The sequence below is a fragment of the Alnus glutinosa genome, chromosome 4 (genome assembly GCF_958979055.1).
Source record: "Alnus glutinosa chromosome 4, dhAlnGlut1.1, whole genome shotgun sequence".
Classification (NCBI taxonomy): domain Eukaryota; kingdom Viridiplantae; phylum Streptophyta; class Magnoliopsida; order Fagales; family Betulaceae; genus Alnus; species Alnus glutinosa.
The window spans coordinates 31,649,920-31,773,179 of record NC_084889.1 but is presented as its reverse complement, the minus strand read 5'-3'; the positions used below and the strand labels follow the sequence as shown (position 1 = coordinate 31,773,179).

Sequence of the window (123,260 nt, the reverse complement as noted above, 5' to 3'; positions counted from 1 at the left end):
AACATACATCTATCTATGCAGCGGAAAACATAAATCTGAATAGCGGAAATTACAACTTATACATCTATCACAAATTAATTACAACAAAGAGCCATTTAACATCTATCTGTTTGAGTCTTATTAACACTATAACAATAATGGCTTAACAAAGAATAAGTGACACAAACGTCACAAGCCATACCAAACCTATAAAATAGTGGACAACCCGTGGTCCGACAATTACAACTGTCACAGCAAGCTTCAATCATAATATCCCAAGCACACTGCTACCGACCCATCGACTATACCGAAGTACCTGCAGCCAAAGAACCATCATCTACACGGTTGTGGTGGTATCCACATCCGCATAGGTGAAATAATGAGTTCACCGCCTTAGTATACATCATACTAAGACCTCAGTGGTATAAGACTAACTGAGTTTTCACAAAGAACCAACCTTTATTTTATTTTTAGTCGTGCGAGCACTATATTAGCCACAATTTACCAATAGCTAATGTAGCAAACACCGACTATTCAGAAATCATTTAAAACATACTATATAGCTGTGAAAACATGTAGAAGTTCCAGACATCCCTCCTTAGAAGTTTCTACATATAGACCCCTCTATAATAATACTTTTCACCGGTCGCTTGGACATATGTGCACACGATCACACCATCACAGATATCACGTATACACATAGGTCTTAAGCAAAGAACATGGCATCTTACTTTTCCGTACTAGGATAACATCCTTCAACAAAACACTCGCAACACCATCTCTAATCGTATTCCAGCTTCGTGCCTTGACGTCAGTAGATGATGAGAGCACTAGAGTTAAACTCAATCATGCTAACACGTCTTTCCTGAAGAACAAGAACAGTCAACTTTCTTACTCATAGACATGCCATTACTCGCACCTGGATAGTCATGTATCCATGTACTTTCAAGTTCAATGTATGACCTTAACACATGACTATCCGATAGAAATATACATAAGATCTTTTTCATGAAGACTCTTATGCATACTAATACGTCTAGCAAAACTACTCATAACATAAAAACATCTCTCACAAAACAATGCTATAATGCTATGCATGAACTGGGGCTAATAATGCTGCTGATACTGTTATGCTGCTGATACTGATACTGTTATGCTGCTGATACTGATACTGTTGATACTGTTATGCTGCTGATATACTAATACTGCTGGTATGTATGCTCTATACTACATGCTCAATGTTCCGTGCTTGACCAGTATATATTTCACTACTATGTCACGCTGAAATCATGCAGTTGTTAAATCACGCCCTTTTAAAACTAAACAAATCCAGCATTTTATCCAACACTTTGAAATCATTCAAAACTTAGTTTCTTTATCAAATCTACGCAGTTTCAACATGACATGTTCTCAAACAATTTGCATAATTTAAATCTCAACCGCAGAACATACTCAAACACTTTAAATCAATTAACACCTTTCACTCTTGCACTATCTCTTAAACATCATTGATATAGTTTAAACATAATCGAAACTAATAAATCATCTCAAAGCATATACATTTCATCATATGGTTGGTTCAGTTTCATAAACAATATATATATTTTTATCAATCCAATACATATAAAAATATATATTTTCTCAGTGAGTGGAATACCCACCTTGGCTGCATTGGACTTCAACTCGAACTCTACATTGGAGAACAGGTCTACGTCTCCAATCACGACACAAGCCTGCAAACATCGGTAACATTAGACTATGCTATTGAACTCTATACTCTATGACACAAGAGCCACTCGCGTACTCACACGTCGCATTACTCGATCTCTAGAACCAATCAAGTTCCTTTAACTCCTATTAGGTCAATCCTCGCTTGTAGGTTCATATTTTATCACTCTTATTTATCTTTGTTGTTTAACATTATTATTCATAACCCTTTTTATGGCCGCTTGTTTTTTTTAACAAGTTAGCAATACATTTTGGACTCATATATATGCATATGTACATATACATATATACATGTACACATGTACACATACAACACTTAAACCTAACCAATGATACTCTAAAATACTTAGTATACATGGGTATGTGGATTAGGTACTTAGTTGTCTTATTATCATATTAATTTAGTAATTCTCATTAGATTAGATTACAATTACATATGGTAGTATATTTATTAACTAAAGCCAAGTATTGTTCTTAGGCTCTAGGTTTGTAATTTATTCCATTTCTTTAACCATTAAATACAATTACTATTATATTTACTACTTTGTCCTTTTAACTAAATGTAGGCATCCTCTAGACTATGTAACCATAATGATTTAATCAAACTAAACTATCAACTCGTATTGCAATATTATACCTTGTGTCCAATCTTGATGCTTATTCATTGTATTACCCCTATATTTATTTCCTATTTAAGATTACCATTCTTAACACTCACTTGTTCAAAAACAATTTCCAATAGCCACAACCATGTCAAAGGATCAACCCACACTAAAACCTTCATCCACATAAAGTCTCCTAGCCAAAAGGAGCCTTAATTATTAAAACAACTCCAACCTTTTGGTCCTCTAATACAACACTACCTCAATTCCACTTCGAATTCTTCTTCAATCAACCATCAACAATCTATTCTTAAAAATCACAACCACCTTCACCTCAAACTCATTGGAATTAAGAGTTGCCAAATCAACCCAAAACACCAATCACTCCAATCCAACATTAAACTCAATCTCTAACAAGTAAACATAAACCATTGACATCATCAAATCATCCATCACACCACCACCATCTACAATTTATCAAATAACTAGCAATCTATATCCTCCAACAACCACATACCCAAGTTAAGGTAAAGTCCTCACAACCAATCCATTATAAGTTCAAATCTAACTTCTTACTAAATAAAAGCCTCAAGACATAATCAAAACACTCAATTAAACAACCCCCATCAATACAAATCCAAAACCAGCCACCACAACACATCACAAATCAGCCATAGCACAACAACTATTGGCAATCTATCACAAATATCATACGGCTAAACACAAACACAAACCACCGAGATCAAGACCCTAAAAGGAACAATAAATCCAACACAAAGAATCACCAAAATTCCAAAGATTTTCAACACCACCTAGGACCCATTCAATTCACCCATTCCGAAAGCCTACCAAAAATCATCAAAACCAAACCCACACAAAGCCCATCCGGTTTCTACAAAGATCAAGGAAATCCAAGCAAAGCCCTAAAAATATCAAACCCCTAACTCCAAAATAATCAAATAAATTCCCAAAATAAACTATCATAGGTTATAAGAAATTACCCAATGATTTTCATAGCCAAACCACCGAAAAACACCATTAATTCCGCCGAAAAAGTCGCCGGAAAACACTTTGAAGAGCCGGGTCTTCTACACGGTTCAACGGGTCATGGGTCGGGTTGCTCGGGTTCTCTCTTTCGGGTCTCACGGATCGGCGGTTGCACTGGGTCTACGGGTCGCTGGCTCATCGGAGATCGCATCGCCGGCGTCCTCTGGTCTCGTCGGTGCCACCCACCGAAGGATCGGGCTCCATCTCCCTCAACTCTCCCGATCACATCTCTCTCTCAGCATCTCTCGATCTCTCCCATCTCTCGATTCTCTCTCGGTCTCATCTCTCTATTTCTCTCCTCCCTCAGTCTCTCCGACTCTCTCTGTCTCACTGTGTTTGTGCGAGAAAAGGAAGAAAGAAGAAGAAAAGAAGAACGAAAAGAAGAGAAGAAGCAGTCGTGGACTGCTGTCCACCGTGAAGAGAAAAGGGAGAAAGGAAAAGAAAAGGGATAAGGGAGAAAAGAGGAAAAATTACTGAAATGCCCCTCAACTTTAATTCTTTTACTTTTCAATTATATAAACATAATTTATAACTGGTAAATCTCCTATTTATTTTCTTGGTCTTCACATAGACCCAACACCAATTCATCGTGGAGTAAGAGTATTGATCAATTCACAGATGGAGGATGGTGACTTCCCTCAACAGGTAATTCATGTCTATTTAGAACTCAACACGTTTAGATAATTAATAATTTCACAAAGTTTTCCTTCGATATAATTTATTCAACTGACATCTACCTTAGAGCACATGATTCTCACATGCATTTTAAAAAATAGATTTGAGAATCCAATGCTCTGTGACTATATCTGAGAACAAATATCAATTTAATAGACTAGATTAGATGAATTTCTTCTAATCCAATTTGGATGAAAGGCATCTCAGCAAGATATTTCATAGAGAAAGTGATAGCGGCAGTCCCAGTTTCATGATATAATCCTAACCTATTTATTATATATCTATCTATTTTATCTAAGTAGATCTATCTATAAGTGGTAGAGTTGAATAAGAGTCTTATCTATTATAATGGGATAAGATGATCTATAAGTAGTATAGTTTGAATAAGGGTCATATCTCTTATAGTGGGAGAAGTTGAGTAGTAGTCTTTAGTTATTGTTATCTCGTATTGCTGTAAGTTTCTATCTTTGAATAGCAATAGGTTATCTAGCTTAATTCATGGGATAACTCTATCTAAAATAGAGTTACACTCTTATGGAGAATCCGCTATCTGTTTTGTTATTTAAAGGAAGGATTATGGAATAAAGAGTATGTTGAATTTTGTTAAGAAAATACAGTTTACTGTGTTTGGGAGTTCCAGGTTCACTCGAAACAGCCAACCTATCTATTTTCTATGTTCTTTGTCAATTGGTTCACATCATGTCATGGCCCCCAAATAGAAATGCCAAAATCTTATCTGCAATCTCCAATTCTGTCATGAACCCGCCGTCTCCGCATGGCGAAACAATCATTTGTGATAGCACGTCCTGTGTTGGAGACGCCAAATTATTTGCTAAAGCATCCCTCCTCTCCTTAACAATCATATAAATCTCTTTCCTGAGAGCTTCTGCTGCTTTTATTGCATGATAAAATGGTGTTCCCGGGATGTTTAAATGTAGAGATAGCATGCCGTTAGTGAGATTATTGAAGTGGCACAAAAACTTGGAAAAAATCTCCGTGTCATCGATGCTCATAAATAAATGGCAAGCTAAGGTGAATGTGTGCACTTTTACTAGAGGATGTACCTTAACTTGATCTTTGCCTTGCCAGTAATTATTTAAGTGGGTTCTTGAAATGGAGTCAAGATGCCACAAATTTGTGAGCCTCATTGAACTTGAAAAGCAAGGATATGAACTTCCTGGCCTTGGCAGCATCATGTTCAATGCGCACAAGTGCCGTGGGGGGGGAAGAGCTTTTGAACCGAGGGAGGCCACCAACGTATGAACAACTTGCCATCATTTGAAAAGATGAATCGATTTGCGGCAGCGCCAGAAAATATGATGAAATTCTGACCAAGAATAGAAGTTTTGAATACTTTTGAGGAGTATTTACTTGTTCTCTTTGAGACAAACTTTTCCACTGCTCCCTCTTGGTGTGCAGCCAAAAATTGAAGGGTTTCACCAATGATTGGCCAACCGAAACTTCCCGGAGGGACGGCTGGGCTGGTGCGAGTGACATTTTCTTTGGTTTTATAAGCTAAGGAACAAATACCAAAATAAATGGAAGAAGCCAAGAATAGGGAAATCAAGGAGAAGAAGATCGAGATGAGCTCCATCTCCATGCACGTTGGCCGGCTACGTTGCCAAGTGTGAGATAATTAGTTTAATTTGCTACTTTCTTATAGGATTAAAATGATGTCCAAAGATGTAAATAGTTGTAAATATTAATTGCTTTCTCGACTTTAAATGTTCATAGACACAACAATGTAACGTATGTACGTCTCACTTACCGATTGGAACGTACTTTTCTTCCATTATCGTTTATCTTATTTGGATATGATGTTGATGCCTCACTTGTTTTTGGACTTATTCTCCCATAGGCCATAGGTGCTTCAGTGATAAAAAGAAATTGGTGGTTCTTAGTCTGTCTTGATGTGTTTTATATTGTCTTTCAAATTGAAGAGATGTTTCCCTCTTCCTAAGGAATGCCTCCACAGTTTTACTTGCTTGCTCTCAATTAGTAATGCCTCTGATTCATTAATTTGATGCTCAAAAGATGACTCCTATAAACTTTATTGCCATCCATCATTTTCGATGGCCCAGATCCATCCCCTAGCTAGAGTCGATGACCATCACCTAAACCTCCTCCTTCTCTCTCTCTCTCTCTCTCTCTCTCTCTCTCTCTCTCTCTCTCTCTCTCTCTCTCTCTCTCTCTCTCTCTCTATTTGTGATTTGAATTGTTGTCACAAAAAAGTAATGGCCCCACCAAGCATGGAGTGGTAATGTGTGTCCATGTGTCAGGTTAGGTTGTATCGAGTTTGTGGAACATATCAAAACTTGACGACAGCCTTAAATGTCTTGTGCCGGGTTCGAGTCGTAGCGAAACATATGTATAAGAAGATTATAGGTGAATTCTAACCCGATCATTTAATTAAACAGATCAAACTCTTAAACTCTAACCTCCTAATTTCATATTTAAGTTCACGAATGATTAAAAACAATTATGGGCACTACGCCAAGCTGAGATGGTTGAAGGAGCGAAAACTCAACTCAAAGGTCCACCTTATCAGATAATGTGTTAATTAACTCAACCACGCTAGTCAATAATGCCAAGTAACTGTTGCACGAGTTCCACATGTTTGTTGACAGTTATTGCAATGTCTGGAATTATTTAGAAGAAACCAATGTAGCATTTCAGCAAAAAGCCAATGATTTTTCTTAGGCAGATTTTCTTTGGGATTCATACCACTAAATCATAGCAGCATATTTTCATGTTCATTAATACATATTTGCAGTTCTCATCATATAAATTTTATGTATGGTCTACTATACTTCAAAAATTAATTAAATCATTCAACAAATCCGTTCTTTGCACAAATCACAAAAGATATCAAGTTTAAACCAAATCATCAAATGTATCCGTAGAACGAAACACAATGAATTAATATCCAATGTTTTGATAAATAAAAACCCAAGCAATCAATTAAATGAAACAATCTCAAATCATCACATTTATCCGTAAATCACAATAGATATCAAAGAATCATCTCAATAATTGAATTGAAGTAAAACAATTAGAAATCAAAAACTCATAAAATCAGATAGTATAAACTTACATGAAAATATTGTTACTCTTCAACGGTGAGGCTCCATCTTCAACCTTTGTTGATAACTTAACTACACATAGTTTGGAGGGACATTGACAATTGAGTGGTAGTTTGAGGGGATATATGTACTTTTCCCAATTTTTTTTTTTTTTCTAAGGTTTCTTCTGGTTTTTCGGTTAGTAATTCTGGGACAGCAACTTTCTAATACCAGTATGTACTTTAATTAACAAAGATTGACTTTCCAAGCAATAAGCTAGAGATACATGTCATAGCGTATTAATGAAGAAAAAAAAAAGTACATAAATTCAAATATATTTAGTGGTAGTACCAACAACACCATTTAAGCTTATGCCCGACTGGCACTTGGGCCTTGGGGCAGGTGATTGAGTTGGGTTTGGAATTAGTTTCCTATATTCATGTTTTCATTATAATAAATGTTACGTGAACTGTTACGTCAGTTTTTAAAGAACTTGTAATAAAATTGTAGTACTCTTGACAATACTCATATTTTTATATATGTAGACATTTAGATATTGATCACGGTATGACATTTATCACATTAATCACTAACTAATTAAATTGCCAGGCTAAATTTGATATGTAAATTTAATTATTAGTGAATAACATAATAAGTATCACGTAAACTGGTAGGCTCGTTTTTAAGGAACTTATAATAAAATTGTAGTACCCTTAGAAGTACTCATGTTTTTACGTCGACATTTAGATATTGACAACAGTATCAATTATTAGAATAATTTTATTATCGTCTCGAGCTCAGACCATGTTATTAACCAACAAAATGCTTCAATACTATGATCATATGGTTGTGATTTGTGTTAGAATCTAGAAAATTTAAATTGTGAGGACTTGAATTATTTTTCACTTGGACATATTTCTAGCTTTGATATGGAAAACTCACAGCTTAGGAAAGAGAACCCATGCCCACCAATTCCACCACCAGTGAAAGTGAAAGAAACAGATGGGATAACAGAGGAGACAATGATTTACTACACTAAGAAAAGCACTAAGCTTTTACTCTTCCATTCAAGCTCATGATGGCCGCTGGCCTGCTGAATCTGCTGGCCTATTGTTTTTCCTTCAACCCTTTGTATGTATTTTTCTCACCATTGTATACAAATGCATGTTTATTCTTTATTTTATTTTTCTTTTACTGAGATATAAAAATGCTTGCATTAACTGTTACACTTCTTGATTCTCACATGCCTTTGAAGGAAGAAGATAATATATTAATAGTTCTTGCGAAAAAAAAAAATAAAGGAAAAAATAGCCAAATATTTTTCTTTCCAAAATAACCTCAAAGACATGCACACGCAATGACAAAGCCAAAAATTAAGATAATAAAACGTAATAATAAGATTTTTTTTTCTCTTTATATACTATGTTTTTATTTTATATAAAAGATGTGATAAATGCAAATCAAAATAGAAATGACATATTTTTAATCAAATTATTAGCATATTCTAATGATTATTAATATAAAAAATCAAAATAAATGTCTCAATAAAAGGAACAAACAATAATAAATAATGTATTTGAGAGTAACAAAACTCTTCTGAAACTTGTTGACACTGGGTGAAATTCTAAACTCTGAAGAAAACATTATCAAAAATTGTAAATGTTGTCCTTATCGGAATAAGGGAAAAAAATTATAATAAAGAAAGAAAAGTCAATGCATTTCTCATTCCTTTATATAGGCAAGCTCCACCAACCCATCTTAAATGCCTAACTACCCATGTGCAATTAAGAAGCCCAACTCTTAATTATGAGCCTCTCAACTACTCATATGCAATTAAGATGCTCAATTCTCAACCATGAGCCTCTTAACTATCCAAGTGCATTGATGGTTGGCAAGTCAAAACCCAACAATCTCCACCTTGACTTGAAAACCATCAAGAATGTATCTCCACCTTTTCGGGAAAACTATCCATCTGCCATGTTTGACGCACTACCATAAGGCAGCACCAATGCAGACTCTCCTGCACACAAGGCAGCAATAGCTTCACCAATGCCTAGGCAGCACACTGCCACATGTCTACCTCTTGCAGGCATGTCACAGCAACACTTTGTCCATTGCAACACGTAAGCTTCCTACAGATAACTTTGGTAGCACCACAGGCTCACTGTTGAACACCACAGCCAATTGGCACGCCCAACACATGTATAGCAACCTGGCATCACTAGCATTCTCCACAACATCACTCACCCTTTATGCAGATCACTTGGACAAAGCCCATGGCAGGATCATTGCCTCACTCAAGGCCCTTCTGCACACCCATCATCATGCAGAAGCCATATGGTGCACTCATTACACCCTAGCACAACAGGTTCACTTGGGTAGGACATCATAGACGCCATGTGGTCCCTCTTAGCAGCATCCATCAACAAGGGTCAAGTCAACAAGCAATCTGGGCCTTGCCCAACCCACTCACAAGCCACACGAACAAGTCATGCGCCCCACAACAGCACTTGGGCCCCATCGGCATAGACCATGCACCTTACATTAGCCACACCAACTGATTCTTTACAGCACCCTTAACCCTTCTCCAAGCACCTTCCCTGAGCTATCAACACACAAGGTTAGGCCCTAACCCAACCATCCAGTAAATGGCTGGGCCATGTGCCCTCCACGGACGCAGCATCATCCCTTTTGTACCCATGGCATTCCTTCCACATGCCATGGCTCGGCGGTTAGCAAGGGTACAAGGCACACACCCATGCCGCCGCGCCATAGTCATGTCAAGTTTGTGACAAACCACCCACACTTCTTGAATTCAACGTCCTCGTCGAACTGGTGGATGAACTATCTAGGGCCTTCACCCAGTCCTTTCTCAAAGCATTTTGAGGTAACTCCAACATGGCCTCGTCTTGTCTAGAAGTTTCGAAAGTCTGCCCCATCATCTTCTCCAACTTCTGCCTCTATTGCTCCCTAGTCATGTTTCACCAGCAAGATGATACAAATTTCCCACCTTGATGCCTTTCATCATGACCAGAGCACCACGAATAACTATCAAAACTCCATTTTGCTACACGATCTTGCAACCGATGGTGTCTAGAGCACCCGTGGAGATTAGATTTTTCTTCAATTTTGAAACATGTCTCACCTCCGTAAGTGTCCTCACAATTCCGTCGTGCATCTTGATTTTGATTGTTCCAATCCCCACTATTTTACAGGCCATGTCATTGCCCATCAAAACAGTGCCTTTAGTACTCTTGTAAGAAGCAAACCAGTCCCGGTTGGGATATAAATGAAACGAACATGCGGAATCAAGAACCCAGCCTTCGAAAATACTAGAAGATGATACGGCCAAAACATTTCCATCTTCATCAGAATCGCATTCTGCTACAGCTGCATTACCATCATTAGAGACTTTCTCTTTCCCTTTATTTTTGAGCTCAGGACAATTTTTTCGAAAATGCCCTTCCTTGTGACCCTCGAAACATTTTAGTTTCTTTTTTCTAGACTGTGATTTGGATCGTCCTCTTACAACCAGTCCTTCACCCGAGCTTTCTGCAACAGCTTCAGACACCATTTTCTTCAATATATTCTTTGGAGTTTAGGGCTGCTTTCACATCTTCTACAGATAGAGTTTCTCTACTATACATCATGGTATCGACAAAGTGCGCATATGAAGGTGGTAAAGAACACAAAAGAGCAATAGCTTGATCCTCATCCTCAATTTTAACATCAATGTTTCACAAATCAATAATCACTCGATTGAATTTATCAAGATGATCCTTAACTGACATACCTTCATGCATATGAAGTGTGGCCAACCGCTTCTTCAAATACAAGTGATTTATGAGTGATTTGGTCATGTACAAACTCTCCAGCTTCAACCACAAATTGGCAGCTGTGTCTTCTTCTACTACTTCGCGTAGTACTTCATTGCTCAAGCACAACTGAATTGCATTGTGTGCCTTTTCCAAGATCTCTTCCTTCTCATCTTTAGTTAATGATTCTGGCAGTGCATCCTTTCCCTTTAGCGCCTTGGACAGCCCTTGTTGCATTAACAAGGCCTTCATCCTGACCCACCAGAGGTTGAAGTCGTTTCTTCCATCAAACTTCTCAATATCAAATTTTGCCGCCATCTTTTGTTGAATCTGTCAATATTGTCACAAGTTACAACTGTCAAACAGGTAAGTCAAAAATACAACAAGGAAAGTTTCCAGGAAAGGCTGGAGGGGTCACACCGGTCCCACTTAAAACCCAGTTTCCTTAGACAACAAAGTTGCTGGTTGACGGAACTTCCCTAGATGTAGAATTGAACAAAACCCGTACACAGTACCTGTGAACAATATCCAGACAGATAAAACCCAACTTGTCTTACGTCTACAGGAAAAGACAGATCAAGATCTTTTACTATGAAAACAAGGGAGATACAAATAGTGGCTCACACTCAAAGACCCAAGTATACGTAAAACAACACTTGATAGTGTTTCTACAAAGAGAGTTCTCTCACTCTCTCAAATGGCTCACTTGAGCTTTGGATATTCTTTCTCTCACTATTCTCTAGCTCTTTTGTAATGGGATACACAATTGAGCTCTCATTCCTTTATATAGGCAAGCTCCACCAACTCATCTTAAATGCCCAATTACCCATGTACAATTAAGAAGCCCAACTCATAAGCCTCTCAACTACCCATATGCAATTAAGATGCCCAACTCTCAACCATGAGCCTCTTAACTACCCAAGTGCATTGATGGTTGACAAGTCAAAACCAAACAGAAAAATGAAATTGAACCACACTTTGACACGTCACTAGTCAAACACCACACTACACTACTTTTGTGAAGTGGCAGCAAAACTGATTCTTAAAAGAAAAAGAACTTCTGCAGAAGAAGGGAGAAACTTTGGTAGAAGAAGAAGAGACTTTTGTAGAAGAAAAAGAACTTTTGCCGGGGGGGAGCTCCGCCGTCCCCCTTCCCTCCGCCCTTGAAAACGAACTTTGACAAAACAAAATTGTCAAAAAATTTCAGGGGCGAAACCACCCCTCTCCCCTTCGCCACTGTGCGCATGCATATATTTTGCGATTTATGTCTGGCTATATTGGAATGGATAAATAAATCAACCCAATGACTTGTTTGTATATTATGATGATATGCAGGTAATGGCATTATACATCACTAGAGATCTCAATGCTATTTTTTCACCAGCACACCAGAAAGAAATTATTCTATACTTGTATAATCATCAGGTATTATTTTTCTGAATATTAGTTTGTGTATAAAGGCCTAAAAAAATTAAAAGTTGTCTAATTTATAAACTCATGTATTTGTTGGACATGCAGAATGAAGACGGAGGTTGGGGGTTCCATATAGAGGGTCACAGCACAATGTTTGCGTCAGCTTTGAGCTACATTGCCTTGAGAATACTTGGAGAGGGACCTGAAGATGGTGAAGATGGGGCTATGGCTAGAGGCCGAAGATGGATCCTTGACCATGGTGGTCTAGTGGCTATTCCTTCATGGGGAAAGTTTTTGGTCTCGGTGTGACCATTTTTCTTGATAATATACATCTATCTGCAAGAAAAAAAAAAATTATTAAAGTAACATGTCCCTAATGTCCGAAAAAAGTCACATATCAAAATCTCCTACAATTCCTTGCAATTCAAAAAATTCTGGTCATGAACAGCTTGGATCGAGACATGTAAGCCTTAAAAACTAATAAAAGTAATAAAAAAACAGAGGTATGGACGAACCATCCCTTGAGGTGGCCAACGACCAACGTTTTACCCTTTGAGCAAGTGGTCATTGAGGGGGTGGCCGACCACCTCAAGGGGTGGTCTGGCCACCATTTTAGTTATTTTTCTTTATATTTTTTAAAGGCTTATGTAGCTTAATTAATCCAAGCCATTCATTTTGAATGAATAACATGAATCTTTTGAATTGTAGGCCCTGCAATTCCTTGATCTCAATCCAAGTATCTGAAAAATATGTAAAGAATAATGCCACATATTGCACTTTAAATCTTTACAAATATTCCATCGTACTTTCTTATCAACTCTAGACTAGTAGCAACAACAATGGTTGAGCTTCTCCATTTAGATTCATGCATATAAAGTTCAAGTTTATACAAGAGTCCATGATGCAGGACAAACCAAGATTTACAAGAAAGTAATTAGAGAGAGGAGCAACAGAGAAAAATAAGCAAAGGGGAAGAGAGAAGAAATAAGGTGACGAAGAGAAGAAAAATAAGCTGACGAAGTGACGAAATACAAGGGGGACAAGAGAAAACTACTTTCTCAATAATTTTATTCCATATCATAGTCTATCTCCATATATTAGAGTACAGAGCATGCTTAAATAGACCCCGATTAAAAACCCTAGGGCAACGCTGAGGAGCCCAAGTTAGGTTGAAAAAGAATGGTGTATCCAATACAATGCAACTTTCATGTAAGTACATAAGAAACGTTGAGAATACTCTTACTAAATAAATGTAGAAAATTGTCCACTAGAAAGATGTAAATTATGTCATAATTATTTTGATTTAAGACAAACAACAACTCAGTCATGTGTATGTAATATAATATAAATATATAAATATATATATATATATATATATGCTAGGAAATATATATTTAGGTTTTAACCCCATTTGTTAGCATTTGACCTACATATACCTAGCTAGATATGTTAACTTGGTACGTTAATTCGTGTGACCGACATATACCTAATTTTGATATTTCCTAATCACCATTATACCCCACATCAGATGTATGAAAATACAGTTGTACTCGTTAGATAAAAATAAAATAAAAACTAAAATAATATATAGTTAAACTATGCCATAGTTTTCACTCGGTAGTCGGTATGCTATTCCTCCTTCGACTCTAGTTTTTTTTAATTCCCTCGACTTGCTAGTTTTTCTTACAAAATATAAAATAAAAATTATTTCTTAATCTTTACTCATAAGCCAAACAAAAGATAAAAACATATAAATAAAAAAATAAATGTGAGTGCATGGGAGGGTTCTACCTAATCGGACAGGTGTCCAAGCACGTTGGGTCCAAGCTACCTGAATATCTATCCGAACAGGTAGTACCCTCCCTTATACTTACATAACCCTACAATACGATAAAAATATTGTATTGGATTTTAATCGGTATTACCCGCTTGTTTACGTATGCCCGAGTAGAAGTAGTGGACCGTGGTACATGGTTTCACACCAACACATACTCTCTAGTTACATGGCCGACTCATTGGTTAGGCCAATTAAGCGGTCGCCTAAGTCTTGGATAAGCAATAGTATAATTAATTAAGTTTTTTTAATAAAAAAAAAATCTTATAAGGCCCCAATTATGGTAAAATCAAATTACAAAAAAAAAAAAAATGAATCCCAAAATATTCGGACTTTCAAGGAAAAAAAAGAAAAGAATTGAAAGTTACATTAATGGCAACCTAAAGCAGTAATTAATTTTGACCGAATGTGAAACTAACATTTTGACTAAGTTTGTTTGTTAAAATAAAATAAATTTTGTTTTACACAAATTAAATTCTACATCAAATGAATTATATATAGATCAATACAAAATACGTCATTCATTAAAACTTAAATGTCTTGCTTGGAGAGATGAATTCAACATGTTGTTCGGAAAAACTAAGAGCAATAATCAATAAAAAAAAAAAAAAAAGATTTTTGAATAGAAATTTAAAATATAAACTAAAAATTAATATTAATATTTAAATATAAAAAAAGATCTTACTTAAATTTGTCGCCTTAGAGCATTCACATTTGGCTCAACAAATGTTTAGTTAAAAAACACATTTTTCTAGTTTAGCTATATATCCAATTCTACTCAATATTTTTTTTTTTTATCACAAGGTCTTAGTATTTTATTGATCAAAGATCACGAGCATAAAGCTCTTACGTTACAAAGCATAAGCCTCTGCACAATCATAGCTACATGCTATGAGGTTACATAGTCATAGATACAAACAAAATTCTTACAATAAAGTGTTATCTATGACTTTCATCTTCTGCTAATCCATGTACAAAAATAGTTAAACAGCAGATATGCTCCGAGCAGATTAGATCTAAAACAAGGCTAGCCAAATATCGTAAAAAAATTTATTTAAATGGACCGTAAGAGATAACCCCTCATTTTTATAATATTTAATTCTTGAACCTATGCCATCATCTTTTATCACATAAATGTGGACATAAGAAATGTCTTATTATTATTATTATTATTATTATTATTATTATTATTATTATTTTATTATTTTATTATTATTATTTGAAGACATGTCACTTAAGTTAGAATTCATTGCCCCTTACTATTGATCCCCTCAAATAAAGAACCTTTGTTTACTTCTTAAACAAGTATTATCTAGAGTAAGATCTTAGACTTAACTTCTTACAGACTGAAACCCAGAAACAAATATATGATCAACAACAACAACGACAAGGCCGCTAGGGTTGCTTGCATTATTCTAGTTATATTCAATTTATTATTGCTTCTTCAAATCAGCAATCAATTGTGAAACCCACGATTCTTGTAAGTTGCAAATAAAGAATTATTGATGTAGCCTGGCATATAACTTAAGCATAGCTACAAGATCTTTCAACTTCCAAAAATAAATAAAATTACCAAGCTAAGTCGATCTGATTATGACACATATTATCAATTTAATCAAAATGTGTGCTAAAGGGCGACCTGGTACAACCATGTACAGCAGATTTGGTCAGTTTGATTAAATTTGTAAAATTGTAATTCAACATCCTTGAATCAAGTTTCAAACTATGTGTGATATATATTATTTGTTTATGTCTGTCTTCTAGACTGCCATTCATGATTGCTCAATATATATAAGCAGTAGTACACAAGTAGGTGAATGATTCATCAAAGATGTGAACACAAGTACTTAGGATGGATCTAGTCCTCTGAATCCTTGCTTCAAATTACTACACCATCCAATGCAAGTAGGAAGACAAAAAATAACCATTAATTGGACCCTTTTTTAAATGAACAATTGACTGTGTGCTGATGCAAGGACCGAAAGTGCGCTTGCAAATTAAAGAGAGAAGAATTTAGCAAAAGAGCTTGCTGGAATTGGCTGGTAGGAGATAGCTCAAATGCTATGAATAAAAGAGAATAATGTTAGAGCATTCACAGGATGCCTGCCACTCTTTATAATGGATTATTCTATAACCATTTGCCATGTGTTACGCATTCATCGAACATTTCCCTACTGTGAATATTCACTACACCCCACGAGCCCCTTCATGGGTATCGTTTCACGCCGAGATTAATCATGGGACGGTTACTGATGTAGTTTAAGAGGGGATTCAGTGTGGAGTTGTTTAGCAATTCTCAGGTCAGTTGGTTGATGGACCGGGTATCGGGTCCATTGGCCCAACAACCATAAAAAACTAAAAAAACTCAAAATTCCTCCTTTTATTTTTCCTCTCTAAAACAGATGATGAAACTAGAATTGTAGATCGAGTTATTGTGGGATGAGCCTTTGGTGCAATGAGTCTCATTGATTTGTATAAGCAAAATTTAGTTGATAGTATAAATTAAAACTTCAAATCTTTCATTCACTTTGTCCGCCAAAGCATTATTAAATATTTTTTAATTTCCAGTAATCGAATTAGTTATTACATGATGACTCGTCATTAAAGCTAACTTTAATTACAAAATTAATAATAATTGATTAATTAAATTAAATTAAGTTGGTTAAGATTCGTTTGGATTCTCGATTTTAAAATAACAATTTTAAATATATGATTTAAAAACATGAATTTTTTTTTTAAAAAAAAAAAAGATAAGTGGGTGGCAAAATCGTGATTTTTAAAAAAACAAGTTAACAAGTTAAAAGAACGTGACTTTTAATTCAAGTAGTAGGTGTAGACAACGACATATTTAGTTTCTTTGTTTATAATAAATATAGGATTAGATTCTACACACATAAATCTATTGCAGTTAATCATATAGGATTTGACTTAGGTTGACAATTGATTAGGCAGCATGTGTGGTGGGTGTGAAACATGTAGGGATTAATATCTACTACAATATTCTTATCCTATTGCATAAGTATGTGAATGTAGGGAAGTGCGTTCTACGTGTTCGCGCAGGTATTCAAACAACTTAACCTTTATTTATTCATCTATAAAAATAAAATTAAAAATTAAAAATTAAAAAAAAAAAATTAAAAAAAAAAAATTAAAAAAAAAAAAAATTAAAAAAAAAAAACAACAAAAAAAACCCTTATATCTCCCTGCATTCACATGCCCCTATTTTATTGCAATTCTATACGACAAAAGTCGGAAAAATATTACACCGGATCTCAATCCGTATAATACCCAGAGCCCGTCGCACAATGACATTTATCCTAGCCTGTATGTTATAGGTGGAGGCAAGTAGTCTGCATTAGCTACAAGGCTCTCAGGATGCTGACCTTTTCAAGCACAAATAGTCTACATTAGTTAGATGACACTATAAGAAGATGGAACATCTTGTACCACGAGTAACATCTTGCTTAAACATTTTATAAATATGTAAAGATGCATGATAGGAAAATGGGTTTAAGTTTTACCAGCAAATAGATCTTTTATATATATACTCAAACCATCTAAATAGATCTAATATATTCAAACCAGCCATCTAAATATTATCCAAATATTTAGTAAGAAAGATATATATATCTGTAAGTTTACTCAGATCTATGCATCCAAATATTATCTTATTACTCTATTTTTATTTTTTATTTTATTTTTGCTTTATTATCTTTCGTGCAAAAGATCTTTAATCAATTGACTATATGTTATATAACAAACGCGAACATACAAGCCACTATATTGTGTGTGAAAATTGTTAGTATCCGTCGAAGTTGATATGTGGATCGATCAGTACTATCTTATCATAGTTTATCAATTATTCTTCTTTTATCTTTTGTTTGGTTTATAAGTAAAGATTAATTAAAAGCTAATTTTTATTTTATATTTTGTAAGAAAAACTAGCAAGTTGAAGGAATTAAAAAACTTGGAGTTAAAGGAGGAATGCCGATTGAAATTTTGAATTGTTGGCGTAGTAAATCTAGCGTTCGTAGTTATCATGGAATCCAAGCTGAAGTCGTGGCTAATTGCATTCAATGTAATAAAATGTGCGCGGCTACCCTCGGCCGTCACCATCCCGTATATATCTTCTTGGGAATACGCAAGAAATATCTTCTGTAACTTCAAACTTGAAGTTTTCGCCTCCCTCCTCTAGAGAGAGAAGCTCTCAACTTTCTAGAGAGAGAGAGAGTTTGCTTTCAGAAAGTTGTTTGCTGGGGGAGGGAGGTTTTTCGCCTCCCTCCTCCCGGCCTTCTATCCTCCAAGCTCCTCAAGCTTTGGAGTTTTTGTCCCTCCCTGGCTTTACCAGTGGAGGTTGGTTTTTCTTCGTCCTACCATTAGGGTAGGGTGTTTAGTTCCCTCGAACCAATTTTCGGTGGTGTTTTGGTCTTCCGACTCTTCGGGGTTGTGAAGTTTTATTGTGTTTTCTTTGGTTTTCTTTTCTGTTTTCCGGCAGGAAACTTCCAGTGTATTGTTGGCTTGGATCCGGTTGTTTTCCTTGAGTCCTCGATCGTTTTCGTCTCTCTGGCAGTGTGTTTATAGTCTTATTTTGAGAGTCAGATCTGTGTGTTTTTACCGGAGATATCCTGTCACACGCTCCGTAGCCGCTTTCGTCGTCGTCCCCCGGTCCGACTGTCACAAGCTGAGGTCACGTCGTTATTCCCTGACCGGCGCGTGGCCTGCACGCACCGGGATCTTGTCGGCGCGTGAGGGCTATGCTTCGTTTCTCAAGCCTAGTTTGTGGCTGTTGGTGGTGGTCCGTGGTGGTTGGGTGCTGCTGGAGTCTCAGGATATGGCACGTGTCTCTCACGCGCCGATTCAGGCAATGACTGGCTCTTTTCGGTGAGGGCAGTGGATGTTTTTCTGTTTGGATTGTATATTCTTGTCTTTCACAGTGTATCTTTGCAATGGGCTGATATTGTATGGGCTTTTAGGTGGCTTTAAGCTAGACCAGGGCTCTTTATCTTTAGTTGGGTTGTGCTTTATTGTATTGAGAGGCTCAAATGTATGTTCATGTAATGTTAGTCTGTTGTATTTGATAGCTGCTTTAAGTCGGGTTTTTCTGACTTAGTGGATAATTAATTGATAACTTTGTTTATAATTAAAGATGTAGTGGGCACATTCGTTCAATTTTTGTCTAAAAATTGATGGAAGTCTACGTCAATATATCTAATAAGCTGTGACGTGTCCTATGCCCAATTAAAAATAAAATTAAACAATTTAAAATATTAAAACAAATTTAAAAAAAAAAAAAAAAAAACTAGAGCGGTGGCTAAGCCATCCCCATGGCTAGTTTGAGAGTGGCTGAAGCTCCCTGCATCGGCCACAGGGGTGGTTTGGCCACCTCAAGGGGCCAAACCTTAAGAGAAATTTTTATTTATTTATTTTGTCTTTTGGCCTTATGGGGGTGGCCGAACAACCTCCAAGGGCCATAGGGTTGATTTGGCCACCCCCATACCAGCCGGTCTGGAGTGGCCAAACTTACCACTAGGCCAAACAGAGGTGGTTTCGACCACCCCCATTTTAAGTTTTTTTTTTTAAAATAAAAATAAAAAATAAAAAAGAGTATGTGTTATCAGAAAAGTGGCATTTTTGCCGCACCTTGGTAGTTGATAGGTCATTTTAGCATATTGGGAAATTCATGTGACTATTTTAAAATTGGCTATTAGTTTAAAGGGTTTTTTTTTTTTTTTTTTTTAACAATTTTCTAAATTAATATTTTTCTTTTCCAAATTTACAAGGATATTTTTGTGTTATTGAAAAAGGTGTTGTGTCATTTTTGTCTTTTTGTTGGCCTTTGAGAGACATTGATAATTTTTTTTTAATAGTTTGGAAGGGATCCGGCTTCAGTGCTGTTAAAAAAAGAACAGCATATCTGCTGTAAAAAAAATAGACGGCATAGATTATATGGTAGAAATTTTAAAATAGACGACGTTGTCCTTTTAAAAAACTAACTGATTCTTTTAAACGGTGCTAACGTCTGATTATAAAGACTATCATTCTATTCATCTGCGGACCCAATCCTGCAAACCACTTCGCCTGCCTTTCGAAACGCTACGTTGGGTTTCTTCAAAGTCGCACATGGCAACAAGGTCCTTTGAAATCTCATCCTTGTGGATGTTCTTAATCCCATCACATGTCTTTCCAGCTATTTTGTGGTTCGTGCATTCAAGGAAGCATCCCGGCAGACATTTGTCAAAAAAGCTCCACCATACCCCATTGTTCGGCAAGCCACTTCGTCAATATCTACATCAAAGATCACTCTTTACCTCAGATCGTAGCTAAAGCATCCACTATCTTCTTCCTTATCGTTTCTTCCCCTCATTATTTTTTTTTTTCCTAGGCCTCCATTGTTAGGCAGATAAAAGACTAGAGATGGCAATGCAGTGGACCATGATCTACCAGCTAACAAGCTTCTTGCGAGTGCTCCTACAATCTACTCCATCCAATCGCCTCCTCTTTGAATATTATGCTTCAATTATCACATATGACCATGCCAATCACTACTTGGTAACTTGAGTTCCATATGCAAGTTCTCGCTAATGAGTGACTTCTTATTTATCTCCCCATTTTCCCATAACTCTAGACGTGTACTCATATTAACCACCCACTACGTCAACGCAACTACCCATGATATATTGAAAGTTACCCATATTCTTGCCACTTCGCCCATCATCAATTCTACCCACATTGCTCAACTTCCCTGTCCATTAACATTCCTCTGTTCACCCCTGTTTTTCCTAACAAAAACAGAGGCCACTTGCTACACGTTTCCTTCGTGTTCTGATGCTACGGTTATATCACTCCTTGGTTAATTGTGTAAAATATGACACTGAATATAGTTTTTCCAGGATAAATTTGACTATGGCTAATATATGGAAGTTCAGAGATCAAAACAAAAACAATAAAATATATACATGAGACTAAGCTAACAATGTATGACTACAAGATAATTACAAGTGATAAGTCATACAGAAGATAAATCTAATCTATCGTAATTAGATGAAACACTATCAATAGTAAGAAGTCCACTAGCAGCAGAGTCTCTGATAGAAGCAGTTGGCAACGTATTTGAATGATGTTTGACGGGAACAGTGGAGTTATCTTGATAACACTCTGGACGTCGTTCTTTATCCATATCTGATGTGTTGACATTCTGATCACACTTGCATTGGTAGACTGATTTGATACACTAACAAATTGTTCACAGTATTTCTGATTGGGTTTCTTGGCCCTTCGACTTTGAATTATATCACGTTCATTGTAGTTGGGGTGAGAATACCTCATCAACATTTTGTGTCAAACCAGGCTTTGAATATAGAAGCAAAAAATAGAATCTAAAGCTTATTTCCAAGCGTTTCTTCCTTGCTTTTGATAAATTAGAATAATTTCATTAGGTTGCATCACCTGCAAGTTGCAATTGACGTTTGCTGTCTTGGTCCTTGAGAGAGATGTCACCCACTTACACTGCTTTTTCCCCTGGTAAGAGCCGTTAGCTTCAATTGTTTGCATATTATTACTACTATCACCTACTATGCGTCCAACAATTGATTTTAAGCTTTGGAATGATAACGATGTATGCAAGAAAGCTAATGATTTTGCATGTTTGTTACTTTTGCAATGTGGGGAAATAAGCAGTGGCAGAGACATTGGTCCATGTGCGACTTTGAAGAAGCTCCAACGTCGTCGTGTTTCCGTTAAATGAATATGTTAGTTTCTTTAAAGGGACACCGTCGTCTATTTCAAAAAATTTACCATTCAATCTACACCGTCTGTTTTTTTACAGCAGATATGCTGTTCTTTTTTTAACAGCACCGAAGCCAGATCCGTTTGGAAGGAGATATTGTCTTTATTGAAAGTTTAGAAAGTTATTGTCAATCGAATAATAGCTTAAAAAAAAATATTTAAAACTTCTTAAAATATTAATTTTAGAGACCTATATGGTAGAGTTGACAACGACCAAATTGACATCTCAGCCCAAGGCCGACATAACAAGGCTGACATGTCAGCCCGTTCTTAGCCAAGTCTTAGACTTTCTCTTAATTTCATAAGGAGATAATGATCATTATATGGTAGCTTGAGCTAGTGGGAAGAGACATTTATTATATGGGGACTAGGGACAACAAAACACTCACTTTCCCATCACATTATAATAAAAATTAAAAATTCCATCTAAACCGCATTTCATGCAGAGCAACTTTATCACTTAAAGTAGTCTTGTGTGTGTTTTGGGATAAGCGACTTTATCACTGATAGCGAATTAGTTTAAAAAATGTTATCTTTTTCTTATCCATTTGGCCTGTCCTTTTCAATGCTGTCGGAGTTTCGGTGGCCTAAGGGATAAGATCTTCGATCTCCATTTCATTTAGTAAAATCGATATTATTAATTTTAAATAAAATGTCAGTATTTAAAGTTGATGTATTTAATAGTGTCTATAAAATTAATATTGACACGTCTTTTAAAAAATTAAATAATGTAAAATTATATTCACCATTAAATGCATCAATTTTATATTTTGACTATAAAATTAATAGTTTCCAATTTAATTTAAAATAGAGAGGATCGGATCCTATTATATGCGTGCTACACAGGTGTTATAAAGGGACAGACACGTGCATGGGGATTGAAATAGTCAAAATACGTCCTATCAGACGATCTCTCTCTCTCTCCAGAGAAGGAGGAAGGGGGGGCCGGTAGGGGCCATGGCCCTCCCTCAATTTCTTGAAAAAAAAAAATATTTAAAATGAAAATAAAGAACTAAAATGAAATGAAAGCAGGTTAAGCGTCAACAATTGAAACTTGAAAGTGTGTGGAATTAGAGCTTGCTTGAAAGCTTAAAGAACTGAAACTTGTGAGGGAATTTAGCGAAAGGGTTTGAGTTTGATTTCGCATACCTAGCGGAGTGGAAGAAGAGAGAAGGAATCGGGAGGAGAAGACAAATCCATGGGAAATCCAAATTCGGGGCAAGTGGTTGGGTGTTCAATTTGGGAAGGAGGAAAATGTGTGTGTTTGTATTTGGGAAAGTGTGACTGTGAGTATAGGTTGGAGAAGGAAAAGGACAGCAAAGAAGAACACTCTTCCGTTTTGGAGTGGAAATCTCGTACTTTTTTGTTTGGATGGTCGCCCGACTAGCCCGGGTCAGAAATTTTTTCCTCATTTTGTTTATTAAACTAACTTGTCTTTTTAGAGTACATAAATTTTTAGTGTATTTTTTTTTTTTTTTTAAGAGTAGGTGGCATTTGTTTTTAGAGCATGGGATTTTTTTTGTGTATTTTTAATAGCATTAATAGAAAAAAAAAAAAAAAAAAAAAAAAAAAAAAAAAAAGAAAAGAAAAGAAAAGAAAAAAGAATGTGTTTTTCATATGATTAAAGGACTCATATATGATACTTTTAGACACAATTTGTGAAATTCATACAATTCAATTCGTAAGAAGTTTATTTCATTTTCAAAATACATGTGAAAACCAAGTATTTCAAAGCAGGGACAAAACCATTTTTCTTTTTTTTTTAGTAGTCATTCGATTTGCTATTATCTTCTCGTGATTTCTTTTTTTCAAAATTGAATTAATGCTAATTTTATTTTTATATATTTATTTCATCTTCAATCTTAATATATTTCTTATTCACGCTTTGACCCCTACCCATATTTTAATATATTTGTATTTTATGTCTTGACGACTCGATCACACCTGCTCAAAATACTTTATGATTCCGTCCCTGTCTCTCTCCCTTCCTCTCTCCCCTTAAATATAGGTGGGAGTCTTCTGCCTATTTTGCATCCCAGTTAAGTGTTCTTTCTCTAGACGTGCCACCTTCTTGCTACTCGATCTTGAGCGAACAAACTCAGAAGTTATATCCCTCTAAAAATCTTTCAAGGTATTCAAGAAATTATCAATCATCAGCCTCTCTTTATTTTCATTTAGTAGATATCTCCTGCCATTTCTGCGGAGAACTTCTTTTTGCATGTTATACTGTTTGCTGCATAATTTCTACATAGTCGTTAATTTCATATATATACACATAGTTGTTTTTGGCAATATACATTACTTGAAAATCATAGTGTCTCATTGTGTATATAGTGGATGTGGAAGTTGAAGATAGCGGAAGGAGGGCCGGGGCTGGTGAGTGGAAACAATTTCATTGGGCGGCAACACTGGGAATTCGACCCTAATGCCGGCACTCCCGAAGAACGTGCTCAAGTTGAAAAGGCCCGTCAAGAGTTCAAGAATAATCGATTTCGGACTAAACAAAGCGCTGATCTTTTCATGAGGATGCAGGTATATTTACATGCCTATATATATAGTTTCTTTGAGAAGCGATATTGGACGTAAATTTATGGCTTCTATTGATCAGTCAAATCATCAATTTGTACAAGAAGAGATAGGCTTATAAGGGAAAGTTGATAAGACTAAAAATGGTTTTTTTTTTTTTTGGTTGTTCTGAGCAAGTGAGTAAATGGATTACGGATCACAACTGACATCAAACAAAGATCGTTAAATGTCCTGGAGAAAGAAAGAAAACGAAAGAACAAAGACCATTAAATGAATTTTCAAAAAAAAAAAACTCGAATGCTTGCAGATTTCTTGGAGAATTTAAGTGGATCGATTTTCTAGCTTTAGTTACGTACAATTCTAGGTCTTTGGGTTTCTTCTGTATACATGAGTAAGAATAGTTCAGAATATGCATATCAGGGGCAAGCTCAAAGAATTCTATATTTGTGCATGTGTAAAATAATAACAGGCAAGTCTTAAACTTAACTACATATTGTTAAAATAGTTTTCGTTAAGTGACAAGAGCTTCAACCAATTTGGATAGTCTCCTTCTGCCAAACAAAAAAGTTGGTGAGGACGCTTGTTGGGGGTACCAGCTTATCCCACTTCTATTCTTAATTCAGTTCTCCGTATAACAAGAAGTTTGCTCTTTTTAGAAAAATTTTCCTAGTCGAATACCTAATTGCATGCATATATTTATAGAGAGGGGAGATTCGGTTATCCCCGGAATAAGTGGGAGTTGGCTCTTGGATCATGGGTTTCTATTTTCGGAACGTGGGCAAGTGCAACCATGCAATCCGGAACGTGGACCTTACAATCTTCTGGGACATGGGTCTACACGTGTTGAATAGGCACACCTTCTTGTACTTAGATCGTGTATACACGTGCTCCGGGGCATGAATGGCCAGATCATGGGTCGGAACATGCTGGTGACCTCTCTTCGATATCTCGGAGTTTTGGTGAAATCCCAGGCTATCATGGGTCATTTTCGGATGGGCTCGATTAGTGGGTTTTCATACGGCCCGACTTGTGGCCTTGTACAAAGGGGCTCGGTTAGTGAGCCCAGATATGAGGCTTGGTTGATGGGCCCGACAGAGAGGACAATAAATGGGCTTTTGGGCCCATTCATTAACTATTGAGAATATTTCCCAATGCATACTAAGTTATAAGTCATAAGTACTGTAGTAAAATTCATCCATTATCATTTCTATAGTGAAATCCGTAGATATTTCTTTCTTATTATAAACTAGCTACCAAATGATATGCTAGAAACTCATATTCCATTTTACTACGCAATCTAGTTTTTACTAGTAGAATAATTTTTTTTGAGGGGGTTGAATTTCATATTTGGCAGGGCTATCATATAATTAACCCTTAAAAAATAATATGTTTTCAAGGGTTTTGAAATTTTTTGGAGGGCCATGGATCTCCCACCCTCTAAGTGCCTCCGCCCCTACTTTAGATAATAGTGTTGTGCTCGGCTCAGAGTGAGTGATTGAAGTGTTGGGAAATAATTTTGATGGTGTAAAAATTATTATTTATAACAAAATAATATTAATCTTAAAATTAATAATAAGATAAATAAAATATATGAGATGAAAGTAGAATATAAAAAAATCTCACAATACTATAGAATCACAGTAAAACGTTATCTTTAAAAGTTTATTCATGTCTCTTGGAGTATTTAAATTGGTGCGATCGAATCCCTTGACACGCAACTTCCGAAGATTAAACTGTAGCATCTGTCTTTGTTAAGGACGTACTTCCAAAAACAAACCGTTTAATAAAACAACTTATTTTCTTGTGAGATATTTCAGAATACCCAAAGAATATATTATTCTTAGCTGGAAAAGTGTTAGGTTACAAAATAAGCTAGCAACCAACTATCACAAGAAGGTCCAATCACCAACGGCTATGACATGTAGGAGTGTAAAAAACTGTAGTTGAAAAGGTCAAAAGACAAGTTCGTTTGGGTGTTCGATTTTTGAAATCAGAATTTAATTCTTATTTTGATGCGCGAATTTTGAGGTTGGACTTTGTGAAATAAAATTAAAAAAAGTTGAATAAAATATGATTTGTTTTTTGAAAAAGCAAATATTGTAACAAAAGGTTAAAAGAATAAGAATTCCACTCTTGCATCCAAACAGACCTCCCAGTAGCTATTGCTAACTAATAAAGGTAATTTCTAAGGGAAAAAAATTTATAATATTGTGATTAGTTACATGACAACAAATAGTTGACTAAAATAAAGAACAAATTATTAAGTGTTTGGAACACACTCCAACATGAGGAAGGGCAAGTTGGGCAACCAAGAAAATTCTACGAAGCTAAAGAAAGTTTTGGACAAGTCAGAGCGAACAAGAGCCACCCTCTCGACTCTATTGGCTCTGCCCCTAGTACTACGTGCCAATCTACATTTTAACAATTGAAGTGATAAGTACTAAATGAATTGCCTAGTTAATTTGTAATTATGATAAGTCTCATTTAGACTATTACACGACATTCTACATTTTAATTGCTGACATAATAAGTGTCACACTAGTTTGTAATGAACTTGTGGTAAAAACTGTAGCATTCCTACCAATACTCATAATATATATATTTTTTAAATAACAAACATATGTTATTCTTATAAATAATGTGAGAAATTATATTTTTATTTCACAAAATTGACGTGACAAAATCTAGTAATCAATGGATTTTTTTTTTTTTGGAAAAAAAAATAAAAAATCAAGGCTAATCCATTGGCGGCTAGATCTTATAAGGTTAACTTTTTTGAGTATTTGTGGATGGCTTGTGTGGAATTTAACATTTTCTATAATTATATCAAAAAGTTCAACCTTCTTTAAATTTAGTTTGTAACACTTGATTTTTTTCATGGCCATGTTTTAGGTATAAAAGTCAACATATCAGCTACTATCCTAACCAATTAGAAAAGACAAAAATTTCCTACAAATGAGTTTGTAAGAAATTTTCTACAACATACTATAATGTTAAGTACTTCTTTAATTGACATATAATGACTTTCCAAGAAATAAGCTAGAGATATTTGAACATATTGACTAAGTAATGCAACATATTACACTTTCATTTTATTGGGTTGATATGGTAATGTCTGTTAGCCTTAGACTAGTCTATGTTTTTTTTTTAAAAAAAATTGAAGGCAGCCAAGTAAACTATTAGTGGGATGTGAATATAGTATATAACATTTCTTTACCGACAATAAGGAGAAAAAGAAGGAAAAGTAGACATCATTCCTCAAACTATACCATTATATTGTCAATTTCTCTCATAACTATTGATTTAGTCAATATCCTCTACAAATTACTAAAAATTGTTAATATCCCCTAAGGTTAGCAAAAAGACCAAACTAGCCTCAAATTTTTTCAATATGAAAAAAATACCCTTATAAATTCAAGAAAAATGAGGGAAAAATAAAAAGAAAAAGAAAAGAAAGAAAAACTAAAAACTAAATCAAAGACAAGGTTCCAGCCTCTATGGGGTGACCAAGCCGGCCACCAAGGCGTTGGGAGCGGTTACCATGGTTCTGCGACCTCCCGACCCCTTCAGGGCAAAACTACTTAGAAAGTACAAATTTGTTGAGCTCATATGATCAAGATCCTCATATCCGTAAGAAATCTACTTCGTTCTTGAGCAAAATTTTGCAACAAATAGCCACCCCCTACTTTGTTCTTGAGCAAAATTTTGCAACAAATAACCCCAAGGGGGTGGCTTAGTAGTTAAGGCTTGTAGCTTCTAGGGATATCATCCCTTGAGGTCTCAAGTTCGAGACTCAGCTAGGTGCTACCTCTTTCTTGGGGTCAGCCACTCAGGCATAGCCCATATTTCAAGGCTCCATTCCTATAGTGGCGCTGGGGATGGGGCTCAGGAATTAGTCTGCAGATCCTGGCTAGGCTTCTATGCTCGGTAAGCTAACATTGTGTGTGGGCCAGTTAGCCTGAGGTACTGTTCGGCTAAAGGTGAACTAGGATACTCTGTATATATAAATAAATAAATAAAATAAAAAATTGCAACAAATCAAAGTAGTAGTTGAAACCTGAGGCTGATATGTTTGTGGATGAAGAGCGGTTTGGGAGGGACGAGGTTCCGAGGTGCAGGAGAGCTATGGAAAAAGCTTGCTGGGTTTTGAATTTAATTCTATTTAGGGTACCAACGACACCCGTTAAGCTGATGCCAAACTAGCATGTGGGGCAAAGGATTGAATTGGGCTTGAAATTAGTTTCCCATTTTCGTTTCCATCAAAGAGGCCCTGATCAAATGTTTTGACCCATGAGAATTAGGCCCAAATTTGAGGCTTCTGAAATCTCTCTCTCATTATATTGTTATGTATTTTTTAGGAAAATGTTTAGGGTATTATAGTTTTTATCATAAATCCATTACAAATTTACAAGGCACTCCACATAGCATTTATCATGTCAACCACCAATTAATTAAATTTACAAGCCAGATTTGACACGTAAACTTAAATGTTTAGTTATAACATAATTAGTGTCGTATAGACTACCATGTTAGTTTGTAAGGAACTTGTACTAAAATGTAGTACCTTTAGCAGAACTCATGTTTTTAGGTAGGCATTTAGATATTGACTTATGTATCAATGATTAGAATAATTTTATTACTAGGGTAGGCTCAAACCATGTTATTAACCAACCAAATGCTTCAATATTAAGATTATATGGTTGTGATTTGTATTAGAATCTAGAAAATTTTAACTGTGAGGAGCTGACTTATTTTTCACTTGGACATATTTCTTTGTCTGATATGAAAAACTCACAGCTTAGGAAGGAGAACCCATGTCCACCAATTCCTCCACCAGTGAAAGTGAAAGAAACAGAGGTGATAACAGAGGAAGCAATGATTACGACACTGAGAAGAGCACTAAGCTTTTACTCCTCCATTCAAGCTCATGATGGCCATTGGCCTGCTGAATCTTCTGGCCCGTTGTTTTTCCTTCAACCCTTTGTATGTATTTTTCTCACCCTTGTATACATATGCCTGTTTATTCTTTATTTTACTTTTCTTGTCACTAAGATACATATTATAAAATACATCCACTAACTGTTAAGCTTCTTGATTGCCACATGCATTTTAATTTTAATACAAGCACGAATTATTACATGTCACTTTGGAGGAAATTTTATCCAGAATATATTAACATTCCATACCACATAAAAAGAAAAGAGAAAAAATGAACAAATATATTTTTTTATTTTTCCAAAATAACGTCAAACACATGCACATGCATATATTTCAAGGGATTTATGTTTGGCCATTTTGGAATGGATAAATAAATTAACCGATTGGTTAAATCTAATTAACTTAATTAATTTCATATTATTATGATATGCAGGTAATGGCATTATACATAACTGGAGATCTCAATGCTATTTTTTCACCAGAACACCAAAAGGAACTTCTTCGATACTTGTATAATCATCAGGTGTATTATTATTACTATTGTTGTTGTTGTTATTATTATTATTATTTTCTAAATATAAGTTTGTGTACACGTATAAAAGCCAAGAAAACTAAAAAGTTGGCTATTTTTTATAAGCTTATGTACTTGTTGGATATGTAGAACGAAGACGGAGGTTGGGGGTTCCATATAGAGGGTCACAGCACAATGTTTGGGTCAGCTTTGAGTTACATTGCCTTGAGAATACTTGGAGAGGGACCTGAAGATGGTGAAGATGGGGCTATGGCTAGAGGCCGAAGATGGATCCTTGACCATGGTGGTCTAGTGGCTATTCCTTCATGGGGAAAGTTTTGGGTCACGGTACGACCAAATGAAACCATTACCTTAATTATGTTGGTTTTATCTAGCTGACACTTCAAATTATAAGCACAGATTCACATACCAAAAATAAAAATAAAAATTAGTATGTCATTTTGGTGGCTAGATTTCTAGATAATGTACATATGCAAGCAAAAAGTCATTGAAGTCGCGTATCTTTAATGTCCGAATAAAATCCCATATCAGGATACCCTGCAATTCCTCTAAATTGCGACCTCAAATTACAAGGGTTGCAATTCGGAAAATTCAAGTCATTTTTTCAAAATAAACAGTTTGAATTAAGTCACGTAAGCCTTAAAAGCTAAAAAAAATACTAAAAAAGAAAAGAGACATGGATGAACCATCCCTTAAGGAGTGGTCGACCACCATTTTAACCTTTCAGAGGATGGTTTGGCCAGCATTTTAGTTATTTTGTTTAATAATTTTTTTAAGGCTTATGTAAAGATAAAAAATCGTACCACACATTGTACTTTAAATATTTAAAATTCCATCAAACTTTCTTATCAACTCCAGACTAGTGGCAGCAACAATGGTTGAGCTTCTCCATTTAGATTCATGGATATAAAGATCAAGCATTTACAAGAGCCTCTCTTACAAAACGATGGAAGTATATATTTTCTTTAAACTGTATATAATCTTTAGCATATTGTGAACTTGTTTTATCTGTCGAGTGAAAACTCAAATTTCTCATGTGTAGGTACTGGGAGTGTATGAGTGGGCAGGCTGCAATCCATTGCCCCCAGAGTTTTGGCTTCTTCCTAAAGTCTTCCCCATGCATCCAGGTTTTTTTCCACTCAATTCTGTTTTCTAGAAAGCACATTTCGTAAGATGCACATACTACTAAAACATTTCTCAAAGATTTCAAGGTGTTCATTACATTAAATGCAGGCAAAATGTTAAGCTATTGTCGCTTGGTTTACATGCCAATGTCTTATTTATATGGGAAGAGGTTCGTTGGTCGAATCACTGAATTGATTCTATCACTAAGACAAGAGTTATATAACGAGCCTTACCATCAAATTAACTGGAATAAAGCCCGGAACACAATTGCAAAGGTTAGTTGAATCTTAATCCTCTATGCCACATCCTCATCAGCAATCTTCACAAAATATATGCAACTAAGACAATATTATTAGAACATAATTCTTCGAAGATAAGAGGAATACATGAGTTACATTAATAATAAATCAAGAGTTTGTAACTTCAGGAGGTATAGCATGTAGTTCATTACAAATCCAAGACATAGCACGCGCAACACCTCTTACATGATTGTGTTATTTTTAATTATGTTATTTTCTGCTTTATTAGGGATTCCTAAAATTAGTTTTGTCAATAAATAAGAGTTTGTAATGTGAGGAGTTATAGTATGTAGTTCATTATAAATAGAAGACAAATCCTCCTAGTGCATTCACGAGAGTCAATTACATTTTATTCTTTTGTGTTCCTAAAAAAAGCATTATCACACAAACAATTATAAAGATTCTTGGTGACATTAATGCATACATATATAAAACTCACCCAAGTTGTTAATTTAGGAGGATCTCTACTATCCGCATCCCCTCATACAAGATATGCTATGGGGATTTCTTCACCATGTAGCCGAGCCTGTCCTGAAGCATTGGCCCTTTTCAATGTTGAGAGAGAAGGCACTAAAAGCTGCAATTGGTCATGTACATTATGAGGATGAGAACAGCAAATACCTTTGCATTGGATGCGTTGAAAAGGTCAATAACTAGTGTACTAGTGTTGCATATACAAATCAAAATGAGAGAAATATAAATCAAAGTAATTGATTTGTCATCAATGAACTGAATTGCCAATGTTATTTAGTACAGGTATTATGTTTGATTGCCTGTTGGGTTGAAGATCCAAATGGGGAGGCATACAAGCTTCATCTAGGCAGGATTCCAGACAACTATTGGATTGCAGAAGATGGCTTAAAAATTCAGGTTATATATATGATCAAGAAACATGTGTGCATGTTAATCAATAATCACATATACTTGAAGCATTTACTCAAAATTTTGATCCTAAAAAATTTTGGTCCATTTAAAGTCAAATATTTTATTTTGAAATGTACTAAATGATGCCTGATTTATTTGATGCAGAGTTTCGGCAGTCAGATGTGGGATGCAGGTTTTGCTATTCAAGCAATTCTCTCTTGTAATCTAAACGAAGAGTATTGGCCAACACTTCGTAAAGCACATGAATTTGTAAAGGCTTCACAGGTTAGAATATATGCATGTATGATATATTCCTTACATTTTTTTATTCAAAGATATTGCTTTAACTTAATCATGGTATTTTTTAGGTCCCGGAAAACCCTTATGGGGACTTCAAAGCCATGTACCGCCACATAAGTAAAGGAGCATGGACATTCTCGATTCAAGACCATGGCTGGCAAGTCTCTGATTGCACCGCTGAAGGGCTGAAGGTAATGTCTCAAATCTATCAAAATACATGATCAAAACTACACATGGTCGATGTTTGTTTCGAAGGAGAATTTGACATTTGGCAAAACCTTCTCTTTTGCAGGTTGCAATCTTGTTCTCACAAATGCCTCCAGACCTTGTTGGGGAAAAATTGGAGACAGAGCGGTTTTATGATGCTGTGAATGTCATTCTTTCTCTACAAGTAAGAATTCAACCTTTAAAATTCTATTTTTTACTCAGTTAGCATTTAAGCACAAGTAGTTTTCTAGCTGAATTAGCAGTTAAGCACAAGTTGTTTCCCTAATACTTCATATGAATCGTTGACTTTCGTTTAATTGCCACTACAGAGTAGCAATGGTGGTTTCCCAGCATGGGAGCCTCAAAGAGCACATGAATGGTTGGAGGTAACTTCTCAAAGCTTGATAAGACTGTTCATACTTATGACAAAAATTGTCATATTTACCCAGCACTCATTAACATAATTCTTGTATCTATTTTCCCAGAAGCTCAACCCCACGGAGTTCTTTAAAAATGTCCTTATTGACCGAGAGTAAGAAACCTTTAGCACAACAACATTTACCAAGGTATTGCTCATATTAATTTGGGTTGTGTTACCTTATAGGTACGTAGAGTGCACTTCATCTGCACTTCAAGGTCTGGTACTCTTTAGGAAATTCTATCCCAAGCACCAGAGGACAGAGATAGACAGTAGCATTCTCAGAGGAGTTCAATTCATTGAAAATGTGCAAGAACTAGATGGATCATGGTAATATGTTTTTTTTTTTCACACATAATTCTTGAAGAATACTGCTCTATATATAGCTTAGCAATCAAACTACTGCAGCAAGAAAACCAAAACGCATGACGAAGACCACCTAGGTGCACCCGCCGGCACTACCGAAGGACACAACCACAGAACATCTTTAGGCCACACAAACACACCGGCCCGATCTACACTCACATCTCGCCTTCCCCGCAAATGACACACCTAATTAAGCCCCTAATTCAAAATATAGTGTGAGCAGGAAACTCAGAAATTGTGAAACCAGGATAGAGCTTCCATTTCTAGATACTATATTTTTTGTTTGAGATGAGCTCCCGGCTTTAAGCAGAGCCGGTAGGAGATAGGGGATCAGAGATAGACCTTGCTGACTTTGCTTAGACAATGGCAGCCTAGTATAACAATAGGAGACTGCATCAAATTTTTACTTTTTTTCTTATCTTTTGTTTCTAGTGATGTTGTTAAATCGCACAAATACAAAGTTCGAACTTAAGACCTCTACTTTGATACAATGTTGAATAACCAGTTTTCCTAAAAAATTAAACTTTAGAGGAAATAGTGAATTTAATTATTCAATTAATATTTTAGTATATGTTATTATTATTATTATTATTGAAGTAGAAAAGATCATTTTTATAGGTATGGTAATTGGGGGATTTGCTACACCTATGCTACGTGGTTTGCTGTAGGGGCGCTGGCTGCTTGTGGAAGAAACTACAAAAATTCTCTTGCATTGCGTAAAGCTTGTGAATTTTTGCTATCAAAGCAGCTACCTAATGGTGGATGGGGGGAAAGTTACCTATCTAGCCAAAACAAAGTATGGAGCAATTTGTTTAAATTTGAATTTGGATTAGGATCTCCAGAAATTTGCTTCGAATGGCAAATGTAAGAGAACTTCTATAGGACTTACTTGTCCGAACATGGGATGGGTTGTCCAAAACCTACTCGGACATGTGAGTCTCATAAGGACTTTCTTACATTTACTGTTTGAATTGTTAATAATCCGAACAACAAAATTGTTGCAGATCTCTCTTCAATGAATGTATACTACTAAATTAAATGAAAAAAGAAACAAGGTAAATGAAAAGAAAGAACTGAAGTTTGTTTCATTTTGAAACAGGTGTGGACGAATATAGAAGGCAACCGTGCAAATTTGGTCCAAACTGCATGGGCCTTGTTAGGCCTCATGGATGCTGGGCAGGTCGGTCCATCATTTTCTCTTCAAATGTTTAACTATTTGCAGTGTATAACATAAGCATTTTTTTGGGATATATGAATAATTATAACATAGCATTTCTGCATAAGAACACCAAAGAAATATCACTGAAGAACTCAATATGCATATGAATAGAAAAATTAAGATTTACACAAATAAAGTCAAGAAAATCTAAAGCTTAAGTATTCAACTGTGTCAAATTTTAGGAAGTACAAACGTACACCATATGTTGATTCTGAATGCTTTTAAAACTTTAGGGCGAGATAGACCCAACACCAATTCATCGCGGAGTAAGGCTACTGATCAATTCACAGATGGAAGATGGTGACTTCCCTCAACAGGTAATTCATGTCTATTTAGAACCCAACACATTTAGATAAGTTGACAAAGTTTTCTTCCAATTCAGTTTATTAAATTGAGATATATCTTTAAAGCACATGATTCTCACGTGCTTTAAAATATATATCAATTTAATGAGTAATATTATTATTCACATCCATTTTACACCGGTTGATCATGTGATATATTTTACATAGTTTTCGTTTTCTCTAAATGGCTGACATGGGAAGCTACTTAAAACATGCTACGTAACAAGTGTAAAATCAGTGTGATAAATTAGTGTGAAGAGTAGCATTTCTTCTTATTCAATTTGAAGGAAAACTTTGTTCATTTAAGTGTGTTTGTGATTTTCCTTTTCTATTTTTATCAAAATATGTTTAAGTATTAATTTAATTTTTCAAGCATGGTATAATAGATGGCTATTGGCAACAGGAAATCACAGGAGTATTTTTTGGAAATTGTACACTAAACTACTCAGCAAATCGAAACATTTTTCCAATATGGGCTCTTGGAGAATATCGGAGGCGAGTCCTGTTAGCACGATAACCTCAATGAGCAAGGAAAGGATTGCGTATTGAGCTTCAGAAGCCCAAGTTAGCTTGAAAGAGAATGGTCTCTCCAATACATAACCAACTTTCATGTAACTGCGTAACCAATGTTGAGAAAGGTTTCCAAATAAATGTAGAAAATTGTCTACTACTAGAAAGATGTAAATTATGTCATAATTAGTTTGATGTGAGACAAACAGCAACTCGATCATGTGATGTAATATTATAATATATGTGGATGTTAAATAATTGTGCAATATATACCACGTAAAATAAACATTATAGTTTTTTCATTTTTCTAAATTTTGAATGAGCAACTGTGTTGCTTTTCTCTTTGCACGTGATTCTCTACTGTGTTACCACTCATTTATACACGTACGTTTTCATGAACTACCGCATATCATACTCAATTGTCTTAAACTACTATTTTTTGATTAAAAAATCATTTCCGAAGTTAAGCCGTTAAATCAACACAGAATGATCACAGTAGATGCTTTAGAATTTCTTTATCTTAATATATTTCTCATTCATACTTTGACCCGTTCCGATAAAAATTTCTGACTATATCTGTGCTTACAAATTATGTTTATGTGATTTAAACGATAATTAATGTTTTTATAAAATTATTTATTGATTTTGTTTGTTATACTTTCTGAATATTTTTAAACACTTTTGATTCAATTCCATCTTTTTAATCATGCTCCTTATGAATCCAAATCCTATCTCTATCCATCGATCGTCACCGGCCAATTTTATTTGGCTTTGATCGACTCTCATAGTCCTAGATATTGGTTGATTGTTGACAAGGATCAATATTGCATGCTCCAAATGTCTACTAAGTTCTAGTCTCATTGGAATTATCAATTTGATTGTTTTTCAGCCACGTACGTCTCTGTTTGGCTCATTGTCAACTCCCATAATGTCTCGATTTAAACTACTCAATTGAAACATGTACGATGGGGAAAGTTATGCTGACTTTCCCAAACGAGAAGAAATTCATCCTTTAATTTTTGTTTTGATTTCTTTTTCAGTTTGTTTTTTTTTTTTTTTTTTTTAACAGAAATCAAGCTAAGCTTTTACTAAAATTTTTTTTTTTGAAATACAACGCTCAATAGAAATAATATTAAAAATATAATGAAGAACTTTTTTAATTAGAACAAGTTCCTCCCTCATAAATATGACATAATTGACATTTCAGTTATCTTATATTATCCTCAAATTGATTCAAAAGCAATAAAGAGGGGTCAAACATTTTCCGAAAGAGAAATGTTTGCTGCACTTCAAGTGCACTTGTTGTGCACCTACAGTGTAACAATCACCCCCTTTCCGAAATCAAGGTTCTGTTCACGAAGAGTATGCACTAGACATCCCATCAATCACATATTGCATATACAAAGTCAAAAATTGAGACTAGTAATCTGATGGACCAAGTACTAGATCTTTATAGCCTTTACTAGATTGAGAAGAAATTCATCCTTTAATTTTTGTTTTGTTTTTTTTACAGGAATCAAGCTAAGCTTTTATTAAAAAATATCTTAAGTACAATGCTCAACAAAAAAAATATTAAAAATTTAATGAAGAATTTTTTCAATTAGAACAAGTTCCTCCCTCATAAATGACATGTTTGACATTTCATTCTCAGTTATCCAATAGTATCCTCAAATTGATTCAAAAGCAATAAAGAGGGCTCAAACATTTTTCGAAATTAAGGTTCTGTTCATGAAAAGTATGCACTAGACATCCCATCAATCACATATTGCATATTCAAAGTCAAAAATTGAGACTAGTAATCTGATGAGACCAAGTAATAGATCTTTATAGCCTTTACTAAACATGTGGGTTCACCATATTATTTATCAAATGTGTTTTTAACGAAATAATAACATCAACACATCTAATTACATGGTTTCAAACAAGCTTTTCATCCCCCCATCGTACCAATAAGTCGATTGACATATATAGCTTAGTAGGAAAGAAAAATATATATTAATTAACAGATAAAAATATTTTTATGCAGGTTTCAGGTGGGGGGAAAATTTTGGGGAGAGGTTTATGCGAGAGAGAGAGAGAGAGAGAGAGAGAGATGGAGTTAATTTCTGAGCTTTTCTGAGAGAAGGAAAATTGGGATCGAGGGACACGATTTTGTAATAGGTAAATTTACAGACGGTTTGGGACTAAACTGTCTAGAAATTTACCATTCCAGATAGTTTGGTCCTAATCGTCTGGAATTTACTTTCCAAACAATTCTTGTTAAACCATCGAAAAAAAATAAAATTAGACGGTTTGGTACAAACAGTTTGAAAATTTACATTTTCAGACCGTTTTGACCAAACCGTCCATAAATTTGACGAAGGTTTTTCTTGAAACCGTTTATATTCCTTTTTTTACTGACAGTTTTCAAAAAACCGTCTGTAATATTTTTCATTCTTGAAAAAAGCGTCTACAAAAATTTAAATCTAGACGGTTTTTAAAACCGTCCGTAATTTCTCCTTTTTTTATAGTGGGATGTCCGAATCTAAATACAACATTTCACAACTCAAGAGATACAAATCCAAATCCAATATTGCAACTCAAAATCCCGCAGGAATCCAAATCTAAAATTATAAAATCCCATTAATATTTACTTATATATATATATTGTTGAAAGAGTTTTCGGTTAAGTGACACAAGCTTTAGAAAGTAATGACAGTCTTTTTCTACAAAATAAGAAAGCCGGTGAGGGTACTTGCTCGGGGTGCAAGCGGATCCCACTCCGATACTTAAGTCAGTTCTTTGGATAATCTATATAAATGTCTCAATAACAATAATTTCAGCTAGAGAATACCTGGAGTTTGCTCTATATTTATACTATAGGATTGAGACGGTTAATCCCTTGAAATGAGGGGGAACGTCTCTCTGATCATGGTTCGTGGGTTACTGCATGTTACGAACGTGTGCCTTCCGATAATCCGAAATGTGAATACCCATGTTTGGATTGGGGACAGCTTCGTGGAACATGAGCTGAATGCTTGAGATACACCTGGGTATCTCAGATTCTTATAGCTTCGAATATACGATCATAAATAGGCTAGGCCTTAGTTGAATTAGGCTCTATTGACTGCGGGTGAGCTCTAGTAGGACTTTCAGGCCCACCTGTGATTTGTTATGGATTCTGGATTCCGGACACTGTAGAATCAGATTTATTCGGGTCGAGTAAACCACCAAAGCCTGAACTTTGTGATGGGCCCATTTGAGCTTCGGAAATGATAATTCCCCAACGTGTGTGTATATATATATAGGTAAGTGGTTATTAACAGTAGCCTTCGCCTATTCTTAAAGCCGTTAATCGCCACACTCTATGCGAGTAGCGGTTAACGATTAACAATTAACGATTAGCAGTTAATAACCATCCACTTGTATAGTCGTAGTTGGTACCAGCAGCTAATGGGTCCCTCACTCTGTTTCGTATACGTCCAACTCCAAGTGGTTTTTCTTCATTTGGTTGCAGCACTGCTCGTGTGGGCTATATGCTCACACGGGAAATGGGATTATCCCTGTTTTAGAGGAAAACACAAAACCCTAACTTCTTTTCTTTTTCCTTCAGCGTCGCGTCGCGCCGCCCCTTCTTCTTCCTCCCACTGGACTCGCTCGACGCTCTCTCTCTCTGCTCTCTGCTCGCTGCTGACATCGCAGCCGCTCTCCCCGTCTCTCTGCCGCTCTCTCTCTCTCTCTTCTGCCGATGTCGCATCCGGTACCGCAGATATGTTAATAGTTGATTTCCAGTTTTATAGCATTTTGATTTGTTTCGGGACATGGCTTGTCATAATTATCATACAAACAAGCACACATATGCAGCTTGAACTAAATATTATGGTGAGATTATCTCTGTTTTAGCTCTGTGTTTAAAGAAAATCATGTTGTTGAATCGATTCTGCTCAAGCTTATGGAAAATCTTGTTTTAAGGCATACACTCTCTCTTGCTAACATTTGTAGTTTTGGCCATGTAATCACTTGTTAATTTGATTTAGATAACATTTTTGGTTTGATTTGGAGAAAACACGATGTGGGTTTTTGAACTGATGTCATGGTTTTTTTAGGGATGTCTTAGAATTGGTAGTTCTGAAAACATCAGTTGTCTGTCTGTGTTACCAATGCTTAGACTCTCAATTAATTTTGTTTATTCTTGAGGACAGTTGGTTTGGGGGCTATAAGTCTTAATATAATCTTTGGATTTTGAATTGATCATCATAAAAGTTTTAACTTTTAACCATGAAGGAGGAGCTAAAGCTGTTTGGACGAGTATTAATTTGTCTTCCACACTCAACAAATGGCTGGTTGGTTCTTAAGGTCTATCTGAAAATGTGATGAGAAGCAGTTGATGTAATTGTTGTAGTTGGTGTGACTTTTGTTGTTGGTTGGATTGCTTATGCAACCGTGGTGTTGGTGTTTGATATATGTATATATATAAATTTTCAAACCTCCAAATTGAAGAAGCCCCTCTCTTTTCTTTCTTTTTTCTTTTTTGCCATGTTTATTCTTCTTTCTAATGGGCAAGTTTCTAGGAAATGGAAGTGACATTATGAAATCTTGAATGAACTTACGTAGGTTGATTGTTGATAATTATCTCTATAAATTAGATTGATTGTTGATAATCTTAATTTCGTTTACTTCTTCATTCTAACTTACTAACGATTATGTGTGTGTAGGTGATTAACGAAGATTTGGTTGTATTTCATGACGATGTGGTTGAAATAGATACAATGGAAGATCCTTCTATTCATATAAATCCGATGACAACAAAAAAAGGTCAAGAAGAAGCATAAGAAGACCTCAACCGTTGGGACCCATTTTGATGAACTTACTTTTATAGATCCAAATGACACAAGGATATGGGCAAAATGCAAGTTTTGTGATCATAAATATATAGCTAACAATTCACATGGAACTGAAAATCTACAGAAGCATATGAATGTTTGTGAGGAAAAAACTGATCATGATATTCAGCAAATGCTCCTATCTAGAGATCAAGAAACTCTGCCAGTAAGTGCCTCAAAATTTTGTCCTAAAAGATATAGAGAATTGTTAGTTGGTACGATTATTAAGCATTACTTGCCTTTTTCATATGTTGAATATGATGGTGTAAAAGAATTGCATAGATACTTGCATAGTGATGTACCATTAATTAGTAGAAATACTGCTAAGGCTGATTTGATTAAGATGCATATATTGGAGAAACAAAAGGTTAAGTCTTTGTTTAATGTTTGTCCTGGGAGGATTAGTTTGACATCTAATTTGTGGACTTCTTTGACAACCGATGGGTATATTAGCCTCACTGCACATCTTATTGACAAGAATTGGGTATTATCTAAAAGGGTGTTAAGCTTTTCATTCATGCGCTCACCACATAATGGTGCATTTTTTGCTGAAAAGATATATAGTTTGCTAGAAGAGTAGAGGATTGATAAAAAGGATTTCTCTATAACATTAGAAAATGCTTCTGCGAATGATTTGTGTATTGTGAATCTCAAATCAAAATTAAACATGAAAAATGCCCTTCCTTGTGAAGGTGAGTTGTTTCATATGCATTGTTGTGCTCATAATCTTAATTTGATAGTGCAAAATGGATTAAAAGAGATCAATGGTGCTATTGACGCCGGAACAGAATAGCGATTATTCTGCAGGCTAATCAACAAGTAATTTGCAAAGAAGAAAACAGGAATATTCACCTCAAAAATAGAGAGAAAACTCTGAATTCGATAAAATTATCAATAAACAACAACTGTCGGAAAAACGCCCACAAGCCGGGCTTAAATAGCTAAAAATTAGGTCTTTAGCAGAATTTTGCCAAAAATAGCAAAATCCCGAAAACCCTAATAAAACGAAATACGGAATAAAATAAGTATTCTGCCAAAAATCTGGCCTAACTCGGGTTCAGAATCACCTCCTAAACGATAAACGAAAAATTACCATAAATGGTAAAAAATATCTAAACTTAGGGTTTTGAAAAGGAAAACAGCAGATTTTGGGGCTCAAAAAGAGGCACACCGAGCATAGCTCGGTGAACACGACGTGCGCGCCGAAGAGAGCTTTCCGAATTTGGGTCATATGCGCGAATCGGATACTCGTAGCCAAAGTTATGGCAAAATTACTGCAGCGCATCCGAAAATTGCTCCAATTAGGCCAAATTACTATTTCTTGCCAATTTTGCGCTGATCTATCTGCTCCAGGTAACTCAGCGCCATTAATGTACAATCTAACAGCTCAGCATCGTCTGACTCGAATCCTCTTGCATCAGCTATCCAAAAGATTCGAGATAGTGTTAAGTATTTTAGAGGATCACAAATGAGAAAACAAAGTTTTCTTCATACTATCAGTCAAATGTCATTGGACAATAACAAGGGATTAAAACAAGATATGCCAATTAGATGGAATTCGACATATCTTATGCTTGAGAGTGCAATTCATTATAGGCGTCATTTTGCTTATTTGGAGATGACTAATAAAAACTATACGTTTTGTCCTAATACACTTGAGTGGGAAAAGGTGAATGATATCAGTAATTTCTTGGGTTGCTTTTATCGTGCTACATGTGCTTTTTTTTTGTACCAAATATCTCACAACCAATCTATAATTTCCCGTAATTGCATTGATTTATGTGAACTTGAAGCAAGAACTTGTCAGCGAAGATGGGTATACGAGATTAATGGCAAGTCAAATGATCTCTAAATTTGAAAAATATTGGTCAAAACTCAGTTTAGTGTTGGCCATTGCAGTTATCTTAGATCCTCGTTACAAGCTGCACCTTCTAAAGTACTTTTATACTAAAATTTATGGAACTGAATCTCAAGAGTATGAGAATATGACGAAAACGTTAACCAAACTTTTTATGGAGTATAGTGTTCCTATGACTTCAAGCTCTACAGTTGTTCAGCCCCAAGAAGACTTAGATTGGGAAAAGGTATATAATATCACAAGTTTCTTAGCTTGTTAGTAACTTAGTATATATACTCATAACCACTTACTAATTTTATGTTTATATATATTATCTCTTTTCATGTAGGATTTTCTAGCATCTGATGGAGTCGATGCTGATGCAAAAAAGACTCACTTAGAACTTTATTTGGATGAACCCAAGTATTTGGAGAAGAATACGACATTTGACATCCTTTCATTTTGGAAAGGAAATGAATTTCGTTATCCTGAAGTAGCTGCCATGGCCCATGATATTTTGAGTATTCATATTTCTATTGTTAATTCAGAATTCACATTTAGTATTAGTGGACGTGTGATTGATCAGTATAGGAGTTCACTCGAGCCTAATATTGTTGAGGCATTGGTTTGCACTAGAGATTGGTTATATGGAGAGCAAGGAGTTATTTGCATATTTAATTTTTTTCATTTACTTGTATTTTTTTTTATCTTACTTTAATGACATTAATTTCTTTTATCTTTTGATATAGAACAAACTTTAATGAAGGTGGATAACGAAGAATATGATGTTTTGACATTGGATAGTATCAGGTCATGTGAGATCCCTTGTTCTTTCTTTTGTTCTTATGTTATTGTTCGTGTTTTAGCATGGTCTTCACAAAATAGCTAAAGGATTGTACTTCAGGATCACATATTTTGGCATGAACCATAATGAAAAAACAAACACTTGATAGAAATTCTCCATATCTGATTATCATCCTCTATTTTTGAGCCATAGAGAAAATCTTCAAAACCTTTTCACCTTCCAATGTAATTACTTTGTTTTTTTTCCTTTAGGTATTGGAGTTGAATGACAAAGATGTGCATGTCAAACTAACCTACGTTGGACTCAATCTGATGGACAATGAGGATATTTGTGAGTCATTCAAGGAATCAAGAGTGGACAATTATGATGAAATGATATAATTTTTGTATTTGTATTTGTAAATTTGTAATGATGATGTAGTTTTTTTTTTTTTTTTTTTTTTTTTTTATTTATTTGATTAGACAATTAAGCATATTAAGTGATTTAGTGCTAGCCTACTAGGAATTTAATTTCTAAATATGAATTGCTAAAACTATTATTATTTCATTTAAATATCCAAATATATATATATATAGCTAAAATGGTTCAATCAGGTCCTGTCGGATCGTCCTGATGCGACCCATTATGTTAAACGAGTTTCACGGGTCGTGTCGAGTGACCCGTGAAATTGCCGTGTCGTATCTGGAGCCACAACCCGTTAACATAAACGGATTGTGTTTGGGTCTAACTTAAACAGGTTGCAGGTCGTAAACGGGTCGACCCACAGACAGGGGTCGTAAATGGGCCAAGTCCCATCAACAGCCATGAGTCTTTTAAGTTGAAGCTGTTAACTGCTTAAAAGCCATTGAACAATTCGTGACCTATGCCGATTGATAAAGGAAAAAGAAGCTCAACTTGGTTTTTCTAATGGAAATTAAAACACAAAAACACCGATTAGATTTTCTGAATAAAAAGCTTAGTTTTGAAGGTATGTTTGTCATGAATAGCTACCATAAGACGTTGTGGAAGTGTTGCACTCTTATGGAAGGAAGTTGTAGACGTACGTAGAAATTCAAAATTTTAGTAACAAACATATTAATGCAGTGGTTAGAATAGTACGAAAATAAGTTTCTTTTCATTTCAAATAAAATAGATAGCATTTATTTCAATATCAAGATTTAAAGGTGGTATATCTAACAGGATACTGTAGATAATTTCATATTATTTAAATTAATATAATTGTGCAACAACCGGCCAGCACGTTACAAAGGAGAGAAAAATATCGGTAAAACAGAAGAAATTAACAAAATGAAATCATATCAGAACTATTATAAAATCAGAAAACCTTTACTTATAATTGTGGAGAGGGGAAAGCCTAACTGGGAAGCCTTTTGCTAGAACGGGGGCCGACTCGATTTTTGTTTTCTCATTCGGAAGAATTGGTTCCCATTTAAACATTTTCACTACGTAGTGGAGGAAGACAAGAACAGTCACTCTAGCATACTGCTTTCCTGGGCACATTAGAGGACCTGCCCCGAAAGGAACATATGTGTAAGGAGAAGGTCCATTTTCTTCATATCTTTTTGGATTAAACCTTTCTGGCTCTGAGAAGTATTCAGAGTTCTTCTGGGTCAAACCCACACTCCAATATATCTGAAAATCAAAATTAATTTGTTATATGGCAAATTAATGAAGAAAATGAAGTACTAGCTAGAATATTGTATAGAATTAAGAAGGTCACGTACGTACCTTCCAACCCTTGGGAATGACATAACCTTCGTAGGGGATATCTGTCTTGGCTTCTCTAAAAGCACCTTGAACAATTGTTCTATGCCTCATCACTTCGCTCACAAAGTTCCAAGTATACTTCATTTTCTGTTTGTCATCCCAACATAGCACTTCTCTTGGCTTCATTAGCCCTATGATCTCTCTTTGCTCTATCATGCAAAACAAGTAGTTCTACGTCTAAGATATTTCCTAAATATATTAAAGGCTGCATGTATGCCACATGCATGTATATATTTATTGTGATGGTTTAAATAAAACACAAATTTCAGGTGTTCAGTAATTTATTTGAAATAAGTAATTATTTGTGGAATCAAATCAAAATTGATTTTTATCCTGATTCCTATTTCTTATGAATAAATAAGGTAAAATTCTTGTAACGACCCAAGGAAAAGCGCTAGCCACATTTGCGTTATTACTCCAAAAGGACTAGTCAATTTGGAGCTTTCCTAGAATCCATTATAAACCACAATTTCACCTAATTAATAACTAGACAATGTGGGACTTAGCACTCATTACTATCTTTATAAACCACACACTCTATGTAGGCTACTCATCTTCCCAATATGGGACTAGGGTGTTATAAACTCCACCTCTTAAACTGCTGATGTCCTCGTCAGGGCCACGTCATGCAGCGCTTGTAACGACCCAGGGAAAAGCGCTAGCCACATCTGCGCTATTACTCCAAAAGGACTAGACAATTTGAAACTTTCCTAGAATCCATTATAAAGCCTAGTTTCACCTAATAACTAGGCAATGTGGGACTTAGCACTCATTATTAGATATAAACCACACACTCTATGTAGACTACTCATCTTCCCAATATGGGACTAGGGTGTTATAATTATGATTAAGGGTTCTTAGCCTAGTTCTATAAATACAAGAGTAATTTTGAATACTCATTTATGATCATCCCATTCTCATGCCACTGGGTTTATGTACCAGTGCCTATCAGCTTTTAAATTTTGTACTTTTTAATAAAGACGGATCCAAGAGCTACTAAGTACTATTATCAGCCCAATAAAATAAGAAATAAGTATGTAGCATTGCTCTAAATACAGAGCTTGTGTATTTCATAAAAAAGGCATTCTCTGATTAATTAGCTTGAGCAAATATATATATAAAACTAGAAGTAATTTTGAATTCTTTTCGCAGGCGTATTTTGAGCATTATATTTGTTTTGTATGCTAGCACGCACTACGATGGAGCTAGTTTTGAATTGATGTATGAATCAATTTTATTTTATTTTTGTTAAAAAAAAAAAAATAAAAAAAAAAAAATTAATACCTCTTACAACTTCATTATAGAGATGAGGCATCTCAGCAAGATATTTCATAGAGAAAGTGATGGTGGCAGTCGCAGTGTCATGGCCCCCAAACAGAAATGCCAAAATCTTATCTGCAATCTCCAATTCTGTCATGAACCCGCCGTCGCCGCATGGCGAAACAATCATTTGTGATAGCACGTCCTGTGTTGGAGACGCCAAATTATTTGTTAAAGCTTCCCTCCTCTCCTTAATAATCATATAAATCTCTTTCCTGAGAGCTTCTGCTGCTTTTATTGCATGATAAAATGGTGTTCCCGGGATGTTTAAATGTAGAGATAGCATGCCGTTAGTGAGATTATTGAAGTGGCACAAAAACTTGGAAAAAATCTCCGTGTCATCGATGCTCATAAATAAATGGCAAGCTAAGGTGAACGTGTGCAATTGCACTAGAGGATGTACCTTAACTTGATCTTTGCCTTGCCAGTAATTCTTTAAGTGGGTTCTTGAAATGGAGTCAATTGATGCCACAAATTTGTGAACCTCACTGAACTTGAAAAACGAGGATATGAACTTCCTGGCCTTGGCATCATCATGTTCAATGGGCACGAGTGCCGTGGAGGGGAAGAGCTTTTGAACCGAGGGAGGCCGCCAACGTATGAACAGCTTGCCATCATTTGAAAAGATGAATCGATTTGCGGCAGCGCCAGAAAATATGATGAAATTCTGACCAAGAATCTCAGTTTTGAATACTTTTCAGGAGTATTTGCTTGTTCTCTTTGAGACAAACTTTTCCACTGCTCCCTCTTGGAGTGCAGCCAAAAATTGAAGGGTTTCACCAATGATTGGCCAACCGAAACTTCCCGGAGGAAGGGCTGGGCTGGTGCGAGTGACATCTTCTTTTGTTTTATAAGCTAAGGAACAAATACCAAAATAAATGGAAGAAGCCAAGAATAGGGAAATCAAGGAGAAGAAGATGAGCTCCATGTTGGGTACGTTGGCAAGTGTGACATAATTAGTTTGCTACTTCTTTATAGGATTAATAAAATGATGTCCAAAGATGTAAATAGTTGTAAATATTAATTACTTTCTTGACTAAAAATTATGTCGTGATTTTTTTTTCAGCGCCTAATCCAACTCAAGTCTTATCCTATATTTGTAGTCCAATACACAATTGTCTGCTGAAGAGATTGGTCATCGCTCTATCTATGAGCATTAAGAAAAGTACACCCAATGATCCATTCACCCAACCGTACCCAAAATAAGACAAGAAAAACTTTTACCTCTCAACTAAAGCTATTAAAAGATTTCAGAAAGTTTTTCAACAATGGGCATCTGAGTCGTTAGCTTATAAAAAAATTGGCACAAAAGACGGCATTTGGATCCTCTCCCGTTGAAATGAACCGGAGTGGAGCCGGTTAGTTTAAGTGGAAGGGCAAAATTGTTAAAAAAAAAAAATGAAATGACAATCTTACCCTTATTTTTATACTAACCGACTCCACTCTAGTTCATTTGCACTGGAGCCGATCCTTGTCCCAAAAGACGAGGGTTGCATCAAACAGCGGATGCCAATTTGCCACAGTAAAAGGTCAAAGGTTCATTCCACCGAAGACATGTTTTCTTACCTTTACGGTTAAAATTTTATTTTCTTGCATTTAACAGTATACATAGTAATACATCATTTAAAATGGTAAATGACGTAACTACATATATACCATTAAATCTGTGAAATCTAATCTGAACCATAAAATAAATCATTAACATTTCACATAGCCAAGTGTCGGAAACGGCAAAGCAAAAAGGCAATAATGTATGGATAATAGGCCTACCATTTGAGGTTTCAGGTTTCAATAAAGACTTATGGGAAGAATGTAAAGCGCACAGCAGAAATTCTAAGAAATGGATGATTTACATTACAGTCATGGACATTATCTGACGAGCAAGACCCGGATCTTGCTCCAAGAGCTCCTTAAGGTTGTTCTCCACCTCTACCACCTGCTTTTCTAAATATTCCTTTGATGTCTGTCAGCCCAACAACAGAAAGTATTTGCACCAAAATTTCAGAAGAATGAGAGAAAATCAGTATATTGTCTTTCAAAAGAATGATGATTAGCTACAGAACTTAAGCGAGGTTGGCCAGGCACAGCTAAGACCAAACAAGTAGGGGAAAAGATTGGTTCATTTTGACTCGTTCAAAACCTTTAACAGTAGCTAATTGCCATGGCAGTAAATAATCTACACAATGCTAAGATCGAAAACCAACATGTAACATTTTCCTGCAAGTCTTCTCACTATAAACTCTTCTATTTGTTACTCCTCATTATACCAAATAATCTTGTAACTCATCCATAAACTTGGTGACTTTTTTATGGAGATCACTCCTAGAGCAACAATTCATGCAGTAACTTTTTCATTAGCCCGTCTCGCTGATTATTCAACAACTTTGTCATTGAATAATTTAAGATTGCTTGAGCACACTAGGTAATCATGGTATTACAATTTCTGAATCTTTTAGATAAATTCAACTGAATAAAAATTAGATCTTTCATTATGGAAAATAAAATCAGAGGTTTCAATTTTATAAAAATAAAGGGCAAAACATCTATTAAACAATAAACTTTAAGCCAAACTCAGGTCAAAATTGAAAAAAAATAGAATATTCACTACAAAAATACTGACAATTGGACGCGTGTCTACAGTACCGGTTACTGTAGACACGCGTCCAATTTGACACGTGTCTTATGAGACACGTGTCAAATTGTACAGCCGCCACAATTGGACGCGTGTATGTAATACACATGTCCAATTGGACACGCGTATTAAATACACGCGTCCAATTTGACACGTGTATTTAATACGCGTGTCCAATTGGACACGTGTATTAAATACACGCGTCCAATTTGACACGTGTATTTAATACGCGTGTCCAATTGGACACGTGTATTAAATACACGTGTCAAACTGTTATTTTTTTCAAATATAATTTTTTTTTTATTAAATAGAATTTCAACAATTGGACACGCGTATTTAATACGCGTGTCCAATTAGACACGTGTATTTAATACACGTGTCAAACTGTTATTTTTTTTCAAATATAATTTTTTTTTAATTAAATAAAATTTTAACAATTGGACACGCGTATTTAATACGCGTGTCCAATTGGACACGTGTATTAAATACACGTGTCAAAATATTATTTTTTTTTAATATAATTTTTTTAAATTAAATAAAATTTTAACAATTGGGGACGTGTATTTAAATACACGTCCCGGAATGGTGTAGGTAGGCGCGCGGGAGTTATCCCGCGCCCACCTGATGAGCATTCTTAATTTAAGTTTCAAAAAGCATTTTTTTTTTTTTTATACACTCGTTCGCTCTCTCTCTCTCTGTGCGCTCTCACCTCTCTCTCTCGCCTCTCTGTCTCTGTCTCTCGCTCTCTCTCACTCTCTCGCTCTCTGTCTCTCGCCTCTCTGTCTCTGTCTCTCGCTCTCTCTCACTCTCTCGCTCTCTGTCTCTCGTTCTCTCTCACTCTCTCGCTCTCCATCAACACTTAGGGTGCTACTGTTTACCAGCTTTGGTGGCAGCAGAATGACTTGATGCATCACAATATATACTCTTCGGACTGAGGAGTCCATTGTAGCGCAGATTAAATGGGAAGTTCGTGGGAGCTAGATTTATGGCAAAGGGCAGTTCTAAGTGCTCTAGAAAGAACTTGGAACTTGCTTTCCGGTGGAATGTACATAGCTAATTGTTTTTTGACTTGATTTGTTTGTTTGTTCTTTGGTGTTGCACGCTAGCTTCTTCTGTTAGTTGTTGTAGGGTGGTTTTTTGTTTTCTGAGTTCTGGTGCTGTTAGCCTGTAAGGCTTGGGTGTGTCATGCCTGCAGCTCGATCTGTAGTAGCATGGCTTGTTGTTAGCTTGTTCTTTGTGGGCTGAGGTGTTGTTGTAATCGGGGTTGTTCGGATTGGGTTCCAGTTTTTCGCTGGAGTGTTGTAAGTACGTGTTTGCGGTTCTATGAAAGATTTTATTCATAAGAAAAGAAAAAGAAAAAAAAGCAAGTCGTCAAGATGTACTTACATCTCAGTGTCTCAGACAAGAAGTTGCTATTGACGAGCAAACCAGAAGGCATAAAAAATAGCATATAACTGAAAAAATTCCCAATCCCAATCCAAAAACAAAAACTGTCAAAACAAGGAGCTTAAATAAAAGAAAGAAATTTCTGGACAAAGAGAAAGAAGACATTTTCATTAACGGAAAAAAAGAGTAGAGACAAAAACATTGTTGTTAGAGAGTCTCTGGTCAGATTGTCGAGAGAGGTTTTATTGCTCGTTGCTATTTTTTGCTTCCCACCATCATGATGATGTTGATGCGTTGAACTTGGTTTTAGTTCAAGTTGGTCTGAAGCAACAGGTAGGCTTCTCTTTCATTATATTTGTGTGCATGTATCTATCATATATATATATATACACATTTAGCCACGTGTATGTATACACGTGGCTAACAATTTGGAATTGTTTTTTAAAAAAATCGGTTTGACACGTGTATTCTAATACACGTGTCAAATTGTGCAGTTCGTGACATGCACATTTGACACGCGTATCACGCGTGTCAAAATGCACGTGTCTAACTGTTTGACACGTGTACGACACTGTACACGTGTCAAACTGCACGTGGCTATTTGCATGCATTTTTGTAGTGATTGAAAAATTAACGTTGTAGACCAAATGAAACGGGGTATATGATGATTCATTATTATGATCCTCCAATCCAAATTTGTGCACTGAAAAACAAGAAACAAATTGCTACTACAAAACTAAACCTTCCAGATGGACATTATTTTTAAAAAAAAAAAAAAAAAAACATTAGCAGGGATAGATCTAGAACTCATTCTTTCTTTCTTTCTTCTTCTCGGGAGGATTTTAATTTAGATGGGGATCCACAAATAATTTAAGAAGACAAAAACCAAAAAAAAAAAAAAAAAAATTGTGAATCGCTATATAGTTTCACTAGTAATTTCTCTGTAGAAGGTCTTCGGAAAAACACATATAGGCCAAAAGAATATCAAAGATGAAAACACAAACAAACAAAAGATCGCAATGTTTTTTGGTCCAATCTATTTGGTTTGGGTTCTTTTTTTGAGAAATCCTGGGCGGGGGGCGTTTTACCGTCCCCCAACCGGCTCTTTGAATAAAAAAACAATTTTTTGGTCAAAAAGTGACTCCTGATGTGACATCAGGAGTCACTTTTTGATTAAAAAAAAAAAAAGGGTTGTTTTTTACTTAAAAGAGGAGGGCAGGAGACGGTAAAGCCAATCAGTGCTCTCTTCTTTTGGAGGTCCTTGGCTCCTATTGGGTGACTTCAATGGGATTTTGTCCTCTGTTAACAAATCTGGCAGGCGTCCTTTTGGTCGCCTTCTCACTTTGTTTTTTTAGATTTTGTTCATTCTAATGCTTTAGTTGATTTGAGTTTTGTTGGAAATAAATTCACTTGGAGTAATCACCGTTCTGGTTGTGATAACATTAGAGAACGACTGGATTGGGGTCTGGCTAGCCAAGATTCGGTTCATCTTTTTCCCAATTCTTTGATTAATCATCTTTGGGCTTCCAATTCAGATTACTGCCCTATTTTGCTATCTACTAATGGTACTTATCGTAATATCCCTAAGCCTTTACGTTTTGAGGAATTTTGGACTAGGGATCTTTCTAGTCATTCGGTGGTGGCTGGTGCTTGGTCATTTGATGCTGTAGGTTCTCCTTCTTTCTCTTTAAGCAAAAAGTGGAAAAAAAAAAAAAAAAAAACAAAAAAAACAAAAAAAAAAAACCAAGGATGCTCTAAAACATTGGAATACTCATCACTTTGGGCATATTCAATCTCGTATTAAGTCTTTGATGGCTGATATCGGTGATATCCAAGCTCTCCCTCATTCTTCCATTAATTCAGCTCGAGAGGTTCTTCTTCAAACTGATTTACAAGAACAACTTTTGCGTGAGGAGGTCTTGTGGAAACAAAAATCCATGGAGCTTTGGCTCACTTGTACGAATCTTAATACTAAATTCTTTCATGCTTCCACTACTTGTAGAAGACGGTATAACTCAATCTCTTGCTTATCTTCGGTTGATGAATCTAATATTTTGGGTCGGGATAATATTGGCTCTCACTTGGTTAATCACTTTAGCTCTCTTTTTTCCACTAAGAATGTTTCGTTGGATTCTAGTCTTACTGATTTGATGGGCAAAGTTATTACTGATGCTGAGAATGCTTCTTTGTGCACTATTCCTGATGATATTGAAATCTTCTCGACAATTTTAGATTTAGGTCTTAATAAAGCTCCTGGTCCTAATGGTATGACAGAGCTTTTTTATAAAACCTATTGGCCTATTGTGAAGAACAGTGTTGTAGCTTCAGTGCAGTCCTTCTTTAAAGGAGGATTTATGCTTAAAGAATTTAATCATACTAACATTGCTCTTATTCCTAAGGTGGATAACCCTTCATCGGTTCATTAGTTTCGGTCAATCAATCTTATCAATTTCAATTATAAGATTATCTTTAAAATCTTGTCCAACAGATTTAAGCCTCTTCTTCACAAGATTGTCTCTCCAACACAATTTGCATTTTTGAAAGGAAGATCTATTCATGACAATACTATTTTAGCTCATGAGGTTTTTCATACCATGAAGCAGAAAAAAGGTAATGGTGGCTTGATTGCTTTGAAGCTTAATATGGAGAAAGTTTTTGATTCCATGGAATGGAATTTTCTTTTGAAAATTCTCTCATTGCCTACATGGATTAATTGGATTAGTCAATGTCTTACTACATCCTCTTTCTCCATTCTTTTGAATGGTGCTCCCTTTGAAAATTTTCTTCCTTCTCGTGGTCTTAGGCAAGGAGACCCCCTTTCCCCTTTCCTTTCTATCCTTGGTTCTGAAATCTTATCTAGGCTTTTGTTGAAGGAAGAAACTTTAGGCAACCTTCATGATATTAAAATTGCTAGATCAAGTCCTCCTATTTCTCATTTATTGTTTGCAAATGATGTTATGATCTTCTCCAGAGCGAATAAGGAGGAAGCTTCGGTCATTCTCAAGTGTCTTTCTACCTATTCTCAGTGGTTTGGACAATGCATTAATGTCTCCAAATCTGCAGTCTTTTATAGTCGTAATTGCAAGTCTTCTATTAAGGATTCTATCAACATTATCCTCAGGTTGCCTCCTATCCCTGCAAGAGCTAAATATTTAGGTATTCCTCTTTTTATTGATCGGAAAAAGGCTATATCATTCATTGAGATCAAAGAGAGGATATTGGCCAAAGTTACTAGATGGAAATTGCGATTACTCTCTCAAGCAGCCAGAACCACATGGATTAAGTATGTGGCTAATGCTATTCCTTCTTACATCATGTCTCTTTTTCTTCTTCCGAAGCACTTTTGTTCGGAGATCAATAAAATTCTTAGGAAATTCTGGTGGGGCTTTCCTCAAGATAAGAAACACAATCTCTCTTTCTTATCGTGGGATAGCATATGTCAACCTAAAGCTTTGGGTGGTCTAGGCATTTGCTCTATGGAGTTCATTAACAATTCTCTTCTTGCGAGGATGGGATGGAAATTACTTTCCAAGGAATCTATGTTATGGGTTGAAGTTCTCAAAGGTAAATATCTTCCTAATGATATCTCTTTTTTGGATGCTCTAGTTAATACTCAATCTTCTTGGATTTGGAAAGGATTGTTGAAGAATAGGAATGTGCTAGAGAAAGGTGCTTGTTGGTCTGTTTCAGTTAGGAATAAAATTCATGTCTGGAATTCTCCTTAGATTCCTTTAATGCACCTTTTCAAGCCTAGGCTGAATGTGAACTTGGTGGATCTTCCAGATTATTCAGTTGCTGATCTTTTTCTTACTGGTCAGAGATCCTGGAACGTCGATCTTCTTACTGACCTTTTTGATCTAGTTTCAGTTCAGAATATTCTCCAAATTCATATTCCGCATGCCAGTTCTGAGGATAAATGGTCCTGGATTCCTTCTCCTTCAGGTATTTTTTCTGTTAAGTCTGCTAGGGAAGTCTCTTTGATTCCGGCTTCCAGATTGTCTCCCTTTCTTCCGGTGGTCTAGCAAGCTCTTTGGGGTCTTAAACTTCAAGCCAGACTGAAACATTTTCTCTGGAAAATTGGATGGGATATTCTTCCTTCAAGAGCTAATATTGGCAGATTCATGGTTTCTGAAGATGTAAATGCTTGGTTTTGTCCTTTTTGTCGTGGTCATCTTGAGACTCTGAGCCATATTTTCTTAAACTGTGATTTGGCTAAGTATCTTTGGAGTTTCTCTCCTTGGTCTCTCCATATATCCTCTTTTTCTTTCGAGTATATCTCTGAGTGGATTCTGGCTATTATTTATCCCACTAGTAGGCTTGGTATTCCTATTACTGATTGTAGGAAGTTTCAACTTTTTGCAACAACTGTGTTGGATCTCATTTGGTTGTCGCGTAATAAGCTTATTCATGAAGCTATATAGCCTAATCGAGCTACTGTTCTACAACTTCTTAAGTTCACCTTGGACTCTCACTACTTGGCGTGGAAGGCTTTTGAACTTCATTCTCTTTGGACTCCTCCTAGTTCTGGGTTTCTCAAAGGCAATTTTGATGTGGCAATCCAAGACAATTTCGCAGTAGTTGCCGCTATTATTATTAACTCTGATGGTGAAATCATCTTAGCTGCTACCTAAAAGCTATCTATAACTGATTCTTTCATAGAGGAAGCTTATGCTGCTCTCTCACTACTCGGCTGGTAACTTCTGTAGGTTTTGAGAATTTTCTTCTTGAAGAAGATGCTTTTCTGGTGATTCTTGCTATGAATCAGCCTCATATTGTTTCTTCTTGGCATTTTGCTCCCTATATTTCGGATATTAGATTAGAAATTTTTATCTTTCAAAGCTGGAATGATTCGAAAGTTTCTAGATGTGCCAATCTTCTTGCACATGTGTTAGATAAATAGGCCGCTACTCACCTTATGTTTGGTAGCATTCTCACAGGTTATCCCATTCTCTCTTCCATCAGGATCAAGAATGGGAAAGATCTTCCCTTGTAACTTTTTCCCTATTCAATTAAAAAAAAAAAAAAAAAAACCCTTCAAGTAAAGCAGCTACAATATACTTACTTTTAATATTTTATACAACACCTTTCTTCCTTAAAAAAAGTAAGTTCTAAAGAGTTCGCTCCAGTGAATATCTCACCAATGTCGCACGAATTCTCGTGTTTTGTCGAGCTAATATCACGCAAACTTTTTGTCAACAGTTCGCTACTTCGCTCGAGCAAGCGTCATGCGAATGTCACGAAGAGTCATAATTGTGAGAATTCGTGTGATGCTTGCTTGAGCAAAGTCTCGGATTTCTTTGATATTATCCAACATTTAAATCACCATTACCAATGAAGTGGAATATAATTACGAAGATATAATCAAAGTACCAAAAATATTTAACGTACAGGAGAATTCCTTTCATATTATATCTTGGGTTACACACTTTTAACTCCATCGATTACCACTTATTTTTTTTGATCATTTTTAATCAAAGTCACCTCTATGTCTACCAAAAAAAATGTATGATCATTTTTGTCTTTTTGAAGGTCTTAATTAGGGAGGTCATTGACATAGTTTGGTAGTTTGATGGATGACATTAACACGATTAGTAGTTCGGAGGGACATTGATAATTAAGTGGTAATTTGAGGGATATATGTACTTTTTCAAAAACTTTTTTTCTAAGGTTTCTTCTGGTTTTTCAGTTAGTAATTTTTGGGACAGCAACTTTCTAATGCCAGTATGTACTTTAATTAACAAAGAATGACTTTCCAAGCAATAAGCTAGAGATACATGTCATAGCGTATTAATGAAGAAAAAAAAAATACATAAATTCAAATATATTTAGAGGTAGTTCCAACGACACTATTTAAGCTTATGCCCAACTAGCACTTGGGGCAGAGGATTGAGTTGGGCTTGGAATTAGTTTCCTATATTCATGTTTTTATTATAATAAATGTTACGTGAATTGTTACGTCAATTTTTATAGAACTTATAAAAAAATTGTAGTACTCTTGGCAATACTCATAATTTTATATATGTAGACATTTAGATATTGATCACGGTATGACATTTATCACATTAATCACTAACTAATTAAATTACCAAGTTAAATTTGATATGTAAATTTAATTATTAGTGAATAACATAATAAGTATCACGTAAACTGTTAGGCTCATTTTTAAGGAACTAATAATAAAATTGTAGTACCCTTAGCAGTACTCATGTTTTTACGTCAACATTTAGATATTGACAACAGTGTCAATTATTAGAATAATTTTATTATCGGGTCGAGCTCAGACCATGTTATTAACCAACAAAATGCTTCAATATTATGATCATATGGTTGTGATTTGTGTTAGAATCTAGAAAATTTAAATTGTGAGGACTTGATTTATTTTTCACTTGGACATATTTCTAGTTTTGATATGGAAAACTCACAGCTTAGGAAGGAGAACCCATGCCCACCAATTCCACCACCAACGAAAGTGTAAGAAACAGATGGGATAACAGAGGAGACAATGATTTACTACACTGAGAAAAGCACTAAGCTTTTACTCTTCCATTCAAGCTCGTGATGGCCACTGGCCTGCTTAATCTGCTAGCCTATTGTTTTTTCTTCAATCCTTTGTATGTATTTTTCTCACTAATATTGTATACAAATGCATGTTTATTCTTTATTTTATTTTTCTTTTACTGAGATATAAAAATGCCTGCATTAACTGTTACACTTCTTGATTCTCACATGCCTTTTTTATATCACATGCATTTTAGCTAAACATGTTTGTTTAATAAATTGGGTTGAAGGAAGAAGATAATATATTAATAGTTCTTGCGAAAAAAAAAAAATAAATAAAGGAAAAAATAGCCAAATATTTTTCTTTCCAAAATAACCTCAAACACATTCACAGGCAGTGGCAGAGCCAAAAATTAAGATAATAAAACGTAATAATAAGATTTTTTTTTCTCTCTTTATATACTATGTTTTTATTTTATATAAAAGATGTGATAAATGCAAATCAAAATAGAAATGACATATTTTAATCAAATTATTAGCATATTCTAATGATTATTAATATAAAAAATCAAAATAAATGTCTTAATAAAATGAACAAACAATAATAAATAACGTACTTGAGAGTAACAAAACTCTTCTGAAACTTGTTGACACCGGGTGAAATTCTAAACCCTGAAGAAAACAATATCAAAAATTGTAAATGTTGTCCTTATCGGAATAAGGAAAAAAAATTATAATAAAAAAAGAAAAGTCAATGCATTTCTTCCATGCACATACACAATAACCACGACAATCAATTTGATTTAAGAAATTAAAGTGTCATCTGTTATGTAATAATCCCATAGATAGTATTTAGAATATGGTGTGTGTTTACTATGATTTCCAATCAAATTTTTCATTAATTATTTTCTAAACTTTTTCCGTTTTTGGATTGATATTATTTTAGCTTAATTGTTAGGCAAACTCATATATGTGTCCTTTGCTAGTTGTTCACATGAAAAAAAAAAAAAAAAAAAAAAAGAAGAGGAGGAGGAGGAGGAGAGAGAGAGAGAGAGAGAGAGAGAGAGAGAAGAGAGAGAGAGAGAATGGTAATGCTAGAAATTACATTTTTATTCCACAATTATCACACAATGCTGATGTGGTAGTTCTAATCAACCACTGTCCACTGCATCAATCCTTGTTAAAAAAAATAAAAGAGAAAATCTAATAATTGGTTAGAACTGTTATGTATGTCAACATTTTGGATAAAAATATGTTATATAATTAGCATTACTTTAACCAGAAAAGAAAATCAAACTAGACATTTAAGAAAATAGTAATGATAGATATTACATTTTTATCCCAAAACTATCATATAATGTTGATATGCCGGTTCCAATTAATCAACCATTGTATTTCTTTTTTAACAATAACTAATCTAAAAGTTAGTTGGAACTATCACATTAACATTGTAACTTTATAAGATAATTGTGAGATAAAAACATGGTTTCTAACGTTAGTAACTAGAAAGAAGACAAAATAATGAAAAGTGGATTTTCAAAAAATAATAATAATAATAATAATGAAAATGTTGTAACAAAGGCACCAAAATAAATTGAGAAGTAAAGGTCAAGAAACAAAACTACCAAAATTGACACAAGGATTTAAGTGGTTCAGCCCCAACTTGACCTACGTCCACTGGAAAAGACAGATCAAGATCTTTTACTATGAAAACAATGGAGATACAAATAGTGGCTCACACCCAAAGACCCAAGTACATCTAAAACAACACTTGATAGTGTTTCTACAAAGAGAATTCTCTCACTCTCTCAAATGGCTCACTTGAGCTTTGGATATTCTTTCTCTCACTATTCTCTAGCTTTCTTGTAATGGGATACACAAATGAGCTCTCATTCCTTTATATAGGCAAATTCCACCAACCCATCTTAAATGCCTAACTACCCATGTGCAATTAAGAAGCCCAATTCTTAATTATGAGCCTTTCAACTACTCATATGCAATTAAGATGCTCAACTCTCAACCATGAGCCTCTTAACTATCCAAGTGCACTGATGGTTGATAAGTCAAAACCCAACAATCTCCACCTTGACTTGAAAACCATCAAAAATGTATCTCCACCTTTTCGGGAAAACCATCCATCTGCCATGTCTGACGCACTACCATAAGGCAGCACCAATGCAAACTCTCCTGCATTCGCACAGCAGCCCACACAAGGCAGCAACAGCTTCACCAATGCCCAGGCAGCACACTGCCACATGTCTACCTCTTGCAGGCATGTAACAACAACACTTTGTCCACTGCAACACGCAAGCTTCCTGCAAATAACTTGGGCAGCACCACAGGCTCACTATTGAACACCACAGCCAATTGGCACGCCCAACACATCTATAACAACCTGGCATCACTAGCATTCTCCACAACAGCACTCACCCTTTATGCAAATCACTTGGGCAGAGCCCATGGCAGGCTCATTGCCTCACTCAAGGCCCTTCTGCACACCCATCATCATGCAGAAGCCATATGGTGCACTCATTACACCCTAGCACAACAGGTTCACTTGGGCAGGACATCATAGACACTATGTGGTCCCTCTCAGTAGCATCCATCAACAAGGGTCTCAGCAAGCAATCTGGGCCTTGCCCAACCCACTCACAAGCCACACACCAACAAGTCCTGCGCCCCACAACAGCATTTGGGCCCCATCGGCATAGACCATGCACCTTACATTGGCCACACCAACTGATTCTTTGCAGCATCCTTAGCCCTTCTCCAATCACCTTCCCTGAGCTATCAATACACAAGGTTAGGTTAGGCCCCAACCCAACCATCCAGCAAATGGCTGGGCCATGTGCCCTCCATGGACCTAGCAGCATCCCTCTTGCACCCATGGCATTCCTTCCTCATGCCATGGCTCAGCGGTTAGCAAGGGTGCAAGGCACACACCCATGCCACCGCACCACAGTCATGTCAAGTTTGTGACAAACCACCTACACTTCTTGAATTCAACGTCCTCGTCAAACCGGTGGATGAACTATCTAGGGCCTTCACCCAGTCTTTTCTCAAAGCATTTTGAGGTAGCTCCAACATGGCCTCAGTTTGTCTAGAAGTTTCGAAATTCTGGCCCATCATCTTCTCCAACTTCTGCTTTATTGCTCCCTAGTCATGTTTCACCAGCAAGATGATACAAATTTCCCACCTTGTTGCCTTTCATCATGACCAGGGCACCACGAATAACCATCAGATCTCCATTTTACTGCATGATCTTGCAACTGATGGTGTCTAGAGCACCCGTGGAGATTAGATTTTTCTTCAATTTTGAAACATGTCTCACCTCCGTAAGTGTTCTCACAATTTTGTCGTGCATCTTGATTTTGATTATTCCAATCCCCACTATTTTACAGGCCATGTCATTGCCCATCAAAACAGTGCCTTTAGTACTCTTGTAAGAAGCAAACTAGTCCCTGTTGGGACATAAATGAAACGAACATGCGGAATCAAGAACCCAGCCTTCGAAAATACTAGAAGATGATACAGCCAAAACATTTCCATTGTCATCTGAATCGCCTTCTGCTACAGCTGCATTACCATCATTAAAGACTTTCTCTTTCCCTTTATTTTTGAGCTCAGGACAATTTTTTCGAAATGCCCTTCCTTGTGACCCTCGAAACATTTTAGTTTCTTTTTTCTGGTCTGTGATTTGGATCGTCCTCTTACAACCAGTCCTTCACGCGAGCTTTCTGCAACAGCTTCAGACACCATTTTTGTCAATATATTCTTTGGAGTTTAGGGCTGCTTTCACATCTTCTACAGATAGAGTTTTTCTACTAACATCATGGTATCGACAAAGTGCTCATATGAAGGTGGTAAAGAACACAAAAGAGCAATAGCTTGATCCTCGTCCTCAATTTTAACATCAATGTTTCTCAAATCAATAATCACTCGATTGAATCTATCAAGATGATCCTTAATTGACATACCTTCATGCATATGAAGTGTGGCCAACCGCTTCTTCAAATACAAGCGATTTGTGAGTGATTTGGTCATGTACAAACTCTCCATCTTCAACCACAAATTGGCAGCTATGTCTTCTTCTACTACTTTGCGTAGTACTTCATTGCTCAAGCACAACTGAATTGCACTATGTGTCTTTTCCAAGATCTCTTTCTTCTTGTCTTTAGTTAATGATTCTGGCAGTGCATCCTTTCCCTTTAGCTCCTTGGACAGCCCTTCTTGCACTAACAAGTTGCCGGTTGACGGAACTTCCCTAGATGTAGAATTGAACAAAACCCATACACAGTACCTGTGAACAGTATCCAGACAGATAAAACCCAACTTGGCTTACGTCCACAGGAAAAGACTGATCAAGATATTTTACTATGAAAACAAGGGAGAAACAAATAATGGCTCACACCCAAAGACCCAAGTATGCCCAAAACAACACTTGATTTCTACGAAGAGAGTTCTCTCACTCTCTCAAATGGCTCACTTGAGCTTTGGATATTCTTTCTCTCACTATTCTCTAGCTCTTTTGTAATGGGATACACAAATGAGCTCTCATTCCTTTATATAGGCAAGCTCCACCAACTCATCTTAAATGCCCAATTACCCAGGTGCAATTAAGAAGCTCAACTCTTAACCATGAGCCTCTCAACTACCCATATGCAATTAAGCTGCCCAACTCTCAACCATGAGCCTCTTAACTACCCAAATGCATTGATGGTTGACAAGTCAAAACCCAACAGAAAAATGAAATTGAACCACACTTTGACACGTCACTAGTCAAACACCACACTACACTACTTTTGTAAAGTGGCAGCAAAACTGATTCTTAAAAGAAAAAGAACTTCTGCAGAAGAAGGGAGAAACTTTGGTAGAAGAAGAAGAGACTTTTGTAGAAGAAGAAAGAACTTTTGCCGGGGCAGGAGCTCTGCCGTCCCCCTTCCCTCCACCCTTGAAAACGAACTTTGACAAAACAAAATCATCAAAAAATTTTAGGGGCGAAACCACCCCCCTCCCCTTCACCATTGTGCGCATGCATATATTTTGCGATTTATGTCTGGCTATATTGGAATGGATAAATAAATCAACCCAATGGCTTGTTTGTATATTATGATGATATGCAGGTAATGGCATTATACATCACTAGAGATCTCAATGCTATTTTTTCACCAGCACACAAGAAAGAAATTATTCGATACTTGTATAATCATCAGGTATTATTTTTCTGAATATTAGTTTGTGTATAAAGGCCTAAAAAAACTAAAAAGTTGGCTAATTTATAAACTCGTGTATTTGTTGGACATGCAGAATGAAGATGGAGGTTGGGGGTTCCATATAGAGGGTCACGGCACAATGTTTGGGTCAACTTTGAGCTACATTGCCTTGAGAATACTTGGAGAGGGACCTAAAGATGGTGAAGATGGGGCTATGGCTAGAGGCCGAAGATGGATCCTTGACCATGGTGGTCTAGTGGCTATTCCTTCATGGGGAAAGTTTTGGGTCACGTTGTGACCATTTTTCTTGATAATATACATCTATCTGCAAGAAAAAAAAAAATTATTAAAGTAACATGTCCCTAATGTCCGAAAAAAGTGTCACATATCAAAATCTCCTGCAATTCCTTGCAATTCAAAAAATTCTGGTCATGAACAGCTTGGATAGAGACATGTAAGCCTTAAAAACTAATAAAAGTAATAAAAAACAAAGGTATGGACGAACCATCCCTTGAGGTGGCCAACGACCAACGTTTTACCCTTTGAGCAGGTGGTCATTGAGGGGGTGGCCGACCACCTCAAGGGGTGGTCTGGCCACCATTTTAGTTATTTTTCGTTATATTTTTTTAAGGCTTATGTAGCTTAATTAATCCAAGCCATTCATTTTGAATGAATAACATAAATCTTTTGAATTGTAGGCCCTGCAATTCCTTCATCTCAATCCAAGTATTTGAAAAATATGTAAAGAATAATGCCACACATTGTACTTTAAGTCTTTACAAATATTCCATCGTACTTTCTTATCAACTCTAGACTAGTAGCAGTAACATGGTTGAGCTTCTCCATTTAGATTCATGCATATAAAGTTCAAGTTTATACAAGAGTCCCTGATGCAGGACAAACCAAGATTTACAAGAAAGTAATTAGAGAGAGGAGAAACAGAGAAAAATAAGTAAAGGGGAAGAGAGAAGAAATAAGGTGACGAAGAGAAGAAAAATAAGCTGACGAAGAGACAAAATACAAGGGGGAGAAGAGAAAACTACTTTCTCAATAATTTTATTCCATATCATAGTCTATCTCCATATATTAGAGTACACAGCATGCTTAAATAGACTCCGATTAAAAACCCTAGGGCAACGCCCATTTATTAACTTATCTAACATGGTATTATTGATTTGCAGTGGCGGAGCCAAGAATCTGTCTCAGCAGGGGCGTAATTAAAATAATAAAATATAATTAATGATAAATAATTTTTTTTCTATTTACATACTCTATTTTTATTATAATATATAAAAGTATGGTAATTACAATTCAAAATATAAATCATAACATAATATATGTATCAATATATCATGGATGTTTTACTTTTATTTTTTATTTTTATCATATTTTCTATTAAACTATCAAAAATTCAAAATATCAACAAAGAACCACAAAAAAAAAGGACACATGGCCTCACAGCTCACTCTCTCACTCACGGCTGTCTTTAGCATTCTCTTATCACTTTTTAGTTTTCACTCACAGCCTACTCTTCTTCCTCTATTCTGCCCCTATTAGGCAAATCAGCAGTGGCGGAGATAAAGCAGCCCTAAAATCAAATGTCTCGTCTCATGTATAGGTACTAGGAGTGTATAAGTGGTCAGGTTGCAATCCACTGCCCGCAGAGTTCTGGCTTCTTCCTAAAATCCTCCCCATTCATCCAGGTTTTTTTTCACTCACATCATTTTGCTAGAAAGCACATTTAATAATATGTATGTAGTACTAACACATTTATCAAAGAGTTCGACTTAATGCATGTATTTGATACTCAAACATTACATGAAATGCAGGTAAAATGTTATGCTACAGTCGCTTGGTTTACATGCCAATGCCTTATTTATATGGGAAGAGATTTGTTGGTCCAATCACTGGATTGATTCGATCACTAAGACAAGATTTATATAACGAGCCTAACCATCAAATTAACTGGAATAAAGCCCGGTATACAGTTGCAAAGGTTAGTTGAATCTTAATCCTTTTGCATTTCGTTTTTATCAGAAACCTATATGTCACATCTTGCTTATTTGCAATCTTCACAAAGTTCTTGCAAAATGCATTCAAATAAGACAATATCATTATCCCTATACATATTCTAATTGCACAAGCAATTATGAAGATTTCTGGTGAAATTAATGCATACATAAAACTCACCCAAGTTGCTAATTCAGGAGGATCTCTATTATCCGCATTTCCTCATACAAGATATGCTATGGGGATTTCTTCACAATGTAGCGGAGCCTTTCATGGCGTATTGGCCCTTTTCAATGTTGAGAGAGAAGGCACTAAAAGCTGCAATTGGTCATGTACATTATGAGGACGAGAACAGCAGATACCTTTGCATTGGAAGCTTTGAAAAGGAGTGTACTTATGTTGCAGTTCCAATCAAAATGATATATATATATATATATGCAGGACCATGGTTGGCAAGTCTTTGACTGCACCGCTAAAGGGCTGAAGGTAATGCCTCAACTCTATCAAAATACATTACCAAAACTACACATTCTCGAGGTTTGCTTAAGAGGAGAATATGACATTTGGCAAAACCTTCTCTTTTGCAGGTTGCAATCTAGTTCTCAAAAATGCCTCAAGACCTAGTTGGGGAAAAAATTGAGACACAGCGGTTTTATGATGCCATGAATGTCATTCTTTCTCTACAAGTAAAAATTCAACCTTACAAATTCTATTTTTGACTCGGTTAGTAATTAAGAAAAGTTGTTTTATAGCTAAATTATCCACTTCTGCAACTTCATTATGTTTAAGCTTTCCCAAATGCTTCACATGAATAATTGATTTTCTTTCAATTGGCACTACAGAGTATCAATGGTGGTTTCCAGCATGGGAGCCTCAAAGAGCATATGGTTGGTTGGAGGTAACTCCTTAAAACTTGATACGTCTGCTCATACTTATGACAAAAATCATCTTCTTTACCCAGCACTCGTAACATAATTTTTGTATCTATTTTTCCAGAAGTTCAACTCCTCGGAGTTCTTTGAAGAAGCCCTTATTGAGCGAGAGTAAGACCTCTTCGATCCGCACAACAACATTTACCACAGTATTGCTCATATTTTCCTCCTAACAACAAGGTCGTGTCACCTTATAGGTACGTAGGGTGCACTTCATCTGCAGTTCAAGGCCTGGTACTCTTTAGGAAGTTCTATCCTAGGCACCGGAGGACGGAGATAGACAGTACCATTTTCAAGGGAATTCAGTACATTGAAAACGTGCAACAACCTGATGGATCATGGTCATATGTTTTTTTTTTTTTTTCCACGTTAATTTTCGAAGAATACTGCTCTATATATAGCAGCAATTTTTTTATTTTTTTATTTTGGAAAAAAAAAATGACTATGTTTAGACATACAAAACAATGGTAGCCTGCATTAGGTATAACAATAGGAGAGTGCATCAAATTTACTTCCAGGTTTTTTTTTTTTTTTTTTTTTTTTTTTTTTTTTGAGGCATAACACGTAGAATATTTAATTGAAATATATGGTAAATTACGAAGAAAATGTTCGAGCTCAAGACATTTACCCTGATACCATGTTAAATCACTCGTTGTCCTAAAAACTTAAATTTATTAGAAATCATGAAGATAATTATTTAATTAGTATTTTTACACATGATAGCGTTATTGAAGCAGTAAATATCATTTTTACAGGTAAGGTCATTGGGGGATTTGCTACACCTATGGTACATGGTTTGCTGTTGGGGCACTAGCAGCATGTGGAAGAAACTTACAAAAATTGTCTTGCAATTCACAAAGCTTGTGAATTTTTGCTATCAAAGGAGCTACCTAATGGTGGATGGGGAGAAAGTTACCTATCAAGCCAAAACAAGGTATAGAACAGTTCATTTCAATTTGAATTTGGATCCGGATCACCACTAATTTTCTTCGAACATTAAATGTAAGAGAGCCTTTATGAAATTCTCGATCTGATCTAAACAAGAGGCAGGTTGTCTAAGACCTATTCGGACACGTAGGTCCCATAAGGGCTTTCTTATATTAATGTACACTACCAAAAAAAAAAAAAAAAAAAAAGACAAAGAAGAAGAAGAAGAAAAAAGGAAAATGAAACGAAAGAATTCAATTTTTTTCCTCTACAAAACAGGTGTGGACGAATATAGAAGGCAACCGTGCAAATTTGGTCCCAACCGCATGGGCCTTGTTATCCCTCATTGATGCTGGACAGGTCAGTGCATCATTTTCTCTTCAACTGTTTGCACTGTACTAGAACATAGCATTGTTGCAGAGGACCAAAGAATGTAATGCGTTAGAGAAAGAAGAAATATCACTAAAGAAGTCTTCATGCATATATATGAATAGAAAAATTAAGATTTACACAAATACATTCAAGAAAGTCTGAAGAACTGTGTCAAATTTCAGGAAGTACAAACATAACCCCATATGCTGATTCTGAGTGTTTTTACAACTTTAGGTTGAGATAAATCCAACACCAATTCTTCATGGAGTAAGAGTATTGATCAATTCACAGATGGAAGATGGTGACTTCCCTCAACAGGTAATTCATGTCAATCTAGAATCCAATATGTGTTCTTAGAGTACGTGATTTCTACATGGATTTTAAAAAATACATGTGGGAATCCCATACTCTGTAAATATCTCTAAGAACATATGTCAGTTTAATAGATTGGTTTAGAAGAATTTCTTCAAATCCAATTCTAAAAAAAAACTTTATTCATTTAAGTGTGTCTTTTAGTTGGGCTAGTTATGTTTTCCTTTTCTTTTTATCAAAATAATTTTTTACCTATTAATTTATTTTTTCACGCATAGTGTAATTGATGGTTATTGGCAATTGGAAATCACTAGAGTATTTATGCAAAACTGTACACTAAACTACTCATCATATCGAAACATTTTTCAGATATGGGCTATTGGAGAATATCGGAGGCAAGTTCTGTTTGCATGATAATTTGAATGCGCAAGCAAAGGATTGCATATTGAACTTGAGGAGCCCAAGTTAGGTTGAAAGAGAATGGTGTATCCAATACAATGCAACTTTCATGTAAGTACATAACAAATGTTGAGAATACTCTTACTAAATAAATGTAGAAAATTGTCTACTAGAAAGATGTAAATTATGTCATAATTATTTTGATTTAAGACAAACAACAACTCAATCATGTGTATGTAATATAATATATATATATATATATATATATGTGTGTGTGTGTGTGTGTGTGTGTGTGTGTGTATGTTAATTGTGCAATATCACGGAACATAAACATTATAGTTTTTACTAACGTAAACATAAAAAGGAAAATAAGATTGATTGGTATATTCTACCAATACCTTTTAAGCATTAGTTAAATGATGGAATTCATAATTTTTTTATTAACTTAAATGTTAAAAGTAATTGATAATTTAACATGATATCAGAACAATGGTCTTAAATTCAAATATTAACAACTCCCCGGGCATCTGAAAGTAAGGCATGGGCTTGAGAAAGCCTAATAACATGGAACAGAACTAAGCTCAACGCTTGGCCCAAATCATTAGATATATTTCTCGTCTTACGGGCCTAATTCATGCATTAATTGGCTAGCCCATTTGTGTTTGTAAAGCCTAATCTTTGTCTGGATTTCAAACAGGCCCTTATAATACTCTACAATATCTTTTCCATGCATGCAGATATGTACACAGTAATTCTTTTTGTTGTCATCACATGAAGAATTCATCTCCGAAGATTTTTTTTTAAAAAAAAAATAAATAAATAAATAAATAAATTGTTTGCTCTTATGTCCATCAAGTATTCATCAAATAATGAGGTGGCTTTTAAAATTACCATTAGCCATGTGATTGATCAAATGGTAAGTTTAAAAGCCATCTCATTATTTGATGGACACTTAATGGACATTTACATGACATGTAGATTTACTCCGAAATGAGACATCGCAACCCCATAGCAAATTGTGAGAGTAATTATAAATGTTATATAAATGTCCATCAAGTGTCCATCAAATAATGAGGTGGCTTTTAAAATTACAATTTGATCAAATTCATCATTTGAACAATTACATGCCCAATGATAATTTTAAAAGCCACATCATTATTTGATAAACACTTTATGGACATTTATAAGACACGTAGAATTACTCAAATTGTGAACATGGTAAAAATTAAAATATTGAATGGGAGACTGCAAATAGGATGAGACTTAGAGAAGAATAATGTAATTTCCTTAAATAATTATTATAGATCCCTTCTTTTCAAGGATAAGCCAAAATCAGAGTATTATTTTGACCTAGAAGAATTCAGAAACCAATGAAATAGTATAGAAAAAATAATAATAAATTTATAAATCTTTTATAACTTCTTGACACGTATTAACATGTGATTGAAATTCAAACCACGTCAATCATCGGTCACTAAAAGAAAAAAATTAAGACCCTCTAATCACTTATTAACACGGGTCAAACAAATAATAAAAGAGTTGTAGGTTTATTATTTTTTTAATAGAAATTATATGACAAAGAAGAAACAAACAATTAAACAAATAATCCTTTCAATTTACAGCATCCTCCGTTCTGGGCCATATAAGGAGACATGTCAAAAATAATTTATTGCTTGCAAGAATTGTATGAATATGACCTTTGACAAATTTTTGATTACTTGAATAATTAGCATTACAGCAATTGGCCGACAGCAATTGTATGAATATGACCTTTGACGTTTGTCCCTAGGATAATATTTGGGATGAATATATATATATATATATATATATATGCTAGAAAATATAGATTTAGGTTTTAACTTTTTTTTTAATATTTATTTGCTAACACCCTCAAACTTTAAAAAATAACAATTCGCTCTCAAATTAAACTGAGCAAAAGTTTTAGGTTACCCCATTTGTTAGTATTTGACCTACATATACCTAGTTTTGATATTTCCTAATCACCATTATACCCCGCATCAGATGTATGAAATTGCAGTTGTACTCGTAGTCGTTAGATAAAAATAAAATAAAAACTAAAATAATATATAGTTAAACTATGCCATAGTTTTCACTCGGTAGTCGGTATGCTATTCCTCCTTCGACTCTAGTTTTTTTTAATTCCCTCGACTTGCTAGTTTTCTTACAAAATATAAAATAAAAATTATTTCTTAATCTTTACTCATAAGCCAAACAAAAGATAATAACATATAAATAAAAAAATAAATGTGAGTGCATGGGAGGGTTCTACTTGATCGGACAGGTGTCCAAGCACGTTGGTTGGGTCCAAGCTACCTGAATATCTATCCAAACAGGTAGTACCCTCCCTTATACTTACATAACCCTACAATACGATAAAAATACTGTATTGGATTTTAATCGGTATTACCCGCGTGTTTACGTATGCCGGAGTAAAAGTAGTGGACCGTGGTACATGGTTTCACACCAACACATACTCTCTAGTTACATGGCCGACTTATTGGTTTGGCCAATTAAGCGGTCGCCTAAGTCTTCCATAAGCAATAGTATAATTAATTAAGTTTTTTTAATAAAAAAAAAAAAAAAAATCCCAAAATATTCGGACTTTCACGGAAAAAAAAAAAAAAAAAAGAAAAGAATTGAAAGTTACATTAATGGCAACCTAAAGCAGTAATTAATTTTGCCCGAATGTGAAACTAACATTTTGACTAAGTTTGTTTGTTAAAATAAATTAAATTTTGTTTTACGCAAATTAAATTCTACATCAAATGAATTATATATAGATCAATACAAAATACGTCATTCATTAAAACTTAAATGTCTTGCCTGGAGAGATGAATTCTACATGTTGTTCAGAAAAACTAAGAGCAATAATCAATAAAAAAAGATTTTTAAATAGAAATTTAAAATATAAACTAAAAATTAAAATTAATATTTAAATATAGAAAAAGATCTTACTTAAATTTGTCGCCTTAGAGCATTCACATTTGGCTCAACAAATGTTTAGTTAAAAAACACATTTTTCTAGTTTAGCTATTGACGCCGGAACAGAATGGCGATTATTCTGTAGGCTAATCAGTAAGTAATTTGCAAGGAAGAAACAAGAAATTCACCCCAAAACAGAGATAAAAACTCTGAAATTTGATAATTGATCAATAACCATGAACTGTCGAAAAACACCCACAAGCCGGGCTTAAATAGCTGAAAATTAGGTTTAGGAGAATTTTTGCCAAAAATAGCAAAATCCCGAAAACCCTAATAAAACGAAATACATAATAAAATAATTATTCTGTCGAAAATCTGGTCCAAATCGGGCTCAGAATCACCTCCAAAACAATAAGCGAAAAGTTACCATAAATGGCAAAAAATATCTAAAATTAAGGTTTTGACAAGGAAAACAGCGGATTTTGGGGCTCGAAACGAGGCGCACCGAGCGAAGCTCGGTGGCCACGACGTGCGCGCCGAAGAGAGCTTTCCGAATTGGGGTCATGGGCGCGAAACGGATACACGTAGCCAAAGTTATGGCCAAATTACTGCGGCGCACTCGGAAATTGCCCCAATTAGGTCAGATTACGATTTCTTGCTAATTTTGCGCTGATCCGCCTGCTCCAAGTAATTCAGCGCCTTTATTGTGCAATCTGACAACTCAGCGTCATCAGACTCGGACCCTCCTGCATCAGTCACCCCGGGTTGGAAAGAACTCGTCCTCGAGTTCACAGCAATATCATCAGAATCCGCAAAATAAGGACTTAAGTGCTTCACATTAAAGACATCAGAGGTCTTCAAATGACTGGGGAGACGCAACCGGTAGGCGTTGTCATTGATCTTCTGCAATATTTCACAGGGCCCGATCTTCCGCTCCTTAAGCTTATTATACTCGCCAACAGGGAACCGATCACGAGTTAACACTGCCCAAACAAAATCACCAACATCAAAAAGTACCTGACGACGATGGCGGTCCGCTCGAGCCTTGTACTTGTCATTGCTCTCCTGAATGGCCAGTTTTACCTGCTCATGGATGCCACGAAGATGGTCGGCCAGCTCATCTGCCTTAGGATTCAAGCGACCGACACGTGGAACAGGAACCAAGTCCAATACTCCAGATGGATTCTGACCATAGACAATCTCGAATGGGCTCATCCCTGTGGTCCTGCTCCTCGACCTGTTGTAGGCAAACTCTGCCTGAGGTAGGGCCAAATCCCACTGCTTTGGCTTAGTCCCTGCCAAACACCGCAAGAGGTTGCCCAAACTCCGGTTCACCACTTCTGTCTGGCCATCTGTCTGGGGGTGGTAGGCACTACTAAAGTTCAACTTTGTCCCCAGTTTTCCCCATAAGCTCCTCCAAAAACTACTAATGAATTTGGTATCCCGATCTGAAGTGATGGATCGAGGGACACCATGAAGACGCACAATCTCCCTAAAGTAGAGATGGGCGATCCGAACAGCATCCATGGTCTTCCTGCAAGCTACGAAATGGGCCATCTTGGAAAACCTATCAACCACAACCAAAATGGAATCGCAGGCCCGTTGGGTACAGGGCAAGCCCAACACAAAGTCCATGCTGACATCGAGCCACGGAGCGTCAGGAACCGGTAATGGGGTGTACAAGCCCGCATTGGTGAGGACACCCTTGGACTTCTGACACACATAACAACGCTCCACAAAGTGAGCCACGTCACTAGTCAACTTGGGCCAATAGTAGTCAGAAGAGATAAGAGCCAACGTCTTGTCCCGCCCAAAGTGGCCCTCATTATGAAGTTCACTAATAATCTGTTGCCTCAGTGAACAATCTGGAATGCACAACTGTAACCCACGAAACAGATAACCATTATGCAAAATGAAATCAGAACGATGACCATCTGTTACCTCCTGAATAATCTTCCCAAAGGAAGGGTCTGCTGCATACATGTCAGTGAAAGCTTCAAACCCTGCGACTCTAGTACTCATGGTGGTGAGAAGCATTGTACGACGACTCAGGGCATCTGCGACTCGGTTCAGACTTCCTGCTTGGTGCCTTAGTGCAAAGGTAAATTCTTGTAAGTATGCCACCCACTTGGCGTGTCGCCTACTCAGCTTGTGTTGACCATTGATGTACTTCAGAGCCTCATGATCGGTAATAAGGATAAACTCCTTGTGGACTAGATAGTGACGCCAATGCTTCAGAGACTGAATGATGGCATAAAACTCCAGGTCGTAAGTGGAGTAATTCTTCTTTGATCCTGATAGCTTCTCACTGAAAAAAGCTATGGGACGCCCCTCCTGACTGAGGACGCCTCCAATGCCAACTCCAGATGCGTCGCAGTTTAATTCGAACACCTTCTCAAAGTCAGGGAGTGCCAAAACTGGTGCCTCGGTCATCTTCTGCTTGACCAGTTGGAAACTGATCTCTGCCTCCTCAGACCACTGGAACTCACGACCCTTGAGGCACTCTGTGATGGGAGCAATCAGGGTGCTGAAATTTCTGATGAATCGGCGGTAGAAGGACGCCAACCCATGGAAACTCCTCACGTCATGTAAGGTCTTTGGCTGGGGCCACTCCAAAACGGCATCTATCTTGGACTGATCTGCATGGACACCATCAGTAGATACAACAAAACCAAGAAAGGTTACCGATGTAGTGAAGAACGAACACTTCTTCTGATTAACGAAGAGGCGCTCCGTTCTCAACGTACTGAAAACAGCACGGAGGTGCTCAAAATGTGACGTCCAGGTCGGACTATAGATAAGGATATCGTCGAAGTACACCACGACGAATTTCCCCATAAAAGGCCGCAGAACCTGAAGCATGAACCTCATAAAGGTACTGGGTGCATTGGACAACCCAAAAGGCATCACCAACCACTCGTACAGCCCATGTTGCGTTTTGAACGCCGTCTTCCACTCATCTCCAGGCCTTATTCTGATCTGGTGGTAGCCGCTTTTAAGATCAATTTTGGAGAAGACCCGAGAACCGGCTAACTGATCCAACATATCATCCAAGCGAGGAATTGGGAACCGGTATTTTACGGTGATCCGGTTGATGGCTCTGCTATCAACGCACATGCGCCATGAACCATCTTTCTTTGGTACCAACAGGGCAGGAACGGCACATGGACTCATACTCTCACGGATGTAGCCCCGCTCCAGCAACTCCACCACTTGCCGTTGCAACTCTTCCGCTTCCTTGGGACTGAGGCGATAGGCTGGTCTATTCGGCAAAATCGACCCAGGAATAAGGTCAATCTGATGCTGGATGTCTCGCATTGGTGGTAGTCCAGGGGGAAAATCTTCTGGCATGAGGTCAGAAAATTCTGAAAGCATCCGCTGCACTTCTGGCGGCAATTCTGGCGCCTCGTCTACTGCACTATTCCCACAAGGCAGTAACGCATAAATTCTGTCTTCACGCTCAACTTCGACTAAGAACCTAGACAAAGAAAGCAGGTTAGTATTATCGGCTACCTGGGTAGGATTGGCTCCATCCCGACGAGGTGCTAACACAATCTTCTTCCCTTTGATGCTAAGGGAATAAGTATTCTTCCTGCCATCATGTACCACACTGCGATCGTACTGCCAAGGCCTGCCTAATAATATATGACAAGCGTCCATAGCTACTACATCACACCAAGCATTGTCAAAATACTTCTTGCCTACAGAAAAAGATACTAGGCATCGTCTATCTACTTTTACCTCACTTCCTTTGCTGAGCCACGATAGCTTGTATGGCTTAGGATGATGTTCGGTCTTCAATTGCAATTTCTGGACAGCCTCATCAGACACTACGTTCTCGCAACTACCACTATCAATGATCATCTTACATACCTTGTTGGCCACCGTGCAAGTGGTATGGAAAATATTGGTTCTCAACCAATCATCTCCAGAGTCCCCCTTGGGAGTCAGCAGACTCTTACGAATGACGAGAGTCTCTTGGCCGTCTCCATACAGCACCTCTTCATCCCCATCTTCGTCATACACTGGATCTCCAGTCTCCTCATACGTGTAATCTACCATGTCTTCCTCAAGCAGGAGGTTTTTGCCCTTCTGGCTGGCAGGTTTCCTGCATTCACTTGCCCTATGCCCCTGTTCCCCACATCGATAACATTTAACATTAGGGTTAGTATTACCATTACCCGGTGTTGGCGGCTGAACAGGACGGAATTCTTGGGGCCGAACCGGACGGTTGCTTTGATCGCTTCTAACCACAGGCCGCTTGTTCTGCTGCTTCTCTGCAACAAGTGCACGCTGATAGGCCTCTGAAACAGTCCACAGCGAGTGTAGGCTGAGGGCATCTTGTAGGGGCTGTCGCAATCCTCCCAAATACCGCGCCACCATCTGCTCTTCTGTCTCAGATAAATCATTCCGCGCGATCAGCTGATAGAACTCCTCGGTGTAATCATCCACCGATCTCATGCCTTGCCTCAACGAGTGAAGTCGCTGAAACAGGGTTTGAGTGTAGCCAAACGGGAGGAAGTGACTCTTCATCTTGATCTTCATCTTCTCCCAATCAGTGATCTTGGCCTTGCCTTGCCTCTCTCTGGATCGCTTCAACTGCTCCCACCACGCAGATGCTCGACCCTTTAATTTGATTGCGACCAGTTTCACTTTGTCGCGATCAGGGACTTCCTTATACTCAAAAATCCGCTCTATCTCATTCAACCAATCGACGAAACCTTCGGCTTGTAACGTGCCAGAAAACTCGGGCAGGTCTACCTTGAAACCGAGGGCTCCATGATGACGTTCCCGACCACGGTGGTCCCGGTTTGGAACGGGATTGTGATACGGGTTGTCGAAGGTGGAATCGGAATCGGAGTTCTCCATCTCACGATTGCCGAATTCCTGCACCGCAAGGCGCTGGGTTAATTCTGCAACTTGCCTCTGCAAATCTTCAATCATCACGTCCTGAACGCTACGATCACGGTGCGGAGCTTCCTCATTCAGAACCTGCCCACGACGACCACCACGACCACGACCACCAGCCATCGGAACTGATGAAGACCACGTCTCAGGAAGGTGCTGAAGCTCTGATACCAATTGACGCCGGAACAGAATGGCGATTATTCTGTAGGCTAATCAGTAAGTAATTTGCAAGGAAGAAACAAGAAATTCACCCCAAAACAGAGATAAAAACTCTGAAATTTGATAATTGATCAATAACCATGAACTGTCGAAAAACACCCACAAGCCGGGCTTAAATAGCTGAAAATTAGGTTTAGGAGAATTTTTGCCAAAAATAGCAAAATCCCGAAAACCCTAATAAAACGAAATACATAATAAAATAATTATTCTGTCGAAAATCTGGTCCAAATCGGGCTCAGAATCACCTCCAAAACAATAAGCGAAAAGTTACCATAAATGGCAAAAAATATCTAAAATTAAGGTTTTGACAAGGAAAACAGCGGATTTTGGGGCTCGAAACGAGGCGCACCGAGCGAAGCTCGGTGGCCACGACGTGCGCGCCGAAGAGAGCTTTCCGAATTGGGGTCATGGGCGCGAAACGGATACACGTAGCCAAAGTTATGGCCAAATTACTGCGGCGCACTCGGAAATTGCCCCAATTAGGTCAGATTACGATTTCTTGCTAATTTTGCGCTGATCCGCCTGCTCCAAGTAATTCAGCGCCTTTATTGTGCAATCTGACAACTCAGCGTCATCAGACTCGGACCCTCCTGCATCAGCTATATATCCACTTCGGCTCAACATTTTTTTTTTTTTATCACAAGGTCTTAGTATTTCATTGATCAAAGATCACGAGCATAAAGCTCTTACGTTACAAAGCATAAGCCTTTGCAAAATCATAACCACATGCTATGAGGTTACATAGTCATAGATACAAACAAAATTCTTACAATAAAGTGCTATCTATGACTTTCATCTTCTACTAACCCATGTAAAAAAATAGTTGAACATCAGATATGCTCCGAGCAAACTAGATCTAAAACAATGGTAGCTAAATATCCTAGAAAAATTTATTTAAATGGACTGTAAGAGATAACCCCTCATTTTTATAATATTTAATTCTTGAACCTATGCCATCATCTTTTATCACATAAATGTGGACATAAGAAATATATTATTATTATTATTATTATTATTATTGTTATTATTATTTTATTTTATTATTATTATTATTTGAAGACATGTCACTTAAGTTAGAATTCATTGCCCCTTACTATTGATCCCCTCAAATAAAGAACCTTTGTTTACTTCTTAAACAAGTATTATCTAGAGTAAGATCTTAGACTTGACTTCTTACAGACTGAAACCCAGAAATAAATATATGATCAACAAGAAGTCAACAACAACGACAAGGCTAGCTAGGGTTGCTTGCATTATTCTAGTTATATTCAATTTATTATTGCTTCTTCGAATCAGCAATCAATTGTGAAACCCACGATTCTTGTAAGTTGCAAATAAAGAATTATTGATGTAGCCTGGCATATAACTTAAGCATAGCTACAAGATCTTTCAACTTCCAAAAATAAATAAAATTACCAAGCTAAGTCAATCTGATTATGACACATATTATCAATTTAATCAAAATGTCTGCTAAAGGGCGACCTGGTACAACCATGTACAGCAGTTTTGGTCAGTTTGATTAACTTTGTAAAATTGTAATTCAACATCCTTGAATCAAGTTTCAAACTATATGTGATATATATTATTTGTTTATGTCTGTCTTCTAGACTGCCATTCATGATTGCTCAATATAAGCAGTAGTACACAAGTAGGTGAATGATTCATCAAAGATGTGAACACAAGTACTTAAGATGGATCTAGTCCTCTGAATCCTTGCTTGCTTCAAATTACTACACCATCCAATGCAAGTAGGAAGACAAAAAATAACCATTAATTGGTAGAACAATTGACTGTGTGCTGATGCAAGGACCGAAAGTGCTTGCAAATTAAAGAGAGAAGAATTTAGCAAAAGAGCTTGCTGGAATTGGCTGGTAGGAGATAATTCAAATGCTATGAATAAAAGAGAATAATATTAGAGCATTCACAGGATGCTTGCCACTCTTTATAATGGATTATTCTATAACCATTTGCCATGTGTTACGCATTCATCGAACATTTCCCTACTGCGAATATTCACTACACCCCACGAGCCCCTTCGTGGGTATCATTTCATGCCGGAATTAATCATGGGACGGTTATTGATGTAGTTTAAGAGGGGAATCAGTGTGGAGTTGTTTAACAATTCTCGGATCCATTGGCCCAACAACCATAAAAAACTAAAAAAACTCAAAATTCCTCCTTTTTATTTTTCCTCTCTAAAACGGATGATGAAACTAGAATTGTAGATCGAGTTATTGTGGGATGAGCCTTTGGTGCAATGAGTCTCATTAATTTGTATAAGCAAAACTTAGTTGGTAGTATATATAAATTAAAACTTCAAATCTTTAATTCGCTTTGTCCGCCAAAGCATTATTAAATATTTTTTAATTTCCAGTAATCGAATTAGTTATTACATGATGATTCATCATTAAAGTTAACGTTAATTACAAAATTAATAATAATAAATTAATTAAATTAAATTAAGTTGGTTAAGATTCGCTTGGATATACAATTTTAAAATAACAATTTAAAATATATTATTTAAAAATGTGATTTTTTTTTTTTTAAAAAAAAAAAAGGATAAATGGGTGGCAAAATCGTGATTTTTAAAAAAACAAGTTAACAAGTTAAAAAAACGTGACTTTTAATTCAAGTAGTAGTTGTAGACAACGACATATTTAGTTTTTTTTTTTTTTTTTATAATAAATATAGGATTAGATTCTACACACATAAATCTATTGCAGTTAATCATATAGGATTTGACTTAGGTTGACAATTGATTAGGCAGCATGTGTGGTGGGTGTGAAACATGTAGGGATTAATATCTACTACAATATTCTTATCCTATTGCATAAGTATGTGAATGTAGGGAGGTGCACTCTACGTGTTCGCGCAGGTATTCAAACAACTTTAACCTTTATTTATTCGTCTATAAAAATAAAATAAAATAAAAATAAACCCTTATTTATTCAGACTGTTCAAATACCTGTGTGAACATATATCTCCCTGCATTTACATGCCCCTATTTTATTGCAATTCTATACGACAAAAGTCAGAAAAATATTACACTGGATCTCAATCCGTATAATACCCAGAGCCCGTCGCACAATGACCTTTATCCAAGCCTGTATGTTATAGGTGGCGGCAAGTAGTCTACATTAGCTACAAGGCTCTCAGAGCATCTCCAACAGTTGTAGTTAAAATAGCTACTCAAAAAGTGTCAATCTTTACTTTAACTACTAGTTATCTTAAAAACACTTCAACAATAATCTCTATCCCACTCTTTATTTTCTTTAAATAATATTTTTTAATATTTTTTTATTGTTTTATTTTCTTTCTCTCTCTTCCGTCCTCGGCCCCAACCAGCCAACCCCATCAAACCCACAACCAAACCACTGAAACCAGCCTTGCCCACCCACACCCAAGGCTCAAAATCGTCGATGGTAGCTGGTGCGGTCGATGGTGGCTAGTGTGGTCGATTGTCGGTGGTGCGGTGTAGTGAGGTAATTTTTCATAAATTCAACATTTTCTTTGCTTCTCCTTGGAGTTTCTCGGCAAACAAACAAGGGATTGAGAATGGTATCGGTGTTTCTGTACCATGTGGTGGGCGATCTGACGGTAGGGAAGCCGAAGATTATGGAGTTCCTGGAGACGAAGACGGTGGAGTCGGCCAGCAACGCACGTAGACGGCGTCGACATCTGGGTCGTCAAGGACGGTCTCGTTCGGCTCTAGAGCTTTGGGAGGCTCGGTCGGACCTCGGCGTCGGCGCCTAGAGAGGAGACCGGTGCCTATTCAAAGGAGCGGCGTCAACGCAAAGAGAGAGGCGTCGGCGTCAGACCTCGTCTTCTCCAGTGGGCGAGAGATTCTTCGGTGGGCGAGAGAGAGGAGTGAGAGAAAGAGGGAAGAGAAAAAAACAAAAAAACAAAAAACAAAAAACAAAAACAAAAACAAAAGTAGATATGTGAACAGTGAATAGCCAATAGTGGCTATTTACTGTTCATGAAGTTAGGAAAAAAATTATAGTAGCTACTCTGCTGGAAGAAGAAAAAGAGATAAAAATAGCCAAATTTAACTTTTTGGTTAAAATAGCACTTCTACTGGATATGCTCTCAGGATGCTGACCTTTTCAAGCACAAATAGTGTACATTAGTTAGATGACACTATAAGAAGATGGAACATCTTGTACCACGAGTAACATCTTGCTTAAACATTTTATAAATATGTAAAGATGCATGACAGGAAAATGGGTTTAAGTTTTACTGGCAAATAGATCTTTTATATCTCAAACCATCTAAATAGATCTAATATATTCAAACCGGCCATCTAAATATTATCCAAATATTTAGTAAAATATATATATATATATATATATCTGTAAGTTTACTCAGATATATGCATCCAAATATTATCTTATTACTCTATTTTTATTTTTTATTTTTTATTTTTGCTTTATTATCTTTCGTGCAAAAGATCTTTAATCAATTGACTATATATTATGAGCTAATTTTTATTGTGTAACAAACGCGCACATACGAGCCACTATATTGTGTGTGAAAATTGTTAGTATCCGTCAAAGTTGATATGTGGATCGATCACTATCTTATCATAGTTTATCAATTATTCTTCTTTTATCTTTTGTTTGGCTTATAAGTAAAGATTAATTAAGAGCTAATTTTTATTTTATATTTTGTAAGAAACTAGCAAGTTGAAGGAATTAAAAAACTTAGAGTCAAAGGAGGAATGCCGATTGAAATTTTGAATTGTTGCGTAGTAAATCTAGCGTTCGTAGTTATCATGGAATCCAAGCTGAAGTCGTGGATAATTGCATTCAATGTAATAAAATGCGGCTACCCTCGGCCGTCACCATCCCGTATATATCTTCTTGGAAATACCCAAGAAATATCTTCTGTAACTTCAAACTTGAAGATGAAGTACGTACAATGAAAGTATAAACCTAATTTGCTTCCTCTAAACTGTAGTTCTCATGCATATACGTGGATCGATAAAATCAGATCAAAAACATATAATCTTGATGATATTGAGTATTTACTACGTACAAGTGATATATACACAAGAAGCCGGCCAGTTATGGGGATCAATCTCATCCAAGACTTCAAACAAAACCGTGATATCGATCCCAAATAATGACAAAAAGAGGTCGAATGCTTGACTATGGGAGGAGGGTATGACCTGTGCCGCTTATATGATTAACCGGGTATCTCTTAGCTCGATAAACGTGAAATCACTATATGAGCTAATGTTTGAAGAAAAGCTTAGTGTCAAGCACTTCAAGATTTTTGGCTCTATTTGTTATGTTCATGCAGCTGCCAGATGTAGATAAGAACTAAATTGGATGCCAAGGCTCGACAATGCATCTTTATTGGATATGATTAAAGAAAAAAAAGGTGAAAGTCTAACGACTCATTCCCAACAACACAATATTGTCCGTTTTTTTGGCTCCCCTAAACTAGACTTCTTAGGAAGTCTCCCATCTTAATACTACTCTTGCAAAAGCATTTAACTGTGGAGTTTTGATAGATGATGGGTGACCTCCTGGAAGTTTGGTTCAGGGAAACCAAAAGCGGACAATATTGTGTTGTTGGGAGTGGATCGTTACAGGAAGTGCATGGATCTCGAGACCCATAAATTTATTGTTTCTCGGGATGTTGCCGATGAAGTCTCTTCATATTATAAGGCGGAAGGTGATATTATTGGGAATACTAGTGGTGTCACTAGTGTTCATAATCAGCCGCATACATAAATCAGTTTACATTGTCTCCTAATGCTCCTATAATCAGATTTGTCATGCAAGGACAATGCATATTGAGATTGAGCACCATTTTATTCATGAAAAGGTGCTTAAGGGTTCAATTGAAGTTTTGGAAGTGAAGTAAGGACAACATTGCTGACATCTTCACTAATTAAGTCACTTTCCAAAGGCCCATTTGAATCTCTAAGAGATCGAGACGCTTGGTATCATTTCTAGAAAATCACTTTAGGGGTAAGTATTAAATTTTAAAGTGTATTTTTTATAATCTACAGTTATTAATTTTCTTCTTGTTTTGAGTGATGTAATGAGAAACTTATGTAATTTTAAATGTGGGGGGACTCACTTGCACATGATGGATAACACATGACATTCTCTCATTCTCTTAGCATTTCCATCTTACCACCTTCTATCTTAGCCATCTAACCATCACTACCCTCATTCAACCCACTTCATCTTTCAATACAACCCTATTCATTCCCAAGGAACATTATTATCATTTCTTATACAAATTCATTACTCTTCCTTAATTACATGAAAAGTCACACTTATCTTGTTAGTAAAGTGTGAGAATACTCTAAAACACTTCTTTAACCTTTATATATACCCTAGGTATGCTTTCTAGCCTCTCATTCCATCATATCTCACTAAAACCTTCTTCTATCTTGTGCAAGTGTTGTCCGACCCAAGTTTCTTTTTTCTTTTTTCTTTTCTTTTTTATTGTTGTATTATTTTATAAATAAGTACTTTTCCCATTTAGTTTTGATCTTTCTTCCTTGGGTTAATATAACTTTGTTGCACTACTTACAAGACCTGAACTAAACTTTTGGACATTTTTAAGATACAGCGTCAAATATACATGGGGTACCATTAGTGAAACTACAGTAAAACTTAGGTACTAAAAGTAGTACCTTGATAAAACATAAGTACTATTTGTGATACAATTTAAATAAACAACATTAAATAAATTAGTACGTATCAAAGTTATATAATTCCCATACATATACAAATATCTTTTACAAATCATTTTATAAGTGCAACACAACCAATTAACAGCATGGTAACCCATGATAGGAACAAAGCATACATCAGAAATTTCTCTCTTGCCCCATAGTTGACATTTTCCTTCTCTAGACAATTGATGATTTCCATGCGTTTAGCATCCCCCTTCTACAATTACCTAACCCTTTCCATTCAACTGTCTCTTTCATTCTCCAAGTCTTTCAACCTTGCCACCAAATTACCATTTTCATCATCCAGCTCATTAACTTTCTTCATAATCTATTTTAAAACCTTCTCACCTCTTGCACAAGTCGGGTTGTCCTTCCATGTGAAAATTTTGTATGCAGCTTTTGTTTGTATGCTGAAGTAAATTAATAACTCACCCTTATAGGAAGTACTTCAATCATAAAAAATGCTTATTCTTGAATTGTAGGTGGTGCAACCCCAAAATCTTCTTCTAGGGTTATCTGTAGTCCAGGAGGCCTTCAATTGTGCAGGTGAATCGCAGTAACAGTTATAGGACCCCTTTTCGCGGGTCACCGATTCAGAAGATGACTAAATCCAAAGAACAAACTAAACATTAATCTAAATCTAAAATGAAAACATGTTTTTTTTTTAAAACAAAAAATTAAAAAAAAAAATTTCTACATTATCTAAATCCAAACGAAACAAATTTAAACAACCAACCTTCTCTAAACCACGGGAAACTTCATTCCCTTTCCAATCTCGTAGGCGACTTGATGCCATCTCATCCACGGAAAAGTTGGTATCATCTACGGGGAGCTAAAGATCGGCCTGATTTGCTGCAGATTCCGCGTTTCGTTTGGGAAAAAACAGTTGTACCCGAGCTGGTTAGGAATCAACGATTTTCAGCATTTTTGGGGAATGTCGTCCACGGGAAGCTAAATTCGAGATGATCTTGTGAAGATTCAGATTTGGGGTTAGGGAAGAACAGTCGACCGGAGCACCAGTTCTAGTTAGTGTTGGTTCTTCAATTTGGGGGAAATGGCATATGAACCCTAGTTTTGGTCGATTTTCGCAATGTTCAAATTATGTTTGTTCTCTTCTCTATTGTTCAATAAGTTTAACCAACGGTAAAAAAATTTCGAAACAAAACGTTGTTTAATTAAAACAAGTTTTAATTATGATTTAATCGAACATACATGTAGCATGCCTTACTGAGATGACAGTTATGTAGCAAATGATGTGGCCAGGAGGACAGGTGTCGCGTTAATAAGGCACCATGTGGCAATGACATGGCCGGACGTTAAGTTTTGGATGAAAAATCTAACAAATGCACCAACTGGGTTTTTACCCATAATTCATGTACCACCTATGATACAAAACAAAACTTAGGTACTAAATTTAAAAACAGTTAAAACTCTGGTACCAATGGGGTATTTAACCCTTAAAAAATTAGACAATTAACTACACCTGTTAAAAAAAAAAAAAAAATATCTATGAAAGCCATCCCTTTGGAAAAAAATTGGGGTGGTTGGGGCCTGTCTAGAGGTGTTCTAACCACCCCCATGGGCCTTGGTGGTGGTTTCAACCACCCCTAGGCCAAACGAGGTGGATGAAACTACCCCCGGGCCAAACGAGTGATTTAAACGACCTAGACTGGCCATGGGATTGCCTCAACCACCTATTTTTTTAAATATATATATATATATTATAGTTTTCTATTTTTTTAATTTTTAATGAAGTATAGAGGCATGCGTTACTTTTTGAAGGGTATTAATGTTTACTTCTGTCAATTTATGGACAGAATTTGGACGGATGTACTATTTCTGTTTCTAGCCATGAACGAGATACCATCTATGATACAAATTAAAATCTAATCCTGAAAAATTAAAGTTGTTAAACGATAGAGGCGGACATAACAAGGCTGACATGTCAGCCCGGTCCCAGCCAAGTCGTAGACTTTCTCTTAATTTCATAAGGAGATAAGGATCATTATATAGTAGCTTGAGCCAGTGGGAAGAGACATTTATTATATGGGGACTAAGGACAACAACCTGAAAACAAAACACTCACTTTCCCATCACATATATAATAATAAAAATTAAAAATTCCATCTAAACCACATTTCAAACAGAGCGACTTTATCACTTAAAAGTAGTCTCGTGTGTGTTTTCGGATAAGCGACTTTATCACTTAAAGTAGTCTCGTGTGAGTTTTGGGATAAGCGACTTTATCACTTATAGTGAATTGGTTAAAAAATGTGAATTTTTCTTATCCATTTGGCTTGTCCTTTTCAATGCTGTGGGAGTTCCGGTGGCCTAAGGAATAAGATCTCCATATTCATTTCATTTAGTGAAATTGGTATTATTAATTTTAAATAAAAAGTTAATATTTAAAATTGATGCATTTAATAGTGTATATGATGTTTTAAAAAAAATTAAATAATGTAAAATTATAGACACTATTAAATACATCAATTTTAAATTTTGACTATAAAATTAATAGTTTTCATTTAATTTAAAATAGAGAGTATCAAATCCTATTATATGCGTGCTACAAAGGTGTTAGAAAGGGACAGACACGTGCATGGGACCGAAACAGTCAAAATATGTCCTACCAGACGATCTCTCTCTACTCTCTCCCTCCCTCCCTCCCTCCCCTTAAATATAGGGGGAAGTCTTCTGCCTATTTTGCATCCCAGTTAAGTGTTCTTTCTCTAGACGTGCCATCTTCTTGCTACTCGATCTTGAGCGAACAAACACAGAAGTTATATTCCTCTAAAAATCTTTCAAGGTATTCAAGAAATTATCAATCATCAACCTCTCTTTATTTTCATCTAGTCGATATCTCCGGCCATTTCGGCGACAAACTTCTTTTTGCATGTTATACTGTTTGCTGCATAATTTCTACGTAGTCATTAATTTCATATATATACACATAGTTGTTTTTGGCAATATACATTACTTGAAAATCATAGTGTCTCAATGTGTATATAGAGGATGTGGAAGTTGAAGATAGCGGAAGGAGGGCCGGGGCTGGTGAGTGGAAACAATTTCATTGGGCGGCAACACTGGGAATTCGACCCTAGTGCCGGCACTCCCGAAGAACGTGCTCAAGTTGAAAAGGCCCGTCAAGAGTTCAAGAATAATCGATTTCGGACTAAACAAAGCGCTGATCTTTTCATGAGGATGCAGGTATATTTACATGCCTATATATATAGTTTCTTTGAGAAGCGCTATTGGACGTAAATTTATGGCTTCTACTGATCAGTCAAATCATCAATTTGTACAGGAAGAGATAGGCTTCTAAGGGAAAGTTGATAAGACTAAAAATGGTTTTTTTTTTTTTTTGGTTGTTCTGAGCAAGTGAGTAAATGGATTACGGATCACATCTGACATCAAACAAAGATCGTTAAATGTCCTGGAGAAAGAAAGAAAAGGAAAGAACGAAGACCGTTAAATGAATTTTCAAAAAAAAAAAAAAAAAAAAAACTCGAAAGCTTGCAGATTTCTTGGAGAATTTAAGTGGATCGATTTTCTAGCTTTAGTTACGTACAATTCTAGGTCTTTGGGTTTCTTCTGTATACATGAATAAGCATAGTTCAGAATCTGCATATCAGGGGCGAACTCAAAGAATTCTGTGTAAAATAATAACAAGCAAGTCTTAAACTTAATTTCATATTGTTAAAACGGTTTTCCGTCACGTGACAAGAGCTTCAACCAATTGGATAGTCTTCTTCTACAAAACAAAAAAGTTCATGAGGACGCTTGTTGGGGGTGCTAGCTATCCTACTTCGATTCTTAATTCAGTTCTCCGTATAACAAGAAGTTTGCTCTTTTTAGAAAAATTTCCATAGTCGAATACCTAATTGCATGCATATATTTATATTTATAGAGAGGGGAGATTCGGTTATCCCCGAAATAGGTGGGAGTTGGCTCTTGGATCATGGGTTTCTATTTTCGGAACGTGGGCAAGTGCAACCATGTGATCCGGAACGTGGACCTTAGAATCTTTTGGGACACGGGTCTACACGTGTTGAATAGGCACGCCTTCTTGTGCTTAGATAGTGTATACACGTGCTCTGGGGCATGAATGGCCAGATCATGGGTCGGAACATACTGGGGACCTCTCTTGGATATCTCGGAGTTTCAGTGAAATCCCAGGCTATCATGGGTCATTTTCGGATGGGATCGATTAGTGGGTTTTCACATGGCCCGAATTGTGGCCCTGTACAAAGGGGCTCGGTTAGTGAGCCCAGATATGAGGCCTGGTTGATGGGCCCGATAGAGAGGACAATGAATGGGCTTTTGGGCCCATTCATTAACTATTAGGAATATTTTCCAACACATACTAAGTCATAAGTCATAAGTATTGTAGTAAAATTCATCCATTATCATTTCTATAGTGAAATCTTTAGATATTTATTTCTTAATATAAACTAGCTATCAAATGATATGCTAGAAAGTCATATTTCATTTTACTGCTCAATCTAGTTTTTACTAGTAGAATAAATTTTTTTGAGGGCGTTGAATTTCATATTTGCCAGGGCTATCATATAATTAACCCTTAAAAAATAATATTTTTTCAAGGGTTTTGAAATTTTTTAGAGGGCCATGGATCCCCCACCCTCTAAGTGCCTCCGCCCTTGCTTCAGATAGTGGTGTTGTGCTTAGCTCAGAGTGAGTGATTGAAGTGTTGGGAAATAATTTTGATGGTGTAAAAATTATTATTTATAACAAAATAATATTAATCTTAAAATTAATAATAAGATAAATAAAATATATGAGATGAAAGTAGAATATAAAAAGATCTCACAATGCTATAGAATCACAGTAAAACGTTATCTTTAAAAGTTTATTCATGTCTCCTGGTGTATTTAAATTGGTGCGATCGAATCCCTTTACACGCAACTTCCAATAATTAAACTGTAGCATCTGTCTTTGTTAAGGACGTACTTCCAAAAACAAACCGTTTAATAAAACAACTTATTTTCTTGTGAGATATTTCAGAATACCCAAAGAATATATTATTCTTAGCTAGAAAAGTGTTAGGTTACAAAATAAGCTAGCAACCAACAATCACAAGAAGGTCCAATCACCAACGGCTATAACATGTAGGAGTGTAAAAAACTGTAGTTGAAAAGGTCAAAAGACAAGTCCATTTAGGTGTTCGATTTTTGAAATCAGAATTTATTTTGATGCGCGAATTTTGAGGTTGGACTTTGTGAAATAATATTAGAAAAAGTTGAATAAAATATGATTTATTTTTTGAAAAAGCAAACACTAACAAAAGGTTAAAAGAATAAGAATTCCACTCTTGCATCCAAACAGACTTCCCAGTAGCTATTGCCAACTAATAAAGGTAATTTCTAAGGGAAATAATTTATAATATTGTGATTAGTTACATGACAATAAATAGTTGAATAAAATAAAGAACAAATTAATAAGTGTTTGGAACACACTCCAACGAGGAAGGGCAAGTTGGGCAACCAAGAAAATTCTACGATGCTAAAGAAAGTTTTGGACAAGTCAGAGCGATCAAGAGCCACCCTCTCGACTCTATTGGCTCCGCCCCTAGTACTACGTGCCAGTCTACATTTTAAAAATTGAAGTGATAAGTACTAGATGAATTGCCTAGTTAATTTGTAATTATAATAAGTGTCATTTAGACTATTACATGACATTCTACATTTTAATCCCTGACATAATAAGTGTCTCACTAGTTTGTAATGAACTTGTGGTAAAAACTGTAGCATCCCTACCAATACTCATAATATATATTTTTTTTAAATAACAAACATATGTTATTCTTATAAATAATGTAAGAAATTATATTTTTATTTCACAAATGTTTCACAAAATTGACGTGACAAAATCTAGTAATCAATGGATTTTTTTTTTGTTTTGGAAAAAAAAATAAAAAATCAAGGCTAATCCAATGGCGGCTAGATCTTATAAGGTTAACTTTTTTAAGTATTTGTGGATGGCTTGTGTGGAATTTAACATTTTTCTATAATTATATCAAAAAGTACAACCTTCTTTAAATTTAGTTTGTAACACTTGATTTTTTTTCATGGCCATGTTTTAGGTATAAAAGTCAACATATCAGCTACTCTCCTAACCAATTAGAAAAGACAGAAATTTCCTACAAATCAGTTTATAAGAAATTTTCTACAACATACTATAATGTTACGTACCTCTTTAATTGACATATAATGACTTTCCAAGAAATAAGTTTGAGATATTTGAACATATTGTCTAAGTAATGCAATATATTACACTTTTATTATATTGGGTTGATATGGTAATGTCTGTTAGCCTTAGACTAGTCTATGTTTTTCTTTTTTGTTTTTTAAAAAAATAATAATAAAAAAAAAATTGAAGGCACCCATGTCCACCAATATTTAGATTATATGGTTGTGATTTGTGTTAGAATCTAGAAAATTTTAACTGTGAGGAGCTGACTTATTTTTCACTTGGACATATTTCTTTGTTTGATATGAAAAACTCACAGCTTAGGAAGGAGAACCCATGTCCACCAATTCCTCCACCAGTGAAAGTGAAAGAGACAGAGGTAATAACAAAGGAAGCAATGATTACTACACTGAGAAGAGCACTAAGCTTTTACTCCTCCATTCAGGCTCATGATGGCCATTGGCCTGCTGAAAATTCTGGACCCTTGTTTTTCCTTCAACCCTTTGTATGTATTTTTCTCACCCTTGTATACAAATGCCTGTTTATTCTTTATTTTACTTTTCTTGTCGCTAAGATATATATTATAAAATGCATCCATTAACTGTTAACCTTCTTGATTCCCACGTGCATTTTAATTTTAATACAAACATGTAATCATTACATGTCACTTTGGAGGAAATTTTATCCACAATATATTAATATTCCATGCCCCCCCCCCCCCCCCCCCCAAAAAAAAAGGAAAAAAATGAACAAATATATATATATATATATTATTTTTCCAAAATACGTCAAACACATGCACATGCATATATTTCATGGGATTTATGTTTGGCCATTTTGGAATGGATAAATAAATTAACCGACTGGTTAAATCTAATTAACTTAATTAATTTGATATTATTATGATATGCAGGTAATGGCATTATACATCACTGGAGATCTCAATGTTATTTTTTCACCAGAACACAAAAAGGAACTTCTTCGATACTTATATAATCATCAGGTGTATTATTATTACTATTGTTGTTGTTATTATTATTATTTTCTAAATATAAGTTTGTGTACACGTATAAAAGCCAAGAAAACTAAAAAGTTGGCTAGTTTTTATAAACTTGTGTACTTGTTGGATATGCAGAACGAAGACGGAGGTTGGGGGTTCCATATAGAGGGTCACAGCACAATGTTTGGGTCAGCTTTGTCCTACATTGCCTTGAGAATACTTGGAGAGGGACCTGAAGATGGTGAAGATGGGGCTATGGCTAGAGGCCGAAGATGGATCCTTGACCATGGTGGTCTAGTGGCTATTCCTTCATGGGGAAAGTTTTGGGCCACGGTATGACCAAATGAAACCATTACCTTAATTATGTTGGTTTTATCTAGCTGACACTTCAAATTAGTATGTCATTTTGGTGGCTAGATTTCTTGATAATATACATATGCAAGCAAAAAGTCATTGGAGTCGTGTATCTTTAATGTCCGAATAAAATCCCATATCAGGATACCCTGCAATTCTTCTAAATTGCGACCTCAAATTACAAGGGTTGCAATTCGGAAAATTCAAGTCATTTATACAAAATAAACAGTTTGAATTAAGTCATGTAAGCCTTAAAAGCTAAAATAAATACTTAAAAAAATAGGCATGGACGAACCATCTCTCAAGGAGTGGTTGACCACCATTTTAATCTTTCAAGGATGGCCTGGCCAGCATTTTAGTTCTTGTGTTTAATAATTTTTTAAGGTTTAAGTAAAGATAAAAAATCGTACCACACATTGTACTTTAAATATTTAAAATTCCATCATACTTACTTATCAACTCTAGACTAGTAGCGGCAACAATGGTTGAGCTTCTCCATTTAGATTCATGGATATAAAGATCAAGCATTTACAAGAGTCTCTCTTACAAAACGATGGAAGTACATATTTTCTTTAAACTGTATATAATCTTTAGCATATTGTGAACTTGTTTTATCTGTCGAGTGAAAACTCAAATTTCACTCAAATTTCTCATGTGTAGGTACTGGGAGTGTATGAGTGGGCAGGCTGCAATCCATTGCCCCCAGAGTTTTGGCTTCTTCCTAAAGTCTTCCCCATGCATCCAGGTTTTTTTCCACTCAATTCCTTTTTATGGAAAGCACATTTCGTAAGATGCACATACTACTAAAACATTTCTCAAAGATTTCAAGGTGTTCATTACATTAAATGCAGGCAAAATGTTAAGCTATTGTCGCTTGGTTTACATGCCAATGTCTTATTTATATGGGAAGAGGTTCGTTGGTCGAATCACTGAATTGATTCTATCACTAAGACAAGAGTTATATAACGAGCCTTACCATCAAATTAACTGGAATAAAGCCCGGAACACAATTGCAAAGGTTAGTTGAATCTTAATCCTCTATGCCACATCCTCATCAGCAATCTTCACAAAATGTATGCAACTAAGACAATATTATTATAACATAATTCTTCAAAGATAAGAGGAACACATGAGTTTCATTAATAATAAATCAAGAGTTTGTAACTTCAGGAGGTCTAGCATGTAGTTCATTACAAATCCAGGACAAAGCACGCGTACAATACCTCTTACATGAGAGCCAATCCAGTCCACAGAAACCAGATCCAATCTCAACCCGGTTCAATAGGGTTTCAAGCCGGTTTTGCACAGCCTTCAACCTGGCTCATCTCATTTTTGGCCAACCCAACCAAATTTACCTGGATTGGGGCCTTCGCGGTCCATTCAATGACCCGGTTCATTGGGTTCAACCTAAACCATAGTGTCCAAGAACATTCTCAACTTTTGGGTTTGAGTGGTTTTCTTTCACTACTCTTTGTACTCCATCATGTTATAGTGAATTTCCTTCTGTTTGTCATCTCCACCAGTAGATGTAGACTTATTAAGCCGAGCCATTTAAATCTTTGGGTCTTGTGTGATTGTGTTATTTTTTATTATGTTATTTTCTGCTTTATTAGGTGGATTCCTAAAATTAATTTTGTCAATAAATAAAGAGTTTGTATTGTGAGGAGTTATAGTATGTAGTTCATTATAAATAAAAGACAAATCCTCCTGGTGCATTCACGACAGTCAATTACATTTTATTCTTTTGTGTTCTTAAAAAAAGCATTATCACACAAAAAATTATAAAGATTCTTGGTGACATTAATGCATACATATGTAAAACTCACCCAAGTTGTTAATTTAGGAGGATCTCTACTATCCGCATCCCCTCATACAAGATATGCTATGGGGATTTCTTCACCATGTAGCCGAGCCTGTCCTGAAGCGTTGGCCCTTTTCAATGTTGAGAGAGAAGGCACTAAAAGCTGCAATTGGTCATGTACATTACGAGGATGAGAACACCGAATACCTTTGCATTGCATGCGTTGAAAAGGTCAATAACTAGTGTACTAGTGTTGCAGATACAAATCAAAATGAGAGAGACATAAATCAAAGTATTTGTCATCAATGAACTGAATTGCCAATGTTATTTAGTACAGGCGTTATGTTTGATTGCCTGTTGGGTTGAAGATCCAAATGGGGAGGCATACAAGCTTCATCTAGGCAGGATTCCCGACAACTATTGGGTTGCAGAAGATGGCTTAAAATTTCAGGTTATATATATCATCAAGAAACATGTGTGCATGTTAATCAATAATCACATATACTTGAAGCATTTACTCAAAAGTTTGATCCTGGAAAATTTTGGTCCATTTAAAGTCAAATATTTTATTTTGAAATGTACTAATTAAATGATGCCTGATTTATCTGATGCAGAGTTTCGGCAGTCAGATGTGGGATGCAAGTTTAGCTATTCAAGCAATTCTCTCTTGTAATCTAAACGAAGAGTATTGGCCAACACTTCGTAAAGCACATGAATTTGTAAAGGCTTCACAGGTTAGAATATATGCATGTATGATCTATTCCTTACATTTTTTTAATCAAAGATATTGCTTTAACTTAATCATGGTATTTTTTAGGTCCCGGAAAACCCTTCTGGGGACTTCAAAGCCATGTACCGCCACATAAATAAAGGAGCATGGACATTCTCGATTCAAGACCATGGTTGGCAAGTCTCTGACTGCACTGCTGAAGGGCTGAAGGTAATGTCTCAAATCTATCATAATACATGATCAAAACTACACATGGTCGATGTTTGTTTCAAAGGAGAATCTGACATTTGGCAAAACCTTCTCTTTTGCAGGCTGCAATCTTGTTCTCACAAATGCCTCCAGACCTTGTGGGGGAAAAATTGGAGACAGAGCGGTTTTATGATGCTGTGAATGTCCTTCTTTCTCTACAAGTAAGAATTCAACCTTTAAAATTCTATTTTTGACTCAGTTAGCATTTAAGCACAAGCAGTTTTCTAGCTGAGTTAGCAATTAAGCATAAGTTGTTTCCCAAATACTTCATATGAATAGTTGACTTTTGTTTAATTGCCACTACAGAGTAGCAATGGTGGTTTCCCTGCATGGGAGCCTCAAAGAGCACATGAATGGTTCGAGGTAACTTCTCAAAGCTTGATAAGTCTGTTCATACTTATGACAAAAATTGTCATATTTACCCAGCTCTCATTAACATAATTCTTGTACCTATTTTACCAGAAGCTCAACCCCACAGAGTTCTTAGAAGATGTCCTTATTGAGCACGAGTAAGAAACCTTCAGCACAACAACATTTACCAAGGTATTTCTCATATTAATTTGCCAACTAACAAAAAGGTTGTGTCACCTTATAGGTACGTAGAGTGCACTTCATCTGCAGTTCAAAGTCTGGCACTCTTTAGGAAATTCTATCCCAGGCACCGGAGGACAGAGATAGACAGTAGCATTTTCAGAGGAGTTCAATTCATTGAAAATGTGCAAGAACTAGATGGATCATGGTAATATGTTTTTTTTTTTTTTCACACATAATTCTTGAAGAATACTGCTCTATATATAGCTTAGCAATTAAACTACTGCAGCAAGAAAACCAGAACGCATGACGAAGACCACCTAGGTGCACCCGCCGGCACTACCGAGGACACAACTGCAGAACATCTTTAGGCCACACAAACACACCAGCCCGATCTACACTGACATCTCGCCTTCCCCGCAAACGACACACCTAATTAAGCCCCTAATTCAAAATATAGTGTGAGCAGGAAACTCAGAAATTGTGAAGCCAAACATATTTCATTCTTTGTTCATCTAAGGGGATAGAGCTTCCATTTCTAGATACTATATCTTTTTGTTTGAGATGAGTTCCCGGCTTTAAGCAGAGCCGGTAGTAGATAGAGGATCAGATAAAGAACTTGCTGATTTTGCTTAGACAATGGCAGCCTAGTATAACAATAGGAGACTGCATCAAATTTTTACTTTTTTTCTTTTCTTTTCTTTCTAGTGACGTTGTTAAATCGCACGAATACAAAGTTAGAACTCAATATCTACTTTGATACAATGTTGAATAACCAGTTTTCCTAAAAAATTAAGCTTTAGAGGAAATAGTGAATTTAATTATTCAATTAATATTTTAGTATATGTTATTATTATTATTATTGAAGGAGAAAAGATCATTTTTATAGGTATGGTAATTGGGGGATTTGCTACACCTATGCTACGTGGTTTGCTGCAGAGGCGCTGGCTGCTTGTGGAAGAAACTACAAAAATTCTCTTGCATTGCGTAAAGCTTGTGAATTTTTGCTATCAAAGCAACTTCCTAATGGTGGATGGGGGGAAAGTTACCTATCTAGCCGAAACAAAGTATGGAGCAATTTGTTTAAATTTGAATTTGGATTAGGATCTCCATAAATTTGCTTCGGATGGCAAATGTAAGAGAACTTCTATAGGACTTACTTGTCCGAACATGAGATGGATTGTCCAAAATCTGTTCGGACATGTGAGTCTCATAAGGACTCTCTCACATTTACTGTTTGAATTGTTAATAATCTGAACAGTAAAATTGTTGCATATCTCTCTTCAATGAATGTATACTACTAAACTAAATGAAAAAAGAAACAAGGTAAATGAGAGGAAAGAACTGAAGTTTGTTTCATTGTGAAACAGGTGTGGACGAATATAGAAGACAACCGTGCAAATTTGGTCCAAACTGCATGGGCCTTGTTAGGCCTCATGGATGCTGGGCAGGTCGGTCCATCGTTTTCTCTTCAAATGGTTAACTATTTGCAGTGTATAACATAAGCATTTTTTTGGGATGAATAATTATAACATAGCATTTCTGCATAAGAACACCAAAGAAATATCACTGAAGAACTCAATATGCATATGAATAGAAAAATTAAGATTTACACAAATAAAGTCAAGAAAATCTAAAGCTTAAGTATTCAACTGTGTCAAATTTTAGGAAGTACAAACGTATACCATATGTTGATTCTGAATGCTTTTAAAATTTTAGGCCGAGATAGACCCAACACCAATTCATCGCGCAATAAGGCTACTGATCAATTCACATATGGAAGATGGTGACTTCCCTCAACAGGTAATTCATGTCTATTTAGAACCCAACACATTTAGATAAGTTGACAAAGTTTTCTTCCAATTCAATTTATTAAATTGTGATATATCTTTAAAGCACATGATTCTCACGTGCTTTAAAAATATATATTAATTTAATGAGTAATGCTACTATTCACATAAATTTTATACCGGTTGATCACGTGATGTATTTTACATAGTTTTCATTTTCTCTAAATGAGCGACATAGGAAGTTACTTAAAACATGCTACGTAACAAGTGTAAAATCGGTGTGATAAATTAGTGTGAATAGTAGCATTTTTTTTTTTTTTTTTTCAATTTGAAGGAAAACTTTGTTCATTTAAGTGTGTTTGTGATTTTCCTTTTCTATTTTTATCAAAATATGTTTAAGTATTAATTTAATTTTTCAAGCATGGTATAATCGATGGCTATTGGTAACAGGAAATGACAGGAATATTTTTTCGAAATTGCACACTAAACTACGCAGCATATAGAAACATTTTTCCAATATGGGCTCTTGGAGAATATCGGAGGCGAGTCCTGTTAGCATGATAACCTCAATGAGCAAGCAAATGATTGCATATTGAGCTTCAGAAGCCCAAGTTAGCTTGAAAGAGAATGGTCTCTGCAATAAATAACCAACTTTCATGTAACCAATGTTGAGAAAGGTTTCCAAATAAATGTAGAAAATTGTCTACTACTAGAAAGATGAAAATTATGTCATAATTAGTTTGATGTGAGACAAACAGCAACTCAATCATGTGATGTAATATTACAATATATGTGGATGTTAAATAATTGTGCAATATATACCACGTAATATAAACATTATAGTTTTATCATTTTTCTAAATTTTGAATGAGCGACTGTGTTGCCTTTCTCTTTGCACGTGATTCTCGTCTGTGTTACCACTCATTTATACACGTTTTCATAAAATACCACATATCATACTCAACTGTCTTAAACTCCTACTTTTTGATAAAAAAAAAAAAAAATCATTTCCTAAGTTAAGCCGTTAAATCAACACAGAATGATCCAAAAATGACTACAGTAAATGTTTTAGAATTTATCTATCTTAATATATTTCTCATTCATACTTTGACCCGTTCCGATAAAAATTTCTGACTATATTTGTGCTTAAACGATAATTAATTTTTTATAAAATTATTTATTGATTTTTTTTGTTATACTTTCTGAATATTTTTAAACACTTTTGGTTCAATTCCATCTTTTAATCATGCTCCTTATGAATCCAAATCCTATCTCTATCCATCGATCGTCACCGGCCAATTTTATATGGCTTTGATCGACTCCCATAGTCCTAGATATTGGTTGATTGTTGACAAGGCTAGGATCAATATTGCTTATTGTCAACTCCCATAATGTCTCGATTTAAACTACTCAATTGAGACATGTACGATGGGGCATGCAAGTTATGCTGACTTTCTCAAACGAGACGAAATTCATCCTTTAATTTTTGTTTTGATTTTTTTTTTTTAACAGAAATCAAGCTAGGCTTTTATTAAAAAAAAAAAAAAAAAGAATTTAAAATACAACGCTCAATAGAAATAATATTAAAAATATAATGAAGAACTTTTTTAATTAGAACAAGTCCCTCCCTCATAAATGACCTGATTGACATTTCAGTTATCCTATAGCATCCTCAAATTGATTCAAAGGCAATAAAAAGGGCTCAAACATGTTCCGAAATCAAGGTTATGTTCATGAAGAGTATACACTAGCCATCCCATCAATCACATATTGCATATAGAAAGACAAAATTGAGACTAGTAATCTGATGAGACCAAGTACTAGATCTCTATAGCCAATTTACTAGATTGAGAAGAATCAAGCTAAGCTTTTATTAAAAAATATCTTAAATATAACGCTCAACAAAAATAATATTAAAAATTTAATGAAGAATTTTTTAATTAGAACAAGTTCCTCCCTCATAAATGACATGCATGATTGACATTTGATGCTCAGTTATCCTATAGTATCCTCAAATTGATTCAAAAGCAATAAAGAAGGCTCAAACATTTTCCGAAATCAAGGTTCTGTTCATGGAGACTATGCACTAGCCATCCCAATCACATATTGCATATACAAAGTCAAAAATTGAGACAAGTAATATGATGAGACCAAGTACTAGATCTTTATAGCCTTTACTAAGCATGTGAGTTCACCATATTATTTACCAAATGTGTTTTTAACGAAATAAGATCAACACATCTAATTACATGGTTTCAAACAAGCTTTTCATCCCCCCATCGTCCCAATAAGTCGATTGACATATATAGCTTAGTGGGAAAGAAAAATATAGATTAATTAACAGATAAAAATATTTTTATATGTTAAAGTTTTTTTCTTCTCCTTTTTGTTTTTTTGTTTTTTCTTTTTAAAATAAAAATATTAACAAAATAACCTTAAAAAAAAAATAAAAAAAAAAAAAAAAAAAAAGGAAGAAGAAGAAGAAGAAGAAGGTTGCACAATTCCATAGACTACAATTGCTAATTAAGGAGCCCATCTTCTGTCAATTCCATATACTAGGATTTTCACATTGAGATCGATGAAAAGTAGAAAAAGAAGAGGTTGTTGAGAAAATTGACAATAGTTTTTGTCAATTAATATAATATAAGATAAGATCCATTTTTGTGGTAGAAAATTATCCTTAGCATAATATCGTTAATGATTATGGTCTTTGTTTCAACTTTCAACTTTCAAACAAGCTTTTCATCCCCCCCCATCGTCCCAATAAGTCGATTGACATATATAGCGTAGTGGGAAAGAAAAATATATATTAACAGATAAAAATATTTTTATATGTTAAAGTTTTTTCTTCACCTTTTTGTTTTGTTGTTCTTTTTAAAATAAAAATATTAACAAAATAAACTAAAACTAAAAACTCATTTTTATGTTACATTAATTAGAACATTTTTTCAAAAGAAAAAAAAAAAAAAAAAAAAACAAACAAAGTTGCACAAACTGAGCGATAATGCATCATGAATACTGTTTTCGTCATCAATATTGTTAATTTTTAAAATCAATTTTACAAATTTATTAAATTTACATATTTTTAAGCCAATATAAAATTAATAGTTAAAACAAATTAAAATAAATAAATAAATAAAAAATTCAAGTTAGAAAATGGTTTTTTTTTTCCTTATTTCTTTCGCTTGTCCTTTTTCCAAGCTCCCGGAGTACTCCCGATGGGCGGCGAAAGCGTGGCCCCTATGTACTGAATGTGTTACACGTACATGCTAGGAAAAAGTGAAAGGACAATTAAGGACAAGGGTATGGGGCTCCAAATATGTCGTAGCTACCACACGATCTCTCTATATATATGAATATGTTGCATCCCATTGAAGTGCTCTTTCTCTAGACGTGGCACCCTCTTGCTACTCTGAGGGAACAAACTCAGAATTTATATTCCTCGAAAAAAGCTTTCAAGGTATTCAAGAAACTATCACTCATCAGCCTCTCTTTAGTTTCATCTGTTAAACTGTTCTATATCTCTATTTAGTAGACCAATAGTATATATATTCTAAATCATATATATCTTTTAGCATGTTATAGTACTGTTCACATATATAATTTCTTTCTCTAGAATAAAATTATATTTCACCAAGTATATATCATATCAACCTATCATATATATTTTGTGGAATGTGTATATATATATAGAGGATGTGGAAGTTGAAGATAGCAGAAGGAGGGCCAGGGCTGGTGAGCGGAAACAATTTCATCGGGCGGCAACACTGGGAATTCGATCCTGATGCCGGCACTCCCGAAGAACATGCTCAAGTTGAAAAGGCTCGCCAGGAGTTCAAGAATAATCGGTTTCGGGTGAAACAAAGCGCTGATCTTCTCATGAGGATGCAGGTACGTACATTTACATGGCTATACCTATATATATGTCTTTTCTTTTTCTTTATAGTTTCTCTGAAAAGCATGATTCGTGACAAGAGTATTATAAGAATATTAGTAGACATGGTAATTCAAAATGTTACTTTAAAAACGGCTTAATTATATAGCGAAACTTGCACATATACTACTCGTTTAAGTTCGACTAATTTACAGCCCTACTTATCGGGTGGTACGTTTTTTGTACGCCAACCAGCCGTCTTTAAACGCCAAGAATTTGTCTATGCTTTAATTGCTGGGTAGCAGTATTTGCTAGCAGCCAGTTAATTTTAACACTTTATTGGCATTGAATCACATGCTGCTAGGAAAGTCGTACAAGACTAGTGTCCTATTTTTACACAAATTAATTAAGTTGTCTACCAAGTGGGGAGTGCATGATTTCTCGCAACCCCTCTCATATTGTGTGAATCACATGTATATAAATTTCACATGTGAAACCAATTCAATGTAAAAAAAAAAAAATTGTATGGAAGTTATGTGAAATTTACAGAAATTGTATAGAAGGGATCTTGATTCCTGGAATTTACAGAATTTGTATTATGTAACTCATTTTTGTTTAAAACAAAATAGGGACAAGACATCAATAATATTAATAATAACAATGGATCATAATATTTTTGCAATCTATATTGAAAACAGCAACGTTAATTTGTAAAGAAATTGCGGTAAAAATTGTACCCCTTACAACACTACAATGATAAACATATGTTATCATTGAAACCTTGAAATTTGGAATTTTCAGACGTTGAAACCTTGTATTGGGCCTTTGTTTGCAAAGCTGTTGGGGATTTATAATTTTGTGGACGATAAAATAATTAATGATCATAGGATAAAGGTCAAAATTAACTGCGCGCTCTGAATTAAATTTTGGAGTCTTCCATTACTACAATTGCTAATTAGGAACCCATCTTCTGTCAATTCCATATACTAGGATTTTTCACATTGAGATCGATGAAAAGTAGACAAAGAAGAGGTTGTTGAGAAAATTGACAATAGTTTTTGTCAATTAATATAATATAAGCTAAGATCCATTTTTGTGGTAGAAAATTATCCTTAACATAATATCGTTAATGATTATGGTCTATTTTTATGGATCATAACCATAAGATAAGGTGAGAAAACACTGCACTTTGTTTATAGCCGTTGCATTATTGTATTCGAAATATGATGTTACAATTTCTGTACAATTCTTATACAATTTTAACAAATTTATTTTTAAGACCACATGTAAAAATAACAGATCCAATAATTAAATTAAAATAATTGTTAAAATTATACAAAAAAAAAATTATAAACATATCATTTCGCATTGCATTCAAAGACAAACAATGGCCATGGCCTACTCCAGTTTTGAAAATTATCTTTCAGCTTTGACCAAAGAGTTGTAGACTAAGCAAATTTTTAATGATTTGAGTGATTTGAGCCATCTAAGAAGTTATGAGCTGGACCCACCTGGTTAAACCTTAGAAATTGATAATAGCTTTTCATGAAAAAAATTTTTAAAAAAATACACATAATTCCTCAAATTACTACTTCATTGTTAATATTTCTCTTTAAACTACCAATTGTATCAATCTCTCCCCCCAAACTACCGAAAAATGTCAATTTTTCTAATAACAAAAATACCCTTATAAAATTATTAAAATTTAAAAAAAAAAACTGAAAAATTTATTTAAAAAAATATAAAATAACAAAAAAAGTTATACAAAAACAAAAAAAAAAAAAAAAAAAAAAAAAAAAAAAAAAAAAAAAAACAAAAATTAAAATTAAAAAAATTAAAAAACTGTTTTTTCTTCTTCTTTTTTTTTCGTTTTTTTATATATATAATTTTCAGTTTAAAAAAAAAGTTCATTTTTTCTTAATTTTTTATTTGTTTTTTAAAAAGTTTTATTTTTATTTTTTAGTTTTAGTTTTTTTTTCGAAATTTATAAGGACATTTTTGTCTAATTGAAAAAAATGTATAATCATTTTTGTCTTTTTGTTGATCTTAGGAGGACATTGACATGTTTTGATAGTTTGAGGGGTGACATTAACACAATTAATTGTTTGGAAGGGACTTGACAATTGAGTTTGAGAGGATATGTCACATGTGTACTTTTAATTTCCTTAAAAAAAATAATAATAAATAAAAAATAATAATAATAAAAATAAAAATAAAAAAAAAATCTAAGGTTTCTTCTACATGGTTTTCCAGAAAGTAATTCTGGAACAGCAACTACCTAATACCAGCATGTACTTTGATTAACAAAGAATGACTTTCCAAGAAATAAGCTAGAGATACATGTCATAGCGTATTAATGAAGAAAAAAAAAATTCAAAAAAATTCAAATATATTGAGAGGTAGTACCAACGACACCGGCCAGTTAAGCTTATGCCCAACTAGCACTTAATTGGGGTAAAGGATTGAGTTGGGCTCGGAATTAGTTTCCATATTCGTTTTCATCATAATAAATGTTCCATGAACTGTTACGTCAGATTTTAAAGAACTTGTAATAAAATTGTAGTATTCTTGGCAGCACTCATGTTTTTATGTCGACATTTAGATAGTGATCACGTTATGACGTTTTCCACGTCAACCACTAATTAATTAAATTGCCAAGTCAAATTTAATAAGTAAATTTAATTATAGTGACTAACATAATAAATATCACGTAAACTATTAACTCAATTTTTAAGGAACTTATAATAAAATTGTAGTACGTACCCTGGGCAGCATTCATGTTTTTATGTCAACATTTAGATATTAGGTCAATTTGTTCCTTTAATTTTATGATCATATGGTTGTGTTAAAATCTATAAAATTTTAATTGTGAGGACTAGACTTATTTTTCACTTGGACATATTTTGGTCTTTGATATGGAAAACTCACAGCTTAGGAAGGAGAACCCATGTCCACCAATTCCACCACCAGTGAAACTAAAAGAAACAGAGGTGATAACAGAGGAAACAATGATTACTATACTGAGAAGAGCATTAAGCTTTTACTCCTCCATTCAAGCTCATGATGGCCACTGGCCTGCTGAATCTGCTGGCCCCTTGTTTTTCCTTCAACCCTTTGTATATATTTTTCTCACCATTGTATACAAATGCATGTTTATTCTTTATTTTATTTTTCTTTCACTGAGATATAAAAATGCCTACATTAACTGTTACACTTCTTGATTCTCACATGCCTTTTTTATAGGAGGAATGCTAGAACTCCTTCTAGTGTTATTCTGATATCTATCTGGAAGGACAAAAATGTAATATAAAAATTAAACATTGCATCCATGTCATCCAAAAGGACATAGATGTAATTTTTTTTATTACATTTATGTCATTCCAGATGGACACCAGACGAACACTAGAAGAAACTCTAGTATTCCTCTTTTTATAGTACATGCATTCTAGCTAAACCAGTTAGTTTAATAAATTGGGTTGAAGGAATAAGATAATATATTAATATTCCTTACGGAAAAAAAAATAAAGGAAAAAATAGCCAAATATTTTTTTTTTCTTCCCAAAATTACCTCAAACACATGCACATGCAATGGCGGAGCCAAGAATTAAGATAGTAAAATGTAATAATAAGATTTTTTTTTTCTCTCTCTTTATATACTATGTTTTTATTATATATAAAAGATGTGATAAATGCAAATCAAAATAGAAATGACATATTTTAATCAAATTATTAGCATATTTTAATAATTATTAATATAAAAAATCAAAATAAATGCCTCAATAAAAGAAACAAACAATAACAAATAACAAACTTAGAGTAACAAAACTCTTCTGAAATTTGTTGGCGCCGGGTGAAATTATGAAGTATGAAGAAAACATTATAAAAAATTGTAAATGTTGTTCTTATCGGAATAAGGGAAAAAAATTATAACAAAGAAGAAAAGCAATGCATTTCTTCCATGCACATACACAATAACCACAACAATCAATTTGATTTAAGAAATTAAAGTGTCATCTGTTATGTAATACTCCCATAAATAGTATTTACTATATGGTGTGTGTTTGCTATGGTTTCCAATCAAATTTTTCATTAATTATTTTGTACATTTTTTTCATTTTTGGATTGATATTATTTTAGCTTAATAGTTTGGCGAACTCATATATTAAAAAAAAAAATAAAAATAAAAATAAAAAAAGAAAGAAAGAAAGATAGAGAAATAGAGAGAGAAAGGGTAATACTAGAAATTACATTTTTATTCCACAATTATCAAACAATGCTGACGGGGTAGTCCAACACCACACTACACTACTTTCGAGAAGTGGCAGGAAAACAGATTCTTAAAAGAAAAAGAAATTCTGCAAAAGAAGGGAGAAACTTTGGCAGAAGAAGAAGAAAGAACTTTTGTCGGGGCGAGAGCTCCACCGTCCCCCTTCCCTCCGCCCTTGAAAACAAACTTTGAAAAAACAAAATCGTCAAAAAATTTCAGGGGCTAAACCACCCCCCATCCCTTCGCCACTATGCGCATGCATATATTTTGCGATTTATGTTTGGCTATATTAGAATGGAATAATTCCACCCAACAACTTGTTTCTATATTATGATGATATGCAGGTAATGGCATTATACATCACTAAAGATCTCAATGCTATTTTTTCACCAACACACCAGAAGGAAATTATTCGATACTTATATAATCATCAGGTATTATTTTTCTAAATATAAGTTTGTGTAGAAAGGCGTAGAAAACTAAAAAGTTGGCTAATTGCCTTGAGAATACTTGGGGGTTCCATATAGAGGGTCACAGCACAATGTTTGGGTCAGCTTTGAGCTACATTGCCTTGAGAATACTTGGAGAGGGACCTGAAGATGGTGAAGATGGGGCTATGGCTAGAGGCCGCAAATGGATCCTTGACCATGGTAGTTTAATGGCTATTCCTTCATGGGGAAAGTTTTGGGTCACGGTATGATCATTTTTCTTGATAATATACATCTATCTGCAAGAAAAAAAATTATTAAAGTAACATGTTCCTAATGTCCCAAAAGAGGGTTCACATATCAAAATCTCCTGCAATTCCTTGCAATTCAAAAAATTTTGGTCATGAACAGCTTGGATCAACACATGTAAGCCTTAAAAACTAATAAAAGTATTAAAAAACAACGGTATGGATGAACCATTCCTTGAGGTGGCTTGCTAGCCCCTTGAGAAGTGGCCAACAACCAACGTTTTACACTTTGAACAGGTGGTCATTAAGGGGGTGGCCAACCACCTCAAGGGGTAGTCTGGCCACCATTTTAGTTATTTTTCTTCATGTTGTTTTAAGGCTTATGTAGCTTAATTAATCCAGACCATTCATTTTGAATGAACATCATGAATCTTTGGGATTGCAGGCCTTGCAATTCCTTGATCTCAATCCAAGTATCTGAAAAATATGTAAAGAATAATACCACACATTGTACTTTAGATCTTTACAAATATTCCATCGTACTTTTTTATCAACTCTAGACTAGTAGCAACAACAATAGTTGAGCTTCTCCATTTAGATTCATGCATATAAAGTTCAAGCATTTACAAGAGTACCTGATGCAGAACAAATCAAGATTTAGAAGAAAGTCATTAGAGATAGGAGAAACAGATTGAAAAATAAGCCAAGGGGAAGAGAGAAGAAATAAGGTGACGAAGAGAAGAAAAATAAGCTGACGAAGAGACGAAAAACAAGGGGGGAGAAGAGAAAGCTAATTTCTCAATAATTTTATTCCATATCATAGTCTATCTCCATTAGAGTACAAAGCATGCTTAAATAGACCCCGATTAAAAACCTTAGGGCAACACCCATTTATTAATTTACCTAAAATACATGGTATTATTGATTTGCCTAACATATCTTAGGGCAACCATAATGCCCATTTATTGAATTACAAAAAATGGATTAAGATTAGGGTGTTGTATAAAAAACTACCAACACTTATGTTGTAAAAAAAAAAAAACACTTATGTTGTAATTTTTTTAAGGGTTTAGATTTAATTTTAAGTGTTCCATGCACTACAAAAAACTCTACAATTGGCCGCGTGTCTACAGTACCTATTACTGTAGACACGCGTCCAATTAGCCACGTGTATACAGTACACATGGCTAAAGGTATGCGCATTACAGTTGGCCGCGTGTAATTAATTACACGCGGCCAACTGGACACGTGTAATTTATACACGCGTCCAATTGGCGGCGTGTATTTTTTACACTCGTCCAATTGGCCGCGTGTATTTTTACAGGCGGCCAATTGGTCGCGTGTATTTTTTACACGCGTCCAGTTGGCCGCGTGTATGTAATACACGTGGCCAATTATTTTTTTCAAATATATATTAATAAAAACAAATTTTATTAAGTTTTGTATATGGCCGCGTATATTTTTTACACGCGTCCAAGTAGCCACGTGTATTAAATACACATGGCTAATTGTTTTTATTAAATATATATTAATAAAAGCAAATTTTATTATGTATATATATGTATAAGAGAATTTGTGAAGGTAGCTAGGCACGCGGGAATTGTCCCGCGCGCCACTGAACAGTACTTTCAAATGAAATTAAAAAAATCGTTAAATATACATGTTCTCTCTCTCTGTATCGCTCTCTCTCTCTCTGTCTCTCTCTCTCTCTCTCTCTCTCATCTGTATCGCTCTCTCTCTCTCACGATGTGTTCTCTCTCTCTCTGTATCGCTCTCTCTCTCTCTGTCTCTCGCTCTCTCTCTCTCTCTCTCTCCTCTGTATCGCTCTCTCTCTCTCTCTCTCTCTCTCTCACGGTGTGTTCTCTCTCTCTCTGTGTGTATCGCTCTCTCTCTCTCTCCTCTGTATCGCTCTCTCTCTCTGTCTCTCGCTCTCTCTCTCTCACGGTGTGTTCTCTCTCTCTCTCTGTGTATCGCTCTCTCTCTCTGTGTATCTCGCTCTCCCTCTCTCTCTCTGTCTCTCGCTCTCTCTCTCTCTCACGGTGTGTTCTCTCTCTCTCTCTACTGAACTTGCTCGTACGTGTGTTTTCCTTTTCTTCTTCTTTTTTTTTCAGTTATTATATATTTTTTCCTCTAAAAATAAAGAATTAAATTAAAAATACAATCAATAATTTAAAAAATAATTAAATACAGATTTAAATTAAATAAAAAAAAAATTAATTTTTTTTAAAAAAAACATATTGCCACGTGTATTAAAATACACGCGGCCAACTGTTGGCCACGTGTATTTTAGACGTGGCGGCCAATTGTGCAGTTAGTGTCAACCGGATCCACCGCGTGTATGTACGTGGCCACTTGCACGCGGCCAACAGTTCGCCACGTGTACAGTGACCGTACACGCGGTGAACTACAAGTAGCGAAAAACAATTTTTTTTGTAGTGTTGAGAAAGAGAGAAAAAATAAAATTAAATATGAACCCTTAAAACAATTTACTACAAGATAAGTGCTGTAGTACTGGTTTTTTTTTTTTTTTTTAGCATCTAAGCCAAATCCTAAAAAAATAATTAACTCCATTAATTAAATAAAACATAAACTAATACACCGAATAAAAAAACTAAATAAAATTAAAGGACCCAATAAACTATTATTGTTGTGTTCCGCAGCAGTCCCTTTTACAAAATGAATATGGAAGCATATTTACCTTCAATTGTATATAATCTTTAGCATAATATTGTGAACTTGTGATGTAAAAAGAAAATTCAAATGTCTCGTCTCATGTATAGGTACTAGGAGTGTATGAGTGGTCAGGCTGCAATCCACTGCCCCTAGAGTTCTGGCTTCTTCCTGAAATCCTCCCCATTCATCCAGGTTTTTTCCACTCACATCATTTTGCTAGAAAGCACATTTCAAAAGATGTATGTAGTACTAAAACATTTATCAAAGAGTTAGACTTGGTGCATGTATCTGATACTCAAAGTGTGCATTACATGAAATGCAGGCAAAATGTTATGCTACAGTCGCTTGGTTTACATGCCAATGTCTTATTTATATGGGAAGAGATTTGTTGGTCAAATCACTGGATTGATTCAATCACTAAGACAAGAGTTATATAACGAGCCTTACCACCAAATTAACTGGAATAAAGCCCGGTATACAGTTGCAAAGGTTAGTTGAATCTTAATCCTTTTGCATTTCGTTTTTATAAGAAACCTATATGTCACATCTTCCTTATTTGCAATCTTCACAAAGTTCTTGCAAAATTCTTTCAAATAAGGGTGCGTTTGGGACTGCGATTTCGTAGACAATAAGTGCGATTTTAAACCAAATCGCAGAACACAAATTGTTTGGGAACTGCGTTTTTAAAAATTGCAATTTGAAAAAGCAGAAAATCTGCTTTTTCAAATCACAGATAAGATGGTTCTTTTTTGAAAACGCAAAATTTTAAAGGTAAATTTGCGATTTTAAAAGTTAAACTACGATTTTGCCAAACGCTTAACTATGTTTTTAAAAATCACTTTTTTCGAATCGCACATTTTAAAATCGTTATTTTACATCGCACTTTTTGAAATCGCAAATCCAAACAGACCCTAAGACAATATCATTATCACCATACATATTCTAATTGCACAAGCAATTATGAAGATTTCTAGTGAAATTAATGCATACATAAAACTCATCCAAGTTGCTAATTCAGGAGGATCTCTATTATCCACATTCCCTCATACAAGATATGTTATGGGGATTTCTTCACAATGTAGCGGAGCCTTTCATGGCATATTGGCCCTTTTCAATGTTGAGAGAGAAGGCACTAAAAGCTGCAATTGGTCATGTACATTATGAGGACGAGAACAGCAAATACCTTTGCATTGGAAGCGTTGAAAAGGTCAATATATAACTAGTGTTGTAGTCTTGCATATACAATGAAAATGAGGGAATACATATCAAAGTATTTGATTTGTCATCAATGAACTGAATTGTCAAGGTAAGTTGTATCACAGGTAATATGTTTGATTGCATGTTGGGCTGAAGATCCAAGCGGGGAGGCATACAAGCTCCATCTAGACAGGATTCCAGACAACTATTGGGTTGCTGAAGATGGCTTAAAAATTCAGGTTATTTGATCACCCCTTGCCTCTTTCGGTCACTGGACTTTTGTGGAACAAGAAAAAACCATAATTATCACATCCAGAAACATGTGTGCGTGTTAATGCAGTCACATATACTTGAAGCACTTACCGAAAAGTCAGGCCTGCAAAATCTTGGCCCATTGAAGATCAAGTATTTTATTTTAAAATGTACTAAATGATGACCGGTTTATGTGATGTAGAGTTTCGGCTGTCAGATGTGGGATGCGGGTTTTGCCATTCAGGCAATTCTCTCTTGTAATCTAAACAAAGAGTATTGGCCAACACTTCGTAAAGCACATGAATTCATAAAGGCTTCACAGGTCAGAATATACGGCATATACTCCTTACATTTTTTTATTTTTTTTTCCAAAGATAATGCTTTAACTTAGTCATATTATTTTCTAGGTCCAAGAAAACCCTTCTGGGGACTTCAAAGCTATGTACCGCCACATCAGCAAAGGAGCATGGACATTCTCGATGCATGATCATGGTTGGCAAGTCTCTGACTGCACTGCTGAAGGGCTGAAGGTAATGCCTCAACTCTTTCAAAATACATGACCAAAACTACACATTCTCGAGGTTAGCTTAAGAGGAGAATATGAAATTTGGCAAAACCTTCTCTTTTGTAGGTTGCAATCTTGTTCTCACAAATGCCTCAGGACCTAGTTGGGGAAAAAATTGAGACAGAGCGGCTTTATGATGCCGTGAATGTCATTCTTTCTCTACAAGTAAGAATTCAACTTTACAAATTCTATTTTTGACTCAGTTAGTAATTAAGAAAGGTTGTTCTATAGCTAAATTATACACTTCACTTCTGCAACTTTATTATGTTTAAGCTTTCCCAAATGCTTCACATGAATAATTGATTTTCTTTCAATTGGCATTACAGAGTAACAATGGTGGTTTCTCAGCATGGGAGCCTCAAAGAGCATATGGTTGGTTGGAGGTAACTCTTCAAAACTTGATAAGTCTGCTCATACTTAAGACAAAAATCGTCTTCTTTACCCAGCACTCTTAATATAATTTTTGTATCTACTTTTGCAGAAGTTCAACTCCTCAGAGTTCTTTGAAGAAGCCCTTATTGAGCGAGAGTAAGACCTCTTCGATCCGCACAACATTTACCACGGTATTGCTCATATTTTCCTCCTAACAAGGTCGTGTCACCTTATAGGTACGTAGAGTGCACTTCATCTGCAGTTCAAAGCCTGGTACTCTTTAGGAAGTTCTATACCAGACACCGAAGGACAGAGATAGATAGTAGCATTTCCATGGGAATTCAATACATTGAAAACGTGCAAGAACCTAATGGATCATGGTAATTTTTTTTTTTTTTTTGGAAAAAAAAATGACTATGTTTAAACATACAAAACAATGGTAGCATGCATTGGGTATAACAATAGGAGAGTGCATCAAATTTACTTATAGTTTCTTTATTTTTTTTATGTTTTATTTTTTTTAGGCCTAGTACGTAGAATATTTAATTAAAATGAATGGTAAATTACGAAGAAGATGTTCGAGCTCAAGGCATTTACCCTGATATCATGTTGAATCACTTGTTGTCCTAAAAACTTAAATTTATTAAAAATCATGAATATAATCATTTAATTAATATTTTTACATATGATAGCGTTATTGAAGTAGAAAATATCATTTTTACAGGTATGGTCATTGGGGGATTTGCTACATACCTATGGTACATGGTTTGCTGTAGGGGCACTGGCAGCATGTGGGAGAAACTACAAAAATTGTCTTGCAATTCGCAAAGCTTGTGAATTTTTGCTATCAAAGCAGCTACCTAATGGTGGATGGGGCGAAAGTTACCTATCAAGCCAAAACAAGGTATGGAGCACTTTGTTTCAATTTGAATGTATACTACCAAACCTCATGGGCCTTTGTTTCTTTGCGAAACAGGTGTGGACGAATATAGAAGGCAACCGTACAAATTTAGTACAAAGCGCATGGGCCTTGTTATCCCTCATTGATGCTGGGCAGGTCGGTGCATTGCTGTAGAGAACCAAAGAATGCAATGCGTTATAGAAAGAAGTACTATCACTAAAGTACTCTTCATGCATATATATGAACAGAAAAATTAAGATTTACACAAATAAAATCAAGAAAGTCTGAAGGTTAATTAAGTATTCAACCGTTTCAAATTTTGTGTAGTACAAACATACCCATATGCTGATTCTGAATGTTTTTACAACTTTAGGTTAAGATGTAAGCATAATATATAAATAAAATGCTATAAAATAATAAGCAGCGGAATTATAAATACCTCCAGCCATATTTTGTTAAAGCTTGATGAAGAACGAAGAACGAAGAAGTTTTCTGCAACTCCAAAATCTGAAAAAAAAAAAAAAACAAAAAAAAAACAAAACAAAACAAAACAAAATTCAGAGAGTTCTTCTGGCCTATGCCTATGAGTGTGCCAATAGATGGATACACAGGGCTCTTTATATAGGTAGGCTAGGGACCCTCATTATTAATTAGATGGCTGATTATTCTCCTCCCATCAAGAAGAATAAATCAGAAAATTAATATAAAAAACCGTTTTAAACCGTTATCATTTCATATAACTTAATGTGGAATAAATCATATTTAATCTTTATATTAAATAATTACCGTTATGATAATTATTTAAAATTCCAACCGTTACAAATTAAATAATTACCGTTATGATAATTATTTAAATTCCAACTGTTACAATGAATTAAATGTGTCTAAGGGACACATATGTAATTTCTTACATAAGATAGACCCAACACCAATTCATCGTGGAGTAAGAGTGTTGATCAATTCGCAGATGAAGGATGGTAACTTCCCTCAACAGGTAATCCATGTCTATTTAGAACTCAACGCGTTTAGATAATTAATAATTTCACAAAGTTTTCCTTTGATATAATTTATTAAATTGACAACTACCTTAGAGCACATGATTCTCACATACATTTTAAAAATAGATGTGAGAATCCAATGCTCTGTGACTATATCTGAACAAATGTTTGTTTAATAGATTGGATTAGATGAATTTTTTCTAATCCAATTTGGATGAAAACTTTATCCTTTTAAGTGCAAGTCTCTGAGTTGGGTTTTAATCTTTTTGCTTTCTCTTTTTATCAAAGTAAGTTTTTAACTATTAATTTATTTTTTCAATCATAACGTAATCGATGGTTATTGGCAACAGGAAATCACTGGAGTATTTATGCGAAACTGTACACTAAACTACTCATCATATCGAAACATTTTTCCGATATGAGCTCTTGGTGAATATCGAAGGCGAGTTTTGCTTTCATGATTACCTGAATGCATAAGCACAGGATTGCATATTGAATTTTAGGAGCCCAAATTAAATTAGCTTGAAAAAGACTGGTCTCTCCAATATATACCAAATAAATGAAGAAAATTCTAAAATTGTTGATGTGAGACAAACAGCTAGCAACTCAATTATGTAATGTAATACAATATTTGTGGATGTTAAATGTGCAATATCATGTAATAATAAAACTTATAGTTTTTTTTTTCCTTTTTTTTCTAAATTTCTAATGAGGGATCATGTTGCATCCTCTTTAAATTCAACTTCAAATAAAGGAGTTGTAATTTAGTTACTTTTTGTTATAGTATTAATTAGATAATTAAATTCATTATTTTCTATCGGTTTAAGTAAATAAGTAGCTACATGGAACAAGATCAGGGCACACAATCATTTCCTTAAGAAGAGTGCTTTGGTTTTGAAAAAGAAAATCAAAGCAACCAATGACGTTTGACAACTTTGTTAAACGGTGCGTATATTTTGGAAAAACAAAAAGAAATCTATCTGTGTCTTCAACCTTGTCTCTTTCTCAACCTTCCTATTACAGAAACACTGAAAGTTACCGCGACCCAAAAAAAAAAAAATAAGGGAGAAGAAGAAGAAGAAGAAAATTACGGCTGCTTGAGTAGACTCGTGGTATTCTTGGAGAAGTTTGCCCCCTAATGAGTTTATGAGGGTGGGCAACCGGAGCATAGGATGAAATTCTACCAAGCGTAAGGGGAGTTTAATTTTGAGAGGTGAGGCGGGTATTTGACCCTTCTCGGCCCCCCTCCATCTGTCCCTGTTCTGGCCTATGTCTACTGATTATCGAACTGATAGAGTACACATGCTCTTTATATATAGGCTATATTAGAGACCCTCAAAATTCATATACATTGTAATTGTTCCTCCTATCAAGGAATAACTGATTAATTAAATTGATAATTAGTTAAATTGATTTGATATCAATTTACAAATTAATTACAATAATAATTAATTTAATTCGATTCCATTAGGTTATTTAATACAATTAAATTACCAAATTGTTTATCGTATATACAATTTATTATTAAATATAATAAATCATATATACATGTAGTATATAGGCCATACAAAAAAAGATAAAATTTTACACTAAATATCGTTTCTTCGGTGATAAGTGTACGAAGTGCTTCACCTAAAGTTATCAATGAAAATGAGGAAATAACGGTTTTTACCGAATGAAGATAGCTTAATTGGTCCACAAACATTCGCATAAACAAGTTGAAGTGGCTTATTTGCTTTTGTAATAGATTCTTTTAGAAATCTTTTCCGGGATTGTTTGCCGACAAGACATCCTTGGCAATGTTGATCCGGATGATTAATGAAAAACATTATTCCATTAATTGTAAGTCTTGTCTCTCGAGTTCTTATAACTCTTGTGACCTTATCTCTTGAGTTCTTGTAACTCTTGTTTCAATATTTTATTTTATTTTTCATCCTCTCTCTTAGTGTGAGTATGGTTTCCAATTGTGTAATGTGTGTTGTGTAAGGATCATATTCCTTATTGCAGCTAGCACAGAAAAAACAAAAAGAAAAGAAAACCAGACACCTGCTATGGCTTAAAAAAGAAAAAGAAAAAAGGACGACATGAAGAGTACTCGGCTAGTAGCAGGTAAAAGAAAAAAGAAAAAGAAGGCAAGACACGCATAATGGGAGAGACCATACCGGCCTACACTGCAGTCCACCGCGAGAGATATAGGTGGAGGAAACCGAATTTTTTTGTAAGAGAGGGAGTGAAACGCTGCTGGCAGAAAAATAAATAATAAGAGAGTGTGGCTAAGGCCTTTTTTTAAAAAAAAATATACAGCTAGGGTTCTGATCTGCGCAAGAAAAAAGAAATTTCGTGGAATTTAAATTCCACAACAGGACAGTTTCTGATGGTAGGGTTTTTTCTTTTTTCTTTTTTCTTTTTAACATGTAATTAAGGACGTTTAAAATAGGGTATTTAAAATTTAATTTTTTTTTTATCATTGGTATATTTCTGCTCACTGACCCATTCTCATTGCTAAATTAAACATACTTTTTTCTAGGGTCTTAATTATCAATATATTACTATTCTCTCCCCAAAAGAGGATGGAGTCAATAATTACAAGAATGAAGAATGAGATGAAGGGGCGTGTAGGCAGTGTAGCTGGGCCGAGCCCCACCAACGGCCATGAGTCTTTTAAGTTGAAGCTGTTGACAGCTTAAAATAGGGCTGATCAAATACCCGCATCCCCGCCCCTAAAATCTCGGGTTTTAGATGATTTTTTGCGGGTGCGGGTCAAAAATTGATATACCCATGCGGGGCGGGGCGGGGCGGGTTGCGGGTTCGGGTTGGGGTTTTAAAAAACCCCGGGGACCCGCCCCGCACAGTTAAAAAAAAAAAAAAAAAAAAAAAAAAAAAAAAAAAAAAAACCCTACTATTACTAACCCTAGCAGAGCCGCGCCCCCACCCCCCCCCCCCCCCTTTTCCCATTTTTTCTTTTCTTTTCTTCCTAATCCCTAGCGCCGCACCCTTCCCCTCTTCTTCTTCTTCTTCTTCACGACTTCCGTCGTGTTGCGTTTGCTCCAATGGAAATATGGAAGTCGATAGGCCTTGCCGAGTCATCGGTTCTGTGGGAACGTCATGAACAATGGGAACGTCAGGGTTGGCGAGGAGACCGGGAACGGTGGGAAGATCGTCGACGTTCGCTTCAAGAGGCCTCGCCGAGTCGCCGATCCTGAGGTCAGTGGCCTCTCATCCCTTTTTCGTGATTTGTTTGAGTGTGGTTGTTGTGATTTGTTTGTGATTTTTCTGTTTGAATCTGATTCTGTTTGAATTCGGTATTGTTTGGATTTGATTTTCTTGTTTGGTTCCTGAGAAAATCTAGCTTTGGTTTGGTTTATCATTTTTCTAGATCTAGGTATTAAACCCGCATATCCCCGCATAACCCGCACCCCCCGCCCCGCATCACCCCCACCCCGCATCACCCCGCACCGCACGGGTTCTCCCCATTTTGTGCGGTTTGCGAGTGCGATTTTCGCAACCCGCAGGGGTGCGGGGCGGTGCCAAAAAATGGGCATCCCCGCCCCCCCCCCCCCCCCCCCCCCCGCCCCATGCTCAGCCCTAGCTTAAAAGCCATTGAACAATTCATGACCTATGCCGTTCGATAAATGAAAAAGAATCTCAACTTGGTTTTTCTGACGGAATTTAAAACACAAAACACCAATTAGATTTTATGAATAACAAGCTTAATGCAGTGATTAGAATAGTACGATAATAAGTTTCTTTTCATTTCAAATAAAATGGATATATAGTATTTAATTTAAAGTCAAGATTTAAAGGTTGTTTATCCAACGGGATACTGTAGATAATTCCATATTATTTAAATTAGGGTTAAATAGCTTATACACCCCTGTACCTTATGTCCTTTTTTTTTTGCCCCATCGGTTTTACTTTTTACCAAATTTGGTACCTGTGGTTATATGAAAAGACAAAAATGGTACTTCCGTCCAAAACTAATGTCCAGTCACGTAATTTTACAGATGTCGACGTACATGCGTGACACTTGTCCATGTGGCACATTTCAGCGCTGACGTGACTACCATTTTTTTATTATTATTATTTTCATAATTTCTTATATATATATATATATATATATATATATATATATTAAAAATAAAAATGGGGGTGGCTCAAGGGCCAAAACCTTTTTTTTTTTTTTTTTTTTTCACTTTGGCCCTTGGGGTGGCTCGAAACCACCTCTATTTGGCTTGGGGGTGGCCGAGCCACCCCCATTTGGCCTGGGGGTGGCTTGGCCAACTCCAAACCTGCCGGTTTAGGGGTGGCCAAACCACCCCCGTGGCCCGTGGGGGTGCCTGCTAAGGGCCAAAACCTAAATTTTTTTATTTTTTTTATTTTTTCACTTTGGCTCTCGGAGGTGGCCGAACCACCCCCATGGGCCACAGGGGTGGTTCGGCCACCTCCAGACCGGCCGGTTTAGGGGTGGCTACCACCCCCATGTGGCTCAAAGGGGTGGCTAAGCCACCCCTAGAATTATAAAAAAATAAAACCACAATTTTTTTTCCAATATATACCCCTGTAGTTTTATACATTTCATGATGTGCCCCATGTGGTTTTAATAAGTACCATAAATGGTACTTTAATTTTGTAATTATATTACAAATGGTATTTTATACAAAATAATATTTGGTATGCCTGTTTTGAACCAAAAGTAATATGTATGTCTGTCATGTATCAAAATAACATGTTGACAAGAATTGAACCCTTCATAAAAAAATAAATAATTAATCAGTCATGTCTAACAATTAGAAACACAAAATTATATGTGTGGCCAATTGATATAACCCAAAAAATGATCAAATGTTTGTTACTTAAACACAAATTTTTTTTCTAATATATACCCCCTGTAGTTTTATAAATTTCATGATGTGCTCCATGTGATTTGAATAAGTATCAGAAATAGTACCTTGAGCCACCCCCTTGGCCAAAATGGGGGTGGCAGCCACCCCAGATTATTATTTTTTTTAATATATATATAAGAAATCATTAAAATTAAAAAAAAAATGGTAGCACATCAATGTTGAGGTGTGCCATGGGAACAGGTGTCGCGCATGTTCGCCGATACCTGTAGGATGACGTGGCTGGATGTTAGTTTTGGGACGACAAATTGGACGAAGGTACGTACCATTTCCGTCTTTTCATATACTACAGGTATCAAATTTGATAAAAAGTAAAACTGAAGAGACAAAAAATAAAGGTCGTAAAGCACCTAGGCAAATAAGTATTTAACTTTAAATTAATATAATTGTGCAACAACCAGCACGTTACAAAGGTGAGAAAAGTATCGATAAAAAAAAAAAAAGAGGAAATTAACAAAATGAAATCATATCAGAACTATTATAAAATCAGAAAACCTTTACTTATAATTGTGGAGAGGGGAAAGCCAAACTGGGAAGCCCTTTGCTGGAACGGGGGCCGACTCGATTTTTATTTTCTCATTCGGAAGAATTGGTTCCCATTTGAACATTTTCACTACGTAATGGAGGAAGACAAGAACAGTCACTCTAGCATACTGCTTTCCTGGGCACATTAGAGGACCTGCCCCGAAAGGAACATATGTGTAAGGAGAAGGTCCATTTCCTTCATATCTTTTTGGATTAAACCTTTCTGGTTCTGAGAAGTATTCAGAGTTCTTCTGGGTCGAACTCACACTCCAATATATCTGAAAATCAAAATTTGTTATATGGCAAATTAAATTAATGAAGAAGATGAAGTACTAGCTAGAATATTAATTGTATATATAGAATTAAGAAGGTCACGTACGTACGTACCTTCCAACCCTTGGGAATGACATAACCTTCGTAGGGGATATCTGTCTTGGCTTCTCTAAAAGCACCTTGAACAATTGTTCTATGCCTCATCACTTCGCTCACAAAGTTCCAAGTATACTTCATTTTTTGTATGTCATCCCAACATAGCACTTCTCTTGGCTTCATTAGCGATATGATCTCTCTTTGCTCTATCATGCAAAACAAGTAGTTCTTCGTCTAATATATTTCCTAAATATATTAAAGGCTGCATGTATGCCACATGCATGTATATATTTATTGTGATGATTTAAATAAAACACAAATTTTAGGTGTTGAGTAATTTATTTGAAATAAGTAATTATTTGTGGAATCAAATCAAAATTGATTTTTATCCTGATTCCTATTTCTTATGAATAAATAAGGTAAAATTCTTGTAACGACCCAGAGAAAAGCATTAGCCACATCTGCGTTATTACTCCAAAAGGACTAGTCAATTTGGAACTTTCCTAAAATCTATTATAAAACACAATTTCACCTAATAAATAACTAGGCAATGTGGGACTAATTAGAACTTATTACTATCTTTATAAACCACACACTCTATGTAGACTACTCATCTTCCCAATATGGGACTAGGGTGTTATAATTCTGATTAAGGGTTCTTAGCCTAGTTCTATAAATACAAGAGTAATTTTGAATACTCATTTATGATCATCTCATTCTCATGCCACTGGGTTTATGTAGCAGTGCTCATCATCCTTTAAATTTTGTACTTTTTAATAAAGACGGATCCAAGAGCTACTAAGTACTATTATCAGCCCAATAAAATAAGAAATAAGTATGTAGCATTACTCTAAATACAGAGCTTGTGTATTTCATAAAAAAAGGCATTCTCCGATTAATTAGCTTGAGCAAATATATATATAAAACTAGAAGTAATTTTGAATTCTTTTCGCAGGCGTATTTTGAGCATTATATTTGTTTTGTATGCTAGCACGCACTACGATGGAGCTAGTTTTGTGTAGATGCATGAATGAAATTTTATTTTTTTTTGTTAAAAAAAAAAAAAAAAAAAATTAATACCTCTTACAACTTCATTATAGACATGAGGCATCTCAGCAAGATATTTCATAGAGAAAGTGATGGTGGCAGTCGCAGTGTCATGGCCCCCAAACAGAAATGCCAAAATCTTATCTGCAATCTCCAATTCTGTCATGAACCCGCCGTCGCCGCATGGCGAAACAATCATTTGTGATAGCACGTCTTGTGTTGGAGACGCCAAATTATTTGCTAAAGCTTCCCTCCTCTCCTTAATAATCATATAAATCTCTTCCCTGAGAGCTTCTGCTGCTTTTATTGCATGATAAAATGGTGTTCCCGGGATGTTTAAATGTAGAGATAGTATGCCGTTAGTGAGATTATTGAAGTGGCACAAAAACTTGGACAATTTCTCCATGTCATCGATGCTCATAAATAAATGGCAAGCTAAGGTGAACGTGTGCAATTGCACTAGAGGATGTACCTTAACTTGATCTTTGCCTTGCCAGTAATTCTTAAAGTGGGTTCTTGAAATGGAGTCAATTGATGCCACAAATTTGTGAACCTCACTGAACTTGAAAAACGAGGATATGAACTTCCTGGCCTTGGCATCATCATGTTCAATGGGCACGAGTGCCGTGGAGGGGATGAGCTTTTGAACCGAGGGAGGCCGCCAACGTATGAACAGCTTGCCATCATTTGAAAAGATGAATCGATTTGCGGCAGCGCCAGAAAATATGATGAAATTCTGACCAAGAATCTCAGTTTTGAATACTTTTGAGGAGTATTTGCTTGTTCTCTTTGAGACAGACTTTTCCACTGCTCCCTCTTGGAGTGCAGCCAAAAATTGAAGGGTTTCACCAATGATTGGCCAACCGAAACTTCCCGGAGGAAGGGCTGGGCTGGTGCGAGTGACATTTTCTTTTGTTTTATAAGCTAAGGAACAAATACCAAAATAAATGGAAGAAGCCAAGAATAGGGAAATCAAGGAGAAGAAGATGAGCTCCATGTTGGGTACGTTGGCAAGTGTGACATAATTAGTTTGCTACTTTCTTATGTATAGGATTAATAAAATGATGTCCAAAGATGTAAATAGTTGTAAATATTAATTACTTTCTTGACTTTTAAGTGTTCATAGACTTGTTTAAAAAGTAATTTGAATATCAACTTTTTCTTCTCTCTTTTAATAGCCGGAAAGCTAGTAATAAAAGTCTCTAAAAATGCTAAATGACCCCACCCTAAATTTTAATGAGCCCAATTTTAAATTAGAGTGATTTTTAATTGCCCACTCTAAATTATAAAGAACTACCGACTAATTTAACAAAACTTCATTCACCAAACCTTTCAATTAATTGGAAGTTGTTTGCTATTATTTACTTTGTAAAAATTTCAAATAAAAACTAGGAAAAAAATTGCAAAAGCAATCTATATAGATTACTTTATTTGCAATAAGCTCAACGTGGTATCGAAATGTTCTAAAAGCTCCTTGTGATATACATAAATAATAAACACATGAAATATTTAAAATCTTTTTAAGTAAATGAGACCAAATATGTGAAATATTTAATTATTTCAAATCTCCACTTTAATATCACGTTAAACCACCATATATAAAGAATTAGTTTGGAATATTATTTGAAAGCTACTGGATGTCGAAGTTCAAAAAGTGTTTGATTTAGTGAGATGGCAAAATTCTCAATTATAAAAATATTAATATTAGGACATAGTTGGTATTAGGGTGTACAAACGATTACAGTTAACGGTTATATATTGCCTTTAACCGCTAACCCCATGAGCCTTTGGTGGTTATCACGTTTTCATAAACGCAACCACTCCATCTTAGCTGATTAGCGATATTAAAATAACTGCCAGTTGGACCTTCCTTGAGCCTCTTTATAGAGCTTATTTTAAATGATTTTGGACATTTTTTAAAAATAATTGGAAGGATTTAAAATTGAAAAAAATTGCATCATTGGTTCATGTGGTTGATCTAAATTACAAATCACTACTTCTGGTATCAAAATTAATTCAGAGATCCATGTGGTTAGCTTAATTTTACAACTCACTCCTTGAACTCAAAATCCGTTAAAAAATTTGACAGATTTCATTAGGCGTCACGTCAACACCAATAAGATGGCAACACGTGTCGATTAAAATAAAAAATATATAAATAAATAATTTAAAAAAAAAAACTAAAAATAGAAAAGGGGTGGCTACCCCCAACCAATGGGGATGGCTGTGCAGCTACCCCCCAACCCCTGAGGGTAGCCCAAAGGCCACCCCTAAATGCCTTTGGGGGTGGTCTTCCACCACCCTCAAGAGCAAGCCCTTGGGGGTGGCCGCGTGGCCACCCCAAAGGTGACAGCGGGTGGCACGTGGCTAGCCCCTGGGCCACCCCCAAAGGCATCTAGGGGAGGCCTTCGGGCCACCCTAAGGGTCAGGGGTAGCTGTGCAGCCACCCTCGTCCACCTTTGGGGGTGGCGCACCTAAGTTGTGAAAGTGCTTGCTCTCAAAACTAATAAAAAATAATATCTAGTTAAAATAAAAAAAAATATATATATATATATTTAAGAAGTTTGATGTATGAAATTTTTTAAAAGTGATAGATAAAATAACAAAAGTAAATTGTTTAGCTAAAATTTAGAGAGCTCACTAAAAATACTCTAAGAAAAGTTATTATAAAGTGTTTTAAAATAGAGAAGCAAAAAGTGATTTTATTCTCTATATTTAGAAAAAATGGCTAGGTAGCAGCTATAAATGCCCTTATTAAACGTTGAAAAGTTTGAAACCACGATGATAGACCCTACGAAACAGACATAGATGCAGCTACACCTAAATCTCTGAGTTTATTACCTTTTGCCATTTGAAACCACGATGATAGACCCTACGAAATAGACATATAAATGCAAGTTTCGGCCAGTTGATCTACACACAACCCACACACATGGTAGTTCCTCCTGCTGCATCCTAGGAGAAGCTTCTCAACATGCAAATTCATCACCTGCAACTTTGAAAATTCCAAACACCTGTATACTACCCACTAGGCAGCATCAATGTTATAAACATGAAAGTCATAATTAAGAATTGATGGGTGGGTCACACTTTCAACAAATCACATCTTTCAACAAATCACATGCTATGAATTTCCTTGTCGAATCTCTATAACAAGCAATTATATATGTTTAATAGAACACAAAGAGAACCACAAAACCAAAGTAATGCATAAAGAAATGGGATTATTTTCTCTTTTTTTTCGTCAAAAGGGATAAGAGAGAGTTATTGGAATGGTATTCTCTCTATTTCAAGTCAAACAGAGAACAGTCATTTTATAATTAAGATTTATTTTGTACATAATGTCTTATGATGAATATGTAATTTCGCAATTTAAAAGTCTAATGTTAACATCACATTTCTATCATATATTTTGCCATTTGTCAAATGCCGTTGAAAACAATATGATGGTCCGTAGGAGTATTAATGGCAATTCCCACCCACGACGCCTATGTTGGAAAATATACTCATAATTCTTTGGCTTTATCGAAGAAAAAGAATGGATTATAATTTTCTACATTTTGTCGATCGGGAGTTAGTTTCCGAGAGAATTCATAATCATTTTTGCAATGAATAACCTCACACACAATCTTACTTCGTTGCATTCATCTTCACACACTTTTAAGTCATTTTTAAAATTACTATTAAATAAAAATTTATTCAAAAATTTAATAATAATTTTAAAAGTCACTTAAAAATTTATAAAAGTGAAAGTAAAAGTATGCATATCATTACTCTTTTGTAATCTATATTGAAGTCTATATCGGAAATGTTTGGGATGAAAGTGGAATATAATCTTGAACATTGATTGAAAATACCAAAAATTTTGACCAACGAGAGTTGACTAACTCCCTGTATATTGTATTTTCAAGCATTGCATGTTTTCATTTGGTAAATGTTTACAAAAATAAATAAATTTGAGGACATGATATGTCAATTTAATAGATTGGATTGGAATAATTTTGTATAATTTAGTTTGGAGGAAAACTTTGACAAAACAAATGGCAAGAAATAACTCACCAAGGGATTGGATCCATTCATGAAATTTCATTTTCATATGAATGAAAGTGTATTCTTGTCAGAATCAATTGTTGAAAATATACTTACACAAATATATATATATATATATATATATATATATATATATATGGAGAAATATATCAGAGCTTTCAAATAATTGTTAGGAATTTTAGCACGGATACGTGAATTTGTAAGTAATTGTACTACCCCAGCCCCCAAGCTTCTTTTTTTTTTTTTTTTTTTTTTTTGTCATTTTTAGTTAATTTCCTTTGGTATTTTTTTTCTATCTCCTTTGTATTGTAATTACATTTTGGTATATTTGCAAATTGTTGTAATTAGAGTTCGAACTTATAACATCTACTTTGATATCATGTTAAACCTCAATCATCATAAAAACTTAAGCTAATTATAGGAAAAGATGAATTTAAATATTTTAGGAAAAATCAAATTTAGTCCCTAAGTTTTTACACAATTTTAATTTAGTTTATAGGTTTTCGATTTTGTCCATTAGGTCCTTAGGTTTTTCTTTAATTTCAAATAGACCTTGTTTTAAACTATAGGAACACTTAAGGACCTAATTATCCAAATTGAAAACTTAAGGACTAAATTGAATTCCGCATTAAAACCTTAGAACTAAATTTGATTTTTCCCAATTTATTAAATTTACATGCGTCCATAATGCATATGATGTTGAAAACATTTATAAAAGTCCAAATGGGAAGAGTAGGTGAGTGAGGAAGTTGAAGAGGCCCCTCCCCCCTCTTGTGTGGACATGTCAAAAACAAAAAAAAAAAAAAGTTGGAGAGGTGATTATCACAATCTTAAAAATTCATTTATCAATTAATTACCAAAATATTAAAAAAAGTTATAAAGTCCATTATTTATTATAATTAGTTAGTAAATATGGTCATTTTTAGTTTTTTTTTTTTTTTTTTTTTTCTTTTGACAAAGTTGGCAATTGAAAACTGTTTAAGATGAAATAATTTAAATCTATTTGATATACCTATTTATGTAATTGAATACTTTTAGATTATATACTTGTAAAAGTAGTTAAAATTGTTTAACAATAGAGCATTATCAGAATATGTTCACTCTGAAAGGGAAATGTTCTACTTCTCAAATTTTTATCCTTAAAAGTAGTTTCAAAATGATTTTTCACCATCCCATAAAATGATAACACATTTTTCAGATTGAGACTATTTCATCTCACTTCTCTCCAAACAAATAATCCAAGATCATGATCAGGTAGATAAATCCTAGGAAAATAGGTGAGATATGGGCAAATTGAGACTATTTTTGTCTGGGGTATTTTAAGGCTCGGGATAAAGTTTCCCTCACCTATTTAGCATGTATGAATTATTTTTTCAATTACTTAATTATCTGATTTTAAGATGGCAAAGCTAGAAACATTTCATAATAATTCATAACCAGTCACCTCAAACCGTGTTCACATGTTGGAATACATTTTTTGAAGCCATATTGATTTTAGATGTTGTAAAAAATACAATAACATATCTTTTATAGTGTTTTTTAACGGTTCAAATTTAATTCCATCTAATTTCACTCTCTTTCTATTTCTTATTTCAAACTTGAAAGGAGATTTGAATTGTTGAAAAAAAAAAAAATGTGTGTTGTAATTTTCATTTCAGTGCCAAATCCAACTCAAGTCTTATCCTATATTTGTAGTCCAATAAACAATTGTCAGCTGAAGAGATTGGTCACCACTCTATCTACGAACATTAAGAAAAGTGCACCTAATGATCCATTCACCCAACCGTACCCAAAATAAGACAAGAAAAACTTTCACCTCTCAACTAAAGCGCTATTAAAAGATTTTGGAAAGTTTTTCAATCATGGACATCTGAGTCATTAGCTTATAAAAAATTGGCACAAAAAACGGAATTTGGATCCTCTTCCGTTCAAATGAACTAGAGTGGAACCGGTTAGTTTAAGTGGAATGCCAAAATTGTTAAAAAAAATATTAAATGACAATTTTACCCCTATTATTTTTTATACTAACGGGCCCCTCTCTGGTTCATTTGCACTGGAGATGATCCTTGTCTCAAAAGATGAGGTTTGCATCAAACAACGGATGCTAACTTGCCACGGTAAAAGGTCAAAGGTTCATTCCACATAGGACATGGTAATACATCATTTAAGATTGTAAATGACGTAACTACAAATATATACCATTAAATCTATGAAATCTAATTTGAACCATAAAATAAATCATCTCCATTTCACATGGCCAAGTGTTGGAAAGGGCAAAGCAAAAAGGCAATAATGTGTGGA

General features: G+C 35.3%; 4 protein-coding genes and 3 pseudogenes across 8 annotated transcripts in view; 3 read left to right on the top strand and 4 right to left on the bottom strand.

Moving 5' to 3' along the window:
• Positions 1-4,723: 4,723 nt before the first annotated feature.
• On the bottom strand, positions 4,724-5,625 carry LOC133866317 (beta-amyrin 28-monooxygenase-like; annotated as a pseudogene).
• Positions 5,626-12,246: 6,621 nt separating this feature from the next.
• Positions 12,247-19,040, top strand: LOC133866315 (beta-amyrin synthase-like). Its single transcript, XM_062302839.1, has 4 exons — positions 12,247-12,333; positions 12,427-12,624; positions 17,189-17,215; positions 18,651-19,040. The coding sequence occupies exons 1-4, from the start codon at positions 12,247-12,249 to the stop codon at positions 19,038-19,040; spliced, it is 702 nt and encodes a 233-aa protein (XP_062158823.1).
• Positions 19,041-23,943: 4,903 nt separating this feature from the next.
• On the top strand, positions 23,944-95,143 carry LOC133865950 (lupeol synthase-like). 5 transcript variants are annotated; one of them, XM_062302480.1, is made up of 19 exons: positions 23,944-24,071; positions 24,275-24,472; positions 29,264-29,449; positions 61,819-61,908; positions 88,973-89,170; positions 89,852-89,936; positions 90,043-90,209; positions 91,035-91,223; positions 91,330-91,443; positions 91,607-91,726; positions 91,810-91,932; positions 92,034-92,132; positions 92,278-92,334; positions 92,434-92,480; positions 92,567-92,710; positions 93,392-93,569; positions 93,873-93,953; positions 94,222-94,305; positions 94,743-95,143. In XM_062302480.1, exons 2-19 carry the CDS (start codon positions 24,278-24,280, stop codon positions 94,851-94,853), a joined length of 2,268 nt encoding a protein of 755 aa, XP_062158464.1. In that variant the 5' UTR covers positions 23,944-24,071; positions 24,275-24,277; the 3' UTR covers positions 94,854-95,143. The 5 variants fall into 5 exon arrangements, with proteins under 5 accessions (XP_062158464.1, XP_062158461.1, XP_062158466.1 ...); XM_062302477.1 differs by lacking the exons at positions 61,819-61,908; positions 88,973-89,170; positions 89,852-89,936; ... (11 more) ...; positions 94,222-94,305; positions 94,743-95,143 and adding exons at positions 29,838-29,927; positions 30,066-30,263; positions 30,979-31,063; ... (11 more) ...; positions 34,968-35,051; positions 35,482-35,846 and having other exon boundaries at positions 23,945-24,071; XM_062302478.1 differs by lacking the exons at positions 23,944-24,071; positions 24,275-24,472; positions 29,264-29,449; positions 61,819-61,908 and adding exons at positions 84,351-84,436; positions 84,640-84,837; positions 88,157-88,342; positions 88,751-88,840.
• LOC133865372 (beta-amyrin 28-monooxygenase-like) lies at positions 44,396-47,107 on the bottom strand (annotated as a pseudogene).
• A 2,845-nt stretch (positions 95,144-97,988) lies between the features above and the next one.
• On the top strand, positions 97,989-110,528 carry LOC133865951 (lupeol synthase-like; annotated as a pseudogene).
• A 4,913-nt stretch (positions 110,529-115,441) lies between these two features.
• Positions 115,442-118,075, bottom strand: LOC133865271 (beta-amyrin 28-monooxygenase-like). The gene is made up of 3 exons (XM_062301649.1): positions 116,943-118,075; positions 115,881-116,068; positions 115,442-115,771 (listed from the first exon to the last, which is right to left on the bottom strand). The coding sequence occupies exons 1-3, from the start codon at positions 117,904-117,906 to the stop codon at positions 115,466-115,468; spliced, it is 1,458 nt and encodes a 485-aa protein (XP_062157633.1). The 5' UTR covers positions 117,907-118,075; the 3' UTR covers positions 115,442-115,465.
• Positions 118,076-123,155: 5,080 nt separating this feature from the next.
• The window catches only part of LOC133866875 (prefoldin subunit 1-like), a 5,682-nt gene continuing 5,577 nt past the window's right edge, over positions 123,156-123,260 (bottom strand). Inside the window, exon 6 of the mRNA XM_062303532.1 lies at positions 123,156-123,260. This exon is cut by the window's right edge and continues 205 nt beyond it. The gene's annotated coding sequence lies outside the window, so the exon portion shown is untranslated.

What these genes read in the sequence shown, in the direction of transcription:
- LOC133866315 (XM_062302839.1), top strand. Translation starts at nt 12,247, where the DNA reads ATGGCATTATACATCACTAGAGATCTCAATGCTATTTTTTCACCAGCA. An exon ending in TATACTTGTATAATCATCAG is followed by an intron (nt 12,334 to 12,426) that starts GTATTATTTTTC and finishes TTGGACATGCAG; the next exon opens with AATGAAGACGGAGGTTGGGG. An exon ending in CGTTCTACGTGTTCGCGCAG is followed by an intron (nt 17,216 to 18,650) that starts GTATTCAAACAA and finishes GTTTTCCGGCAG; the next exon opens with GAAACTTCCAGTGTATTGTT.
- LOC133865950 (XM_062302477.1), top strand. Translation starts at nt 24,278, where the DNA reads ATGTGGAAGTTGAAGATAGCGGAAGGAGGGCCGGGGCTGGTGAGTGGA. An exon ending in ATCTTTTCATGAGGATGCAG is followed by an intron (nt 24,473 to 29,263) that starts GTATATTTACAT and finishes AAAAACTCACAG; the next exon opens with CTTAGGAAGGAGAACCCATG. An exon ending in AGTCTTCCCCATGCATCCAG is followed by an intron (nt 31,064 to 31,169) that starts GTTTTTTTCCAC and finishes CATTAAATGCAG; the next exon opens with GCAAAATGTTAAGCTATTGT.
- LOC133865271 (XM_062301649.1), bottom strand. Translation starts at nt 117,906, where the DNA reads ATGGAGCTCATCTTCTTCTCCTTGATTTCCCTATTCTTGGCTTCTTCC. An exon ending in CTATAATGAAGTTGTAAGAG is followed by an intron (nt 116,069 to 116,942) that starts GTATTAATTTTT and finishes TTTGCATGATAG; the next exon opens with AGCAAAGAGAGATCATATCG. An exon ending in TCATTCCCAAGGGTTGGAAG is followed by an intron (nt 115,772 to 115,880) that starts GTACGTACGTAC and finishes TTTGATTTTCAG; the next exon opens with ATATATTGGAGTGTGAGTTC.